General features: G+C 46.6%; 2 protein-coding genes, 1 long non-coding RNA gene and 1 pseudogene across 4 annotated transcripts in view; 1 reads left to right on the plus strand and 3 right to left on the minus strand.

The window, feature by feature from the left end:
* Positions 1-278, plus strand: part of LOC311204516 — a 1167-nt pseudogene extending 889 nt beyond the window's left edge. The window contains exon 2 of the transcript in view: positions 1-278. This exon is cut by the window's left edge and continues 341 nt beyond it. The product of the transcript in view is annotated as an uncharacterized misc_RNA (transcript).
* A 29010-nt stretch (positions 279-29288) lies between these two features.
* On the minus strand, positions 29289-35022 carry LOC311204518 (hydrocephalus-inducing protein homolog; the record flags this gene model as incomplete). The annotated part of the gene is made up of 9 exons (XM_084280931.1): positions 34990-35022; positions 33537-33714; positions 32955-33085; positions 32147-32280; positions 31615-31751; positions 30675-30802; positions 30337-30558; positions 29829-29903; positions 29289-29351 (listed from the first exon to the last, which is right to left on the minus strand). The coding sequence occupies exons 3-9, from the start codon at positions 32973-32975 to the stop codon at positions 29289-29291; spliced, it is 780 nt and encodes a 259-aa protein (XP_084137057.1). The 5' UTR covers positions 32976-33085; positions 33537-33714; positions 34990-35022.
* Positions 35023-39104: 4082 nt separating this feature from the next.
* LOC311204521 lies at positions 39105-40688 on the minus strand. The gene is made up of 3 exons (XR_014618065.1): positions 40586-40688; positions 39952-40089; positions 39105-39226 (listed from the first exon to the last, which is right to left on the minus strand). It is a non-coding gene; the product is annotated as an uncharacterized lncRNA (long non-coding RNA).
* Positions 40689-43115: 2427 nt separating this feature from the next.
* On the minus strand, positions 43116-110633 carry LOC311204519 (nischarin-like; the record flags this gene model as incomplete). Its single annotated transcript, XM_084280932.1, has 22 exons — positions 43116-43217; positions 45519-45671; positions 53372-53525; positions 55089-55312; positions 55599-55717; positions 58704-58871; positions 60252-60376; positions 63200-63278; positions 94056-94209; positions 96066-96240; positions 96643-97968; positions 99197-99255; positions 100098-100219; positions 103554-103662; positions 104466-104579; positions 104983-105111; positions 105312-105497; positions 105898-105966; positions 106537-106689; positions 107231-107326; positions 108832-108927; positions 110484-110633. The coding sequence occupies 22 exons, from the start codon at positions 110631-110633 to the stop codon at positions 43116-43118; spliced, it is 4062 nt and encodes a 1353-aa protein (XP_084137058.1).
* Positions 110634-123344: the final 12711 nt, after the last annotated feature.

The following is a 123344-nucleotide window of genomic DNA, read 5'->3' on the forward strand; positions in this document are numbered from 1 at the left end:
GGAGGAAAAAGCTCTTCAGCAAGAAATTTTAGCTTTATTGGAAGAAAATAAGGCCTTCAAGGAGAAGCTTAAGGCTCTTGAAAAGGACACCAAGGCCATTCAGTAAGAGGAGAAAGCTCTTTGTGAGGAAAAAATTGTCCTCACTGAGGAGAAATTTGCTCTCCAAGAGGAAAACGGGGCCCTTCAGGATGAGAAAACAGCCCTACAAAGCCAGGAGAAAGCTCTCCAAGAGCACAAAGTCCTCTCAATGGTATAAGATACTTGAAGAGGAGGAATAAAGCAATATAATAAAGAATCAAAGGCTTAGAGAGATTTAGCATAATGAGCAAAGGGTTTGCAACGACAGTAATTTTTTCACTGTTAGCCAGATATCATGGTCAAATCTTCATAACATTACATCAGCAGCAACTAATGGATAAAACCAGGGGAAATTTAGACTTACTGCAAAAACCTAGGAAGTTTGAAAGCACTGAAAGATATGTGTTGGTTTCTTGGATCCCTGAAGCCCAATAAATTACTGCTACCAATACATTATGCATATTCGCAGGTGTCTGCTTTACTGAGATATTGAATACCACAGAAAATAAGTTTCATATTATAGTATTTCAAAGTGTAGATAACCACTTTTTTTTTTTTTTTTACTAGAGAATTTCAGAGGATATTAATAAAAAATTTTACTATTGTATGGTAAAACCACTGCCCTTGTGGTGTACAAAGATATTGATTCAGTAGCTTGGAACTGGAAAACCATAACAGAATAAAAACAGCATATTAACACTACTTTTGGTGCATAGGAAACCAGGGACAAGATCTGTGTGCGTGCTGTCAGTTGCCTCTATCTGCACCTAGCCATAAGTAGAGTGACACATTGAATATTTGACACGTAACCTTGAGTTCAGGCCTCCAGAAGAGGTTCACCTAGGATGTCACATTAACAAAGAAATTCTTTATTAAAATAGATAATACTTATAGAAACAAAAGGACTAGAAAATAAAGTTCTCTAGTTCTCTTGCAGTCGAGCAAGGACAGTTGTAACTAACTTTAGGTATTTTCCTGTACAGATGGTTTTCTGGTGACAACCTCGATATATTTTGTCTTCCTTTTAGAGGTTTAGATTCAGATCCTTCCTTTGGACTCAGGTACTTTGCATGTTGGAATCATTCTCAGCAGAAGTCTGTCATACTGGAATGAACTGGAAGAGGCTGCCCAGGGAGGTAGTGGAGTCTCCATCTCTGGAGGTATTCAAGATCCGTCTGGACACCTATATCTGTGCAATATGTCCTAGGGAGCTGCTTTGGCAGGGGCGTTGGACCCGATGATCTCTCAAGATCCCTTCCAACCCTTAAGATTCTATGATTCTATGGTACAGATCCCATTTATTGTCACTTAGACAGAACTAAGAAGAGATGAACAGTGGACTACTGTTCAGTACTTGAATCTTTTTTTCTGAGTGCAGGCTAAATCACATGACTACCTTTGTAAATATCATATAATAATTGTTCAGTATTGTTGGTTGAAGCCTAAGTTAGGAAGCCTAAGGACTGATCCTATGACACATGGAGGAGTTTATGATTGTACTGGAAAGAATTTTAGAATTTTCAAGGACAGCCAAATAATTGTTTTCTGGACAAGGAATCAGGGCAGTTGGTGTAGTTAAGACATGCATTCTGAGTCAAATGTTAGACGCATCTGAGTTAGACAGCCCTGTTTCACATATAATTTAGGTGGTAGCCTATGCTTTGGCTGTCAGACAGGACATGTGAGGTGAGAACTGTTATAAATTTGAGACATACTCCAGTTGATAAAGCCAAACAACAATTTATTAATTAAGCAAGCCCGCAAGATATAGGCAAATATCAGCGCTGGGCGTCCGGAGGAGACCCTTGCTCCTGCAAACGGCACGCACCTCACCCTTCTGGAGTCCCCTTTTTATAGTCCCGTAGTTCCGGGTACACGTGGCATATTCCGGTGTTTTTCTGTAGCTGTGTAAGCTGGTAGTGGGGGTCGTCCTGGTCCCCCGTAGTCCTCCTCTACGTTGTGTTCAGTATCTTATTTGGTTAACTCATTTAATCCTATCAGGATGTTGCTAGTGATAAAACAATGGTTCCCCTTTTGACCTGGTTACCTATTCACAGCCATAGTCTACCACAGGCACCAACTCAGCAAGATCTGAAGTTCTTTCAGGGTGTTACTAGTGATGGAACAATGGTTCCCCTTTGCCCTAGTTGCTTATTTACAGTCATAGAAGGTTTGAGAACAATTACTTATTACAATCCCCCCTTTCAATTTTGACCAATTTGTTTCTCAAACCGACTAACTGCTTTTTGAGATAATAGCATCGATGCCTCTTCTTTTTCTAAATCGGTTTTAGGTCATCATTCAAGAAACATTAACGTGATCACCTTCGTTACATGGGTACTTGGCAGCATCTATGTATATACAATAGCTGGTATTCAAAGAATCCATTAATTCCAGTTCCTGTGGTTCTGGACCAATGGGGACTCTATCATCCCAAGAATCATACCTTGTCATGCCCTCACTGGCATTATAAATATAAGGACATCTTGCTATTTTACTCATTGCAACCTCAAAAACTTTCCAGGTGGAACTATTCAGTGGCACTCCTACCAAACATGTGATAAATGGAGTACTTGGTGTGGCAAGACTAGCACAAAAAGTAGTAGCATTCAAAGCTTGAGATAATGTAACCCAATACGTTTTGCCTTGGATCTAATGCGGTCCCAGTCCCCAAATAACAAAATACAAAATTTAAATAAATCTATAAAAATACAATTATTAGCCCCCCTTTATTTAAGGCAATTGGTGGGTTCATAATAACTATTCTAGAGTGGTGACGCTTGGACTCAATCGTTTTTGTTTGGTATTTTCTGGTTCTTGGGTATCTGGTGCCTTTTTCAGCCTTGGTGTATGGAGCCATCTCGTGATAGGACTGGAGGGCTTAATACCCCACGATTTCCTTATGCCTCTGCCTCCTTTGCCTACTCCGTTGCTTGGAGCAGCAAGGTGTTCCATCTTCTCGGCAGCAGTCATAGTCTTCAGGGGTTCTTCCTGTCCTCCGCTTACGAGTGTTATAGGCTTCCCAATTTTTATGTTTCACTTCCAGGGCTGAACAATCCAAATGTTTCACCTGGGACCGGCACACTACCCGAATTATTTTTGGGCTACCTTGTTTATATTCATTAGGATATGTACAACCTAATTTGGGATTTATCCCTTTTGTATATATCCTCCACCACTCTTCAGACCCTTGGATAATCTCTCCGATTTTTACTGCTAATTTAAGGGTTAATTCGGTTAGTTTTCTTTCTGCCCAATAACATTTTTCACAAATGTCTGGGGTATATTCTCTTTCTCTATAATGTACCCACCAATTGTCTTTACACACTCGACACTCAAAACAAAAGAAAGTATAACATATACATCCAACATTTGAACAAAATAAATTGTCATTCATAGACAGTTTTACTCGCTGGTTCTTCGAAAGGTGGCGTTTAAGTTGTCAGGATTGTTTGTAGTTTCCCACGGAGATTCTGGAACCGGTCTTTATTCTGCTTGTGTGCGTCCAACTTCTTTCGGCCGTTCAAACCGCAGTATCTGTGGTAAGCAACACAAGAAAGGGTCCCTCCCCCCCCCGGTATCTTTTTTTCTGAGTTGTTGTTTATTGACCTTCTGGCATGTCAGGCACTTTCCCACCGTCCTTTTGGCGATTTTATAAATTCCAATACACATATACTTGGTTCCAAAGTGGTCCACTAGTGCCTGTACTACCCAGTGGATAAATAAACAGCGACCTGTTGGCAAGGGTATGTCCCTCAAGTCAGGTCACACTTTAATATGGTATTCTATTATGTCTAAGCAGTTATGCTCAAGTTTTTGGTTATTAGTCTCCCCTTTTGATAAAAAGGTGGCAGGATTGAGGCATGATTCAGCAGTTATAACTAAATCATCTTTTTCCATTAAAATTGCTTCATACTTCAAAATCCTAGAATCAGTGAGACCTCTTCCTGCCTTCTGAGTCAGAATTGTCCTTACTTGATGTGGAGTGCTTACTATAAGTGCTCTTCCAAAAGTTAGCCTTCTGCTTTCTACCACCAAGAGGGCTGTGGCTGCTACTGCCTGTACACATTCAGGCCACCCTCGGGATATTGGGTCCAGCAGTTTAGATAAATAGGCAATTAGCTGTCGTTTGCCTCCCCACTTTTGAGTAACTCCCCCCCCCCCAGGGCTGTTTCCTTATCTATGGTAGCAAACAAGTGGAATGGTTTGTTAAGGGAGGGCAGTGCCAAAACAGGAGTAGTGATCAAGTTTTGTTTTAATCCTTGTATTAATTCTTTTTCTTCATTACTCCATACCAAGTCATTAGGCTCTTCTAACAATTTAAAATATAATCCCTTTGTTTTTAGTACATATGATTCAATCCATAGGCGACAATAGTCTGTCAATCCCAAAAATTTTCACAGCTCTTTCTTAGTTTTCGGGAGAAGTAACTCAACTACTCATCTTCTCAGGGTTTATTTTCTGTCTCTCTTCACTGATTAGATGTCCTAAATATTTAACTTTCTTTTCCATGTACTGCAGTTTGGTTTTTTTGATACTTTTAGTCCCTGTTTCCCTAGGAAATTTAGCAAAGCATTTGTTGTTTCCTTTACGATTCTCTTATTTTTCCCTGAGATTAAAAGATCATCTACATATTGTAGAAGGGTGACTTCAGTTGGGACTTTAAACTTTTCTAATACTTGTTTCAATGCTTGTCCAAATAAATTTGGTGATTCAGTGAATCCCTGAGGTAAAACTGTCCATCTAAATAAATTGTTGCTTTTGTCCTGTGAAAGGATCTTCCCATTCAAAACCAAACATGTCTCTACTATCAGGGTCCAGTGGACAGGTCCAGAAAGCATCCTTTAAATCAATCACACTAAACCATCTGTGGTCATCTGGTATTTTACTCAATAGAGTGTAAGGTTTAGGAACTACTGGGTGACGCACTTGAACTATTTGGTTTAACTGTCTTAAATCCTGTACCAAACGATATGACCCATCGGGGGTTTTTTTTTGTTTGTTTGTTTGGTTTTGTTTTTTGTTGGTTTTTTTTTTGTTTGTTTGTTTGTTTGGGTTTTTTTTTTTACTGATAAGATTGGGGTATTAAAAGGAGACATACATGGTTTCAGAAGCTTATCCTTAATTAAACTCTCTATAAATGGTTGGAGACTTTTACAGCCTTCCAATGAAATAGCATACTGGTTTTGGCAAATAATTTCATTGTCCCTTTTAAGTTTAATCTTTAAAGTGGTAATGTTTAATCTACCTCGATTACCCTCTCGCACCCACACTATTGGATCAATTTGGTTTTCATCTTCCTCTGTTAGTAAAGCCATGGATACCACAATTTGGTCATCCTGGGTTTTCAATTCCAATCCTAATTGTATTATCGAATCTCTTCCCAATAAATAAGTTCCGGAATCAGGGATATATAAATTGCCCACAAATTTTCTCATCACCTAATCTTAAAGTGTTATTTTCAAACATGGGGACTGGGAATCCTTTCCCTTTTACCCCGATACAGTTATACTTTGGTCTGTATAAAATTTAAGGAAGTCCTAGAAGCTCAACCAGGGAGACAACGTCCTCCTCCTGGGGTCCCACCTTCAATTTTATCAAGGATTCTTGGTAGGACCTTAAATTAATAAACCCCTGACTTCCCTATTCATGTTCAAAGGACATGAAGGGAATTACCCTTTCTTCTTTTCTTAGCTCAGGACATTCTCACTTAAGATGTCCCTGTTTGCTACACCTGTAACATCCTGCTGAGAGAAAACCAGCCCATAGGGATTGCCGAAGTTTTCCCCTACCTCGGCCAATTCCTCCTTCATTCATGTTTCTCACACCCCTCCCACTTCCTTTTGTCCAGCTTTTCCCTCTATCTCTAGGTGAGACTGGCTCTGTTCTTTTCTTTACTACCTCATCAACAGCAGATACCATCATTTTTGCTTTCTGCTTCCTCTTTTCTTACTCTCTTTTCACAAACACTTTCTGAGCCTCTCTTAGTAAATCTTCCAAAGATCTTTCACTCCAACCATCTATCTTCTGTACCTTTCGCCTAATATCAGGTCATGCTTTAGTCACAAAATAAACTTTCAGAAGACCTTGTGCTACAGGATCTTCAGGATTCATACCCGAATATTTTCTCATTTGATCTCTCAGTCGCTGTAAAAACACTGAGGGCGTCTCATCTTTTTCCTGCTCAATCTCAAAGGCTTTAGTAAAGTTTTGAGACTTAGGAGCAGCCTCCTTTATACCTTCTATGATTAGGTTTCTTAAATCTCCCATGTTAAAACAGGCTGTTTCTGCTAGTTGGGGTAGCAAGTATTGTGATCAATTGCTCGCAGAATCTTTTCCTTTAGGCTTTGCACATAGATTTTCAAGCTATCAGGAAGACCCCTAATCCGTGTTTTAAGGTGGACCGGATATACCGGAGCAGCAAGGGGAATGCCCTGCCCCCATGGCTCATACATGCTTGAATACACACAGCCTTTTTGCACTGATTCTGCCAGCCCAGATAATTTAATGGAGCCAGCAGTTTTTCACCCAATCCTGTCCCTGGGGTAAGGGACAAGATCAGTGCATCTCAAGATTGCAAAACTTATCTATCCCCCAGGCCAGGGAAGAAGCATCATTAGAGATACTGACTGCCTTAGAGGCGGCCATCCTATAATTACGTACAAACTTCACAGGGGCAATACATCCTGAGAGGGCCACACTGTAGTATCCAAATTTCCCCTGTTCACTCTCAGGAGGTCACACTGTAGTTACACAGTTTACGTTACCCATATCATACACTCTTTATTCTTTCATCGCCTAGACAGCTAGTCCCCTCAGTGGGCAATCATTAACCCCAAAGGACTGTCTGGCGGCTTACCGTGTAGCACCGTCCTTGGGCTACCCATGGGATCAGACAGCTTGCTCTTCTTCTGTCCCATCGTCTGGAGCGCACTCAGTCAACAATATATTCACTCGCTTCCCCTGGTTCGTGGCTCACGCCCTCGCGGGCAATGAGAACCGCACTACTGAGGGTCCGCACTCGCTTGGGGAATGCGAGCTGCCGGTGCCCCTCTCATGCACACACACACTCGCCGCACTTCCAGGATCCCCGACCCAGACCGAACGGATTTCCCCCCCAGATACTCACGCGTCCTGCGTCTTCGTCCGGACCTTTGTGCACAAAGTTTATAGGGTCTGCCGGCCTCCCTTGCCTAATATCTTGGAATTTGGGTTCGTCGGTGCAATTGAGATGGGAAATGGGCTACCAAGGCCGCCAAACAACAGGCGGGGCGCCTCCCTGATAAGACCAAGAGTCCCATCTCGTGAGTTGCATCCGAGTCACGGCACCAAATTGTTATAAATTTGAGACATACTCCAGTTGATAAAGCCAAACAACAATTTATTAATTAAGCAAGCCCGCAAGATATAGGCAAATATCAGCGCTGGGCGTCCGGAGGAGACCCTTGCTCCTGCAAACGGCACGCACCTCACCCTTCTGGAGTCCCCTTTTTATAGTCCCGTAGTTCCGGGTACACGTGGCATATTCCGGTGTTTTTCTGTAGCTGTGTAAGCTGGTAGTGGGGGTCGTCCTGGTCCCCCGTAGTCCTCCTCTACGTTGTGTTCAGTATCTTATTTGGTTAACTCATTTAATCCTATCAGGATGTTGCTAGTGATAAAACAATGGTTCCCCTTTTGACCTGGTTACCTATTCACAGCCATAGTCTACCACAGGCACCAACTCAGCAAGATCTGAAGTTCTTTCAGGGTGTTACTAGTGATGGAACAATGGTTCCCCTTTGCCCTAGTTGCTTATTTACAGTCATAGAAGGTTTGAGAACAATTACTTATTACAAGAACTATGACACAGATATGACAAAGTTAGCTGTCATGCAGGAGAAAGTCCTTACCTTTTTTCTTTGCTACCTGTGTGGTGACCCGCTGATGAAGAACCACCATTTCCCCCCACTGTGACTCCTTGCTGTGTGCACCAGGAGACACTCACAGAACTTGCACCTAAACTCAGGGTTTCCCCTATCTCTGAAGAGGAAGGAATTCTTCATATATTCTGAGACTCTGATATTCTGATATATTCCAACTTCTGTTGAAGAATATGATGCTGCTCTCTTAGAGATGCTTTCCCTAATCTTTTTCTTCCCTTGGCTCCCTTGGAATTTTATTACGTTTAGTCAGAATTAGATACTATGATAATAACTTGGCAAGATTATGTGCTAGTGATGGTAATATTCCTTTTGGAAAAATGCTGTATTCTAATTACATTAGTGGTTATTTCAATTCTGAGCTTGGCTATTTATATAATGAAGAAATATGGTGCTTTAATTTTTCTTTATTGCATTAATATGATTAAATTTACTTACATACAAATAAATTAATTATTCCATAAATACATTATGTTTAAAACATTACAGAATTATTGTGTGTAATTAGATACTTCAAGTATGATTAACAGTGTTTCAAAGTATTTTAAATTAGCTGTTTATTTCTTGTGAAAAATTAAACACCACTGTGGCACTAGGAGAGATAATAAAGCTTCAGCTAACTGTATATAAGCAGCCATACACTGACTATTGTGTACTGCTGAAGGTCTTGGGCTGTGATCAGCTGAATGAAGTCCTGTTGGAGGCCAGTCACCAGCAGTGTGCACCAGGGATCAATATTGGGGCCAACATTGCTTAACACCTTTATTAATGACTCAGAGAACTGGAACAGCATGCACCCCCAACAGGTTTACAGACGACAAAAAACCAGGAGGAGTGGATGATGCAACTGATGGGTGTGCTGCCATTCAGAGGGACAGGCTGGAGACTTGGGCAGACAGAAATTTTCTGAATCTGAGCAAAAGGAAATTCATGTTTCCCCGGGGAATGTCCTGTGTAGAAATAAACTTATGTATCAGTAAATGCTTGTTCGTGACTACTGGGAAAGCAGCTTTGTAGAAAAGTACCTCGGATGACTGGCAGACTCCTAGTTGAATAGGAGATTGCAATGTGCCCTCGTGGCATAAAAGGCTAAGGGTATCCTGGACAGCATAATTCAATCAATCAATTAACAAAAATACCTTATTTGGGAAGGGAGGAGGCAGTAAAGAATTTGGAGACATACTGTTATTATCCGGTGTAAAGACAAGACAATGGTCAGAAATTAAAATACAGGAAATTCCAGGTAAACATGAGAAGAATAATAGCAAAAAAACAAAACCAAAGGGTTTTTTTTATTCTGAGGGTTCCAAACTTTGAATAGATTTTCCAGTGAGTCTGCAGAGTCTCTATCCTTGAAAATATTTAAAACCTGCCTAGACATTAGTTTTAGGAGACCTGCTCCAACTGATCCTTCTTTGAGCAGGTAGTGGACTACATGATCACCAGATGTTCTGTCCAGTCTCAACCATTCTGTCATTCTTTGACAACATACCAGACATCAAGTTCATTGATGAACACAAATTACCTTCCATTTTTAACCTTACATCAAGTTTTCTTTTTCTTCTGTAGGGTTTCTTTAAACTTGAAAGAAGCTAAGAACAGTCTCATGAACATCAGACATGGTTTTGCAGTGCAATACAGACAATATATTTACAGAAAAGAGGGTATTACTATCACTGTCACTATTACTATTACTATTGATATTGCTATTGCTATTAGTGTAATAATAATCATCATGATTCAGTTCAAGTCAAGGTTAGGAAAAAAGCCCAAAAAACTTTTTCTGAAGATTATTTCCTTTGGGCACTTAGTATCTATTTGACCAAATGAGATCAGACTAAATTTCAAACCACAAAATTAAAAAAAAAAGCACAAAAAAGGGTAAATATTACTAAAAACCTGCAAATAAAATTATAACGTGTAAGGTGTTAGTCTTAAGACCTCTTGAAAATAAATCCTTCTAACACACTTTTTTATCCTGTATTTCTTATCATTCTATCCCTCTTATCCTTTTCTACATTATCCTTTAAACATGGTTAAGAGTGTAAGACAGCGATTTACCAGCATAAATTGAATCTGCCCTAGATGCTTTCAAAATCTGTGAAATCTCCAAACCTGAAGGTAAACCTCACTTACATATTCCTGTTGCCACACTGACAGAAAACAGCAGTTACAGTGAATGTAGCTGCAGAGTAACAGCATTGAAATTTCCTTTTCCAGGCAGGTAAATTCACTACTTTGGCTTTTCCCAAACTGTAATTCTGGTAATGAGATACCCAGGAAGGAATGCAGTACTGTGGTTGGGATCACACCAGACTCCTAGCCAAAAGGAGTACACTCTTCATACTCTGTAGTGAGGTGGTTCTTTCCAAAATGAATGGCATTTTTTGGCTATCGCATCATATCATGGTTTGATATCACATTTAATGCCCGTCTTCGACCATCATAACATCCTTTTGGTTTCTGTCCTCTGTATGGTGTTGGTATTTCAGATTATTCTGCTTTTGTTAATTCACACCAGCTCAGCATGTAACTGATTTTGCTGTTTTCTACCCTAATCTCTCTGGGATGCCTTTTATTACTCTTCTGTCCTTGTCATTAATCCTCTCAATGAATTTACCGTCTCTTCCAAATTATTAATGTAGAGGTTAGATAGAAGGCTGAACCTAAAACACACCAATATTCTACGATATTTCTCCATATCTGAAAAAAATGACATAAATTAATTGTCACATGCATAATTTTCATGCAGCTTGTAATTCACATGATAATGGCCCTGGCTGAAAAACTTTTCTATGCTGTTTTTTGTATATGAAACCAAAATTTGCGTATGTTTCATCTACTGTTCTCTTTTCTTTCCTTTGGACTATTTCCATAGCACCACAATATATCTCTGTGATCACTCCGCATGTGTAACCTCAAGCAACCTACTACTGTTGTTTCCAGATTAGGATACACGTAGGCACATGTCTCAGAGTAAGGCAGCAGGCTCTGGATCTGCCTCTCAGCTGGTAGCTCCTACCTCCCAGGTGAGAATGGCTCCAGCCAAGATGTTTTTGTTTTGTTCCAGAGAAGATTTTTGGGCAGGGAGGCACAGTCTCAGTTGCATGGCTGTGCTTTTGGTGGCCACATACTAGCCGAGCCTGCTGTGCAGTTATGTGAGGGCTCCACGTCTGCTCACCTGCCTGATTTTATGTTGAAGCAGAGATGTTTGAGCAGCCAGCAGTGATCTCATCTGGGGGAAGTGGAAATAACAGCAGCATGTTTTATAATCCTATTCATACTAAATAAATACCAATATACAATTCAGCTCATTTTCACATGATAGAGATCTTTTGAATGTGGGGACCCAAGAGCACTCAGGATCCTAGGAAAGGAAGATTATTCCCAGGATTTAGGACTGTCCTTGTTGCTCATATACACAAATACAGACTTATGCAGTACCAGTGGCCTAACAATCTTCAGAATCTATAAACTTCAGCAAGTTGCCTCTACTCCTAGTGTCAGTGCTAACAGGAACAGCTGTCTGTACAAATATTTAATGTCATTTGGTTACAGTATTTTATGCTCACGAATCGGTCAGGATGCTGTTTGGATATAACTATCTTCCCCTCAGGTATCCCCCTACGATATCTATAGTGTCTCTCTTTGTAATGTACTTTATAAACCCTTTTTATTGCCTTTGAAATTCCCTGACTTGTATGAACATACTGTGTTTATTTGTTTTCACCTCTCCTTTTTATGTTCTTCTAAGTGTCATGGACTGTCTCGAAGAGCTAAGCTAGCAGTTTTAAGTTCTTTGTCTCCTCCTGTGTGGTAGTCTGCAGTGAATAATTATCATTATTGTATTTATCCATTATTTGCAAATAACTTTATGAAAAAAACCCCTTGCTGTCACAGCAGTCTTCCCGTCTAAAACTGTGGCACTGGCACTTTGTTTTGACATATGATGTTACTCTGCAATATCATAGAATCATAGTCATGGAATGGGCTGGGTTGGAAGGGACCCCAAGGATCATGGAGTTCCAACCCCCTTTCCACAGCCTCCAGGCCTGGATCTACACAAGGCTACCCAGGGCCCCATCCAACCTGGCCTTGAACACCTCCAGGGATGGGGCATCCACCACCTCTCTGGGCAGCCTGTTCCAGCACCTTACCACTCTCTCTGTCAAGAACTTCTCCCTAGTATCTAAGATAAAGCTTCCCTCCCTTAGCTTTAAACCATTCCCCCTTGTCCTGCCATTGTCTACCCTTTTAAAAATTTGATTCCCCTCCTGTCTGTATGCTCCCTTCAGGTACTGAAAGGCTGCAATGAGGTCCCCCCGCAGCCTTTCCTTGTTCTCCAGGCTGAACAAGCCCATCTCCCTCAGCTTCTCTTTGTAGGGGAGATGCTCCAGACCTCTAATCATCTTTGTGGCCTCCTCTGAACCCTCTCCAACAGTTCCACAACTTTCTTGTATTGCGGGTCCCAGATCTGGACACAGGACTCCAGATGGGGCCTCACGAGGGCTGAGAGGGACAATGACTTCCCCGTCCCTGCTGGCCACCCCTCTTCTGCTGGAGCCCAGGATACCATTGGCCTTCTGAGCTGCAAGAGCACACTGCTGGCTCATGTTAAGTTTTTCACCCACCAGAACATCCAGGTCCTTCTCAGCAGGGCTAGTCTCAAGGACCTCTTCTCCCAGTCTGTATCTATGTCTGGGCTTCCTCTGGCCCAAGTGCAACACCTTACACTTTGCAGTGTTGAACCTCATTAGGTTCACCTGGGCCCACGTTTCAAGCCTGTCAAGATCCATCTGGATGGCATCTTCTTTTTTCACCTCTACACTTGAAAGGACACCTTGGATTTTTATTTCACTTACAAGATTCACTCCAGTCTGTTTCATCTGTGCCAACCATTTCAGAATTAATAAACGCACTTCATTTGTCTCATCTGTTTCTTACAGAATTTATAAACATTTTACATGTTTCTGTGTAATTTCATCTTCCTCCATACTTTCTTTTGTGAGAGTCTTCTACTGGATGCAATAGGCTTCCCTGTAAATGTCAGATCTGATTTTAGGACTACCGCCCCACTTTATTCCTATATATTTTTAACCACACAAAAACAAACCAAATGAAACCAAACCAAAGAACATTATTAGAAACCTCAAACTAGCACCAGTTTCTTTTCTTATCATTTGCTTAAGTTGAAGCCTAAATAAAGCAAATGGTTTCTTACTCATCCATAGATTTGTTGCCTACTTTGTTCAGCGCTCCTCTCCCCCTTTTCTTACCAGCTCCTAATACTGGAAGGCAAGCTTGCAATCATTACTATTGGTCTATTCTCAGAGCTCTCCTTAAGGTCTTGAACTTATTCAGGTTATACTCCACATGTGTGTCTGAGTTGTTCTGGAAAGCCCCTGATATTATTTAGGAAACCTCATATTTTTATTATACCATCTTTAGTTGGGTATGTAGAGGTAGATTGTGCTACCCTTTCCTGTATGAACTCCAAATCAATTTATTTTCTAAAGGGCCAACAAAAGGATTAGATGTCTCTGTTCTCTTTCTGCATTTGGCCTTAAATTATTCTTTGGACTTCTATTGTCTCACAAGATTATGTCAGTATAATTACATTTTCAGTGACAAAATGCTTATTGGAGTTACCAATTTTAAAATGTTCTATATGTGATACCTTAATTTTCCCTTTTTTACATCTCTTTAGTTCTTGACTCACTACCTGTGCCTCTTGGTCATCATCATGACGTTTGCCTGGTTTGGCTTCCTTTGTCTTTCCTTCATACTTCAACTGTCTTACAGGTCTGAATCACTCTACTCTCAAAGGAAACTGAACAACAGATAGAGGTGAGGTTAATATCCATGCCATTTAACTTCATCTCAGGAAAAAGTTAGATATTTAGCCTAACTAAACTGTCTTACCTACCTCTGTCATTAACACAAAGAGAATGACACTTCCAGCCTGTAATATAATCTACACAAGTTTCTAACCTAGGTAGAATAAATCAGATTCTGAGGAGATTTTCTCTGGAGATCTTCAGCTCTTTCCTTTATTCTTGTGAGAGAATGGATACTGACTTTAACTAGATGCCTCCCATACAGATATCTGAATTTAGAAGAGGCAACACTTATGCTTCCCATTTTCCCTAAAATCTGACACTCAACAAAACTCACCCTATATAACAAGACACAAATACGTTCTTTCATGCATTTGAAATCTACTGCCTGTTGTTTGACAAAGGTTTTTAAAAAAGGTAGATGTTTGTGATGCCGTCTGCCAGCTGAACATCACCATTCATTAATTCACCTTTGGAGTTCTCATTCTTTGCTCACTTCCAACCTCCCTCGCCTGTCTCTTGAAAACAGGGTATCTGGCAACAGAGTGCAAACATGAAATCTTGAAGAAGTCATGAAATAACATAGTGGGTGAACCAAAGTATGGAACAGAAAGGTACATAATACACATTCTGCTTTCTTTTGTTAGGGATAAATCACAGTTACTGAGTTTTGCATCATTTGTGGTTATGGTAATATTATGTAGACTTGAAAAAACAACGGCTTTAGGCAGCATGTGGAGCCACAGTTCCTGGCAGTTTGGGGTTTGATTGCTCTTAGATGCTAGCTGTGATGGATTAGATATGGACAGCAATGGTGTAATTTACCTGAGTGGGAGAAATGAGTTTCAGCATCTTGGAACAGAGAGGTCTTAAAGCACTCTACATTCTGAACAACTGTTTTAACAGTCTGCTTATACGTGGGTAACAGTTTTTAAATGAAAATTGCAATTCAGTTGTCCTTAGGTGCTTTTCAATGTGTATAACCATCTGGGAGTTAGACCCTACCAGCAACCATGAACCACATAAAGGAAAAAATTCACAGTGATCAAGCGTCACAGACATGGGAAAGAAAGTCCTCACTTGTCATGATCACAGGCCTTACAGAGGTTACAGAATGAACAGCACCAGATATGGACACAAATTCTTCGCTCTTTCTCTTTTACAGTGGATCTCCTCTAGAGCACTAAACATGGTGCCACTGGTGGAGCAATGCAGGTGTTTAAGAAAGGACTGTACGGTAATGCAGACATCTGTTTGGTTGGGTCTCATGAAGATCCATATAAGCTGCTTGGAACGCACAGCCAAGCCTTGAGCAAACATTACCCTGATGCAGGCAAGTGACATCTAGAGATTCAGTACATTGGACTGAGAAATATCCTTACCTCAGCAGCATTTGTTTATAACTCAGGCATAATGTATGATGCAGTTTCTGAGCCGTGTGATTTATCCAAACATCTAAAAGAAAGACATAACTTTGCCAGAAGCTTATTCTGGGGTGTCAAAGCAGATTTGTTTTTCTTTCATCAATGGCTGACAATCCTGGCTCCTTTGCTGAAGAGGCTGTCAGTGCTTTTCAGAACATGTGCTTAAAAAAAAAAAATCTCTGCACTAGGGGAAATATCTTAAAAGCAGTTGTGGAGAATTTTCTCAGAGTCTTGAAAATAACATATATTGTGAAACACTGTTCACAAGGGCATTGAAAATCAGTGCTGCTCTGTATAGTGTTTCTTGCAGAAAATCACACAATGTGATTACATACCTCTTGATAGGAGGTGTCAGCTCCTGTGTTACGGCCAAATTCTAACCTGGATAATTACCTTGTGCTTATCTAAATTCCCCTCACAATTTCAACTGAATAAGATCTATTGTTTTAGTTCACACCCTAAAATGCTGAAGTGCAGCATTACTGTACTTCTAACCAGAGAGGGCTGCATTTTGGTCATTAGTTTTGTAAGAATTTTCACTTTCAGAGAGTGTTGGGCAAATTGTCATTGCATAGAAACTTGTCCTAGAATTTTTTTCTAACATCAGAAATGGGAAGACTTGTAGCTAAAGGAAGCCACTATTAGGTAGAAAGCCTAAAAGGTTTGATGTCACTCAAGAAAAAAGAATTACATGCACACACACATCTAAGTCATAATTAATGTAATATATATCAGCATATATTCCATACACACTCAGAATTGATCTTATTAAAAAATCTTTTCTGAAGCAGAGTAAAAAGTATGAAAGAAATGTCCATGATTTCTCCCTCTCTCCATATTTACAGTTTATGTTTGAATAATTTGCAAAGCCCTTCAGAGCCTTCTGCTGCTATACAATTGGCTAAATCAGAGCTGAACAGACAAAACAGGCAAGACCTACGCTTCATCAGCAGTCACGTCAATTAAAGCTTATATACTGTTGGGCTTAATCTAGAACTTCCTAAACTCAGCAGACATTTATGTTTATTAATTTGAATGCCAAGGCTACTGAGACACGTTTGTTCTCCTTCACCTTTATTTTTTAAAGAGAAAATATACTTCACAGAAGCTCCATTTGTGGTCATCACTTCAGTAAATGTAAGCATAAATCCTTCAGGCAAATGAGAAAGTTGATTTCTGAATGCAATTATTTTACTCTCATTAGGAAAAAAAAAAAAGGAAAAATGAGAAACAAAATCAGATAGTAAGCAACCTTATTTTTTCTAGTCACATCATGTACCCCGTGTTACGTCTTTTTCAGTCGGCCTGGTCTTCTGATATCTGGCAATAAATTCCCATTTATACATACTTCTGTGCTTTATCCCCTATCTTACAAATTCACAGTTAGTTTTCCTGTTCCAGTTCAGAAAGACCAGAGGTTAACAGATGAAAAAGATGTAGGGTAAAAAAGGCCATCAATCATGTAAATGAAAATCCTTATGGAAAAAGGTGGGCTTAAGGATGCAGAAGTAGCCTTTGCCTTGGCATTTCAGTGCTCTACTTTGGTTTTAGCCACTGCTTTCACATATTTTTGAACTATTGCTGTCTAGAGTCCTAGCTCTTAACCATTTTAATACAACCAGCTATTGAACTGATTTTAGTATCAAGCACAACATTTAAAGCATAAGAACAGGTGGGACATAGCACCAAGAATGTTCTAGAGAGTACAGTTTTCAGCTCAACAACTCATGTAAATGAAAAAGGGGGGGAAAAAGCATAAAAACACCACCTAGGCTTTCATTTAAGGCAAGTAGTCCAGATCTGGGCACCAAAAATTCTGGAAATTAAAGTCATGTTCTATCTGCTAGAAGGTACTAATTATAAAACAGATAACGTTAGTCATTTTAACACAATAGGAACAAATCCCAGAATTATGAGCTTAACCTGTAAAAGGACTGCTTCAGAGTTCAAAACACATGAACTTTCATCCTCACATAAGTTGTGGACACCACTGTTCTGGGACAGAATTTATGTTATGTGAACTTCATTTAGCTTAACTACATTACCCAAATCAAATTAAGTCAAGTCCCCAAAGACAAATTTAAAATTTTACACATATTCCTCACTTGACTTTGTTACACAGTTGAGTTTGTTAGTAATTAAATGCTGACAGGAACATCCAATTTAAACGCAAAGGACCAGAGTGTAAGTAACTACTGAATATGCAAAAAGAGGAAAACAAAGGGGGAAAAATACTATTTGGATAAATTTTTATACATCAATGTAGTAACAAATGAGCTAATCTATGAAGGCCATAGCCCTTTGACTCTTGCATAAATTAATAAACCTTTAATGATGTTTTGTGATCTCATATCACAAGCCCCCTTGTTTCTACGGAAAAAAGCCAACTGCGAGTGGTAGGTTTAGTTTCCAGGACACTTCTCCCTGAGATCATAGAATCGTAGAATTGTAGGGGTTGGAAGGGACCTTGAGAGATCACCGGGTCCAACCCCCCTGCCAAAGCAGGTTCCCTATCTCATATCACTCAGATAGGCATCCAGACGAGACTTGAATACCTCCAGAGCAGGAGACTCCACCACCTCCCTGGGCAGCCTGTCCCAGGGCTCTGTCACCCTCACTGTGAAAAAGTTTTTCCGCATGTTGGTGCGGAACTTCCTGTGCTCCAATTTGCAGCCATTGCCCCTTGTCCTATCTCCACAGATGACATGGCAATGCAGCCATGGAAAGGAACTTCTTGTCTATATGTAGTTTATTCTTAAAGGCTAATACAGAAGAGAGAAAGCAAAATGTCTTCCCAAAATACATGCCTACTGAGATTGTTCACAATCTGAATTGGCCTATTTGTTTTTCCAGTACTAAAGGTCTTTTGGACATTTTCTGACCAAAGTGTAAATTTCTACAGCGGAGTTTTGTTCCTCAAATCCTTTAAAAATAACAAAAATAACCCTCCCTGCTAGTCCCAATATTCCTATCTGGTCATTGGTTAGGTTCCAGACTCTTTTCCTTCACACACCTGACTGTGTGTAAAGAGACAAAGTTAACGATATTGCTACTAGGCCAAGTCAGGCGAATAATTTTATCTACATTCAGTTCGCCAGCTGTAACATATTTCTTTACCTTACTGGGAATATTGTAAGGATAAATTAATTTAAAATCTGCGAGATGCTGAGAATGCACAGCAATGAGTTCCAAAGAGAAAACAATTAAATAAAGCAGCTGAGTGTGTAAACCACCGCTGACCAGTGTTTCTTACACCACTCCACTACTGCCCCCGGACAGAAAATACAACTGGACAACAGGCAAAGAATTACATGTGCTATATACCCTTTGCTGCGCTTTACATTAAAACTCTTAAGCAAGTGTTCTCATTCCCACAGTCTCCATACGGTCAAAATGGTTTTGCACAATTCTTAATATCCATTTCCTAACCAATGCAACCTGCTTGTCTATCCCAGAATGATGGGTGGGTTGTGATTTAGTAGTTATGGGTTTCAGCAGCACTTAAGTAAAAGACTGTTTGTTGTTTATAGTTACTTTTCTGTTAAATGGAAAATTACACTCTCCAAAAAAAGACTAAGTTATTGGCATTATTCCAACATGGTACTGACTGACAAATGCCAATTTACTTGTCATCATATTCAGCATGCCAGTATCAACATTTTCTTAACTGATTTAGAGTTTTTCTCACATACCAAATTTTAATAGCACCTCCTTAGGGTTATGAACATGTATTTACTATGTGATAGGTTGAAAAAATAAAAGAAAATCCACGTTTATTCATTATCGTATATATAATTTACGTTGGGTAAACTGGAAAATGCTTTCAAGAATCAACTAACATGAAAAGCATATTTGATAAACATGAATCTTTTTTATAATTTATATTCTCTTTTTCCAGGTTTCTGCAATATGTTCTGACTTATATCAGGGTACATTATGATTTAAATATAAAGATTTTTTTAAAAATTAATCATAAATACTACACAAAGGGAGATCTAAAAGATCCTAAAAAGACAAGAGGACAATTAAATATATAACTGGAAAATGTGCAGAATCGTAGCTGTAAGCACAGAGAATCGAAAGCAGATATACTCTATTTCTGAGTTTCAGCAGTGGAAAAAAGGATTGGACGTGCACTCATATATTAACCTTTCTAACCTGTCAAAATCACACACTCAGTACACCAGACCCAGCAAGCAGTTACAGCCAAAACCTAACTGCCAATTTCTTTTGATTTAAGAATAGAAATATAGAGGTCTCTTTTTAAATTTTATTTTTTCTTTAATGTGGAGAAATACACAACAGGTTTTAAAACTGAGGAAACCATAAAAGCAAAGGAAGAACAAAAGGACTTGCAGAAAGTGTATGCACTTGCATATTATCATTCTCTTGAGTGCTTCATAACTTGCAGTGGCTGAAATACTGATATTTGATTCATGCCTGGGAAGGGAATGAACACTTTCTTGTGTTTAGCTGGGTTTAGCAGTAATAACACACTGAGGTCTGTGGGCTTTACTTCAGCTTAGTGGAACACTTTGAATTAGCCACTGTCAAAACCACTTGACTGGCTGCTCAGTGTACCCTCATACACAGCAGTGTGCAACCAGCCAATCACAATGCAGAATATTAACAAGGTCATGGTAGTGTAAGACACTCCTATAACTCAGAGATTACAAAAGACATTAAAATTCTGATACCCCATTCATAAGGAAAAGATTGTAAGGAGAACAGAGAATGGCACAACATTAATTCATTGTGTGACAAAGAAAATAATGAGAATGGGAAATAGTACAAACATAACTCATTCTTGTTACAGCTTTAAGATTGTAATGTCATGGTTCATATCACGTACTTAGGAAGAAAGGTATGGCAGGAGAAGAGTTGTGATATTAAGCATAGTTAATCTGAATGCACTACACATTATTATATATGCAATATAATAAAAATTTGAAACATTAGTTAGAAATGGTTTGTTAAAATTGTTGTAATTTCTCCATAAATTTTTGTTAACATTTTATTAATGCTGTTGATATGAAGGGTTGCAGTGTATATGTATACTTATTAACAGAACTGTCCTCACAATGTTTTTACTCATGTATATCTTTAGAAATCAATTACAATTAAAAATAAACATATTGAGGACAGTATCTGTGCCTTTCCTGATACACATTACGAATCTGCCAAGACAGAGGCAGTGATGTTTAGTCATTTTTTCTGCCACAGTGAAATGAAATAAAATCATGAAAAAGTGATGCATTAACCTCCCGAAATTATGGAATAATTTTAGTTATTGCTCATCTACTACTCAGCAATGTGCAATATCCTACCTAATGTAATTGAAGCATTTAACTGATGAGACATTAAAAATCTTTGACCACCTCAGAGTCTGCCAAAGCCCAAAACAACCTCTTTTATTCATCAGGCTCTATGCAAGATCACCAAATCAACGCATTTTATTTTTGTTTTAAAGGTAAGTCATTAACTTTGTGGTCATTTCTGTTAAATAAAACCAGAACCATTCTCAAAGACACTCCCAGTGTATTAAATTTCAATAAAGCAATAGTATCAGATGTTATCTGCTTACTTGCTTTGACACTGTTGTCTGGTTCTATGTATTGTCTCTGACCTTTGACTGGGCACATCCAAGACCAGCAGCAAGGACTTCAGCACAACTTTTGTAAAGTTTGTTTGATCTAAATTGAGCTCCAAATGTTTGTAGGGTTTCAAAAGATCACTTTCAAAGATCCATACCTAGTGCAGGGAATGAAGAACAACCTGTAACTGCTGTATACTTTTGCAATGCACAGGCTGTATTGAGTACATTCAAGATTAAATAACAACAATAATATTAACAACAATATTTCTTGGTTAGCCTTATATAAAGGTTTCTCAGAAGAAACTAAAAGAATTACCTTCTAGGTTATAGAGTAGATACTGCACTTGGAGCATCAGTGGGAAATCACTGTTCATTAGAATGACTGAGGGTAAGAAAACAATTGCTAGATGTTAAAGACTAACACAGAAATGATGAAGACATTTGTGAGTGAAAAGAAAAATCCTGAAGTCTCAGGGAATGAAGAAAGTGATGGTAAATGAAAGGAACAACACAAGGGTAAAGAGACAGAAAAGATAAAATGGCTAAGGAGACAGTTTTATACAACTAACTGTTTGAAGAAACAACACACTACACACTGTGTTGCACTGTAATGACATCTCCTGACCATTGAATTTTGTATGAAGAGATAGATGAGCCTTCTACCAGCTTCCATTACACAGCAGGTATTTTTTAGTCTCTGATACACAGGAGATTTGAAAAACAACCTTCTTCAGAAAATTCTTAGATAAATTCAGAGGACAAAGGATATTTCTGCTGTTAAATTTTGACTCTTTGAAAGTAAGTTCTGTACAGCCTTCTTTCAATGTTAGAAGAGCATCTGCAGAAAGAAACAAATAGAAAGGTGTGCCTCAAGGCATAAACCAGAAAGAAGCTCCAACTTTCAGTTGTATGCAATTCTACAATTGTGTCTCATATGTTTTTTTGAAGTTTCTTTTAAAACATCTTCTATCAGTCACTGATGGAGAAAGGCTTTTACACCAGATGAACTGCTAATCTGCTATGTCAGTTATTACATATAAAGTTAAAAAAACCCTAACATGTTAAAGACAGAAGTATGAAGCAATACTTGACAGTGAAAACATAAATTTAATGGATAATATATTCTACTTCCATCCATTTCAAAGCGATTCTCATTTAAGAAGAGCAGAAGAAATGGAGATCCTTTGAGGAATTTAAGACACCCCACAAAAGTTGGTAAAAAAGTTATTGCTACTAACTAGGTGATAAAAGTATATTTTCATATATTATTGATAAAAAACCCTCTAACAATTCGTATTTCCTTTAGCTGGAAAGAATAAGTCAGAAAGTTACCAAATTGTACCCCTGTTGACTAAATACAGTTCATAAAAGAGATCTACAGTATAGCATAAATCATAAATAATGTTATGCTGTCCCCATGAGACGAACCTTTGGGGAAGATGACCGACCTGGATAAAGAGGGAGCTTTTGATGGAACTCAGGAAAAGAAAAGGAAAGAGCTGGCAAAACAAGAAGAATACAGGGATCTTGTTAGGTCATGCAGATAGAAAATTAGAAAAGCAAAGCCCAGCTAGAAATCAGTCTGTCCACTGTTGTAAGAGATAACACAAAGTGTTTTTATAAATACATTAGCAACAAAAAGTGAGCTAAAGAGAATCTCCGTCCCTTACAGGATGTGAAGGGGACCATGGCCACCAAGAATGAGGAAAAGGCTAAGGTACTTAATACCTTCTTTGCCTCAGTCTTTATTAGCCAGACCAGTTGTCCACAGGGCATTCAGCCCCCTAAGCTGAAAGACAGGGATGGAGAGCAGAATGAAACTACCATAATCCAGGAGGAAGCAGTCTACAGCCTACTATGCCACCGGGATACTCACAAATCCATGGGGATGGATGGGATACACCCGAGTACTGAGGGAGCTGGCGGAGGAACTTGCCAAGCTCTATCATTTATCAACAGTCCTGGTTAACAGGTGAAATCCCAGACAACTGGAGGTTTGCCAATGAGATGCCCATCTACAAGATGCACCTATTTATCAAATTTCTTTGCCCTTAGTAAAATCAGTTCTACTAGGATGCTCAGGCATGTTTTAGCACAAGACCCAGAAGCCAGAAAGCTGGGTATTCTTACACAAAGTATTTTCAGCTAGTTTCCTTTTTCATTGGAATAAGAGTTTAGGTCACCTTAAGGTAACTGACCAATAGAAAAAAATAGAGCTTTGTAACGTTAAAGCTTTTCTGAACAGGTGGTTGGGTTTTGCTTTGGACATTCTACAGAAGAATAGTATTCTCTGAAGGTCCAACATATTTCATTGCAGGTAGGGCAAAAGATTAATTTTATCCAATTAAGTAGCTCCATAAGCAAATGCAAGTTACTTTGTGAATTCTGAAACTTTGATTTTTCTAGCATTCTTGCTAAATATCTCTGTTCATCAGTAGAAGATAAATTAATGGGTTGCAGATGAAGACATCTATTTAAGATGTTTAAACCACACAATTAATTGGCATGTGAAAAGTTAAAGAGTGAGTCAACTATAGAACATAAAAATGTATAAGCACATAAACTATAGCACTCTTTTCCATGGCTTCATGCCATCCACTTCATTAATCAAGGGTATGCCCCAGGTTTCAACACTTGATGATTTACAGTCATTCTCCATACATGCTCAACTATAAGAAGATGAAGTTCTCTCTACGTTGGAGCGATCATAAGACACAGATCTCAAATTTGAAACGCCAATTTTAATAAGCCACCTTGCTTTTTTTAGTGGTTTCATGGATTCTAATTATCCTAATCAAGAATAGGGCTGGTACTGCTGACACAGTTCAAGCTGCAGTTGAGAAAGATAATTCTAGTACTCAGAACTTTCTTATCTGTATTGTGGCCAATAGTGTTGATTATGATGGTTCTTCATGAAGGAAGGCACCTATTTAGAAAATAGATTGACACCACACCTGATTAGTAATCACTGCAATGTCCAGGAGACAGTGAACAGAAATAAATGACTCTGGCTTCCTGGTTTGAAATCTACTAGTGCCTCAGGGGTAAAAGGCTGTTTGCAGGAAAAGCTGAACATAAGTAGAGAATTCTAGCAAGAAGGAGAGAAAAAGAACAGCAGAGAAGGGAAGAAGAAGGAAAAAGGATATAAAATCTTGCTCAAAAAAAAATGTTATTTTTTAATTAATGGGCCATGTATCACTTCCAAACTCTCACATTCATGTTTGCACTGTAATGTGTTCAGAATACTTGAGGGGCAAAGTAAAGAAGTATTATCATCCTCAGTGTCCATGGCAGGATAAGAACTGTGGCATACTATAATCAGGAGTAAGAGACCATGACATTGTGATACGCCATGGGTAGTTTCAATTTTGTTGTGTATAAAGTCCTACTGTGGTCTAGCTAACTCAGAGGCATAACATAATTCATCCATGACCTAAGCATATGCTTTATTTATCAGCCTATACACAATCCTGAAAGTACTCTCTGTCTTCCTACAGAATCTGTACTGTTTTCTTTTCAATCCACTGTCAAGAGAGAGAACTGACCCAGAGGGATAGAGATCTCTCCTCTGGAGTTCCCCACTCATTGCGGCTACCGAACTAAATAAGTCTATTTCCTTATGACCTGAGGCCATGTTAATGAGAAGTAACTCTTGTAATCAGAGACTCTGTGGTGGTCCAAACCACCATCGCTAAGCAGCAGAGAGTATGAGCTACTGACCTTCAGATCCAAGTGGAGAATGTAATGCTGGTTCAAGTAGTGGACCTCGTGGTGCCCAGTGAGTGGAGGAGACTTGGCCGGGGCTTGTGCAAGCTGTGGCTGGTGGTGGACTACTTGGTGTGCACTGCCTCTGTCTTCAACATCGTTCTTATCAGCTTCAACCAGCTCATCTCTGTCACCCAAGCGGTAAGGGCTGGGCGAGTGAGGCTGCTGCAGGGGCTCCACAGCTGCCCTTTCAGGGAGGATGGGCTGCTTGGGGCACCTGGCTCTCGCACATCAATCAAACACCACAGGAGACAGGGGGACTGAGGCAGCTCCCCTGTGCCCTGGAAATATTGCAGGGGTGATTGGCTTTGGCAGACAAGACAATTGAATCTCACTTGAATATGGGAAGAGGTACTCTGGTTTAGAAACAGGTACAGTTTGTCCATGCTGCTGTTGCAGCTAGAAGGGAACAAAGGTGCGCTTATTTCCTCACCAGCCACACTTGGATAAGCTTAAGTAGTATTACCCAGCTGAAGCAGATCATGTCCCTCAGAACATAGCAGCACACCTGCTGGAAACTGATAACCCAAGCCAGCCTAGCTGCATCCTAGCATAAAGGGATTTCCTTGAAATGGGTATCAACCCCTCAGGGAAAGTTAGATGTACACAGCGGTGATGGTTCCAGAGAGGCATTGCTGAAATCAAAAGAGCTTCATTTTCACCTGGACCATCCTACCTCAGAGTATTTTGGATGGAGAAGAAAAAAAAAATAAACCTGGTAATAGGTTTTACTCTTCTACACACATTTTTTGCTTGTTCTTCAGCCTCCTGTTCCACCCTCATTTCCTCAAAACATGAATTCACCTTCATGGCTCAATTCCACTTGGAGGAAATGATAACGTTTTTGGCAAAGCCATTTTAGTGGCACCGTCCCAAATCTGACCCCAACTTCATCCCAGATTTCTGCAGGAGAAATATTGTGACTGTTTGTGGAAGGATCACTTTTAAAAGGCCAAAGAAAAATTTGCTGTAACTCTCCACTATCCCTTTTCTTCCCATGTTCCTTCACAATCTTGTTGATCACATTCATCCCCACAGTTCTCAGCCGCTCACCTTCCTCCTGCGAGAGGCACTGGGGCGCCGGTAGCGCTTCCTGTCAGCGTTCTGCCCTGAGTTCAGCTGAGCCGCGGCACCGGATCGCAGCGAGTCGTGTCAGTGCCCCGCACTGGGCGCCATGGGTGGCGCATTGAAAGGCCCGGACTGCGATCGCGGTGGATCGAAGACACCTTTAGTAACAACTGAGCAAGCTTTTATCCCCTCTCATGGCTGAGGCAGCAGCCTCCAGTCAGGTTTCTGGACTTTTCATTACTACAAGAACCACAACATTCCTATACAAAAGGTTGTCCCAGGGGCGTCCTTCTGTCTGCACCTTCCTTACCGTGACGCACAAATCACATCTCTACACGACCCTCTTTTCTACTTTTTCTCTTGCTTTTGCAGCTTCTCTCCAACGATGGGCATGGGTGCTGCCCTGACTGTGGTCCAGCAGGACCCTCATGTCCATTACCATGGTCAGGGCCAGGCATGGAGCAGTCTGGCCCCAAGAGCATTGCAAGAGAGGATGCCACTCCCAATTAGGTGCTCTCCAATTAACGCCTGCCAGGGATTTATTGCACCCAGCGTGTGCCCGCGGGCAGGCTGGGCTCTGCAAGGGGCTCCCGGCACCATTGCTGGCCCAGGGCAGCCCCGGCTTCGGAGAGGCGCTCCGGTCACCGGTGGGACAGGGACGTGGGTGGCACCCGGGGGCCCCTCATGCCCGGGCACCGTCATCCTCCCCGGCCTGACAAGGTCACCCTGGGCAATGCCTGCGCCAGGGCCGTGCCGGTGCCCTGACAATGGCCCCTTCCCCCGGTGCCCTGGGAATGCCCCATTCCCCTGGACCCTCCGCTGAAGAAGCAGCAGATGTCGCTGGGGAGCCAGGTTGGACCCACAGTCTCTGGACACCCCCCAGTCTCCAGAACCAGCTCCCGCTGCCCCAGCCCCGCCCGGGACCCACCCCCCACCCCGGCCCCGGTGCGTCTCCGATTCCCAGGCAGCCTCCCCCCGCCCCCCTCCCACCGCTCACTTCATCTCGAGCGCTGCCACCTTCCTCTTCTCATAGAGCTTGTCATGCTGCGCCCGCACCACGCCAGGCGTCAGTGGCGCGGAGGTCGCTGCTGTCACCACCACACCCCAGCGTCTAATGAAAACAACTTTAATGAACCCGGGTCATTAGCGCGCCGCTCCCCCGGTGTCAGTTTTGTGTAGCTGGGTGCTGGGAGAGACATGGGGCTGTAGAAAATGGTTGTTGTGAGGAGCTGCTGGAATTCTCTGTGGCCCCAAAGTGTAAATATTGGGCCAAAGCGCCTCTGTGAATCACATATAGGAGAAAAAAAACCCTGCTGGCAGCTGCATTTTGCCACCAGAGAAGGGAGTGAGGAGATGTAACGAGCTGTGTAGACACGCAGGCTGGGGAGGGTCGGGGAGGAGGCGCCCTGGGTGTTGGAGAGAGAAAGATGCCCCTGCAGCCTGTGGAGAAACCCACGGTGGAGAGGGTGTTTCCCCCCCCGCCCCCGAGTCCATGGAAAAGGCCAAGACCCCACCTGTGGCCAGTGGAGAGGCTCCACGCTGGATGGAACAGGTGGAGACACAGAGAAGAAGATGCTGTGACCCTACGTTGGAGCAAGCCCCTGCCAGCACTTGCAGCCCACAGAGATGAGCGAGAGAGAGATTTGCTGGGGGGGAGGCTGGTGACCCCATGGAGGACTGGAGAGACATTGGGATTTATTACTGCCCGCCATAGCAGTGATCCATGGCGGAGCAGCTGATGAACAGATAAAGCCTTGTGGGAAAGGACTCCCATTGGAGAACTTTGTGGAGGACTGTCTGCTGTGGGTGGGACCCCACGGCATTTATTCCACACCCTCCCACTGCTGCACTGTGGGGTCCCACCCACGGCTATTGATGTGTAGCAGGGGCTGGGGCCCTGGCACGCTGGCTCCCAGGAACCAGGATGGTTCCTGGCATCAGGTGGAACTGGGTATTCCATGGATTTAAATGGACTGACAGGGGTTTCAGCTCGCCCTGGGGGAGTGCAGGTCCCCATGGGTGGGCTCAGGGGCTGCTTCTCCTCCTCCTTCAGGGTTACACTGCCCAGACAGTCCTGGCACTGCCACCGCGGGCAAACATCCGCTCTGTATCGCTCCATCAGAGGGGCGAGGAGCTCCCGACCACTCGCACTCAGGGGTGTCATCTCCACTCGGCCTTTGGCCAGCAACTGGAACACCCCGGGACTGGGAGCCAGAGCTCTCGTGTCCACAAGCCACCAGTTTCCAAGTCCCAGTGGCCACGTTCAAACCACCTTTGGGAACGCTCCACCATTGAAGCGGATTCCCAGTTTGCCCGGAACGTGCCGGCACCGCAGGGACCACGGGCGGTGAACCACGATGGGCGACAGCCCCGCTGAGCCCGGGAAGGGGCCTGGGCTGGGGCTGCTTGCTGGTACCAGTGATTCAGTGACATGGAATAATGCTGAGGGGATGGATGTAGATAGAGTTTAACAGACAATTAATTAATAGAATGTCAACTGTTTGTCGTAAAACTTGCTGTCTGGCGTAAATCTTGGTGTTTGCTGTGGTGTGATGAGTGAGTGACTGTGAAATCAAGTTACTGTAAACTAAGGAAAGGGCCCCAATTTGTAGTCCCGAATCCCTGTGAAGAGATTGGTTGGAACTTGTGGTAGATATTAGATGGGGGTTGAGATCAAAAACTTAATACAGATCTCGAAGAGCAATAAAACTAAGAGAAAGGAATATGTGGGAAATTAAATATTTCCACCGTGTCTGATCTAATTGATCGAAGACGTGGTGAATCGCATGCACAGTTACTGTGAACCATATCCCTTCTTTGTCTCCTATAAAGTTATGAGTCACGTGGTGTAGCAACTTTCTCCCCCTGATGTCCAATAGAGATATAGATAGAAACTCTTGATTAACTAAACTAATCTTTTTCAGTGCACAGAACTGTATAACTGAACAAAAACTAAACTTTATTACTATGCACAACTAAAACAACAATAAAAACACAATAATAAAAATAATAAAAATAATAAAAATAATAATAAGTGCTGACAAGACACAGCATTCCATTTTAAAGCGTCGCTCCCACATATGCGCATCAGCTGGAGCAGAAGCCTGGGTCCTCTGCCTAGAATTAAAACAACAGAAAAGGAAAATTTAGATTCTTTCTAAATTATCTGAGCTTGAAGAGACCTTTTAGTCTCAGTAACACCCACCTGTCTGGTTGTTCCGGTGGGTAAAGCCGCACTCGTTCGGAAGGCGATGACAACCTGAAAGTCTAATGGCAAGGGAACAATATACCACTACAGCCATAGCAAGGACGTTGTCCCTACTGCCTGGCTATAGTGCTGTAGAAAGGAACATTTACCACTCGTGGAGTTGTAGGCGCATCCTGTGATTCAGGCAAGGGAATTGGGGTCTCACCCTCACCAGCGCCGGCCACTTTGTACTGCTCTGCTGCTTGACTGCGTGTTCACCTAACTGTGTTTTTGGACACGCGCAGGCGCAGTTTTCCCCCTACGTCCCCACAGAAAGTACTAGAAAGGGAAGGTTCAAACTGTAACCGTCGCAGTCTAAGCCTAAAATGATGGGTAACAATCAAAGTGGAGCCTCTAAGAAGAATCCCCTAGGGTGTGTGCTAGCCCATTGGAAGGAATTGGTGGGATCAGGAGGCACTGAAAATAAGAAAACACTTATGAAATATTGTAATCAGTGGTGGCCTTGGGATAAATTAGAAGATGGGGCTAAATGGCTACTAAACGGAACAATACATTATAACACCTTATTACAATTGATGTTATTTCTAAGAAGAGAAGGAAAATGGGATGAAGTTACATATCTGGATATGTTTTACACCCTCCAAAACCATCCAGAGTGGCAAAGGGAGTGTGGATTAGTCCCACCACAAGATCCTATGGTACTAGCACTCGAGAGGGAGAATAAAAAACACAAAGGTAAACTGAGGGGGTGTTGCTCGACGTGCAGTATAGGGCAGAGGTGTACCAGACCCGATAAAATTTACCAGGTACCAGAACAGGATCTGAACGATATTTTTAAGCCTCCCCCTTGGCTGCAGGAACAGGATGAGGACTCGGATGCAGCTTATACTTCTCAGCAAGTTATAGAGTCTATTTTCCGCACGTCAATCTCACCTCTTTCCGGGGTGTAAACCTGACTCGCATGTTGTAGCGCTGTCCCGGAGTCAGGGTCCCGGCCGAGGGCAGCACCTGGAAGACACAGCGCTTGTTCTTCCACTGCCTCAGCAGCTTTTGTTTAATGTAAAGTGGCAAATACTTGTCCACCTGGGCACAGGAAGGAACCTTGTGAGGTCTCTTTGGGCTGTGAGGACAGACCCTCAAGTTCCCACAGGGCTCTGAGACACCGTCACAGTGCCAAGAGCACCCACATCCAGACCAGATGTGGCCACTACAGCCTAGAACTGGAGGGAAAACCTGTGGGCAGGGCAGGCACACGGGCAGGCACCATCCTTGGAGGAGGACGAATGGGTGAAGGTGGCAGAGAAGTGAAGCATCAGCTGCTCCACAAGTCCAGGTGAACCAGCCTTGCTCCATACCCTCCAATCTCCCTCCCACGAGCCGTCCCCACGCGGTGAGGCACCCACAGCGGCAGAAAAGGCACGAGAGGCACAGAAAACCCAACCGAGAAGTTACGTGTCCCGCGTCGTCTCTTCCTCCTTTTCACAATGGGCTCATTCACGGTGATGGAACAGGGGACCTGGAGTTGGTTGTGGAGCTGGATGGTTGCTTCCTGACTCTGTCCACACTGGACAGCAGCAAACTCCAGTCTGTCCCTGGACACGCAGACGGATGGCTCAGCCACACTGGCACGCAGACGGATGGGAAATGTGGGGCCTTCTTCTGCCTAGTGAGGGGCAGAGCATCCAGCTGAAGGTCCAGGCAACATCTGCTGCTGCCCCCAACCTGACAGCTGCCTCAAAAGGCCGTGCTGGCACAGGGAGGTGAGGAAGGATGCAGTACCTTGATGGGCAGGACAACATTCACTTCTCCCACCGGCAGGTTGGCACTCTGCGGGTCAAAGCTCACTTGAAATGTCTCTGTCTCACAGAAGGGCAGGTTCTTCACGCAGCCCAGATCCACACTAAAACCTTGAATGGGTGAAAATAAAGCAGCTGAGATACACCAGCAACGTGAAATTGGTCACAAGTATGTTCAGACCGTATGGGTGTCCACAGGACTGTCAGGCAGAAGGACCCTTTGTGTCTCCAGAGAAGACAGCCACTCCTTCTCTCTTGTCACCGCTCAAAGAGAAAGGAATTTCACAGCCTGAATTCAAGACCCGCAGGGTAAAACGGAAACCCATCAGCTGAGGAGCACCAGCAATTCCTTCACCAGGCCCCCAGGAAGGATGCGCAGATCTCTCCAAAGAACTTCCAGGGAAGATTCCCCTGTGCTGTGGTGCTGCTTGGAAGACAATTTAGAGGAGACACCTGACCACCCTTCACATGCAGCAAGTCACCATCTGATGGTCCTCAAGGACCTGTTTTGAAAGCCTGTTTTGACCTCACAGGCTGTTGTCTCAAGAGAGGCTAAAGCAGCACTGTGCCATTACGAACTCTAAACAAAGCACTTCCAAAGCACCAAGGGTCCCATCTGCTCCCAACACAAGCTCATGGAGCGCACAAAGACACTCAGGAGATGCTCCTGGTAGCCAAGAGCAGAAGATGCTGAGAGGTGACCAAGGTGATCAGCCCATGGAGCCCCCGCAATGAAGCGTCAGGGCAGCCCAGGTGGCTGCACACTGCGGGCCAGGAGAGTTCCGGCTGCCGAGCACCGAGCAGGGGGAGGAAGGAAGAGAAAACGATGCAAAAGAGCACTCAAAACCCTTCCCCGTGGCCCCAGCTCATCTGTCAGAGACAGGTCCTTCAAGCCCGCGGGAAGTCTCTCCAGCATGGGTTACCGGTGCCACACAGAGCCCGTCCGTCGGCGCAGAAGGACGCGGGGAGCTGCCCGGGGTTGGTGATCTTCACGACGTGCGTGTGGATGTCACCAAGAACGACGTGGCCAAAGTCCAGGATGTACTCGGGCAGCTCCACTCTGGAAGGAGAAGCAAGGACAGTCCTTAAGGTGGAGGAGGATGCAAACAAAGCAGGTGCTTCTGTAGTCACTGCTGCAGAAACTCCAGCCCATGAAGCCCAAGGTCTGATCTTCTGCTAAGAAGACTTTGGTACGTCACGGGGCACCCAGGTCCAAGCTTTTATCAGCTACTAACAGGTTCTTAGAATAAAATGAGTTTAAACAGACACTGGGCACAACTCCTCTGCTGTGAAAAGCCACTGGAAAAAAGTCCTCAGGCTGCTCAATGGTAGCACGTCCAAACTGTCAGGACCAACCCCCTTCTCAAGTCCCCAGCTATTCCCAGAGACAAGGAGCTCCCAGGAGCAGGGGCGCACCACTGTGCGCTACCATCAGAGCACAGGGGCCCTACTAACTTGAGAAGCCTCCGACGAGCACACTGGTCAAAGGCAGCGTCCTCTGGGGAACCGGAGGAGAGAGCTTTCTGCTGCTCCAGGGCGTGCTGCTCTATCAGCATGTTCTCCATCTCCATCTGCAGCCCAACGTCCAGCTGAGGAAAACAAAGACAGTGGCTGGTTAGCAAAGGGAAGTTAATCCCACCCTGCTCTTGGTAAGAAGCAGGAAGAAGTCCTTCACTCTGAGGGTGGTGAGACCCTGGCACAGCTTGCCCAAGGAGGTGGTGGAGGCTTCATGCCTGAAGACATTCAAGGATGAAGCTTTGAGCAACCTGATTTACTTAAAGGTGTCCCTACTCGCTGCAGTGGGTAGATGGCCTCTGGATGTCCCTGCCAATACAGTCTATGATGGGGTCCTTCTGTCCAGCTGCTCCGAATCTGCCAGGACCATATCTGAAGGGAGATGAACTCCAGCACCTTTGCCTGCTCAGCCACCCTTATGCAAGCTGATCTGACCAAACAAGTCAAGGACCTGCCAGAGCTCCAACTAGCTGCCTGTCCCCAGCTGCTGCCAGGGCAGCTCAGACAAAAGCTCTCTCCATGAGGGAACCACATCAGCGCTGACAGCTCTTGGAGACACATCTCAGTTGCTTGAGCACAGTCTTCAGGACCTCCCACTCGGGCACTCAGGAAGCTCAGGCACCCACGGGAAGGACTACTACCAGAGGAGCCCCATGTTTGTGGCCAGCCCAGGGGAGCCAGCTGCAAGGGGGACAAGTGACACAGGGAGAGGGTGGCCCCTGCCAAACAGGGCAGCAGCCGGTCTCACCACAGTGCCAGAGTCGTCCATGGGTGGCTCGCTGGCCGTGGCCTCCCCGACAACCACCGCGTCGTCTCTCTGGCTGCCTCCTCCAAGCTTTTCTTTTGCCTCTTTGAGGATGTGCTCATAGTTCTCATTTCCTGAAGGAAGAAAACAGCCACAAATAGAAGTGTGGGCGCAGCGGCGTCCCCGTTAAAGCTGGGAAGCTCCACACCCCCAGCGTTGGCCCTTCCCACAAACACATTCCTCCAGCAACGCATGGAAAGAGGATGCTGCTTTTCTTCTATGTTCTCTCCCACCCATCTTCCTCCACACAAGGGAGCATCTCATCCCCCCCACCCCTGCCCAAATCCCTGCCAGCCCACATTACAGCTTTCCCCAACACTGCTTTCTAGCTGTCCCCTTTATCCAGGCCACCAACAGATGACACTGGCCAGGATGGCTCTCTGGAGCAAAGCCCATGTGCTTCTAGAAAGCAACCAGAAGAACAACAGCCCTGAAACCTCCAGGCTTGGTGGAGGTGGGTGTGAGCTGCCCTATGAGCATGATGACACAGGGGACCTCCCCGAGAAGCAGTCAGACAGTGCTCACCTTTGATTCTCCTCGGAAGGTCCAAATAAATCCTGGGAAAATTCCCCTCTCCTTTCAGCCTGATCTCTTCTGGCTCCAGGTGACCCACTTGGATCTGGAAGGTCCGGCAGAAGACTCCAGGCACTCCCGGCAGGTGATAGACAGTGAGCACTTGCTCTCTGCCAGGTCCAATGTAACCCTGGAGGTGTGGAAGAAGAGGAGGGGAATTCAACCAGAGGGCTTGGCGGAGGGGTGGCTCAGACCACCGGTAAGCTGAGATGAGAAGGCACCTTGCAGGTTCTCACACAACACATCGCCTTCCAGCTTCCCTGCATCCAAAAGCTCAAGTCTCCTACACCGGGCTGTGGTTTGTCCTCCTGCCAACACTGCCCACCCTCTGCCAGACCCAAGCAGCAAAGAAAAGCCCTTCTGCCAGCTGCTGTGGAGGAGGAGCGGCGGGCCCAAACTCTCAGCAGGGCCAGCAGCTCCTGTCACGGCACTGCAGTGGCTCCCAGGCTGGTGTCCAAGAGCCTGACCTCTTACTCATGAGCCCAACCAACAGCTCCTGCCTGGGTGGTTACACCGAGGGTACATGGCACGATCTAGACTCACAGTGACCTGCAAACTTACACCCCTGGAAAAGCAGAGGCAGAGGCTCGGACGAGCTCCAGGGATGAAGGGGTTCCCCACAAATCCCCTCCTCACTGGGCTCCTAGAGAAGAGCTGTCTGAGCCTGGAGTTGGGCTCATGCCAAGCAGGTTGAGAGCCAATACAAACAGGTGGCAACACTGCTCAGGGGACAGGGCACAGACACAGCTCTTCTCAGCTCACTGGGCTGGACCTTCAGCTCCCTGCTCGCCCCCCCACGCTGCAGGGAGAAGCTGCTGAGCAGGACACATCCTGCCTCTTGGTCCCCGGAGCCCCGGACTCCAGCTCCCAACACGGCATCTGCAAAAGCAAGTCCTGCCAAGCTGCTTGCACAGCAGCAACTGCCCAGGGCCAAGCAGAGCCGTGTCCTCTGGAGCAGTGAAACCCCTGGAGACTGGCACGAGGACATATGAAAGCCATTTGGCCTCCTCTTCCCATTGCCAGGAGGGACACGGATAGGAATGCTGCTTCAGCTGAGGGATCCAGGCAGAACCCAGGCACTAGGACAGGGGATGCTACGAGCTGGAGGAGCGAGGGGCCGGCGCGAGTTCCGACACAGGAGCTGCGTGCCCAAGAGAGGGACTATTTACGTCCTTAGTGCTGACAGGAGGCAGGCAGGGACCTGGAGGAAGTCCTGTCCCACCACCCAACCCTGAGGGGAAGGAGACGCTCAGGAGACCTTGCACCATCCTGCTCCAGTGCCGCTACCAGCACAACTTCACCTGGTACAACTAGGACTCTGCTTGCCCAACCTTTTGTTCCTCCCCTATAACCCCCTCCTGGGCAGCCTGATGTGGAGCCAGCGTCAACCCCTCGTGCTACTCACGGTGCTGGGCAGGACCAGGGGCACGCCAGGCTGAGGACTGTCCGTGGTGGCCGTGCTGGGGCTCAGCACCACGTAGGTGAATCCCATCTTCCCGCTGTTCCGCAGGGTGACCTCTGATTTGGTGACTTCGGTAAACAGCTGGAGAGAAGACAGAGGGGCGGGAAACTGAGGACACACATCTGGATGTTGGCAATCTCCTCCTGCTGACACTGGGATGACAGCCGATGGACACAACACAAGAGAGAGGCAGAGGAAGAGGGACGGGCACCTGACTCTCCCAGGCCAACCTGAGGAACCCACGCAGGGATTTATGGCAGCGCGCAGAGGTGCAGCAACCACCACAAAAAGCTCAGTAATAAACTGGGGGATGCCCCACTGCTGGAAACATCTGGTCAGGCTGGATGAGGCTCTGAGCAGCCTGACCTAGTGGAAGATGTCCCTGCTCAGTGAAGGTGGACAAGATGACCTCTAAGGTCCCTTCCAACCCAAACTGTTCTAGGATTTTAAGATACAAGTCCTCAGCACTTTAAGGCGTCATCTGACAGCCAGCTGAAACACAAAGGAGGACCATGGCTCCCACCAGGAAGCTTCTTCTGTTACCAGCCCCCTTGAGCTGGGGGTGCTCAGTGGTCTGGACAGCAACCCTTAACTAGTGCCAAGGACCTTCTTGGCCGAGCCCCTATTCAGTCTCTAATCCATCTCCAGTGAGCTTAGTTCCCTCGGACTTCCCCCGCTTCTCGGATTGATGGAGCCCTGGATGGAGCCCTGGATGGAGCAGAGCCTCTGCAAAGGCTCCAAGGAAATTCAGGACAGATCAAGGCAACTGCCCCATCCAGCATGGCCAGCCCACCGTGCTCTCAGTCACCATCCCTTTACCCACTTGTAGGGCATCACTTGTCTTTACGAGGCAGCCACGTACTTGCTGGGATGCCTGGATTCTGCTGGCACTGACAGAGAGGCACTAAGGAGGCATTTCAGAAGGAAAGGGATTTGCAGAGCTTCCAGGGACAGCAAACCAAGGACACGGGGCAAGATGTACAGGGCCAACAGCTGGCAATGTTGGGGGGGCTGACTGAAAAGAGGTAAAATGGGGATTGTTCTGGGACATTCTCTCACACGGTGACTGAAGCCCACAGTAACATTGTTCCTGGTTCCTTTTGTTGGTCTATGGAGAGCACTGAAAGAGACCATCTCCTTGGACCCCAGGATCCGGGAGCGGATCTGCAGATGGATGTCTCAGGGCACAACTCCCTGGAGATCACCGCCTGCCCTGGGAGCCAGAGTTCATTGAAGAGGAGGGATTCCCAGCTTCAGGAAGGGCAATGGAGATGACCATTAAAACCAGCTTGGACACAGGACCTGTCACCCCAAAGCTGCACCTCCAAGCCAAACAACCAAAGAAGCCAGTGAGAGTCCTGGACCTCGGTGGGCAGCCACCTGCCAGGGATGGTCTCAAGGATTCCTGCCAAGAGAAGCGCCTGGTACCTGCAGCCCGCAGTCCATCTCCGTGCTGTCCAGGAGGTAGTGGATGAGCGAGGCCTCCCCACGCAGCGCAACCTCATAGGTCGGGCCTCCCTCCACGCGGCACAGCGCCATGACGCGGGCAATGATGTCTGCATGGCCAGAGAAGGTGACCCTGACCCGCTCGCTCTCGCCCGGCTGCAGCACGCCGTACAGCGGCAGGATGTGGAAAACCTGGAGGAAGGGGAAGAGACACTGAGACATCAGGTGTGGAAATGGGTGCAGGAGAGGAGGGAGCCACTGCTTGCAGCAAAGGACAGACGTGGCTGGAGGGCCTCTTCCTCAAACCCAGTCTCATCCTGCAGCCACCCTGCCTAAAAGTGGAAAGACCATGGGGAAAATCTTCTCCCATACTCAGTAATGAATGCATAAGCTGGGGGAGGCAACGCTGGTGGGAGGTGTAGAAAATCACCTACCTCTGTTTCCAGGGTGTCATCTGCATCTGGTGGCTGTGGGACAGAATCCCCCACCCCTGCCAGGGCTTCAAGTGGTTCCTCCACACTCCCATTCCCGAGGATGCTCTCTGAAGGTGCTGGGCACTCCAGCTGAGCTCCCTCCTCCTTTGGTGGTTTGGCTTTTGTGAAAGAGTTTGGTGTTGGAGGAGTTAACCTGGAAAATAACAAAGCTTTGATGGTGGAGCTGCAGTGGGAAGGAGGGAGGGCAGCAGGAGCAGCTCCTTGGCAGGATCCGGCACCAAGGTGGGAGTTCAGCAGCTCCATAAGTGGGTCAGAGCAAGTCAGTGCTTGGGAACGATGCCGGTATAGCGGCAGTGCCGGCAGCCGGGTGCAAGGAGCAGCAGATGGGGACAGGGGTGAACACCTCACCAGGGTGGGGAGCGTGGCAGCAAAGGGAGACACACACGAACCCTGCAACAAGCCCAGACTGGAGGGCAAAGGGACAGAGCCAGGCAGCCATGGGCTGGTACAGACCCAGCAGCACCCTCCCAAAAGCACCTGCCACCCCAGACCATGCCTTCCCCACCTGCAGAGCCACGGCAAGAAGTTCTGTGGCTCAGCCAGACATAGATGAAGAACATCTCCCCAAGAGTGACCCACAGCCGCGGGTCGGTACGAGCAAGCAGCGACGCTGGTGGCTTTTTGTACGTGTAACAAGGCAGGATGGAGCCAGAGCTGGAATGGAGCCGGGGCTGGGGTGGGTTGGAGCCTCCAGCCTGCTGTGCCTCAACTGGACAGAGCCCAGCACTGCACGGGACACCCAGGTACCTCAGCTGCCTTCGGGCAGCCTGACTTCTTCTGGGTGAGAAGGGAGGTGCCTGTGCCAATGGGACACACGCACCGGGAGCGCCTGGAGACTCTCCAGCCACACACCGGTCTGACCACCATTCTGTCCATCTCACCGTCACCAGCCCTGACGGTTGATTCCCTCCATGTCACACCCAGTTAGTTTCATCTGATAATTTACAATACCAACAGTGCTTAACGTGGACCAGAAAAATAGATCTGACATGCTGCCCTTCTGCCGGGCTCTTAGTGAGCAATGTGAGGTGTTAATAGCTTGGAGACCGTCTTCATTTCCAGCTCTGCCACAAGGATCACATGGTGTCTCCTGAGGGACCCTGAGAGAGCACATTACCGCTTAATTAACATGCGGAGCAGAAGAGGGAGCTGTCCTAAATGGCCGCAGCGCTAACGAGCCAGCAAAGGGGCAATGCCAAACCCTTTGGAGCAGAGGATCCTGCCAGAAGGACACTCACGACCCTCAAGGCAACAGAGCTGGGTGACTCGGCATCTGCTGGAAGAACCAGCACCTGCGGGCTTGCGTCCAGCAGAGCCAATTGTTCTAGGACTCGGAAGAGCTGCCCCTCAATGGGTAACTTCGCTCCGTTTCCCGGGGCTGTATGGAAAAACCATTGGCTGCTGCAATTAAACTGCCCAGAGTCAACTTCTGACCTATGCAAGAGAGGCCACAGCGGGAAGAACCGCTCGAAAACGCCTTTAGAGATGCGCTACAGCACAACTGAGAGATTGCTCTTGGGCTTGGAAAGCACAGGCCAGTACTGGGTGGCCCTGGTGCCAAGGGACGTGGGGACAAGTCCTCCTACTGACACCTACTGCTGCACCCAAAGCCGCAGCAGAACCCACCGGAACACACAACACACAACGAGCGCCGGAACACACACAACAGCCGCTGTGTGAATGCCATGGGCAGCTGAACACATGAGAACTCAGTTCAAGGTGGCGCTTGCCTCGAGCCGTGGAAATCCCCACCTCAAGCTGTGGAAAAGCCCCACTCCCTGGGCACCTTCCCTGCCTGAAGCTGGGAGGTGCTTTTTCCACAAGGGAAAGTGAAAGGGATTTGTCGGATGCTACACAAACCATCTCAGGCTTTGCAAAGGACAAACGGGACAGCGGACGAAGAGCTTCAAGGAGAGGTGCACGTACCTCAGGTGCCTTGTGGAGTCGTCCATCAGGAACAGCCAGTGGTACTGGACGGGCAGCGGGCTGCAGTTGGTCATCTGGATGTGGCGCTGGTGTTCAGTGTCACTCAAGACGCAGCCAAAGTCCAAGGTTGTGGTCTGGATATGGAGATTTGGGAAGAAGACTTCTCCCCGAATGGTGACTTGCTCCTCATGAGGGTGCTCAGGAAACTGTATCTTCAGAGTTTTCTCTGCTTCCCAACTATTCCAACCCTCTTCAAAAGCAGGGTTAAACCCGATGGAGAGATTAAGTTCCTTCCCGGTCCCCAGCTTTATGGGCTGCAAGAAGATGACGAGTATTAACCACTGGTGTGATGAAGTTCCGAGGTCTGGTGGCACAAAACGCCTCAGTGTTCAAAGTGCAACCCCAACGTGGGCTTCTTGCTTCAGCCTTCATTTTCTTTATAACGTGCCCCTGACCATGCAGCACAACTTTCTTCTCTGAGACTCTCAGGCTCACCCCCTTGTGCTCTGCACCCATAATGCAAGAGGGAAATAAATCCTGGCGTGCCCTGACTCTAGAGGAACCCCTTTGTCTTCACACTCAACATGAGCCCTAGGGCACTGTGCCCTCAGCCTGGAGAGGGCTCATCACCTGCATGGCAACGGTGGCTGTGCTTTCAACATGTCTCTAGCAGAGCCCATGTCTCACACCTCCCACCGCCAGCAGCGCAGGTGACAAGCGCCTCGGCCTTCCCAAGGGCAGAGCTGCCCCCAAAGAGAGCAAGCAGCTCTTCAGGTCACCCAAGGAGGGCTTCCAAGAGACACCTTCACCTCACGGTTGGCCCACACCTAGGTTCCTGCTCCGAGTTGTCTTAGAGCCAGGAGGTATTTCCCCAACTGAGGTGGTCTTTTCTCTCCTTTTCAAACCTGATGCTGTTCATGCCAACTGACTGCCAATTCAAAGGAATAACCACCTCTCCTGGAGGGCTTCCCAACGGAAACGCATCCCCATCCCCCTCCTTCTTCAAACCCCACCAGCGGGAAGGTCTGGGGCTGCTCACCTGGTCTGGCAGGGGCTGCTGGGACGCACTGCAGACCCAGAAGGGTTGCTCTACCATCAGGACGATGCTGAGCGGCAGGGAGGAGGTGTTTTTTAAAGAGAGAGGCTTGTACTGAAGGCTCAGGACATCGCTGGGTTGCTAAAGACAAGTGGAAAAAACAGGGAGGGGGGTGACTCACCGCCCTTCGGTGAAGTTAAGCAGTCCCACCTCTAAAAACACGGTCGCTTTGCTCACAGACCACCTCACGGGGGGCTTGGGGGGTGAGGAGGGCGCTTGGCATCGCTCGGCCACAGCGACCTGCTCTCCCGCCCCAGTCCCAACACAGGAGGATGGCTGTGAGAGGCCCATGCTGTTCTTGTGGGTCCCACACACCTGGCCATGGGCTCAGCAGCTCGATTCTGCCTCCAGCTCAACACAGGCAAAATAGAGCTGGAGAGATGGACCCAACCCCACAGGGGAGAAATGATGATCTCAGTGTTGATGGCAATAGCTTGGTCCTGCTCAAACCAATGGCAAAGCCCTGAGGACTTGGAGAAGATGTTTAACTTCCTTCCCTGAAGGCCATCACACCCCTCCGTGGGCTTTCAGTCCTCAGCCATGCTACTAAACACCAGGACCCAACCCAGAGACCTACCTTCTCCACCCGGAAAGACATTGCTCTGGGCGACACTTGCAGGGTGGGAGCAATGAACTCGCACGTGACAGCCACTTGCATTATCCGTCTCTTCCCAAACTGGTTCCCCACGATGGCATGACACACCAGCCGCTCCTTCACTACCTGTGGGCAAGAGTCACACGTCACCCACCAAGTGCCAGCAGGGAGCCCAGAAAACACCATGGAATTTGCAAGCCGTGGACACAGAAGGAATTTGATAGCCTGGATAAACCCATGCCATGGGATCTTGGCCATCAACCCTCCACAACTATTACACTGCCATAAAGCTACAGTTACTGGTCTCCTTGCTAGTCCTCTCTTCATGCTCCATCCTACTTATTCTGCTCTCCCAAAATCCTTAGTGCTACACCCCAACGTCCACAAAAGGCACCCACAAAGTCAGGTGGAACTGGAATAATCCCCCCCCTCCCGCAAACTGTTATCGCCACGATGTGCCCTGCTGCTCAGCATGATCATCATGCTGAAAAACATCATCTAGGTCCAAGCCGCTGCCATGGGCAGGGACACCCTCCCTAGACCAGGCAGGCCAAAGCCCCATCCAACCTGGCCTTGAACCCTGCCAGGGATCCAGGGGCTTACACAGCCTTGCTGGGTAACCCATTCCCTTGATTTCTCATGGTTCTACTTCCCCAGGTTCCTCCCCCTCCACTCTTCACAAGAATCACAAGAATCTCAAGGTTGGAAGAGACCTTTGAAGATCATCGAGTCCAACCATTCCCATCCTATGCTAAACCATATCCCTAAGTACCTCATCTACCCTTTTTTTGAACACATCCAGGGATGGTGACTCAACCACCTCCCTGGGCAGCCTGTTGCAGGCCCTGACAACTCTTTCAGTAAAAAATTTTTTTCTAATATCCAATCTAAACCTGCCCTGGCCCAGCTTCATGTCATTTCCCCTTGTTCTATCTTCTGTCACCTGGCTGAAGAGACCATCGCACACCTCTCTACAACCTCCCTTCAGGTAGTTGTAGGTGGTGATAAGGTCTCCCCTCAGCCTCCTCTTCTCCAGGCTAAACATCCCCAGCTCCCTCAGCCGTTCCTCGTATGATTTGCCCTCCAGCCCCTTCACTAGCCTGGTTGCCCTTCTCTGCACTCTTCCCCCTCTGGTACAGCTCCACAAGCCAACTCCTCTCGGGAGCCTACAGCTTTCACAACTCTTGGGTTGTACGTGCACCGCAGGGAGTTGGGCTTCTGACCAACCTCAAGAGTACCAACTTCTCAAGACCCAAAGCTACATCTGCTCCCCATGCTCTTGCCTCACAGGTGCCCTTCACAGGGCTTCCCAGTGCCCTTCTCAAGATTTCCAAGCAAGACACCCTCTCCAATGCCCTAAGCATTTTAGTTTCTTTCTTGGACCTTTTTCTCCACCTCAGCAAAACCTCGGGACTCACAACTGCACGGGGACAGTCCCACCGCAACCAACTGAGCCGGGAATCACATCTTGGAGCCTCCGCCGAGGCAACCCTTTCAAAACACCTTTCAAAACACAGCAGGAGCTTCATGCAGATTTATTCCACCTTCGCCTAAACATCTGTGCCCAGTGGGCCTGGAGCAAGGGAATGCGCCCCAGGCTTAGCTGGCAGCTCCTCTGCAGAGCTTCCCCTGGAAAGAAGGGGCCAGGAAGAAGACGACACAGCGATTCCGCTGAGCTACCCCCGCTCTGAGCTGCCATCCAAGGGCGCTGCCGGACCTGATCGCCCTTGGGACACGGGGCCGGCCAAGAGCCTGGGGTGAGCTGTTCTGGGAATACTGATACAAGTGAAACTGTCAATTCTAATGATCCCTGGGAGCAGCTTCCCCCATGGAGAACATCACTCCCACCATTCTGGCTGCTGCGCTGGGCTCGTTTTTCTCCTCCAGGACTGGGCTCTAAGCAAGCCCTCTGGCCATGTTTGTCTGCAGAGGGAAAAAAAACGCTGCTCCCAGACGCTCCCCTCCCTTCCCAGGGCCTTTGTTTTACTCCCTGCTTCCCCCAGAGAAATTACCTCGCGGTTTCTCAATCCACTCCCTGCCTCTGCTCCTAGGCTAAGCCTAACTTATTTTCTCTGCCCTTCCTTCCCTGTAACCCACTGTTTGCCCCTGTTCCTTCAGCCCCTATTTTGGTATGGGCAAGTTGGCTTGATGGTAGCTATAGAAACACCCCAAAAAAACCCCGTGGGAACTGATGGTGGCCAGCAAGGAGTGCAACTGGTGCTGACATGGTCACTCGGGGCGTTGAGATATTTTCTTGAACGCACTTGTTCATCTTCCCAGGGAGAAGTCAAGGGGATGCAGGAGAAGCCCCAGTGGAGGTGATGCGATGGGGAAAGCTCAGCACCCGGGGGGGAACCTCACCTGAGGAGTGCTGGAGGAGCCTTCCAGAGTCATCTCCACAGTCTGGCCTGGCATCAGCTCCACTGTCAGGGGTTGAATCTTAAACACGGGACTGGCAGGTCTGGAGGTCTTGGAGGAACCTTTGCCCTTGGTTTGGATGGCAGGGAGACAATCACGACGGGGAGATGGGGGGGAACCTTCCATTCTCCAATAGAGCCGATGGATGCGTCGTCCTGCGTTCGTTATCTTGAAGCGGTAACAACAGGGACGTAGGCTAGAAGAGAAGCAGAGATGGAAAATGGCTCAGGAACTGCCTCTTCCCAGCACCCACCTGGCTTCAGTGCCCCGCTGGCCTTATCTGACCACTCACCCAGCAACAAATCCACCTCCAAAACCACTGACCCAGCTCAAAGTTACACCAAGAGCCAGACCCTGGCTGCCCCTAAGTTCATCAGCATCCAGCAGCCGGTCTGTTTGCACAGACCAACCCACCCAACCTCAGGAGACTTCTCCTCCATTCAGGGCCGGTCCTGCAGCCACCATGGCTGCTCCGTGCTGTGGCAGCTGGCGGAAGAGACAGAAAGGAAAACAGGCAGGAGAAGGGAGGAAAGAGTATCTACATCTGATAGAGAGCAGCCTGGCAGGGGAGAGGAGAGAGACAGCAAGCTCAGAGATGATACAGGGCAAAGACAAATTCTGCTGCTCCTCCCGGACTCCCTGGGGCAGAAGGGAAACCAAACAGCGCTGGTAACTTAGTCAAGGAGTTGCTAACAAGCTACTGCCAAGTTTCTCTGCCGCTGCCAGACGATACTCCACAGCCAGTGAAGAAGCCAGCAAGGCTACTGCAAAAAGTACTGTGTACTGTGTTTCTACTTGTAACGTCACGTTTCCCAGCTGGAGGCTTCCAGAACCTGCTGTTTTCTTCCAAATCTTTACTCCATCAAGCCAGAAAATACATGGATTCTGACCCAGGGCAAGTCGGGAACCATTTCCCAACTGGTGTCTGGCTCAGTGGCTTTCTGAGGGAATCTAACAACTTGAAAACCGCCCAGAAAACATTTCTAAAGGAGTTCCTGGGGCTTCAGTGGCAGCGAGCCAGGACTTGGAGTGCTGGAGGAGAACCGGCCCCAAGGATTTCAGCAGAACTCCTCCTTGCTGGGCCCACAGTAGAGCCCGGAGCAGACAGATAACTTACCTGAAGTGGGGGCCCAAGTTGAGCTCTGGAGCAAGTTTGTCCACGACGATGGTGGTGCCAATGCCGAAAGCCCGGATCAGGACATTGTAGCTGTGGCTGTTCTCTATGGACACGATCACCTTGTCCTTGAATTGTTCAATGTCATCCAAGTTTGCTATGACAGTCACAGCCACCTTGGTCTCGGGGGGGATCACTCCTTTACTGGGCTCAATCCTGCAGCGCGAGCGTTTGCCAGCCTGTAAGACACGGCAGACGCTAAGTGAGCACAGACACTACAGACCCTGCTCTCTTCTGGGGTGCAGGAGAAAGGACTAAAGACATGAGGGTAAATACATAAAGGCTTCGTTTCCCTAAATCCAAGCGTCTGGAAACAGCAACTATGCTGGAGCTTGTATTGCACCCTCCTTTAACAGACCCACTTCTTTAACCCTGTTTTGCCCAGCCCAAGGGATGCTCATCCTCGGGAAAAGCTTTATTCCCCTCCAGCCTCCCCTAGGGAGAGCACACCAAGGCAAGCTGCATCTCTCCTGGCTTCCCCACAGACGGGTTTGCACAAAGCCTCAAGGCCAGGACTGCTCAAACCCCACTGCAGCAGCCACGCAGCCAGGGGATATGGCCGAGAGCCTGAAGGATAAACTCTGCCAAACGGGTTGAGCAAAATCCTGATGCCCAAAGTCTTCTTTCCCCAAGAGTTGGGCAGTGCTTCCCAACAGCCCCCCAGGACTGAAGCACTCCGTTCCCACTGATCATCAGCCGCAGTGAGGTGCCCTGGCACTCTCTGCTTCGGGAAATCCAGCTCTGAATGTTTACAGAGGGGCAGTGAAGAAACAAGCAGGAAGAAACCTGCCAGCTGTGCCCTGTGGGCACGGCCCCAGCTTCCTCTCTCTTCCTCTCGTTTTTTCCAGATTGCCCTTTACAGATGGGGCGAACAGGGCACTGGACCCCCCAGTCCTTCTAAAGCCACATTCACAGGGAGCAAGCTGGCAGCAGAGCAATGGTCTCCATCACCAGGAGGAGCTTGAAACAGACGCAGAGAGAGCAGGGAGATGATCGGGAAACCCGTGCTCCTTTCAGGAGAAAAAAGGCTACGGGCTTCTCTTCATCTCAGAGCTCCAAATACACAGCTCAGAGCAAAACACCTCCCACAATGTAAAGCCAGAACTTGTGAAAAGGACCTGGCATCAATTTCTGCTCAACCATCCAGGAAAACTCCCTGCCTCAGTGAGGGGTACCCCAGTGCTGGGCTTCTCGTGCTGCGCTGCGGTGGAATACCTTGCTGCTCTCTCAGATAGCAACATGGAAACATCACGTACAAAAATCAAGTCCCAGGCTGCTATGGAGCCATCATTTCTGTTGGGAAATATCCCCACAGATACTTACCACCTCTGCCCGGAAGGATGCAGGGATAACACTCTGGTTGCAGAGGTAGAGAGTGCGAGAAGCGTCTGCCAGAACTTGGATATCGCCAAAATCGATCTTGCTGGGATACACATGGACAACTGGTCCCTCTCCAACGGCCTTCAAGCTGATGGCCTGCTCCAGGTAGGGAAGATTAAAAAAACAAAGGCAAGGGAAAGTTTAAAGAAGAGATGGCTCTCAGGGCACCCCTAGACTGGAGGGTGATTACGGCTGTCGGTCGTTTGAGGTGTTGTAACACTGATGCAGAAGGCCTGGAGCAAGTGTGGGATCTACAGTGATCCCATCAGGAAGCCACAGGCCCCTGTTACTGGGGGATAAAGAAAACCAGCTCCCCACACTTGTATTTTCCCCCTTGCTCAGCTCTCCTTCCTCTACCCCATGCCTGCTCCTGCCCCTTTTCTTGCTCCCGCTCCTTTTCCCGCTGGATCTTGCCCCAAACTGTCCTCTAGGACTTCCAGACAGCCACACTTGGCCGGTAACTTCTTCCGCATCCCCCACAAAGCTGCCCCCTGAAAACCAGCGTGAGCCCCCAGCAAAGCAGGCTCTTGGCAGCAGAGATCACGTCCGTTGGCTGCCTCTCGGTGCTGCCTCTGGGCACTCCCAGTACTACAGGAACAAGAGATTCATTATTCATTCTGTCCCTCAAGCAGGATTGCTTTTCTCTCCAGAGCCTGAGACCCTCCAAGTTTTCTTCTTGTAAAGGCCATGGTAGGAGGAGGAACACGGGTTCCTGTGCTGAGCCACCTTCTCACAGCGCTAAAAACCAGGGAACTTCATCTGCTCTGGTTGGACTTCACCAGTTCCGAATCATAGAACGGTCTGGCTTGGAAGGGACCTCAAGGACCAGAGAGCTCCAACACCCTGCCACAGGCAGGGCCAACAACCTCCATGCCTGGAGCTACACAAGGTTGCCCAGGGCCCCATCCAACACTCCCTTGAACACTCCCAAGGATGGGGCACCCACCCCTTCTCTGGGCAGCTCCTTCCAGGCCCTCACCACTCTCTCTGGAAAGAACTTCCCCCGATATCTCATCTAACCCTTCCCTCATTCAGTTTCACTCCATCCCCCTTGTCCTGCCAGTGTCTGCCCTTTGGAACAGCTGATTCCCTCCTGTTCCTCTGCTCCCTTCAGGGACAGGAAGGCTGCAATGAGGTCCCCTCAAAGCCTTCTCTTCTCCAGGCTGAACAAGCCCAGCTCCTAAGAACACTTCAACCTTTCAACAGAACCCGAACACACAGAACTCCCAGCACTGACAATCTCTGTGCGATTCACCGGAGGACACGGAGTGGGATTTAACCTCAGGACAAACCAGCCTCTGTGATGGAAAACCTTTAACGATGGCCCACTCGAGGAAAAGGCACTGACAGCTGTCAGAATCACTAGTCCAGTTCAGGCAGAAGGAGCAGCGTCTGTAAACACTCATCTCTTGACAGCGCACTGTGCAAGAGCCAAAAAACCCCCAACAAGCCACGTACCAAGGCTGGTACCTCAAAAATAGGAAGCTAAAGCTGTGTGATGATAGATGTTTCATCGCTCCGGGAGGAGGGAGGTAGGGAGAGCTGAGGTCTTACTGATGCTTGCCCAGAGCTGCCAGGAAGAAGGAGCTGGAGGGAAGAGCTGTGTCTCACCAGCTGCCTTGGCTTCCCGGTAGCAGTGGGGTGGAAGCAGCAAAGGCAGGGCAGAGCCCTCTGGAGGTGGACACAATAACATCTGGAAGATGCTCAGGCTAGCTGGTTTTAACGAGGGAACGTGCACTAACACAATGAATCCTCACCAAGGAGAAGGCTTATTAAAAAGCCAACGAAACTCTTCATCTGCTGTCTTCTTAAAGGGGGAAAGAAAAACCCTGTTCAACAGCGTGACGGGCAATGTGACACCCGTGAAAGGCGACAGGAGTTTTGCTCTGGGTAATACTGCTGCACGTACAAACCCCAGCACCACTCTGGCTTTGCTTCTGGGTACCATAACGTCACGGTAGATCCTTTAGGAAAGAAGAGCATCTGTCCCTGGCAGACAGCCGTGGTCCACGTGACCACCAGTAACCCCAGGTCTGGGTTTTACCAGCTCCTTCCCACAGAGGATGACAGAATACACCACACCAAAGCTGGCACGCAGCCGCTGCAAACCCAACACCAAGCGACAGACACCCAGAGGGACTCAACGCAATGCAAGGTGCGGCCGCAGACTCGGTATCCGCGCTGACGGGGTGACTTCAGAGCCAGCTTGCGCTCTGCTCCATCGTGACGCACTGCAGCCACTCCCCCGGGGTCAGGCTGACGTCACAGGATCCCTATGGGGAGGATTTGCCACCAGTGCAGCATGTGCAAGTTGATGCTCTGCTAGCCCAGAAAACTTCAGATGAATCCACTACTCTGCTTAGACTATAGGAAACAGGGAGAATGCCGCCCCACGGCCAGAAACTCCCATCCCTGCGCTCAGTACACCCAGGGAAGCCTCTACCGGCGCTCGCGGCAAGGGAGCATAAATGCTGCATGTTAAAGACCGACTGCACGGGCTTGTGGAGCCACTCAACCCCCTGCCAGGGAGAGCTGGGATCCTCCAGCTGAAGCACAAGGAAAATGAAGATGACGTTCACTTCCAAAGGCAAATACTTTAGGCAAGGTGAAGCTTTGAACCCAGAAGCTGTTAGCTCAAGGAGAAAAGCTTTGCAAGGAACCTGCAGTTAAACAGCAGGCTGGTTCTAGAGGGCAGAAATCCCCCTTTTCCAGGGAAACACCACATCTACGCCCAAGCAACTGGTTTGTCCCACTTCAGGCTTGCCTGTCTCTCCTACCAGCACAGCCACAAAGGCCAGGCTTGAGATGTTCCCTGGCATCCAGGGATTGAGCAGCATTGTTTCCATCTGTTTTAATGACAGTTTCAATCCCCAGCCTGCTTTCAAAAGGCCAGCCTCCCTTTCGGGTACAGAAAGCTTAAGGTTCCTGTAGCATCCTACTTCATGCTCAGAGAGATGGCAAGACATCTTGAAACAGCCGCTTCCAAAGTTAATATCATTCTAAACTTAAATTTAATTAACTACATTTGTTCTAGATTTCAGCTAGATGAAGCCAGGACACTACACAAGGCATTCTCCTGCCTACATCTTGCTGTCACTGCTGCTGCTGTGCATGCCTGAACGCTAACAGCATCTTTCAGGAGGCTCCAGAAACATCGTCAGGAATGCTTCACCATTTCCAAGCCTGTGCTGGAAAAAGGAAGAGTCCCTGCCTTGCAGATGCCAGGGGTGTGGAGATGCACAGGGCTTTACGCAGAGATAAGACAGATACTTCTCGACGTGATGGGCCAAGCTCTCAGCGTGGTTTCTCACACAGGGTGTCCCAGTGCCCTCCTGAACAAAAGTTCCTGCTCTGAAGCAGCAGCTCCTGCTCACCTAATCACGCAGCAGAGTCTCAGCTCCAGGGACCATGCTGAGTTGCAGACTGCGCTCGTTATCCTGTCTCCCCTATCTATAATGATGTGCCACATCGGACTCTCAGACTGTCACCTGCCCAAGAAGTCCCACCAGCCTTCCTCTCCTCTAGACCTTGACTGTTGCTTGTACCACGAACCCCTTTCCTTGTCCACCCTGGCTGCGTACTGCAGCCCCGGGAAGGATCCCTGGAATTAGGAACCTCGAGGACTCACCAATGGGGATTTCTTGTTCCCAAGCACAGCGAGCACAGCAGAAGCAGACTGATGTCCCAACTTCTGGGCTTCCAGCACCAACGGGACCCTGACAGTGCTGTAAGGCTTGATGATCCCAGAGAACACGGGGCTGCAGTACAGCACAGCATCACCCTGCTTGTGCTTCTGTAAGAGACAGAATCAAACCCAAATTCAGAGCGACCTCCGAAGAAACCTGCACTCCTTAACATCTACCACTGGAACCCAGCTAGGAGAGCGGGATGGGCTTTGAATCCCAAGGGGGTCCAAAAGCTGCTGCACCCACAGGCATACACACCCTTGCCAGCAGCCTCCTCACAGCAGCTTTTCAACACCCTGCATAAAATCAACCTAAAGACTAGAATACAAACCTCTTCCCAAAGTCTATATGCGGGGGGGGGGGGGGTGTGGGGGTGGTGCGGTTCTTCTACACCCAAAGGTCTGCTGAAAACAAGAACCCATCTGAATATAAACCAGCAAGGTCTTACCCCACCCCTTTGTTATTATTTTTCATCCCCTTAATAAACCCCTGGATAACTCTTGAGGGCAGATGCGATGCCAAACCTGAGGAAGGAGCCTGTAGCAGGCTGGAACGCGGCTCTTGTTCACCAGGGTCAGCGGCCGCTCGTACTGGAAGTTTAGGAAGCACCGGCCAAATGTCACAGTGGGGTCCCGCACTTCCAGCTCAGGAGCGATGCATCTAGGCAAAGAGATGTCCCAAAGGGAATTAGAGATACTGAGAGAACGTAGAATTTGTTTCCTCCTTGAATAGGGCACAGAGGAGCGGAACACATTTGTCACTGTCAGACAGACATGTATTACCCCGACAGCAATAAATCACCTTCAGCTTCCTGTATTCCCTTTGATTCCCACAGCAAGCCCTGAGCTCTGGAGGAACCTTCCCACCAAGGATTGGTGCAGTATGGCCCAGTATCTCAGCAGAAACTACTCCCTCCTCTCCAGAAAAGGGGCCTGAAGAGCCTCAACTGCTTGCTGTGGCGATGGAAGGTCCGAGCCAGCCCCTGCCTTACGCAGTGGGTGGTTGTTAAAAAGAAAATCACAGCCCAGACACTGACCAGACGGCGGAAAAGCACCAGTGAGCTGCATCCTACTGGTAATGACACCGACACCCACAGCACAGCGGGATCCAGCCTGGCTGCAGCAGGGATGACTTCCAGCTTAAGTGTGAGAACATTCATGCTCAAAAGGACCAGAGGGAAGCAGCAAAACCTGAGCTCTCCTCAGCATCAAGGACTCTGTTTCTCCTTCGGAAGATCTTGCTGTTATTTTTCCTGCACCAGTCCTGCCCTAAGCCCCTTCCCCATTAGCACGTGCCTTTGTTAAGCCAGACAGACACCAGGCTGCTCCCCACATCCCAAAGGAACACTGTGCTTTGGTGGCAACACAGACACAGTTCCCCCACTGACTGCTTGCAGGAAGGAGGAGAGAGACAGCCCTTTGGAAGTCTGTTACACCTCACCCACCAAAGAAATAGGTCTATAATTAATCTAATTAATATAATTAGGAAAAGGCTGGGGGCTGTGCCTGTCTGGTGAGCACAGATGCTCCTCAACACTGGCTGCTTTCAAAGCCCTGCTTAACGAGCTCATTAAGTAATACTTCTCGTTTGGAGCTGGCCTTTGTGTGAGGGGAGGAGAGACGATGCACCAGGAGAGAGGACACGCCGCAAAGGAAAGCGCCGATACCTGGCTGTGAGGAGCAGCCCCAGCACCTCCTTGCCGACACCGTCCACATCCACCACCAGCGCCAGCTTGTACTTCTTCACGGTGTTGGAGCACAGGGTGACCTGGTGACAGAGAAGACCGTCAAAGACATTCACCACCCCCAAAAACTATCGTTCCGTGTGTGGCGTCCCCTGATTCTCCTTCCATGGTAAGGAGAAGGATTTTCCCCTCATCCTTCTGCTGCTCCATGTGTAGAGCAGAGTCTGAGAGCAATAAAGGTCTCCTGACAGCATCTGCTTGGTTCAACACCCTGTGTGGTTAACAGGGTGTGTGTAAGCTGAATTAAAGCCTAATCAGACAACTGCTCTGCTCACCACTGTATTAAAATTAATCTCGGTTCTAATCTCAGCTACAACAGCGTAAATCCCGGGGCAATGCGCTGCCTCAAACCCAGCGAGTTCAGCTTTACAGCCAGGGCCAAATGCCAAGGGCCCCAGAAGTTGGGTGCAGGTCACACCTGGCAGAGCTGCTTCAGCCCCCCCTAGGGATGGTTGCAGTGAATGCAGCTCCTCTGCTCACTGGGAGAGGGAAAACAAGTCCGGGAAGAAAAGCAAACTGCTTTACACAAGGGCATCTCTCTAATGGCCACCCGCTGTCCTCATCCTTCCTCTGCCCACGGTTAAGCCAAAGCCACAGCTCCACGCAGCGCTCAAGCACACACGTGGCTTCCGCACCTGACCATAGGGCACAGGATGCTCAGCGGATGGTTCTGGAAACAAACCGATGCCCCTTCACAAACATCCCGGAGCAACCCAGACAACAGAAGTGCATCTATCTGCCTCCCATCACTAAAGCCCCCCCGGACCCTCCCCACCAGTGAAGCTTCAGCTCCATCTGCTGAAGCACGGCCGGACGGATTCTCCCCACACCTTGATATTCCTGGATCCCAGGGCGCGGATGGTCCCGCTGCAAGGCTCGATGGTAAATTCAGCCGGCCTGATGGAACCTTCAACTCCCCATCTCCAGGGCTCAGGATCGTTGTTCAACAGCCAAGCAGCACTGGTAACGCTGGGCCCTCCCGAGCCGTCCCCGGGGATGCGAAGGTGGAAAGTCATGGGCACCAAGGAGGTGTTTTTGAGGCGACAGGACAAGGTGTGAGGGAAGCCTGGGGAAGAGACACACAGAGGGATTTATGCCCCCATTATCCCACCATTCCTGGGCTGAACAGCCTCTCACGGTAAAACTGCGCCTGGACTTTGGCTCTCTTCAATCTCAACTGCAGCTAATTGAGAAGCCCAGCAAGGAATTAATTGCCATGGAAGCTCTGTGCCAGGCTGGTGATGGAGATCCCTCCTTGGCAGCTCTGACGCCCAAAGCCATGAGTTTTTCTCTCTCAGCTGCCCCGACACCAGCACCGGTTACGTCTCACGTAAGAGTGAGCAGCCAGACAGAGCATTTACTCCCAGAATCGGATCCGTAAAACTCCCCATGAACACCCCCTATGGTTTGCAATACGGAAGAGCAGGTTAGCACCAAGGAGAAGCTGCAGTAAAAGCAGGGATGGATGAAATGGGGAGCTACAGCCCGATGCAAAGCCCTCTGATGCAGTTTTGTTAGCTGGAGCCTTACGGCATCTCCTGTTTCAGGGTGACCAGATGGAGCACGGGAAGGTTTGCAGCCCACTTGGCAGGAGCTGAGCCTGACACTGGCTGAGAAATCAGCAGAAGCCGTGTCTCACCTTCCCTAACGAACGGCGACGTCTCATTACTGCTCAAAAAGCTCTGACACCAGCTTTCCCTGCCGCACCAGTGGCATAACCCCACTCAGTGGGGATGTTCTGCAGAGGCAGGAGACCAGCCCAGGAGAAGACATCTGGTTTGGCTGGCCCATCTCGATAATGGCCCTTCCATCAATCCACAACTGATTTCCCATTAAAAACTTCACCTCATCTCAGTAAAAAGCCTTTTGTGAGGCAGAGATGGAGAACCAGAACCTGCATTTCAATGGAGCTCTGGATGCTCAGCCACCAGCGCTGCTGGCACAGCAGAACTGGGCTTTCGGGGTGGGGGCACACAGGGAAGGAGCTCTGTGCAGAGCTATGGCTTGGGCATATTATGGGGTAGGTGATAACAAGGTGCCCTCCCAGCACTAATTAACATTTCACACTAAGGCTCAGGGGACTGAATGGCTCCTGTCCTCCCAACATTTATCCAGAGCAGCTCCAGGCTGGTTCACAGCTCCATCACCCTTCTCCCCCTCCAACATCTCCCTTTTCCCCCAACCCCAGCGTCGCCCTTCTCCCCCTCCCAGGCACCGCCCTTCTTCCCCCCGCCAGCATCACCCTTTTTTCCCCATCTCCCATTCCCGGGGCATTTCAGGGACTGATACCCTCGCAGCCATTCTGCTGCCAAGGGTATCAGTCCTGCTTTTAACACCCTGAAGGCTGCTGCTGCAGAGGAACACACATTCTGGGTGCTCTGAGGTTCCAAGCGCCCTGTTTCGGTAACGCATGGACCTCTCGGCCCACGGTCCAAGCCCAGGGCGCACTCACCGAAGGAGACGTCACCGAAGCAGAGGGCAGGCACATCGAAGTGGAGCGTTGGTCCAATGACGCAGCCACTGTGAGGACAGACAGACAAGGCACTGGCTGAGTTAGAGAACTGCAGAGCTTTCAGCTCTCCCTGCTGCTCGGACGGGTAAGAGCCGGTGTCAGAACCACGGCGGGTTTCAAACCAGCCCCTCACACCCTTGCCCTCATTCAAGGGGACAGGAGGTGGCCAGCAGCTATCAGATGGGGCTTAGGGCACAGTGTCAGGCAGGATAGGGCAAAGCTATGCCCCCAAGTTGGCTCAATGAGGGGCCCCAAACAAGCGATGGCTCCGTGACTCAGTTTCCCCATCTCTAACGCATGGGTAGAGATGCCCACACAAAAGCGGACTCAATGGAGTAACCCTCCTCAGGCTCCCTTCTTCTCAGCTGGAGCCAGCGTTTCCATTGAGTGGCTGAGCGTCTTCTCAGGAGATCTGGATCCACACAATTATCAGAATCCTAGGGAGCGCACAGACACCCACCAACCACAACAAGATCAGCAACAATTCTACACAGGAATGTATCAGCTTCTCACTGCTGACACAGCCAAGAACAACACATCTTAAACCAAACACGGGGCCCTGAACCCACCACACCTCCTCTCCTGTCCCTAAAATCAGCTCCAAACTCTGAAACTCGCCATCACTGCCTGAAATCGGCCCTTGGAGCCACACACCATTCATGAATTCACCTCATGGCTGATGCCACCCGAGCCCAGCTCCACCTGGGGGGGAAACGCGGATGTTTTGGGAACGATCACATCTATGGCAGCATTAGTGGACTCGGGGGTTCTTGCTGAGTGGGAAGGATAACAAAGAACTGCTCAAACACTCATCCTCGTTCCCTTCTTCATAGCCCAGTGTCCCACCAGCCAGCTCACATCCAAATGGGAGTTGTTCTCCGCATGGGACTCAATCCAGCATTCAAAGCCTCCCGAGGAGCGGGGCGCTCAGCTCGAGCGGGTGGGTGGGTGTCTTGAAGCTCCAGTTGGTCACACCGACTCCCCGCTCTCTCTTCAAGCAATAAACTTCTTGTTCTGTTTTTACCGGTTTCTCTTGCCTCACCAGCAAAACCCACTGCAGATTCCTTTCATTTCTTGGCTACCTTGATCTAGCAGGAGGCTGCTGGCCGAGGAGGCACAGCCAGCCCCACATCTTGCCTGCCTACACCACACTATCCCACCAGCCCATGGTTATGACCCACTGGGACAAGTCACTTCCAGCCCCAGGATCATCACACTGGGGTGTCAAAGGGTCACGATAGGAACCTGTCACTGCCAAACTCCGTGCCAAGAGTGTCCTGGAAAGCTCCACCAAGAAGGCCAAGGTGCTTCCCACAGGCACCCAAGTCTTTCAGAGTTAAACAGGGTATATTGAGGGCGTAGGAAGGAAGGAAGGTCATCACCCCTGGGTTGCAAGGTTCAAACTGGAGCCAAGGTTAAAGGGTCTCAGCTCTTAACCTAGCATCCCCATGCCAAGACCTCCCACAACACCTTTTTCTCTCTGCTTCACCAGAAAATGAGGCAGGTGGGAGATCACTACCCAGAGATAACTCCAGAGGTGCCCACCAAGCTCCTGTAACCTCCCCACTCACCTGATAGACAAGGTCACGGGCTCAGGGGATCCATTCACATTGAACTTGAATTCTTCTGTGAACTTCCCCAGGATGGTGGAACTGAAGGAGATCTGGATGACCTGGAGATCGTCTGGCAAAATCTCCCCCTCGCTGGGGAGAAAGGTGAAGCAGGAGCCCAGAGCTGTAGCTGGAGGAACCAAGCTGAAGGCAGCTTGGATGAGTCCTTTGTTAAACAGCACCACCTGCAGCAGGAAGGCAAAATGCAAACGCAGAAGGACATTTCCTTTAGAGAAGACCCATTTGCTTTCTAATTCAACAATGAACACCTGCAAGGCAGAAGGCAAAGGAAATACAACGGGACAAGTTCTGCCTTTGGGTTTTTTCCAGGCAAAGCAGTGATAACTCCATAGAACCTCTGCCTTTGTCCAGCTGGCACAGAACTGCCCTGCTCACAACTCCTGAGCTGCCAGAAATCCCACAAGGAGCCACCAGGCTCCAGCCCAAGCCCTGCTAGCTCTCACAGCTCACCTCGTACTTGTGTGCTGCTCCCATGAAGACATCCCCGATGTCCAGACGCTCAAAGCTGGAGCGCAGCTGAGGCCCTATGCCTTCCCCTTGGATGCACAGGGGCAGCCTGGTCTCACGGCCTGGGGAGAGAATTCAATGTCAGAACAGCAATTCCCTCTGATCCCGCATTTTCCAGGCCCTAGCCTCCGACTTGGGGCTGGCAGAGATCAGCCCAGGAAGATCCAGGGAAAGGTACAGGACCCTTCCCTTGGCAGATATGCCTTTGGGCTGCTTTCTCCTTTCTGACCAAACCCTTGGGCTGCTTTCTAATTGAGCCATCACTTTGCACCCTGAAACAATCACACAATCATTAAGGCTGGAAAAGACCTCCAAGATCATCCAGCCCAACCATCCCCCCACCACCTCTATTACTCACTAAACCATGTCCCTAAGTACCTCATCCAACCTTTCCTGAGGGACGGTGACTCCACCACCTCCCTGGGCAGCCCCTTCCAATGCCCAATGGCTCTTTCGGAGAAGAAATTTCTCCTCCTTTCTAACCCGAACCTCCCCTGGCACAACTTGCAGCCATTCCCTCTCGTCCTCTCGCTACTTAGCTGTGAGAAGAGGCTGAGCCCCAGCTCCCCACAGCCTCCTTTCAGGGAGCTAGAGAGAGCAATAACGTCTCCCCTCCGCCTCCTCTTCTCCAGGCTGAACGCCCCCAGCTCCCTCAGCCGCTCCTCAGAGGATTTGCCCTCCAGCCCCTTCCCCAGCCCCACTGCCCTTCTCTGCACACGCTCCAGGACCTCCATGTCCTTCTTGGAGTCAGGTGCCCAAACTGAACACAGGATTTGGGGTGATGCTGAGTTTCCAACGCCACCTCTGAATCTCTTCCCATGTGCTAAGATGAGCTTTGAAATCCACTCAAGGAAGGTGTAAAGCTCAGGAAAACACAACCCAAGACAAAAATCTGCTGTTTATACTCATGCAGCTCAGCACCACCTGCACCCAACATACAGCTCAGCTCCACACCTGGGTGCTCCAGGGCTCGCCACCTGCAGCAGCATCTAACCACCACAGGGCTTTAGGATGTCTAGGGAGAAGCAACTCCCCAAATTCCCACCATAATACCTCAGCCAGGCTCCTCCCCACCACGGGCAAGAGCAGGAGGGGACAGGAGCCGTACCTGAGATGTCGCAGTAGAACTTTTGTTGATACACTCTGGCTTCTCCAGGCTTAAAGGTCACACTAATTTCAGCTGAACAATTTGGCAAAATCTCTCCCTCCTAAAACAGAAGCAGACAGCAAACCATTTCTCTTCAAACGTCACATCCCTTCGTTCCAACCGTGGCCCCATGAGCCGATATTTAGAGCACCAGGGAAGAGGAAAGAGCCAGTAACACTGATCAACAATATTTATAAGGGAGTTTGGAAGCAGCTACGAAAAACTTTCCCAGTCCCTGACCTTTACTGGCACCTGGGAGAGGCATTTTCTTAAATTAGGGCTATAGCGGAGCAACCAGCCCAGATCACACTCCAGCGAGTCCAGCAGGATCGCTTCAGAGGTGCCGGCCAGTCACGGACTCACAGACCGTTAGGAGCTGAAAGGGACCTCCAAAGCTCATCCAGTCCCACCCCCTGCCAGAGCAGGGTCACACATGGTAAATCCTACAGGAATGCATCCAGGGGGGCTTCAATGTCTCCAGAGAAGGAGACTCCCCAGCCTCTCTGGGCAGCCTGTTCCAGGGCTCCATCACCCTCACAGTGACAAAGTTCCGGGGGCTGAATTTGCCCTCCTTCCCACAGAGGAGCGCTTCGCTCTTCAGGTCAGCATCTCAACTGACATGGTCCCACACCCTGCGTTAGCCCTGTGCAAGGTGTGCCTTTACATGTAAGGCTCCATCCCTCTGAACGTGGTCAGGACACTTGGGCAGCTCTTCATTTATAGCCCTGGGAGCAAAGCCCAGCTTTAGGCTCCCGGTGCCCATCACGAGTTGGGAAACGCTTTTTGCCGCCAGCTCTCCCGGCCCCACCAGAAACCCAATGTTTCCTCCCAGCACATCAAGCAGGGATCTGCTGAGTGACCTCATTCAGGGAGGAAGAGGAGGAGGAAGAAGAGAAAGGGAGCTTTCAAAGCTCTCACTTACCGCTGGCTCAATGCTGAAGATCCCGTCGGAGGAAAGCAGGGATTCTCCTTGCACCTTGGCACTCTGGTCGGGGATGCTGCAGAAGAGGAGGCGGGAAAGGTGATCTTGCGTCCTGGGGTCTTACACAAGTGAGCAGCCCTCAGGAGAGCGACCTAGCTCAAAGCTGCTGCCACAACCAATGGGGAATCCACCTCCATCCTCAAACTGGCTTCTCCTACCCCCAGGATGCTCAGGGGAGGCAGAGGAGGATGAGGAGCACCAGGGCAGCGTATCACCAGGCAGGGCATCAGACCCCTGCTCTGGGCTGCAGGTTCCCAGCATCACTGTCTTCTCTTCCCTTTCAGACCCGCAGGTGTAAGGAACAACCACATCCCCTCTGCTCCCCACCCCGCCTCCACCAGAGTGTGTCTCTGCCACCTGAGAGAGGCCTTTCAAAGCTTCCCCAAAGACGTCCTTTGAAGATCCAGCCCCATCTCTCACCACCATGAAGACAGGGGGTTCTGAAGCCCAAATGCACTTCCAAGTCCCATGCTGCCCTACCTTCCTTCCCTGCAGACCCTTCCACCTACAAACTCTCCCCAGGCTTGAAGGAAAGGCAGAAACACCCCGTGCTGGAAACCTGGACAGCCCAAACCTATTCAGGAGATGGCCTCATCCTCCTGGGCCAATGAAGCTTCACAGACTCTCTGCAGCCCGGGAGCCACTGGCTCTCAGCAGTCTGCAGCTCCCACAAACACCAGAGCTCGCTCTCAGAGGAAATCCACTCACTGCAATCAAGCTTTCCTCCCCAAAACATCACCCTCAGCCAGAGGGTGGAAGCCCAGGGACACCCACCCTGATGCTGTGGATGGCTGACTTGTCCTAAAAGCACCAACCCCCCTTGAGGCCATACGGTAGCGTTCCCCTTGGGCAGGGTACCTAACCAAAGGCATCTTTGAAACGGACCTTCTCTCCCGCTGATCCTCCTCCTCCTGCGTGCCACAAGCCTTCCACTGGAAGCGGGCGATGATGTCACTGCGGTTGTGGATGGCCACGCATCTGCGCTTCGACAGCGTGAGGTAGGTCTTCTCAATGCTCACAGGCTCCTCATCCAGACAGATGTTGACGTCTACAGCCACTCCATGAAGGTGTGTGTTCATGTCTTCACCTGGAAGAAAGCAAAGGGGACTCTTTACTCCTCTCACTTGCCGATGGAAGTACGAGGAACGCAGCGAGCCTCAGGTCACAGAAGAAAGGGCTACAGCTTTTATTACCCCTCATTCCCAGGGGAGTCCCACCTCAGCCACAGCTCACACGGCATCTCCTCCAGGCCCACCACAAGTGTCAAGTCTCTCCCAGTCTCTCACTGATCCCCCCCCAAAGATGCCTGCAGGGTGTGGGCCAGAAAAGAAGGTGGCAGAGCAAGGAGCAAAGCGACAGCCCATGGCAGGATGGGATGCAGACAAGAGCTTCCCTGTGTTGTAGAAGCAGTGCCCGTACTCCTGGATCACGACAGTCTGAAGAGCTGCCACTTCAATCCACCCAGTATCGGGCAGAGGGAGAACTGTGACTTCCTCTACATTTGCTCAAGCAGGGACAGGGACAGGCTTGTCCCAGTTGCAGCAAACATTAAGCATCACTGCAGAAACCCAACCCCATGTAAGCTGTGGAGGAACCAGCTGCTTCAGTGAGAACAAGACTCAGGTTTTCCAAGCAAGCCACGAAGATCCTGACAGAAGCTGTTTAACATCTCACCTTCTCCTTGAGTTTTCCCCCCCTCAACTTGTTCTTAAAGCCACTTATGAAGCTGATGGCACTTCGGTGGCACCTCGGACCCTCGTGAAGATTTCCTACCTGTCTCTTCCTGACAAATCCCAGGAACCCCACGTCCTGGCTGCTTTAGTCCTGATGTTGTCAAGAGTGGGATTTAGAGGGCGGCGTAGAAAAAGGGGCTGGAGCAAGACCACGGGGAAGCGGCATATGGGACAGAGGTGTGTAAGGGACAGTGGGCATGTGACAGCATCCCATAGAGACACACCCCCCACAGACACGTTACGCTTACAGGACCAAATCCAGCACTGGTTCGGAATGGAACATCACACGCGCGTACGCACGCGGTCACCCAGATTCGAGGTTCATCCTTCCTCCACCCAGCAGCTCCCAGGAAAACAGATTCCCAAAGCATTATCCTTCCTGTTGAGGGGGATGCACTCTAACAGCCCCAAAACACCAGCTGGTTTTCACTTTTCTTGGAGGTAAAGCTGGGGGATAGCACCCAGCAAGGGAATTTGGGTGCTTGGGACAATAGGCAATGATGGCAGATGACTGTCACAGGGGTGTGGGGTGGTGGCCACCGTGCTGACAGCAGGGAACGCCCAGGGATGGGCCAGGACACCAGACAGACAGAATAAGGACAGACTCAGCCTTTGCCCTTCTAAGCACCAAAATACACAGAGGTTTTGAAACAAAAGGGTTTACAAGTAGATTGCAAAGGAAGTTCAGCCTTGTTCTGCTTTGAAGGACGCAGACCTGCAGATAGGACACTCACCTGTGTCGTAGCGAACTATCAGGGAACCGCAATAATCCCCAGACTTCAGTGGGTGGAAGTCCACTGTTACTTGCATGGCCTCACCGATGCCGAGCGTACCGATGGAGCGATCGACAGAGAAAGGGCTGCAACAGAGACACACACACTCATCAGGACTGTGGTGGGAGCTCTGGGGGCTCTTTTGCACTCTAGTTCCCGGCAGCTCGCTTGTGTGAGGAGCAAACAAGCAGCTGGCAGCAGCAACCCAGAACACAGCGGGTCAGAAACACGGCTGGCGACCCTCGCTCTCCAAAGTCCCGAGGGTATGAAATGACTTCATCCTCCCCAGATTCTGCATCCAGGCTCCAGTCCGGACCATACCATCAGAGAATGGGTTTTGAAGAGCCCAGAGCAGGTAAGAGGTGTTTGCATGCACAGCTTGACCCTGATGTCCCTGGGAATCAGGGTTTTTTCTGCCACCTAGAAACCTGCTACTCCTGAAAGACAGGAGAGAAGGTTTGGAGGGGGGGTTAATAGCTCCTTTTCTTCTGGCATGCTTTTACTACATCCAGCTGTACGCTTGCTTTGTTGCACAATGTCTGAAGTTTCGCAGGTCCTGATCTCCCAGCGGCACCTTGCAGTCCCCAGCTCCTATACCCTCATCTAGGCACACCAACCCAGGAGTCCCCTTCACACCAGGACCTGCTGAGATCTTGCCCATTACGGCCCTTCAGCAAGAGAGCAACACTAGACCTGTAAGCACTCTGATAATTATCTACCTTGCTATTTAGGGCTTGCTTACTCTCACCAGGGGTCAAGCTTCCCCATCTTGACAGAGTTGGGCTCAAGTTATGTCCCACGAGGATACCAAGGACCAGCATACTCCTGACATAATGCAGAAAGGCAGCTGACAAGTGAAAGAAGCTGGCAAGTCTGTGACACAGGCCCTCAAAGCACCACGTTGGCTTCTCTCCTGCACCCACATGCTCAGTAAACGCAGCGTGCAAGGAGGCTGCACTATACTGCAAGTCCCGGGCTACCTTCATCTTCTAACAGCCAAGCTTTCTTTGGTCTACTGCTGCCTTAATTGGCATCCTAAAACCAGTTGAGTTTGGGAGAACCTAGTTCATTAAAAGCTACCTCCAGCCCCAAAGGCTTAATGTTTGCACATGCTACTTTTTGGCAGCAGTGTAACAGCCAAAGTCAAGCAGCATAACCATCCCAGCAAACCCAGTCCCTCAGGACAAAGCATCCGAGACTGCACTGAAAAATCCCAGGTACACTCAGCACCTCCCAAGCCCAACCTTCCCTTCCCCCCTTTTCCTGCACCTCAGCCCTAATTTCATAACCTCGGGTGGTCTTTGTGCATCCCCACACCTCCCTGTAGTGTATGGGTACCACAGGGGATCCCTGAGCGTTCTGCCTTGGAGGATCATCTCCCGAGCTTTCCGAGCTGGGTGGGGACACTCCTAGAGGGATCTAATCCCAGACCGACCCTCTCTGTCCCTGGAGCACGGCAGAGCACAACGTCCATCGCCGCAGGAAAAGGCAGCGCTGCGCCTTGTCTGCTCCCAGACACCATTTTCATCTTAAACCTATCGGAATGACATTTCTCTCTGCCAATGTCACAGAGAAGAAACTCATTCTCCTGCCTGAACCACAAGAGCAATGGGAAGAGACTTACTGGATTTAGCCTCCAGGGATTTTTATTCCCAAGCGCTGCGGTTAGGGGCTGGGCACGGCCCTGCTGCGGAGGGAGGGCAGGCACAGAGCACACTGAAGAATGGGCAGTGCTGAGGTGGCTGGCTGGGTTTTTTTCATGAAAAAGCAGTCAAATCATGGCCAAAATGCGACCACGTTTTCTGGAAACTATCGAAGATGCTGAATTGGCCCCACACATTCACTGACAAGCTCCTCTCTGGAGCAAAAAGCAGAACAGAAAACAGCCAAGTCCTCGCACAAACGATGACCGGGCAGGGAACATCACCAGGATGTGACCAGATGCACGAGCTGAGCTCTCAGTACTGTGAGGAACAGTTAAGGATGGGAGATGGGCTGCAAAAGCACCCTAATGGGGAGAGCAGAAAGTTCTACGCTTGGTGCCAGGGAAGGGAACCCAGAGAGGGGAGGCAAAGACAAGTGGCACAAGCAGGACAGCAGATTGGGGAACGGTGGCACCTGAGCTGGTTTGTGAATGGGCAAGAGCCTGAGTTTGCTCAGGCCAGAAAAGAGAAGTTGCATCAACTAAACCAGAAGTTCAACCTGCACAGATAAAACATAGAGGATACAGGCCCATCAGCTGGCCTCTACATGCTCAGATGGATCTCTCATTCCCTTCTACCCCACTGCTGTCCTCCTCCTCTCTCACATGTGCCTGTACCTGTGTTGTGGCTTTGCATGGCTGGGTTCTGGTGGAGAAAGGGGAGATCTGCAGGGGTGGCTTCTGCAAGAAGCAACCAGAAGCTCTCTGAAGCCCCACAGAGCAAACACCAGCCAGCTCAAGGCTGGAGTCGCTGCTGACCAAGGCCGAGCCCATCAGGGATGGTCACAGTGCCTCAGAATCACAGTTAGAGGGAAAAAAACCACCAAGAAGCTGCTTTTTGCCCCAGGAGACAGGAGTGAGATGATGCGAGGAACTGTGCAGACACCAAGGCCAGGGAAGAAGGAGCAGGGAGGGATGATGAGGTGTTTCAGGCACCAGAGAGAAAGATTCCCCTGCAGCCTGTGGAGAAGACCATGGTGAAGCAGGCTGTCCCCCTGCAGCTCATGGATGGCAGGGAGCAGAGATCCCATCTATAGCTGTGGAGGACCCCACGCTGGAGTGCCTGGAGACACCTGAAGGACACTGTGACTCTGGGGGAAGCCCGTGTCGGAGCAAGCTCCTGGCAGTAAAACTTGCTGCTCTAGAGCTCTAGAAGAAAAACACCCCCACACACCTTTTGTTGGGCAAATGAAGTGAGGTCCCTTACCTCTGAGTGCTGATGGAGTAGCGGGCCTCCCGGTTACCAATGTTGCGAACCAGCAGAGTCTTCTGGCTGCTGTACTTGACTGGACAGGTGGAGAAGTCCAGGTGGAGGGGGAAGTCCAGGACCGCCCGGGCACCAATACCTCGGATCCGCACAATGAAGTGTCCCCTGTCTGTGACACAGGTGATCGGCTGGGAGTAATCCTGAGGGGAAGGAACAAATCACGGTACGTTCAGTCCCCGGCGGAAGGAAAACCGCTGCTTCCCACCACTAACAGGAGCCTTTGGGAATGGAACAGCACTTCTTTCTGTAACGACCTTTCCCTCCAGCAGCACCACTGGGACAGGGCTGGTACCCTGCAGAGAGGAAACCCCCCTGCTGATGCAGCTGCCTCCTCAGTGAGCTGGCAGAACCAGACCAAGTCACCTGACAGCTTGATGCCGAAGCACCACAACAGAGTAATCCCACGGAAGGGATTGCAGCAGATCAAGGACCTGCTTCCAGCACCGCTCCGCACCCGGTTATGCCGCGGCACCAACTCCATCCCAGTGACCCCACTTGAAGCTTGGTGGGGGATGCTCAGGTACACTGTTGGATGGACTTTGCCACCAGCCATTGGTGAAATCACAGAATCACAAGGTTGGAGAAGACCTTTAAGATCATCGAGTCCAACTGATCCTGTCCTGTGCTAAACCATATCCCATAGTACCTGATCTGCCCTTTTTTCAAACACACCCAGGGACGGTGACTCAACCCCCTCCCTGGTAGCCTGTCCCAGGCCCTCACAACTCCTTACCGAGATGACTGTTTTAACATCAAGGGAGGCAGAGATTTCCCACCCCTTTCCACAGCATCGCAAGGACAAGGCTGGGGACACCCATCCTCCCATAACTGATCCATCTCCCCAGCCCCGAGCCGGCTCTGCTCCATACCCAAGCTATTCCTGAGAGATTCCTGACAGGTACTGAAGGGCACCAACAATTCCAGCCCTGCCCTCGGCGCAGCCTCTTCCAGCTCCTCCCAGGCCCTGAGAGCTCTCGCTGCACATCTAACCTCTGACTTCCCTTTCACCTCAGCCCAGCCCTGGGGGAGGCAGGGGACAGCTCTGCTCTCTCTGCTGCACACTGTGGCACAGCCGATGCCTTGCTAACGCCTCTGAAGTTTCCAGAAGGGACTGGGTGCCTTCCTGAAGCTGGTGCTCTCAGGTCCACAGGCGGGAGGCACAGGGACAGCCCTACCAGAGCCAAGCATGCTATTCTCAGCCCTGGGCTGGTTCAGCAAGGAGCCAGACAGCCATTGCCCTGTCCCCCAGGCAGAGGCATTCCTCAGAGATAAGTCCTCCCAGCCTCGTCTCCCCTCTTCCAGCTGCACTGTGCCCACCCGAAAGACAGAGGCAGGTCTCCCACTTGTCCCCAGACACCATGGTGACACTGCAGCCAGTAGCTGCAGCTCGCTGCCAGTTCTGCCTGCACTCATCTGACACATTCCCAACCTCCCGTGCTGTCCCAGGCCATCCCTCACCCGTTCCTTACGGGTCTCTCACTGTCCCCCCCAGTAACCTCCTGTCTGGGTGGTGTCATACCCACTGGTCCTGTGGAAGCAGCAGCTTTAAGCACCCATCCAAGCAAGTGTTACTCCAGATAAAACACATCCCCCCCACTCTGCCCATGGGGACTTCCCTGGCAAGACCCTGAAGCCTGCAACCCTCACACCCTTCTGAAGGCTCACGCTCCTCCTTCCAAGCCAAAGCATTAACAAATCGGCTTCATTAAGCCCTGAGCAGGTACCGCAGGGTCTACGGCCTTCCAAGGTCCACTCTGCCACTGCTGAGGGTGTCACGGCCCTGAGGGTTTGCTGTGACTACACCAAAGCAAGGAAGGAGGAGGTTAGTTCAGAGGGAGGATGGAAAACGGCAAGCTCCTGCCCTTGTGTCCCACCCCAGCCTTCCCCCAGTACCATCCCTTTGGTGATAGCAACTCAACTCCAGCAGAACTCGGTCGGGGGTTATTGATCCTGGCTTAGCACCAGATGTCGCTTCAACATCATCCCGGGGGGAAATATGTTTTCCCTTTTCCCCAACAGAAGGAACTCGTCCAGCAGCAGCGGTTTCAAAGGACAGCAGGACCTTGTCACCGAGGTATTTAGAGAAGCTGGGGGAAAGCCTGCCACCAGCACACACCTCCTTCAAACATCACATCAAAGGGCAAGGAAAAGGGCAGGAAAAGGTCTACCTCATGACAGGAGCTTTCACTCCTATCTAGAGGCGGGAGAATCCGGGACCGCCTCAGCTCCTGGGTGCTGGCCATCCTCTGCGCCTTGGTGACAGACTTCTCCAGGAAGGCAGAGGGTGTCCACTGAAACACAAAACACCAACAAGAGCTGCAGAAACACCTCTCTTCAGAAAGGCTTTTCTTGTTCAAGCGCCACTGATAAACCATTTGTCACCACAGCCACTAGGATAGTCCTGGAAGTCCCCAAAGTTCCCCGCTGAAATATTTAACATCAGTCACTGAATGATGGAGAGCGGAACACGCGCTCTGACCAAGCGGCTCTGTCCCCTGCGCTTCTCCTTCGTCCTCTGATGTGACACCTTTGAGGATTTCTGCTCTTTGGGCATTTGTTTCCCCTTTAGCTTTGCAGGATTCAGGCAGTGACCTTTGAAAGGAGTGGGGAGGAGTCATCAGAAACCCCCTAACTCCATCCTCGCACAATGCTCACAACCAGCCGGCGTGTGGAGATGTCACTGCCGGCTGAATCACAGGAGAGCAGAAAAGCAGCGCTGTGCCAAGACCGAGGTGGAGCTGGCTGGGTCCAAGCTTTAGTTATCTTTTTAATTAGCCCTTGTTTTCTCTCTGTTCTGGCCTCACAGCCCCCTCCACAGAAGCATACAGAGATACCACCTCCATGAGGTTACCTCCAGGAAAGGGAGCCTTGGCCAGCAAAAGGCACATTCATGGATGGGGAGGAGGAACTGCCCCACGTTCATGGATGGGGAGGAGGAACTGCCCCAACTCCACAGCTGTTTCAAGGGCTGGATCTGCGCTCAACCCAGGATGACACTCATGACAGAACTGGTTTGGACCCCATTCTAGCTGGGACTGGACACGTCTCTCAAGTCTTCAGGCAGAGTCTGAGCAGCCCCACCACAGCCCCAGCTGCTGGGAGGGCAGGGATGGTCAGAGCAGCGCCTGCAAGGATGCTTCCGTGACAGAAGATACTGCTGCCCTCACCAAGAGGATGGGTAGAAGCACCCCAATGCTTCAGCTACTCCAGTGCACTGCCCAGGACATCCCATTAACTGGGTTCCAGCAGCACATTCAGACAAGACTCTGGACTTTCAGCCCACATTCCATCTCCCACTGCACCTTGATGGCCACCTCCAACACAAGTATGGCAGCAAAGAGATGGGGTGGTGGTGTGTACCTTCACAGTGTGGCTAAACAGGAGGGGCAGGCAGAGGAGGGACACAGGGCAGGTTTCCAGCCTTACCACAGCTCCTATCTGGCCACAGCAGGTACTTACATTTACATACTTCTTCTTTGGAGCTGTTACTACTCTCCGTTGTAATATTGTAGAAAGCTCACTAGATCGACGAACGTTTTTGGTAGCCATGTCTCAGCTAATCTGGAAGGAGCAACAATGGGACTTTGAAAATCCAGGAAGAGCAGCTGACCCCAGGCGACTTTGTGCCCGACCTTATCACCTGCTCAGGGTTATTACACCAACCTCCAGCCCGGGGACCGCGGCTGCCCTGAGCGTGAACAAGATCAGACCAGACCCCTTCCCACTTCGCCAGCCCAACGCCCACCCCCCGTGCCAGGAGCTTTGTCCTGTTTCTAACTAACGCAGCACGGAGTTCAATGCTCTGATGAAGAACTAGAGTCTCCAGGCTCAGTCGGTTGGTTTGAGCTACAGAAATTATCCAGCAAATATGACTCCTTCCAGGCATGAAATTCCCACAGCCCCCAAGAGCATTTCTCCCGGGAGAACAAGGGCCCTAATTTTCACTTATTAACACTCACACTCGAGGCTCTCTACAGGCATTCGAGGCTGTAACAGCAGAAAGAAAACCACGAAGCCATTAAAGGAACAACAGCAATGAGCTCAAACATGAACACCACGTCTATGCAGGCAGGGCTGCTAAAGACTTGATCCTAACGGCAGTTCTTCTCCAGCACCCCCACCCCACAAGGAATGCGGGTTGACCAGTCCATGGCCGGCTTTTAGGTCCATGGCCCAGTCACCAGCCTGACAACCACCTCTCCATCTCCATCACACACAGCGAAGCGCTGCCATTCTGTAGTGGCTCCTGTCAAGATCTGAGCCAAAGCTCATGGAACTCATAGGCAGACACAGGCTATCAGGCTGTTTCCACGGGCAGTATCTTACCCTACCCAAAGCAAACGCTTGGACCCACAGCAGCCTGCAGCTAAAAGCACGAGGCGAACAAGTCCGCGCTGCCCAGGGGCTTCAGGCATGTGCACAGCAGCCACGGCTCTGCTGCCACACAAGGATTTGGTCATCTACCCTTGAACCACACACCCAAGCTGGAACATGGGGCACTGCCAGCATCCCTGAAAGCCATCCTCTCTCCCTTTCTGAACCACATCCCAGCTTCTGTGGCATCAATTCACGGTGCACAGCTGTGCTGTGTCCACATCCTGACCACTGCTGTCACCCACAGAGCTCTGCTATCACCCAGCTCACCCAAAATGCTCCCACAAACCCCAATCCAAGTCAAAATCTTTTAATCTCAACCTGCAAACACCTTCTCAACAAGAGTTCTGCGCATCCCTGCCCAGTTCTCACAAGGGGGTTTGAATCTCTGGCAAAACCAACAGCAGTTGAATTTAAAAGATGCCAAACTGGAGACAGGCAAACAGCCAAAAGCAGCGGCAGGAGCAACACCCCCAGCCTCACCTCGGCAGGCTCCAGCCTCATACCCACTTACCCAGCACACACACACATTCCTGGCTGCCAGAACAGACAACGGGCCCTATTTCCTGGCTTACTGCTGTCCTCCTCCAGGACTGCAGTAACCCTGAGGTGTCACAGACACTTCACCCACTTCCTTCCCACCCTTCAGGCACTGACACCCTCATTTACACGTTGCAACACTGAGGTTTAAGGTCCAAACACCCAAAAGCCCGTGAACAAGAAGAGGAGGGCAGCACCAGCAGCCTCCATCCCCTCCACTCCTGCCCCAGGGCCTGGATGCGGCCACAGCTGCATCCCATGGGGGGGCAGACCTTGGCCTGGGAAGTCTGCTCTGATGGGGAGCACAGCGGGGCAGCTGGAGGGGGGGTGCAGCAGGAGGGGACAGGCCCCGACACAAAACGCTGCCGCCTCCTCTAGCCCGGCACCAGAGCCCCCCCTTGGCTCCTTAGGCAGCCTCCCCCCTGAAATCCCGCCCTCCCTCCCTCCCAAACAGAGCCTCTCCTTGCAGGGAAGCCTACCCGGCAGCAGGGTGAGCACCACGGCCTGACACAGTTCGGGCGGGACCCAGCTCACACCCCACACCCCCACCTGGCACGCTGTGCCAGGCACCCAAACCGCTCCAGCCCCCAGCCCCGGCGCTCCGCCCACCCCCGCCCCTCCCGAGGCCGCACCTCCGGAACGCGGCCACCGCCCCAAAAACACGGCCTTGGGCACCGCTATCCCCCCCTCCCGCTCCCGGGGGGCGCGGGGACACTCACACGCCGGAGCGCGGCCACCAGCCGGGCTGCTGCCGCTGGCAATGAAGCAACGGACACACACGTTCCCGTGGCAACGGCGGGACGCGAGCGAGGCCCGTGCGGCAGCGCCCGGCCAGCCCCGGGCAGAGCTGACCCAGCGCCGCACCTCGCCGGGGAGTTACTACCCGCTCGCTCCTGCCCCGGGACCGGGGAAACCGGCGGCACGGGCGCGGGGGAGATGCCGCTTGGTGACAGCTCAGAGCCCAGTTCAACCAGCTCGTTGCCTGGCCGGCATCTCCTGACCCCCAGCCCGGCTCTCCGCACAGCCTGGCACCCACATGCAAACCGCAAGCAACGGGCTCTGACACTCAGCGCTCCCCACGTTCTGCTTCCCACCAGCTCCAGCACCCTCCAAGCGATGTCAGAGCCTCAAGTGCCTCCTGCCTGCCCCACCCTACACTGCAAGCAGCTCCTCTTGCAGGAGCGCAGACGGGTGGCTGAATCCTGCTTCACTATACACACTAAATGCTCCCCCTTCAGCAGCAATAAGGCACCTCTCTCCAGAGTAACTGCTTCATTTGCCTTTCTATTACACTTTGCTGGGAGAGCCAGAGAGGAGATCTGCTAAAAGGGAGAATCAGGATGCTCCTGAACACTTTTCTTCACCTAAATCATCTTGCCCTGTTCAGGCTTAAGTAGCAGGATCACGTTTCTTCCTTAGAAATCACCTGCTTAGCTGTAATTACCATATAAACAGCATCTCATGGGAGCCAGGAAAGGAGAAGCAGAATTTCCAGGACTAATCTCTTGCCCCTGCAGCCCACCACTAAGTGGCTGAGAGCTTTCTAAATCAAGCCTTGCTCCCCAGGAAGCCTCACCTGGCACTTTTATACTCCAGCCCCTCTTGTCTTTTTATCGCTTCGGTACTGCCATCCCACAATTTATTGTAAAAGCTCCACCACGGCAGAGATAATTAACAGGAGCCTCGTGTTACACCTTCCCCTTCCTGCTTTTCATAAACTCAAGCTCTCAGCTGACGGCGAGGTGGGCAAGGCGGACCAGGCTCCCTTCCAAGGGCCTGCCAGAGCTTCACAGTGCTGTGAATTTACAGCCACAGCTCCCGCCGTCAGCGCCCCCAGCCCCGGCGCTCCGCCCGCCCCTGCCCCTCCCGAGGCCGCACCTCCGGAACGCGGCCACCGCCCCAAAAACACGGCCTTGGCACCGGAATCTCCCCCCTCCCGCTCCCGGGGGGCGTGGGGACACTCACACACCGGAGCGCGGCCACCAGCCGGGCTGCTGCCGCTGGCAATGAAGCACCGGACACACACGTTCCCGTGGCAACGGCGGGACGCGAGCGAGGCCCGTGCGGCAGCGCCCGGCCAGCCCGGCCTGCGGGCCCGGCCAGCCCCGGGCAGAGCTGACCAAGCGCCGCACCTCGCCGGGGAGTTACTACCCGCTCACTCCTGCCCCGGGACCGGGGAAACGGGCGGCACAGGCGTGGGGGAGATGCCGCTTGGTGACAGCTCAGAGCCCAGTTCAACCAGCTCACTGCCTTGCCGGCGTCTCCTGACCCCCGGCCCGGCTCTCCGCACAGCCTGGCACCCACATGCAAACCACAAGCCACAGGCTCTGACACTCAGCACTTCCCACTTTCTGCTTCCCACCAGTTCCAGCACCCTCCGAGCGATGTTAGAGCCTCAAGTGCCTCCTGCCTGCCCCACCGTGCACTGCAAGCAGCTCCTCTAGCAGGAGCGCGGACAGGTGGCTGAATCCTGCTTCACTATACACAGGAAATCCTCCTCCTTCAGCAGCTATAAGGCACCTCTCTCCAGAGTAACCGGTTCATTTGCCTTTCTATTACACTTTGCTGGGAGAACCAGGATGCTCCTGAACACTTTTCTTCACCTAAATCATCTTGCCCTGTTCAGGCTTAAGTAGCAGGACCACGTTTCTTCCTTAGAAATCACCTGCTTAGCTGTAATTACCATATAAACAGCATCTCACGGGAGCCAGGAAAGGAGAAGCAGAATTTCCAGGACTAATCTCTTGCCCCTGCAGCCCACCACTAAGTGGCTGAGAGCTTTCTAAATCAAGCCTTGCTCCCCAGGAAGCCTCACCTGGCACCTTTATACTCCAGCCCCTCTTGTCTTTTTATCGCTTCGGTACTGCCATCCCACAATTTATTGTAAAAGCTCCACCACGGCAGAGATAATTAACAGGAGCCTCGTGTTACACCTTCCCCTTCCTGCTTTTCATAAACTCAAGCTCTCAGCTGACGGCGAGGTGGGCAAGGAGGACCAGGCTCCCTTCCAAGGGCCTGCCAGAGCTTCACAGTGCTGTGAATTTACAGCCACAGCTCCCGACGTCAGCGCCCCCAGCCCCGGCGCTCCGCCCGCCCCCGCCCCTCCCGAGGCCGCACCTCCGGAACGCGGCCACCGCCCCAAAAACACGGCCTTGGCACCGGAATCTCCCCCCTCCCGCTCCCGGGGGGCGTGGGGATACTCACACGCCGGAGCGTGGCTGCCAGCCGGGCTGCTGCCGTTGGCAATGAAGCACCGGACACACACGTTCCCGTGGCAACGGCGGGACGCGAGCGAGGCCCCTGCGGCAGCGCCCGGCCAGCCCGGCCTGCGGGCCCGGCCAGCCCCGGGCAGAGCTGACCAAGCGCCGCACCTCGCCGGGGAGTTACTACCCGCTCACTCCTGCCCCGGGACCGGGGAAACGGGCGGCACAGGCGTGGGGGAGATGCCGCTTGGTGACAGCTCAGAGCCCAGTTCAACCAGCTCACTGCCTTGCCGGCGTCTCCTGACCCGCAGCCCGGCTCTCCGCACAGCCTGGCACCCACATGCAAACCACAAGCCACAGGCTCTGACACTCGGCGCTCCCCACTTTCTGCTTCCCACCAGTTCCAGCACCCTCCGAGCGATGTTAGAGCCTCAAGTGCCTCCTGCCTGCCCCACCGTGCACTGCAAGCAGCTCCTTTAGCAGGAGTACCATTAGGCCATTTTCTCTTTTCCTCTCACTTCCTCTAGCCAAAGCCAGCAGAAAAAGGAACATCCTGAAACTGCATTGAAATCTAAATAGGAGAAAGAGGTGATGTTCAAACCTCACACTGCAGTAAAGCACAAACACTGCACACACTTCCATGAGAAGTGAGTTTAAGGAATTCTGCTCAAAGCCAATCTGGAGAGGACTCACAGGCTTCTTTTGTACCCAGCACATTCTGCTCTCACAGCACCCAACTCACCTTTTTATCAGAGCTGCTCAGTTTGTGTTTCACCTCCTTGGCTTTCTGAATGGCTTTCAGCACTTCCACTGTGTCTGGTTCCTTTTCTGTGGTGATTGTGTTATCCAGACAGACCTAAAAATGTTAAAAACATCCAGAAATACAGAAAACAAGGCAGCTCTGTAACTTATTGTTACTTATGTCATAAATAAATAGTTTGATGCAGATGCTGTGCATGTCTGTAACCCTGTAAACAAGGTAATGACCACGTCAGACCTCATGACTTGAATGCAAACTCAGAAGGGCTTGGGAAGCTCCACACCCCACTGGCACAGGCACCTTCCAACAGGAACACCCTGTTACCCAGTGAAAGCAGGGCAAGCTCTCCCTTAGATCTGAGGAGCACGCCCAGCAGCGTATACATGGTTCCATTCCCTACAGATGTACTCCAAACTCCTCAGGCTTGTAGAGCATTCACACAACTTTCCTTACCAGGCTTTAGAAAGAAAAAGCTGTTCTTACATACCTCTGAAGCCCTGTCCCCAAACTGAGCCAGTACTTTGGTCCCATAGTCAGGGAAGATGCTCAGTGGGTTGCTGGATAACACCACCTTTGCTAAGCACGGGAGGTTTCCTATATTTTTTACTTCATCAATCTGAAAGTTTTTCAGTAAAAGGATGAATACACAGATTGGCTAAATGAGAACACCACCACAGTCTAAGCATTTCTTGACTAAATTACATACAAACAGTAACCAGGAAAAAAAATTCTCTCCAGCCACTTTATTTGCACTTTCACCCTCTAACAGAAATCACTTGTGTTCTAAAGCAATCTGACACTAAAATCAGTAGTTACCTGTTCGATTTTGTTGTTGCTCAGATCCAAGTTGACTAAAGAGTACAGCTTGTTAAGACCACACAGCCTTTCCAGCTGATTTCCTGCTAGATTCAGAGTTTTGATGTTTCCCAGTCTTGTGTGAACACCTTCCAGCGATGTCAGCTTGTTGTAGGATAAGTCCAGGTGAACAAGGTTGTAAAGATGCTACGAGAGCACAGAAAATCCAGGTCACACACCAATTTGCTAAAATTGAACCATATCAAAGGCTTGTCCATTTGCTCATGCTGGATGCTGCCCAGCTGACAAACACAACATGAACTTGCTCATTACACAGGATTAAGCCTGCAGGAAAGGGAACTTCCTCGACTCTATTTTTCCCAAGCCATTGACACAGCCAGCAACGACTGAATTTAGTGAAGAACTACGTGTTGCATGTCAGTGTTGGCAAGTAAGAAATGCACCCTTACGAGGGCTTGATGCTAGGAAGCTATTTGGGCTTAAACTCTTCTCTGCAAGATGAGTGGCAAAATCCTTTAGCAAAAGGATTCTGTCTTGGAAGGTCCTGGGCAGCCTGGCAAACATCACCTTCAAAAGCATCCCTTACCTGTAAGTTTTCTACCAGAGACACCCCATTGTGACTCAGGTCCAGGAACTCGATCTTGGGAATTAATTTCTAGAAGGGAAAAGGTGCACATGTTAAATGCGTTTTAGCTTAGAAACCTGGCTGTACTTCCTTCACCAACCAACTAACAACTAACAGGCAAAGGGCAGGAACTCTCCAAGGCACAGACCCTCTTCTCAGCTTTCAGCAGTAAAAAGCGTTCTGCACCCATTCTAGTGCAGCCAGAGTGCAGACTCCTGCTGGTGAGAGAACCAGATTACTCTGATGAGCACGGTCACGTTTGCATTTGAAACCTGGGTTCTCACTGATGACAAGCAAGTTGCCCCCAGTTTAGCCCCACTAACTACAGATCAAACTCATTAAGAGGCCTTTCCAGCTCATCAAACAGGCCTGTCTGTATTACACAGAACCCTGGATAAAGATTACAGAAGCAAAAACCAGAGTAAGTTGAGCAGTGCATTGATCTCCACAGCATTACCTTGTGGAGCTCAAGCACGGACAGTGCAAGGGGAAATCTTTCAGAAGAGAGATACATGAAGAAATTGCAAAATCCCTGCTGAGTCATGTGCCACAGAAGACCAGCCATCCTTTCCCCCCACACACAAATGAAGAAAGATTTCTTACCACTGAATCATCAATTTGAGAGATGCTGTTGTGACTCATATCCAAGGTTGTTAATGTTCTCCAAGTTGGGATAACTGCTGTCACTGGACAGCTTGAAGTTGCATCCTCTGGCTCGCACTGATCAAACTCAGAGGCCTCTGGCACCAGGATTTCCTGTTAAAGACAAGCACCCTAAAAATATGGTACCTGCATCTTCGGTGAAAGCCCATTGTTTCACAAGCAATCCAAATGACCTTATGAAAGAAAGATCCCTAAGCCTTATCATCACCCAGATTAAAGGTCTTAAAGCAGGAGCTGAGTGTGTCAGAATTATTTTAGATCCACAGGGAGGGAGTCCCAAACACTGGCAGCCAACCCAGGCTGGAGAATGGGAAGGAAGAGAGGGACTGTGAAAGGTACGCTCCTCACACCCTTGCCAAATCACAGCCCAGAGAAGAAGCCACACGCATTCAGCTCTCGAGGAGTAACAGAAGCACATTCCAATCAAAGCATCAGAAACATCCCTGTGAAGGGACACATCTCATCACTTCAAGTCTGTTCTGAGAGGCCAGCAAACCCTTTCTGCTTCCCAGCTTTAAGAGCAGAACCTGCAACAGGCAGGACAGAAAAGGACCAGGGCTCCAAATGGGGATTCCCCCACCACAGGCGTGATTCTTGCACACGCTTCGAACGCCCATCAGAAACTCCCTCTCACCTTCATCCATGTTGCTGAAAACCGAACACTCATTGTGGCCAGAGCATGTTTGGATGAGGTCAGCCCTTTGAGAAGCTTCCCCCCACAATGACTGAGCTATTGGAAAAACATGACAGTCAGAAATGGCAGAACAAACACGGGACACAGCAGAGGCAACTGAAAGCTTCAAGGACGGATTCCCTCCCGGTCCGGAAAGTAGTTACAGCACTGCCTTCAAATCTGGGACTATCAGGTCAGACAGCCCAACATTTGGTAAAGCTACAGCAAGAAATTAGGGGCACAACTACAGAAAAACTAATTCCCAAATATTTCTTTGCACAAAACATCTTCTCTAGGCACTTTCTACCTTCCCTGGGCATTCCCCCAGGTTCAACCGCCCAGGCAGTTGAACAGGGCGCAGTGTTTGACTGTCACCAACCGCAGAGGTGGGTACCTCAAGCTGTGCAGCTCGACCTGCAAACACAGTTACTGCTGTATCCCACCTTCTTTACTGCAAAGAATAAACAACAACTGTCCGGGGGAGGGGAGATGCCCAGCTCAGCAGTTCATACACCAATGAGCTCATTACACAGACTAAGTTTGACATTATAAAAGTCTTTTCTGCAGTTCAATGTGACCCAACCTCTGTCTAGCAAATGGGTCCTTCTCTGGGCACACTGTGCAACAACAACCAGTTCCCAGAGAACTCCTTCTGCCCCTGGAAGCACCTCTCCAGATCACCACTGTTTGGTTTTGGGCAGCAGTTACGACGAGATGAAAATGCAGGTCTGCTGCCAGTCCATCCAGACCTTTTCAGGAACCCACAGGCACAAAAGTCTTCAAAACAAAACCCTTTTTTATTCTCCCCACACTAAACAAAGCTACTCCTGAAATTATCCATGCTAGACACACTCCCAACACCAGCCCACTGAAGTTTCCTTCCCACACTAAGATGTCAGCAAGTCCCTGACTTGGGGACTGCACTGCAGCTCTGAACCAGCACAGCCTCTCCTATCAGTGAGACAGCAGGCATGTCCAACAAAAGGTCCTGAACCCAACAGAAGGGAGCACAGGGTAAGGGCTGTGTGACACAACCAGGCATTCCCACTCTGGAAAGATCTGAAAGGGATGAAAGAGGTTTTGAACACTCCCAGTGGAAGCCCTGTGATCCACACTGAGAGCAGAGCAACGAAAAAATGCCGCAAATTCTCAAGCCAGAAGCGCTGCACTCAAGTGAACCTTCTCAAGCAAATTCACATCACTTCAGAAATCCCTGCTGCTTCCCAAACAAGAAGTACTTTGTAATAAGAGCTCCCATTAGCACCCATCTGTTGGAGCTTCACAGGGACAGAAAGCCACCCTGGGGTAGCTTCTGCATACACTGGAAATGACACACATCCTTTGGGAAGACATGCACAAGCTCTTCTGAATATTTACATCTGGCATCCGTATTGCCAAGTCCTGAGAAAAACCCCACACTGTTTCCCAAATAAAACACTCCTCCTGAACACTGCATGCCCCAACCCCAGCACCAAAGCAAAGCAATTGCCAAGCCTGAGAGACATGCACCAGACCTGGCATTTACAGAGCCCCTCAAATTACAGGCAGTAGCTCAGTTGTACCTCTGTTTGATGAAGAGATTTGAAAATTGACAGGTCAAACGGCAACAGATGCTCCTGAATGGTACTGGTTCCAAAAGGTCCCCCTGTTCCAGTGACCTGGTCATCAACAAGGAAGAACAGTCAGTGTACACAACCCAACCTGTGCTCACTTCAGACAGCTGTGCACGGGCAAGAGCACAAGTACAGCAGCTGGGACAGCCACAGCTCCAACCCCTTTGTCAAACACGGGATGATACAGGAAACTCGCAGATTAACTCTTCAGCAGAAAAAACCCAAACCATCAGTTACACTCCAGCTAAGTGCTCTGAACTTGAGGCACTGAACTTAAGCTGCCACCTGGTGCTTGTATTTTGTAGCACATGGGGCACTCAAATCCCACAGACAAGACTGAGCAAGGCTTCATCCACAGCTGATCAAGCCAGAGTGGCACTCACTAAAACCAGCTTCCCTGAAACACCTGGATCCTCCAGGACAGAACTGTCTTCAATTCCAGCCCAGGGGATGAAGTCCGAGGCACTGACAAGATGGGTTTGAAGAAAGCATTAGACCATCTCATAAAAAGGCATCTAGTTTTCCCACGTGCCCATAGCATTCTGGCCAGAGCACATGGCACCAGTGCAAAAGGCAGGCGGTTGCAGTTCTGGTTGCTGTGAATAAAATTTTGGGAGAAATCTCTTAAGGTTTGGGTTTTTTTTTGGTCTTACGTATATCTTATAAACTCTGAAGGCTCCCACTCACAAGCTTTCAGAAGGGCCAGAAACTCTCAAGTATTTTTCTAAATAATATGCTGTATATAATATTTTTCTAAATCATATGTTCTTCTCCACCCAGAGAATCCTCTGAACAACAGGTTCTACACACAGAGGATGGCAAAGGCAACTGAAGATCCACAGGAATAACAGTAGAGCTGTGGTTTTGCTTTCTAAACTTCCCAAGCCCTCCAGTGCACCTTCCCCAAACCACTACTTCATTTCATCTTTGAACATACCACACAGTTACAAGGAAATTCTTCATGTAATAAAAGGGCTGAAAAGACACTGACCTGTAGCAAGCAGTGTTAAAAAAGCTACTCAGCAAAAGTCTTTGTAATTCACTGATTTGGTAGAAGAACAAAATATCAAACTGGTTCCAGACAAAAAATTATCTGAGGCCATTTTACATTTGTTCTGTAATGGCATTTGTCCTAGAAATTCTGGGCCATTCATCTCTAAAACTGATGGTTTTGTTAGTTTGGTTTGGGGGTTTTTTAAACTTTCCAATACAGTTAAAGGTGAGAAAGGGGACAGGACTTACACACACATGCATGTATGCATCTGTATACACTGGCCTAGCCATAGTGTTGTCAAAGAATGCAAGGTTGAAATGAATATTTCCTGCCTCCCCATGCCTATTAGCACCCAGTAAGGCTCTGTCACAGAAACCCTAGAGGGCACCGCTGAAGAGATGACATCACATGGCAGAATCAACATCTTTCTTAGAGAACTATGTTGAAGGTTGGTAGAATAAGCACCTGTTTAACACCCAGCTCTAAATGCTTACAGGTGTTTACTGCCAGTAAAGATCTTGTGCATTCAAACTAGGCTCCAGAAGCATGCCAAGAATCCCATCACTCTGGCAGAAACACCGCCAGTACTTGTGCAAACATGGCTCACCTTGAAATACTGGAGTCGACAAGTGAAATCTAGAATATGACCTAGATCAGTTTTGGCATCTCCATTAGCACACGTAGGCTTCCCCTGCAGCAACTGTTGAGTGACAGCATATGGCTGCAAGGGTCTGATGTTGCTGATGTTGAAGACTTCTCCAGCCATTCAGAGCTGCTCTCCTGAAAAACACAGGATGATGGTATCGAACACAACGCTGCCCCAGTTACCAAAGAGTAAATTAAATGGTACCTGCAAAACCTAATGTCAGCGATTTCATCTCTGTCATTTATATTCTAAGCTCATGATTAAGGCACCAAAACAATGTCCTTTTTGCTTCTAAACTAGAAGCACTGAATTCAGATAAATTTTCTTTAACACCAGAATAATCCAAGTGTTCAAACAGGCACTCTCTGCATTCAAGCCTTAAGCTCCCAACGCAACTAATGGCAAATTTCCCTCTTAACAGGGCTGGAACCAAAGTTCATTTATACAACATAGAAATTGCTAAACTTTGAGATATCCCTAAGTTCAATAGCAGCTCAGACTTATTCTAACCAGAAAAAGCAGCACCTACCATCTAACAGACAAACCTGACATCCTTTGCTAAGCTGCTGATGTGCAAAGCTGCAGCATTTTCTTGGACAGTCTGAGGACTTTCACCACACTACCACCAGAGCAAGCTCCCAGGGCAGGAAATGCATTATCTGGCAACATTTTTACAATCCCATTTCTTTCCAGGAACACTAGGAAACAGCATCCAAAAGCCTCCTCTGACAGCATCCCAAGAGCAAATGTGGATTACAGCAGTCAGAATACATGCACACGTGGAATTAACATCTTCCTCCTCTTCCTTTTAAGGACACCAGTTTGACCTGACAGACAGGAGAGCATCGGCTTTCCTGATAAGCAGAGTTCTCCAAAGAGTAAAACTCCCTTTGGCTTCAGTGGGAGCAAGTCCCAGAGTCCAGCTGCACATCACCACAAGGTTCCACTCACATACAGCGGTCAGACATCAATGATTTTGGCACTAGTGAGGCTACAGGCACTACAGAGTCAGGGAACAGTTCTTCAGGACCTTCCTTAAAGTGTTCCACAATTTGCTGAGTGCCCCCTCTGAAGTGGCTTCACCTAAAGTTAATTTTGTGCCAGAACAATCTGAACCACGCTTCACCTATCACCTCAGCCAGCCAGAATCACAGCACAGCATTCAGCCTCCTGTCCCTCAAAACAAAGCCAGCATGGGTTAATCATTTCACACGCCTCCTGCTCCTGGTGAGCCACTTAGAGATGTTGCAGTAGTGCATTTCATTGTCAGCTGTCAGCCTCAGAAAAGCACATCCTTTCATTAACTGACCAGAAGGTCTCATGTTTCCTGAATTCTGGAAGAACAACATTAAGACAGGTGAAGTGATGCATTCAACACACTCTATCAAGGCTCACTGAAATGACACAAACTTCCTGACTGGTTGCACTAAAACATACCAAGGAATTCATCAATTTCTGATTTGTTTCCAAAAGCAGCTGTGCTTCTGTGACAGTTCCTCCTCAAATACAGCTTGGATCAAAGCACAAACAGCAGAAAAAGGTGAAGAGGAAGAACAAGTCTCGGTCTGATGTGAAAGGCTCAGATCTCATGGTCTGGAGATTAAATCTCATAGGTATACACATGCATGCACATGGAGGGAACCATCCCCAGTTAAATTCTTGCAGGTTCTTTACCTTTGTGGAGAGTCCCTGTTCACCATCCTCTATCTTCTCTGCCCTTCTGGACCTACACAGTGCTCAACCCCCTTTCTACACACTGACAGCTCCAGGAGGAAAAGAAAAAGTCTGGAAAATTCTCCCTGTGGGAATTTGTTATTTTTCAATCTAAAGGAGCACAAAGGTCGGTACAGGTATTTCCCATACTTCACAAAAGGCAAATGCTCTGTAGAAGTCCAGAAATAGTTCTGAGCTCTTCCAAGAGCTCTCTCTAAGGCTCACAAGAAGAACAAAAAACTATCTGTGATAGTTTAGGCACACACATCTCATTTTAAGGTAGCTGCAAAGGACAAACAGGCATTACAGATCATCATGAAATGAGTATTTGATGAGTTTACTTCACTGACAAACCCCTCATGATTCATGACAAGGAAATAAATCCATGGGCCATCTGCAGCACAGTTCAGCTCATCTGATGAGGCAAACATTTCAGACAAGCACATTCTTAGTATACCTGAAACCCCACTCACTGAGGATGAACAGTTTGGAGAAGCAGCTTGAAGCTGCATTCCGAACAAAATTCAACAGTTCTGTTATTGGATAAAGCCAGTTACACTCACCTGGCATGCAGAGATCTGACTGAAACCCAGGCTCTGTGTTCCCTTCATCATCTGGGGGACACAGCAGAATTTTCCTACATTTATAATCGAAACAAGGTCATGACGTGGAATATTGTAGCCCACAGAAAAGGAGCTCTAGTCCTCTGTCAGACCTACAAGAGGCCTCTGTCTTCGCTCTCTTATATGCACCAATCCCACAGAAATCCATTGTTTGCAGGTGTCTCTGAACAGCAGCTTCTGGGTACTCAATTATTTTCTTTTAAAAGCTTCTATCTGGAAGTTAAGAAACCAAATCTAAGATGACAAAGTATAAGACACTGCAAGGAAGTAAGCACCCCCATATCACTGCATACCCCTGTTCAACACCAAAGCAACAATAAGGTTGTACACTGCTGTCACATCCAACTGCTGCTCTTTGCCAAGCCAGACACAGCTTTCCCCTGGAACACAAAGGCTGCAAAGCACTTGTAGTGTATTTACTGTGGTTATTTCTACACCAGTTTAGTTCCATTAACCTAGGGAATAAGATTAAATAATCCCTACTGGAAATGCTACAAATAAGAATAGACAAGAAAAAAAATAATCACAGAATCCCAGGCAGCTTTGGGCTGGAAAGGACCTTAAAGCCCATCTGGTTCTAACCCCTTGCTGTGGGCAGGGAAACCCCCCACCAGCCCAGGGTGCCCAAAGCCCCATCCAACCCGGCCTTGAACCCTGCCAGGGATCCAGGGGCAGCACCAGCTTCTCTGGGCACCCTGTGCCAGGGCCTCATCACTGTCCCTGGGAAGATGATTTTTTTCCCATAATACCCAATTTAACTCTCCCCTCCTCCAGCTTAAGAACATTCTCCCTTGTCCTGTCCCTCCCTGCCCTTGTCACCAGTCCCTCTCCAGCTTCCCTGTAGCCCCTTCAGGGACTGGAAGGCCGCTATAAGGTCTCCCCAGAGCCTTCTCTTCTGCAGGCTGAACCAGCCCAACTCTCTCAGCCTGCCTCCATAGCAGAGGTGCTCCAGCCTTCTCTGGCCTTGCTCCAAGGGCTCCACGCCTGTCTTGTGCTGGGGACCACTGAGCTGGATGCAGCATTGCAGGGGGCGTCACTCCAGATCAGAGGGGCAGAATCCCCTCCCTTGACCTGCTGGTCACACTTCTTGTGAAGCAGCCCAGGGGACAGTTGGCTTTCTGGGCTCTAAGTGCACACTGCCATGGGTGAAAGTTGAGGTTCCTTCCTGTCAGTGTTGCGCTGATCCAGAGCTTAGATATCATACTTTAGCTTGATGGACCTTTCTTTCTCAGGAAAGTACTTAACAGGTGACTGAAAATAGGATGCAGGCTCTCTCTTCACAAGCAGTCACATGGGGGTGGAAGTTACACCAAGAGATGTTTTAGTTCAATGCAAGAAATACATTTCTTTACAGTGATTTACTTGACCAACCTTCCCAGGGACGTGTCAGAGTCCTCATAACTGGAGGCTTTAAAGATGCAAAAGGAACATCCATCTCCATGCCAATCTGGTTATGATGATGAGATACTTGGTAGATAGAGGTGAGAGGCTCCCTGAATCAGCCACAAATCAGTAGGCTCAAGCTGGTAAGTACTACTGGGGTGCTGTCACACAGCTTGTGTTTGAGACAGATCAATCATGCCAGTCTGCAAAAGAGCACACAGACACGTCCTCTGAGCCCTTACAATATGCTTGAGTGGAAGAGAACTGTATGCTTCAAGGTTGTAGAAGACACAGGCAAGGCATGTTACATGGGATCGTTAAGGATGGGCCTAGGAGAGCTTCATGGAATTAAAGAGATAAAACTAGGGAGAAATAGGAAGACCTGTCAGAATTTAATCTATTATTTAGTATTATTTCTACCTTTATTCTAAATGAAGTAAAAGAACAGCACAAAGCACAAGGAATAAAGTAAAAGCAACAAGGTTTCCACAGCTAGTTTAAGACAGAGTGCGTTATGAGTTCTGCCCCCTGCCAAGAAACCAAAATTATATATTGATGTACACATCCTTGCTTTTGCAGGAGTAGGATTCTGATGAGCATAAAACATCAGTAGCAGTGAACTGTGTAGGCAGGATGACAGTGTGTCATTTTTGAATTCTTGGTAAACAACTACAGATGCTGCCCTCTTGTATACATGAAAATAAATCCCCGTGTCTAAGGTATAGAGGAATCCTTCCTGTGGAAGCAGAACTGGTCTCATCACGTAATAACATCAATATTTTGAAAAAGTTAAATTACTTTTTGATTTACAAGATGAGAGGCCAAAAAGGAATCTCACAAACCGTTACTTTTTCAGAAGCTATAGCTCAGAAATAGTCAAGTGGAATGTTTTTTTAATTTGTATTAATTCCACATTGAATCCTGTACATCCAATTTTAGCCTAGCGCATTTTTACAGCTGAATGTACAGCTGGGACCTCTGGAAATAAGAGCTTTTATTATGGAAATGCTGGCATAGTTTTAGCTAGGGTCGGCACACGTAGCCTACTGTAATGTGCTTTAAAACTTGAGATGGAGACCAGAAGTCTGAGGCTTAACAGTAGCAAACCCTGTATGCCTGAAACACAAGCCTCCCCAGAAATGTCATGCAAGACTGCTGCTCCTGGCATAACTCTCATTGAGTTAAAAGGTCTAAATGAACCTCATTGTGCTTGTTTAAAAAGTAGACGGTAACAGGAAATGTCTTGATTTGCAGATACAAATAAAAATTTTCAGAATGAGAAGATGTTGAAGAGCATAACAAGTCACACCTGGGTACATATGAAACTATGTGATTGGTGAAAGAAAATTTAGTTGTGTTAAAATGGGTAAATGCTAATATTTTGAAACTGCTGATTTGGTTACTGACCAAAGATTCCTCAGCCAAAAAAAAAAAACAAAAAAGAAAAAGAGTAGTGGAATGTCAAAGCACTTTAATTTCTATGTCTGCATAATTTTATACTAACAGGTGAGACAGTCTGGTCAGGATGAGACGATGGACTGATACTGCAGCAAATGATCTGAGAAAATGAGTTCTCTTTGGCAAGGTTCATAAGGCAGTTGTAGAAATGCCTGATCATCTCATTAATGTGGGTTTAAAACGAGAGTTCAGGATTACGAGTATAAAAAGTGTTGATTATCAGATAAATGGAGTCAGATGGACAATGACGTCCCTTCTCATTTTTACTGTGTTTAATGGCAAGTGACTTTGCACACATTTTCTACATATGAATACAGTCCTTTCATTTTCTGTCCTTTCTTATTTCTCACTTTATTCCTTATCTTCCTATTTCTCATTCACCTTCTCCTACGCTTCTCAGCTCAATGCAGCTGTTCATTATGTCTCCCTCCCCCGGTCATTTCACACAGGATAAATTGACACTCTGAGCTCTGCGTTAGTCTGCCATCTCCAGATGCACAAACGCTTGCCTAGCTGGGGCTGGGTAACTAGTAACACACTAGTGCTGGTGTGGACGTGGTCTAAATATAGGAGGATAATCCTTGATCTCTCCCACAGCTGTTACTGGAGGAGAAATGCATTTTCTTGCAATTCTGACGATGGTGGTTTCAAGTGATTACTGCACAGAGCTGTGGAGTGTCTGTTTCCAACTCAGGCATTTGAATAAAGGAATAATGAGAATAAATGCAGAATAGATTTTGGGGAATGCTTTCATGTATACTAAGCGAGGTGTTTGGTCTGAGAAACCTGTCACCCATCCTAAATGTCCACATGGACATCACCTAAACTTCATTAATTTATCTTTACCTTTTTTCTATCCAAGTTTTATCCAATTCTTTAAGACATTTATGATTTCCATGCAGGGAAATTCAGGTCCTTTGGATTGTCCCAATGCTTCCCTTCTTTTATCTCTCTCTTTGCTCTTTCCTGTTTTAGTTGCTTGTTTATTCATTCCTTCCTTTTTTAGCTATGTAGAAAAAAGTAGTTCAGCTTTTATCCACAAAATAAAATTTCAGATGTAAGGGTACAAACGATTGTTACCAATTTCTTGCTAATAATAGAATCAGAATTCCATGGTTCATTAGAACCATGGAAAAAGAAGTTGTCCAGAATATCAAAATGATTGAGCAGTTCTTTTTATGGCATAGAAGATTTTCTGTATTTATTGTGGTCTGATATGTGTCTTCCTAAAAAACACATTTTGAATGAACTCATGACCTGCACTATTCAATGTTTTTGGCCTAACAGTGTGAATCTCTTCTGGTTTATTCTCCTCTCCTTAAATCTGAAACAAACCACGGCTGAATAATTGAACAAGGCTCTAATCAACCTGATTGACTTGAGATGTCCCTGCTCATTGCAGAGGGATTAGACCAGATGATATTCAGAGGTCACTTCCAACCCGAACTATTCTATGATTCATCAGTTGTGATCCTACTTTGGATTTCTTTCTATCAGCTTTTGTAGTGTTTTCTTCTCCTAATTCCTAATTATTGAAGAAACTTTAAATTTCTACCTAATTTTCTGAAATTATTTAGGAATATGATTTCTCAAAACATTCTTAGAGAAAAACAATCTGTAATTACTCAGCATTGTTTCTGTCTCTGTAAACTAAAGGTGCTGATGACTTTTTATCTTTTCCTCATCAAACTTATCTTCAGAGAGCAAATCACTAGAAGGCAGATGAAGTCAAAAACTCAAAAGTCATCAGTAGGCCTGACAACAGCCACAGCTCTGTCAACATTAGCTGTACTGCATGTAGAAGATTAATGCTGTACCACAGAGAACTTTTGGGTCCTCTGCACATGTTCATCCCATAGGGAGTACAGTATTAATTGGAACAGCAGTTGATAACCTTCATTTTCCTGGTACAATCTGTGATATAAAAATTCTACAGTTCTGTAGTTAAATTTCCCATTTTTCAAATCCCTGTCCTGGTTTCAGTCAGGATGGAGTTCACTTCATTTGTAGCAGTGGATGGAATGCTGTGTTTGGGAGTTAAAATGAAAACAGTGCTGATAACACCCTGATGTTTTTAGTTGTGGTCAAGCAGTCAAGGACTTTCTCAGCTCTTCATATTTCTCTATTAATGAGGAAGGAGGGGACAAAGCCAGGACAGGTGCCCCAAATTGGCCAAAGAGAGTATTCCATGACAATTACGTCCTGCTCAGTATAAAGGGGGGCTGATGGGAGGAGGAGCGGGGCGGCTCCAGGATGCGCGGTTTTGGGGGGATGATCAGGTTCCGGGACGGCTCTGGGTGGCACGGCCTGAGCTGTGGGTTCAGTGAGACACTGCATTGGGTATCAACAGCTTCATATAATTTTGCTCTAAAGTCCTGTTAGCTTTCTAATATTGTACCTTTCTGCTATTCTAGTAAACTCTCCTTATCCCAACCCACGGGCTTTTGGTTTCTTGGTTTTGGGTTGTTATTTGCCCCTTCCTTCTCCCTTCCCTTTCCTCACCCCCGCCACACACCTCTCCCCCTCCTCTTTTCCTTTAAAGAGCAGGCAGCTGCGTGGATCTCAGCTCTCAGCCGGGGTGAAACCACGACAATCCCTTCATCAGAACCACAGTTTCTGCTCTGAATTGATCAGTTTTGATTGGTTATCGTCAACAATGTAGAGATTTCTGCTTGCTCAAAATAGTTTACACCAACACATATAAGTATATATATGTTCTTCAGGCCTTGTTAACATGTCATTTAGAACTCACAAATATGCGTAATGTATTGCAGACATCATTTATGTTCAAATCTTAATCTTAAAGAAGTATAGATTTGCTTAATATTTTAAAATATCATGTATTATACACTGAATTTTACCTATGTTTTCCCAGTTTCAAAGTGCAGCACCTGTTGTAGGTACACTGTGGACTTGGAGGAGATACTCTTTTGAAAGGCTGTAGCAGATGAGCCTTTCTATGGGAGCATTTACACTCCCTTTTTGATCACTGCTTCCCAGAATCTTCTAGAAACTACAAAATGTATTTTAAAAATTAATCATTAGAAAATACTGATGTAAAACTGAAGGTCATAGTTGTGTACAAATTAGTGATAATGAAATCATCAAGTGTGCAGATTAGATGTTCAACAGTGGTAGTTGAACCCCAGTGAGCTCCAGAAGTAAAATAATGCACATTAAAGTGTTTGAATCAGCATGAACAAAAAATGGATGGTCACTCTGGTACCCCTTAGCATAGATTCTCACTAGGCAATAGGTCAGCAGTAAAACAATTCCCAAGAAACCTCAACTTTCTAAATCAGAACTTTTTAGCTAAGTGTATAAGATTAGTACAAGTTATACAGGTTTGCAAATAATGGATATGGGAAATTTATCATGTTTATATTATATCTGAGGAGAGGTGGACAAGCATAAATGTCATGAAGAATATATTCTGAAGTGAGAAATATTTTAAAATAGTGGATTTTTATACACACAGCATGAAAAGAAGTAAAATGGTATGAAACCAGATTTTATATATCTTGTTGTACAATGAGCCAGTAAAATCAATGGTATTTGGCAAATATGTGTGTATGTGTGCATGTGATTGGCTTAAATATATGTTCAGGTATTTGGGTGAGAAGCCTCGTTTGTGCTTGCCAAAAGCTACATAAATCCCAGCTCAGGTACAAGATGAAGATGGTGGAGCCAGTTTTTCCAAGCCAGAGAAGTTGGGTGCTTATTTTAGCCTGGAATGATTTAAAAAGTGACACTACATCAGTACTAAAAGAATGCTAAAGCAATATAGCTAGAGTCAGCATCTCGTCGTGGTTATTCCCAGTTGAAAAGTGCACTGATAACAAAGAAAGGGAAAGTTACTTACCAATAACCAATTTCTTTTGAGCTATCTTGTACGCATATCTTGCTTTGCAAGTGATCATTTACTAAGGCTCTTGAAGTCAAGGACTTTTTTTCCCCCCCTTCTTTTGCACTATCTAGAGAGATTACATATTTTCCAGTCTCTGTACTCATTTCATTCTCAGACATGAAAGACATGCCTGCAGTAAGACCTTCCCTTAGCTATCAACTACATGTTTCTCCAACATAAAGAGACTTCCAGAGAAAACACAGGGAGATCTGGAAGTGAATGCATGAATCTCAGAAGAATCTCAAGCACTGTTAAATATCCCTTTCTTATTTGAGTGTTTGCTTCATGAACATTCATGCGCTCTTGTGTGTTTGTAGGAAGATGTTTAGACTCTCCGGTGAAGACTGGCTTAACTTCTGGACATTCATTCATAGAATTAGTCTGAGGTTTAGAAACTACTCTCCTGAGTGCTGATATTCATTCATTTCCTTTTGAAGGTAGTGAGCAAGATACTTCACTGGATATATGCAGGTCTATAGATTTTGAATGATTGCACTTCCTTGTTGAATCAATAATGCACAATTAATGTTTCATTTTCCTCAAGAATTCAGGAAATCAGATAGAAGTTTAAACCCAGTTCTTATTTATTTAGAATCTAATTTATCATATATGAACTCAGTTCCAATATTTTCTTTCATAGCCATTAAGAAAAACAAATACCCACATAGGTAAGAACTGAGACGGAATCAAATCTTTTAACCATTTTAATGTATCCAGTTTGGTATCTTCAAATGTAAATATATTTACATATATATTTGTTGCACAAATGATATGGACTTGTTCTTTTAGTTAATTGAGAAGTATTTATCACTCATTTTGTCTTATATGAATTGTGTTCAGTAATTCCATAGAAATGTTTCCTACAATTTCAAGCTTCTGAGCAGTTTTTAAATAATTATAATTTGATTAAGCCATCACCTTGGCATATTCCTTCCCTAACTGGAATCCTCTGCTCTCAATGACATTGGGCAGGGATACAAGAGAGAACATTTACTCATAGGTTAATAAAAAACCTCAAGATCTGACATTTTGTGAACTATCAACTTAAAAAATTGTTTTATGACATTGGGAATGCAGTAGTTACACTTGGCTTCAGACTAGTTCAAATATTAGACCTTAATATGACAGTATTGCTAACTTTTTTTAGGTTTCTCAAGATGTTCCTAAAATTCATACTTACACGTATGGTCTTCACACAATACACATAACATTTTATTTTGTTTAAATTCAGACTCCCTGTAGCCTGGTTCCAAAGACCCAATGCCTGTTTGCAGCTGGAGTGCATTACGTGATTCCATCTTCTACTTCAGTTTAATATAAAAAACTCCTGTTACAAAAATCCAGTTTAAACTTTCTAGGAAGTCTTCACAATGCCAAACAAAACACAGTAAATGGGAAACTTCCTTAAATTACATTGATACTTCTGTCTCAAAGACTGTTTAGGTACACACAATGTAACTCTGCAGAGTGAATTCACATGAATTTTAGTCCATTATGCATATATTAGTCTGATTCATGCATTTCTGTAGCTTCTAGGGTAAGAAGCTATTTAAAGCTTAGTTTTCTGGAAAAGGGTTTGTTTTTTCTCAGCTAGCCACATTTCTGTATATCTCTGTGTTTCACTACGCTGTGGTACAGTATAGGGTGAAGGTTAAGCCCTAAAAGTTACTGAAATGCATTGTGTCAGTGACAGAATACTCTCGTTACTAGAAACTAGGCACTTTATTTTGTTGCCTTTATTTCAGGCAGTGTGAAACTTGGGGTTTTGAGTTGCTGTTAAAAGCTACACAAATTCTTTTAATTAAATAATTATTTTGCTGATAGTATCCAATCTGATGTATGGCTGAAAGTTTAGCTGCTATTCAGGGTTGAAAGCCATTTTGTCCTTAGTGTTAACCTAGTTTTCATAATTTTTTCACTGTGGTAGAGTTAGCTCAATGAGAGGAGAATATCTGTGACAAGTAGACAGTATTCCAGATTACAGATCAAATCTGATTAGCTCAGAGTAATTACTTTGAAATATTTTTTGGGTTTTATCCATTTGGAACAGGTTTTCCTTTGATTTAGACTTATTATTCATAAATAGAAAAAAGATGGGTTTACTTGAAACAGGCTTTGCTTAAGACTAAGATCTAAACTGGAAGATCTAATAATTTATTGGAAGTGCTCACTGCACTTCCTTTGTCAGTGATTGGCAGCATCGCTTTTTTTCCACCCTACCCCCATTATTTGAAAATTAATTTCATTAAATATTGTGTGCATTCCTTTCATTTACAATGACATAAAAAATTGACTTATGTTTTCAGAATTTATCTTAAATTTTAAATGTTTCTGAGACTTCAGTACTTGATTCAGTTGGCCACCGACACCCTTCTCTTGCCATTTGAGATGCCCCAGAACATCTCACATCCTATACAGTGATTGATTCAGAACTTAGGAGTAGAAGCCAGGTAGAAGCATCACCTAACAATTTTCTTTTTAAATATATGTTAAGCATTTAATGCAATATTAAACAAAAAGAAAACCTGCTAATTTCTCAGAATAACTTGGCTTTCACAAAAGGAAAGGAATAGCGGTGATAGATCGATTCGACAAGGAATGAGGGCTCTACTTCCACTAAAAATTAACAAGAACTAAGGAACATTTTTCTGTGCTTGCAGAGTTGAAATGTTTCAGTTTTGGGAAAAAATCTCTGGGTTTACTGTCATTTATGTGAAACTTAACAAACAAAAGTGTTCAAATCACTATTGAAATTTCTTGGGTTTAGCCAATTGAAATTCTAAGTTTAAATCAAATTTATATAAAAGTTAACCAAAAATATATAAATGACCCCAAGAAAGGCTAAAAAGAGCTTCACAACTATGAAAACTTTCTTTAGTAAGTTTATCTTCCAGAACTACTTTAATAAATTTCTGTCCTCCTGACATATCATCTTTGGAAGAAATAAAAAAGAAATAAAAAAGAAGAAATTCAAACAAGCTTTCCCATAATGCAAAGTCCTCTAGGAAACGATATTGATGAAATTTACAGGTTTATTACTTTTTTGTTTTCTTTACCTGAAAATACTGATAATGGAAATAAGATTTGCCTTGTGAAACTATGTGAGATTTTCCTGTAATTCTACTTTTTGAGACAGTGTTGTGTTATTCATACACAATTAGTAAAGAATAGTTGATGTTTCACTATTTCCTGCTGGTGTAAATTTTCATATGCCTGATGGTGTCATTAAGATGTCAGTTTTCATCTGTTGAGTGTTTGCACAGTATCCACCTACCATTTGGTAACATATGAGCAGACTTCAGGGTTTTTACAGAGCTTTAGTGAGATTAAATAGAGTTCAGTTACAGGAGATTCCCTCGTTTGGAACAGTAAAACAGGTCATAGTACAACTACACTGTCTAGACACTGTGCATAAACTTTGCATAAATGTAAGTTAAGCTGCCAGCAGTGATTGTCATAATGTAGCTGTAAATACCATCAGATGCATTCTCAGTCTATTTATATATTTATTTATTTATTTTAAATAAGCAACGTGCACTGTTTTCAAAGCAGAGCCCTTAACATTTAGGTGTAAAGAATTCAAATAACTGGGTGAGCTAAGTATATTCTGAAAATATGTTTGACAATAATGGCTTGTAACAGCTTGGTTTTCTCACTTCTTACTTATAAGGGAATTATAGAAGTTATTTGTTATCAAGGTGTTATTTTAACACTACTGTTATTGAAGCTGAATAGAAGTTCTATAAACTGCTTGCAATTGGCTAGTTTTGCAGCCGTAATAAATATAAGATCGAAAAAGGTTCTTTTTAAAGACAGGATCTTTACTAAATTGATAAGTAGGAATTCTAAGTCTTAGCGTGCTGTTTGGGATGTTGATAAATTGTAACTTAAAATCACAGTAACAAAGCCTCAGGTACATTTGGAGAGCTTTATGTACCAAAACAAACAATCAGAAAAGACCTAAAGTCAAACTCATCAATCAGAGCGGTGATGGTCTAGCGGAGGTGGTTTACGTAAAAGTCATGGTCAGAGAGGGGATGTCGAATCGCCTCAAAGCAAAGTCCTTACAAAGAGAAGTCAAGTCATGTTTGAGCAGTTCTGGAACCCATTCTGATAAACATCTGAGGGCCCAGTGAAGGGGAACACAGGCACAGAGATACAATGCATATTCTATATACAGACACGTATACATATACATGTACAGACTGATTTGCACTGGAAGGTCCACGGGTATATTGCAGAATTTGGACCAGCAGTGGCATAAAATCCTGAGATAAACTCTGAGAGCATTTTAAGTCCTTGCAAACGTTCTCTTCACTAACAAACACAAACCAAGCACCAGAAACAAAAAATTCAGATGCAGTTCTGAATTTGACCTTTTCTGTCCATGTAACAGTTTTTGAAAACTATCTTTGTATCATTCTTATCAAGGAGCTGATAAGAATTTCATCTTCAAGTCCAGTTAAAAGCAATTTTGCTCTCCATTTAAGTCATTTGGATGAACAAAGGCTGCAGCTTTGGACTCCTAAAACGTGAACTTTTGGACTGCTAAGCTCAGTGGGAAAGATATAATATTCCTTTGAACACAATATTAACTGTTTTCCTTTTTTCTCAATAATTTAATGAAGTTCTTGTATCTGGCATAATGTAGCCAGTATTTTAAGCAGTCTTTGTGCACAAAGGGCAGTGGCACTATCACAGCACAGAGCAGGAATGCTTTACAGGATGTTTCCAGATAGTGGAAAACGGTTCCAATGCTCCTAAGGAGAATGCTATGTTAAAGAGTGAATCAAAAAGATGTAAACATGCTTCTCTTCTTCACATGATTCTCACTAGCATTTCCATGCAGGAGCAAACATCCCTGTGGTGAATATTTACTTATCTTCCTTTTCCATATGAAATATTTGTCTGCCCTTGGCCTTGCCTTCATCTTGGGGCAGGATTTTGTTCAGCAAAACAAAAAAGATAAGATAATATTCATCTCTTCTTGGCAACAGCAGCAAAGCTAGCCAAAAAATGCATTCATCTTTGTCCACATGGCAGTAGCAAGAACAAAGCATATTTATGGTTTTTTCCTATGTATGATAATAAGCCCCAGATAAAAAGTGTATTTCTTTGTCCCTGAATCTAGCAATGGCAAGGACAAAAATTACACAAACCCCAGTGTTGCTTGCAGTAGGCAGCAATGAAGGAAATGTTTTCACTAATTTGAAAATAAAATAATGAGCAAGACCTTATTTGATGTTTTGGTTAGAAGACCACATAGTATTTAGGGGTTTATTAACCATATAATTCCGCTAATATCCAATATTCAACTCAGGCCTCAATATTATATAAATGACTTTGAACTTCATGCCTCCAATTTATAAGATAAAATATACAAACAACCATGAGACCTCCAAAAAGTTAACTCAAATTATATTGGAGTCAAGATTTCTTTACTGTTTCATAATCTGTCTTTGCCATGTTGCTTCTGATTGTGGCCACCGACTTGACCTGCTGTCACTCAGACAGTCTTCAGACTGTCTGGGGGTGTTTTTTATCATTTTAATCACAGGGCATTATCGAAAATATTTGAGTGTAGATGAAAATGAAATGTTTTGTGGATTGTATCAGCTGACCATATTGTAATTGTAAGAGGTTCTAGGAAATTTTAGTTTTCCCTAAAATATCATAGTTTTTCAGATAGTAATGTTTATTTTAATTGTACTTGTAATTCTTTCTTCATCAGTGGAAAGACTTCAAGACAAAATCACCATGCACCCACAGTTACAGATTTTTTTGTTTTTACAGGATTGTAAAACAGCCTCGGGTCAGCTTTCAGAACTTTGAACCACAACATTCCTATCCAAAAGGTTGTCCCACCTTAGGGGTGGCTTTCCTTACCATGACAAAGCACTAAACCAGGAACAAATTCACATCTCTAATGAACAAGAGGCCAGGCACAGAGAGCTGAAACAAAGCATCATCAAGCCCAGATTCATTTTCCCAACAAACTCCATAGCAAACCTCTTTAAACCCAACACAACTGGCATCGTGGCCGGGAAGATTTTATCTCCAGCCCATTCATAACAAATCAAACCAGACTCCACAATGACCTGTGAGCAACCCAGGAAAGAGGCCCACAGTGCACAGAAAAAACCCCACAGCCACAAAGTCATAAGGACGTTATGCAATTAAAAGATTTATAAAGACACCAGGGTGTGCGAGATGTTTCAAGCAAGTTTCCTTGGGCTGCCACTCAGGACCCAGCGACCTGGATTATACAGACTCCCCGTGACCGGCTGTCACACCACTTCCCCTACAGCCAGCAGCATGTCCAGCACCTGCAAAGCTGTGAAGATGTAGCTCGTTGCTGTTGCCTCCCTACGGATATGGTATTACTGGGCTCATCTGCACACACCTGGGTAAGAAAGACAGCCAGCTGTACACTGTAACACCTTGAGTAACGTGGCATCTTAGATTGTAGAAAGATATTTTCATTGTCAGGCTCGGCCTGAGCTGTGGGTTGGGTGAGACACTGCATTGGGTAGCAACAGTTTCATAGAAGAGCCTCCCTACCCTCAGGCAGATCAACACTTCCTCCCAGTTTAGTGTCATCTGCAAACTGACTGAGGGAGCATCCAATCCCTTCATCCAGGTCATTGACTGGGCCTGAAGCCCTGGGCATCACGCATGTGCTCCATGACAGCTCCTAAGATGACCCTCTCCAAGGTCTTCCCCGGGACTGAGGTCAGACTGAAGACAAACCCACAGGCGGGGATCAGGTTGGTAACCCTAGTAAGGGATTAACCAGCTCTCTTACCTGACTGACGCTCATCAGCATGAACAAATGAATCATCCAACAGAAAGGGAATAGCTTTTGCTGAGAGAAGCACACAGGCCATCACTTCCATACTGGGAGTCTTGTACAGCAGAACTGAGGACCACATGAGCTGTCTCAACTCTTCATTTTCCACCTAAGACAGAAAGCAGATGCTGCAAGTTACTTGCACACTTTGATAATCCAGGCAGCTTTATCATCATAGGCTACTAGAGAAACAGTTTCAACAGCTGGAGCATCTAAAGATGCTGTGGTCAAAGAGCAGAAGCTCACCTCGAGGCAGTTAAATGCAGCACAGCTTTGAGGTGCTCACAATGGAACTCCACTGTTTGTGTAAAACCATATTTTCCTGTCATGGTCAAGTTCTTCCTCATTTTCTGCCCAAAACTACAAGTAGGAGCTAGCACACAGTAAAGACTTGGCACAAAAGACACTGCAGACAAAATTGATCAGTGAGCAGTGCCAACAAGTCTGCTGAGCCTTCAGATGCTACCGAGGGGCTGGATTTAATGACCTTAAGAGACCTTAAGAGACAGCAACAGCACCTCTTGCTGTTACAGCTGCTGTCCAGGGAGGCATCTGCCCAGCTTGATGAGTTTACTGTGAATCCTCAAGTGAGTCACCTTTCTTTATCAGCATCCCTTGATGTCAAAAGAGAAGCACAGCTTACCATTTGTGCTCACTGAAGATTTGGAAGTGAGGGATGTGAACAGAGTGTCTCTCTCAAGTTGCTTTTCAATTGAGATTTGTACTCAGAGCACAATGATTTATCAAAGTGCCACACTCTGAGGTTAGGGTATTATTTGTATTTTTAAATTTGGTGTTCCCCACACAGACTGTACATCAAGTTAGGTTTACCTCCTCCTGTTTCTGGAGTTCCTACAGCCAAGTACATACTCGTACATCTGTACTGCACAAAGGCGCCACCTACTGATTTAGTGAGATCCCATCACAAAGTAATTCCACTCCAGTCATTTTCACAGCATCACAGGGGCTGGAAGGGACCCCCAGAGCCCATGGGGTCCAACCCCCTGCCAAAGCAGCTCCCCAGCTCATATTGCACAGGGCGGCGTCCAGACAGGGCTGGAATCTCTCCAGAGATGGAGACTCCACACCCCTGGGCAGCCTGTCCCAGGGCTCCCTCACCCTCACTGGGGAAAAGTTCTTCCCCATGTTGCTGTGGAACTTCCTGTGCTCCAACTTGCAGCCATTGCCCCTTGTCCTGTTCCCACAGACACTGAAAAGGGGCTGCCCATTTCCCCCTGCATCCCATCCTTCAGCTATTGATAAACATTCATAAGGTCCCCCCTTAGTCTTCTCTTCTCCAGGCTGAACTGCCCCAGCTCACTCAGCCTTTCCTCACAGGGGAGATGCTCCAGGCCCTTCATCATCTCCATAGCCTCCTCTGGACTCTCTCCAGGAGATCCCTGGCTTATTTTATCCCAGGGAGCCCAGAACTGGACACAGTACTCCAGGTGGGGCCTGACCAGGGCAGAGCAGAGGGGCAGGATCCCCTCCTGTGACCTGCTGGCCACACTCCTCTTGATGCCCCCAGGATCCCATTGTCTCTCTCAGCCCCCAGGGCACACTGCTGGCTCATGGCCACCCTGTCACCCACCAGGACCCCCAGGTCCTTCTCCGCAGAGCTCCTCTCCAGCAGGTCACCCCCAGCCTGTACTGATACAATTTTATTTCATTTTGACCCTTGAAAGGGGAAAAAAAAGGAAGTGGAGTTATCATTCCTGCTGGACACACACTAATGTCCTTCCTGTTCTGCCTCGAGGAGCCTGAGAGGTGCCCGGCGGGATCCCCGTCGCTGCAGCGAGGAACCCAGCACGCAGTCACACAAACCAGTTTGTGATAGAAACCCTTCCAGGTTTGGCAGAGCCTGACCCTTGGGTTTAAGCCCTTTGGGACAGCCCTTTGAAAAACACTGTCTAGCCCTGAGAGGCCACAAGGCATCTTTTTATACACCTGGGCTGGGGGTAGTACCTCTGCTACGCTGCCATGGAAAAACTCCAGCAGGGCATTTCCTTTCAGCCCAGCCACGTGCTGCAGAGACACAGAAACAGGAAGGTGAAGAGGAATCTGGTTATCTTCTGTCATCTTCTGCGTGAGAAATTCAGATGGATAGAAAGATGACAGCATCAGATGAGGCTTGCAAAAGCTGGAAGAGATCCAGAAAACACACAAAATTTAAGGAACTACACAGCCCTTCCCCTACAAAAATTAATACTTTCATTCAGAAATCAGGAATGGGCAGCTTCTACTCTGAATAGTTTGCTCTAAATGGTTTCTCTTGAGCATATCTATCAATCTGGCATGACCTCAGCCTGGGAGCATGGGAAAGGCAGGTCTCCTTCCATAAGAAAACACATGTTGCAACTATAAACCAAACCAGAAACAAAACAGGTAGACAGCTACGGCCCAGGATAACCCTCCACACACACCACAGGCCAACAGAATGATGAAGCACGTTGCCAACACTGCAGGCCCAAACCCATTCCCAGTGACAGCTGAAAACTCACCAGCAAGGCCACACTGGCTTCAGCAGAGCTTCTGTGGGAACCGTTCCCTTGCTGACTGACCATGCCTGTCTGCCTCCACCATGGGGTTCCGTACAGCGTCTGCTTTGCCTGAAGCTTTGACAACAATAATAGTCTTAACATCCTGCAGGAGCCTCTGCAAAAGACTGTAGATTCTGAGGAAGTGGAATTTCTCATGAGGTAGAACAAACACTGCTTTAACACATCTGTATCCAACAAGCAACTCCAGCACGTGGCCATCCAGAAAGGAACCCTTCTGCTGGATGGAGCCATGAGTCGGATGCAGCACCAGTGATGCTAACGGCATCCTAGTCAGCTTAAATACACTTCTCCACTCTTCTGTGCCTCCCCATTTACCTGGCAGCAAACTGAAATCCACCTTTACTAGGTACAAATGCTGGCGTGTTAGAAATATCCAACAGGGATGGACCACACAGGGACCCTGGGCAGAAGCCTTAGACACTGAAGAATAAAGTGCAGGACACAAAACGGGTTTTGACCAGTCCTTGTTACTACCAGCTGACTCTGCTTGGTGCAGGAGTTCCTGGACACAGGTTTTCTTCCCATAAACAAGGTATGTTGGGAAACAACCTTTTATTTCCACATCATCTGCTGAAATGCAATTCAATTCCCTAAGCTGGCAGAGAAACTCTGGGAGGTTTGCTGGTCCACAGTACAACACGGAGCTTGCTAACACTGACGTGTAGTGTTGAGAGCAACGCATGTGTAAACAGGAATAAAAGTCTTGCAAGTTCTGGGGGTCTGAAACAACAAACAAGCAGTTGTCACCATTTGTCAGCTTCAGGGTTAAACAGATTTCTGGCAGGAGAAAGCCAAGTTCCAGAAGATCAGTATATGGAAAAGACAGCACCAGCTTCAAGGCAGAAGGGATGTGCTGGCAATTTCCTCTCAATTCCTGACAAGGCATCTCAAACACAGCTGGCAGATCTTCAGTCAAAACCAAACAGGAAGCAAACTGCTTGAGGCCTTTACGAATGTGAATAGAGAAACTCCAGAGAATTTTGACTATTGCAACACTCTCCACTGCTCCCTGGTCAGAGGGCCGAGGATCTGAAGTAGTGCTGAACTCAGGAGTCTCATCTCCTTCGTGAAGCCCCATTTCAAAAGAGCCATCTTCTTTGTCTGTGCTCTTGGTGTCACCCAGAGGGCTCCCTTTCTCCTCTGTAAAGCAGGAGGGGGGGGATCTCTGCACAGTCTGCACTATCAAGGTAGAAAGGTGCTGGGTAAAATCTTGGTTTGTGGCAGTGTGTGACATACAATGAAAAGGCAAGATGACAGTGTTACAGGGGTCAGGCACTGCACGCTGTTCTTCCTCTGAAGGATCCAAACTGCAAAAGAGATAACAAGGCAAAGTACGAGCCTGAGTTTCAAAACAGTCACAGCTACCTACAGCTCATGGTGCTGCTGCTGCTCTGAACTTTGAGGTATAATCTTGTTACTGCAGTTACATCAGCCTAATTTCATAAAACATCTTAAATAGTCAAGAATGCATAGGTTGCAGTTGTATTCATTTCTGCATTTCTTTTATCCGTTTACAGCATTTAGTTGATAGAAATATTCCTAATTGAAATTATTCCCTTGTCCTGCCACTGATTTTTCAAGATGCTTTCAGATCATCTCGTGTCTATACATTGTTTTGTCTTTACATAGTAACTATTTAATTTTTTATATCAAAAATAGCGTGGCCAGTAGGTCTGGGGAGATGATTGTGCCCCTGTACTGGGCACTGGTGAGGCTGCAGCTCGAGTGCTGGGTCCAGTTCTGGGCTCCTCACCATAAGGACGGGGAGGTCCTGGAGCGAGTGCAGAGAAGGGCAACCAGGCTGGGGAAGGGGCTAGAGGGCAAATCCTCTGAGGAGCAGCTGAGGGAGCGGGGGGTGTTCAGCCTGGAGAAGAGGAGGCTGAGGGGAGACCTTCTCCCCACCTCCACTGCCCAGCCAGGAGGGTGAAGAGAGGTGGGAGATGGTCTCTTCAGCCAGGGGACAGGAGATGGGACAAGGGGCAATGGGCTCAAGCTGCCCCAGGGCAGGGTCACTGCAGATGGGAGGGAAAAGTTCTTCCTTGAAAGAGTTATGGTGCTGTGGCACAGGCTGTCCAGGGAGGGGCTGAGTCACCTTCCCTGGATGGGTTTAAAAAAAAGGGTAGATGAGGTGCTCAGGGATCTGGTTTAGCTTGGGACAGGAACAGTTGGACTTAATGATCTTAAAGGTCTTTTCCAACCTTGTGATTCTGTGATCTTCATACTGTGCACAGCCACTGGTTGAGAGGCTGGGAGTGTGCAATTTATCAGAAGTAAAAATAAAGTGTTCAGCTCATCTTCCATTTCCCAAACCCAACAGGCACTTTGCAAATCACTGGCTTGAAGCCACTGTCTTTATTCCAGGGTTCAAAGGTTACAAAGACTTTATACTCTTACCACTGATTTCGCTTGAAAACAACTAGAGGCAGCGTGCAACCAGACACACTGGTTTGCCTTAAAGCCGGGTTTGAAATGCACCATCCACTACTGGGACTCAAAAAGCTGATGGGGGTTTAAGCCAGAGCTCAGAAGTCTCACTTACCACATCTGGGGTCACTTCCATGCGCTTCACAGGAATCCAACAGAGAGGCAGGTGCCTACGGAACAAAGAACCATCAGGCAGTGGCAGCTGCTGCCAGATTTCAGCAGAAGTGAAAAGCAAAGTTAACGCTGGCTCCTGCTTTTTAAGGCCAGCAGCTCCCTGCTGAGTCCTGACTGCTGTACCCGTGGGCAGCTGAACAGCTGACCTGTGAGGATGCTGACACACCAGGTTTTTAGTTCAGGCTGGGCACTCTGAGGCAGCCAGGAACGCAGTGAGAACAGATGTGGCCTGTAGGCCTTTCAGCACACTACAGACTTCAGCAGCAGCGCACAGCGAGGCGAAAAGGCAAAGGCCCTGGAGAAAGCCCAGCCACGCTGGCAGCAGAGGCAGAGTCCCTCAGGGCTGGCTGTCTCATGCCCTGAAGCCAGGCATATGAAGGGCATTTCCTATATAAAAAATGACACCACAACGCAGAAGTTAAACAGCTGGAGTTTGAAGGAGACCAATTAGGCCAACACCTATTGCCAGAGAGAAGGTTCTTCCACTCTCTGAGGAAGAGACCTGTCTTCCAAAAAGTGCTGAACTGCTCAGTTCAGAGAGCAGTTCAGCATCTCAGAGCACACTGAATGAGACGCTAATGCCAGGTAAACATCTCAGTCCTGACAGCGACAATTCTTTGGTGAATTCAGATCATGCACTCACTTTACAAGGTGGACCAAACCCACCACTCAAATTTGGGGCTACCTCCTTCCTCAATTATAACAGCTCAGAGAATGAAAATACCTTTGCTGTGGATTACTATAACAACATAAGTTTAATATCAGAAATTAGCTTGCAAAAAAACCAAACACTACCACATTAAAACTGCCATAAAATAAACACAAGTGTAGCAATTATCTGATTTTTACATCCAGAGTCTGGTATTTCAAAATATCTCTGGGGAACTGTATAGTCTGTAGGAGTCAAACTACTGGATTGCAAAAGACTGCTGGCTAGGACTGTTTCTTCACAAATTATTTCTAGAAGAAATACAAAGACCTTTTAAAATTGCTGAAGTAAAACCAAAATGAATGTCTAATAGTGTCTGTCAAACAACTAGAATTAAGATTGTATCATCAAAATGTGACCATCAGTCATTAAAGCTGCGGGGTCTCTTCACAGAACAGCCAGGACAGAACAAAACCAGGCACAATTTTAATATCCTTAAGTGCACTGAAAGGTGCACTGAAGACTGCTAAAGCTCATTTTTTAAGCTAACCACCAATTTAAATCTCAACATCTTGTGTGAGAATTCTCCATGTAATTTAGTTTTAACACAACTGGTCCATTTCCTTGAAACTTGCCCTGAGTGTTACCAAAGCATTGCCAGGCTGGCAAAGCCATAGCAGAGCAGTCTGTGAGCTTCACAGCATTCACTCCCATTTTTGCAGGCGTCAAGCAAACAAGCAGAAGATCTGTAAAACCTTTACCCTGGCGCAGGAGGTCCTGTCCCTCAAATGCCACTCAAGAAAATGATCTTCCCTCGATCAGAACCTTTCTGAAGGATCCCAGCCTGACTCGTCATTACAAACTGATCAGGAATGCAGTATACTGAAATATTCTCAGGGACATTGGGCTTTTTGCCTGTTTGATATTCACAGCCTGGCAGGAATGCAACCCAGCACCCCAGTTCTCAGCATCAGCACAGAGCCGGCCCGCTCACGCGTGTACAACGTACGTGCAAATAAACAACAGAATCCCAATCACAGAATCCCAGCCTGGGCTGGGCTGGAAGGGACCCCAAGGGTCACAGAGCTCCAACCCCCTGCCACAGGCAGGGCCAACAACCTCCACGCCTGGAGCTACACGAGGTTGCCCAGGGCCCCATCCAACCTGGCCTTGAACACCCCCAGGGATGGGGCACCCACCCCCTCTCTGGGCAGCCCCTGCCAGCCCCTCACCACTCTCTCTGGAAAGAACTTCCCCCCAATATCTGTCCTAAACCTTCCTTCCTTTAGCTTTAATCCATCCCCCTTGTCCGGCCATTGTCTGCCCTTTCAAAAAGCTGATTCCCTCCTGTTTCTCTGCTCCCTTCAGGGACTGGAAGGCTGCAATGAGGTCCCCCCACAGCCTTCTCTTCTCCAGGCTGAACCATCCCAGCCCCCTCAGCCTCTCTCCGTAGGGGAGCTGCTCCAGCCCTCTGATCATCTCCGTGGCTCCTCTGACCCCTCTCCAACAGTCCCACATCTTTCTTGTCCTGGGGCCCCAGCTCTGGGCACAGGACTCCAGCTGGGGCCTCCCCAGGGCAGAGCAGAGAGGGACAATCCCCTCCCTGTCCCTGCTGCCACCCCTTTTCTGATGGGAGTCCAGGATACCATTGGCCTTCCAAGCTGCAGGAGCACACAGCTGGCTCATGCTGGCAATGCATGTGAGCTTCTTCCTCAGGCATAAGAACTCCTGCCTGTATCTTTCTGGATTGATGGCAAAGTTTAGTAGATGACACCAAACCATCTCTCAGGCAGAGGAAGCACAAGAGAGATTTACTGCTTGAACAAAGCAACCATGTTAGCCAGAAGGAAACTCAAATTGACAAGAAAACCAGAACAGGGCAGCATTATTGCTGGATTTCTCTTCTCTATATATGTTTAATCTTTGCCATAAGCCATTTGGAAGTGATGTTTAAGTTGAATAAAATGCTAGTGAAACAGATGGTGTCTAGAGAAACTGCAGAGAAAACAATTCACAGAAATAGTGCATCAGAAAATGAATTCCATTATTCCTGATTTCAGGTCTAACAATGAAATAAATTGCCCAGCATAGTTCCTTTTTTAAAAAAATAGACTTCTCAAAATCAGTATTTTGAAAACAACCCTTGATAGCTAGGTATGTAGCAAAGAATTCATTTCTGTTGTTAAAGCTGAGGAATGTCCTAATCCTGTCCTACTCCTTGCTATCCCACTATATATTAATACATTTATAAATATCCCACTATATATTTATATCCCAGTTTTATATTTATTTTTATAAATATAAAAGCCCTTCCTCAAGACTCTACTACAGGAATCTTATGGAAAAGGACCACAGTCAGTAACCCCAGTCTTACACCAGTTTTCCTATAAAATTCCCAAGTAGTTCAGAAAGATCTTGGTATTTTTTCCAAGACTCATGTGCTCCTTAAACATTTGCAATAAGGGAAAAAGATGCTTGACCAATAAGTAACACCTAAACAGTCACAGCCACTGCTAGCATGCATCTTTACAGCTAGCCCTGCATAAAACCCCAGGCTGCCCTATAGCCAGGCTGTCTCCCTCCTGCAACTTCAATGCTTGATGCTTTAAAGCCAGCGTTGGCTTAATTTGGGAGAACCTGGCATTTCACCTGCAGGTGAAAAGTTATCCAGAAGGGCTCCAAAGGCAAATCAAGCACATAAATAGCAACTAAACCTGCATCTAAATTGCTTCTCCTTTAACTTAAACGCCATCGCTTCATTTTTACTGAGTGATCTGAGACCTCTACTGATTCTGCAGAAATGCCAGGAACAGACTCTTTCCAAAGACCTCTTCCCCCACCCACCAATTCACTGGTAAGAGTAAGCTGTTTCACCCCAAATTATGGAGACTGTCATCACTTTTCTAAGTGGTTACAAAGTCATCCCCAACCAGATATACCCTACTGCATTTTAAGCTTTCATTCAGGCAAAAGCAAAAGCATCTTTATCTCTTCTCAGACACACATGAATTTCCCAGTCAGTCCCACGGGCCCCTGCAGAAGATGCAAGACACGCCACTGTTCTACGTTCTAATGCAGTGGGTACCCTTGGTTGAAGCATCCAGTGAAATGGGATTTTCAGGTAAGGTCAGCAGGTGCTGTGGAACACAACAGTGTGCTGAAATCACAGGCTCAGCCTGAACCCAAACTCCAGAACTGCCTCTTACTCATCTCCTTTTCCGACCTCCATTCTGGCCTGACAGAAACACAGCCCTTGCCAACAGCAGGAATGGAACAGATGCTCCAGCTCCCCTTGTGCAGACCAACAAGCAGAGAAGCAGCTTTAGAACGTGTCTACAGATGCCACAGTTCCCATGAAGGCATGTATCTAGACTAGCAAGAGAGATACAGTCCTCTGCTGCTGCTTGTTCTGCAGTAAAAGCATCCCCGTGCCCCAACTTCTGTTCGAGTTAATTAACACCACAGTGAACATCAGGTCAGCTTTGCCAGGTCACATGTCGCTTGCACTACGCCAAAGCTGCCGGGTCTGTCTGCTCTGTCTTGATAAGCCCCATATCCCTACACAGAACATCCAGGTACATCAGTGCAGCCCAGAGACGCAGAACCCAGAGGCTCAGCCCAGCAGCACGATACATACATGATTACCTTGGCTGGAGCTGACAGGACGAGGCAGAGAGGGAGACGAAGGATGAACAGGAAGAGAAGAACAGTTTGGTTTGGAGCTGGCAGCGGTGAGCCTGGAGTCCTCACTGATCTAATAAAGAAAGTAGGCAATAATTAAAGAGAAATCCTAAACACACGGGACACGTCAGAACCTGAACTGCACTAAGTCTACAAAGATTTCCCAGTTGGAGTAAAAAGAACGTTAGTACCAAATGTGTTGGGTTTCTGAGGGGTGCCACACGTTGGTGCTCACATCCTCTCAAGTTCCCATTTCCCACTAAGCAGAACTCCACTAAGAATTCGTTTAGAGAAGTCATTCTGATCACTGATCCCTGCACTGACAAAACCAGCAGCAAGTTTCACAAACCACAACGACAACAGGATTCTTAGGCTGCAGGGGCATCACAGCTCCTGATAATACAACTTATTTCCAGAACAAGATTAACCCACTGCACAGCCGACAGGAGAACAGGACAATTCAGACTTCTGATCCTTTCCCATTGCTCAATACTCGCAAGAAGAAAGTCTGGGAAAATCATTTCAGTCCTCTGCAACACAAGCACTGATCTCACACCTCAGCACTCTCTGTATAAGATGGAAAATACGGCTGTTGAGGTCAGCTGCATATTTATTGTGTGTACCATTAGGCCATTTTCTCTTTTCCTCCCACTTCCTCTAGCCCAAGCCAGCAGAAAAAGGAACATCCTGAAATTGCATTGAAATCTAAATAGGAGAAAGAGGTGATGTTCAAACCTCACACTGCAGTAAAGCACAAACACTGCACACACTTCCATGAGAAGTGAGTTTAAGGAATTCTGCTCAAAGCCAATCTGGAGAGGACTCACAGGCTTCTTTTGTACACAGCACGTTCTGCTCTCACAGCACCCAACTCACCTTTTTATCAGAGCTGCTCAGTTTGTGTTTCACCTCCTTGGCTTTCTGAATGGCTTTCAGCACTTCCACTGTGTCTAGTTCCTTTTCTGTGGTGATAGTGTTATCCAGACAGACCTAAAGATGTTAAAAACATCCAGAAATACAGAAAACAAGGCAGCTCTGTAACTTATTGTTACTTATGTCATAAATAAATAGTTTGATGCAGATGCTGTGCATGTCTGTAACCCTGTAAACAAGGTAATGACCACGTCAGACCTCATGACTTGAATGCAAACTCAGAAGGGCTTGAGAAGCTCCACACCCCACTGGCACAGGCACCTTCCAACAGGAACACCCTGTTACCCAGTGAAAGCAGGGCAAGCTCTCCCTTAGATCTGAGGAGCACGCCCAGCAGTGTACAAATGGTTCCATTCTCTAGAGACGTACTCCAACCCCCACTAAAAACTCCTCAGGCTTGTAGAGCATTCACACAACTTTCCTCACCAGGCTTTAGAAAGAAAAAGCTGTTCTAACGTACCTCTGAAGCCCTGTCCCCAAACTGAGCCAGTACTTTGGTCCCATAGTCAGGGATGATGCTCAGTGGGTTGCTGGATAACACCACCTTTGCTAAGCACGGGAGGTTTCCTGTATTTTTTACTTCATCAATCTGAAAGTTTTTCAGTAAAAGGATGAATACACAGATTGGCTAAATGAGAACACCACCACAGTCTAAGCATTTCTTGACTAAATTACATACAAACAGTAACCAGGAAAAAAAATTCTCTCCAGCCACTTTATTTGCACTTTCACCCTCTAACAGAAATCACTTGTGTTCTAAAGCAATCTGACACTAAAATCAGTAGTTACCTGTTCGACTTTGTTGTTGCTCAGATCCAAGTTGACTAAAGAGTACAGCTTGTTAAGACCACACAGCCTTTCCAGCTGATTTCCTGCTAGATTCAGAGTTTTGATGTTTCCCAGTCTTGTGTGAACACCTTCCAGCGATGTCAGCTTGTTGTAGGATAAGTCCAGGTGAACAAGGTTGTAAAGATGCTACGAGAGCACAGAAAATCCAGGTCACACACCAATTTGCTAAAATTGAACCATATCAAAGGCTTGTCCATTTGCTCATGCTGGATGCTGCCCAGCTGACAAACACAACATGAACTTGCTCATTACACAGGATTAAGCCTGCAGGAAAGGGAACTTCCTCGACTCTATTTTTCCCAAGCCATTGACACAGCCAGCAACGACTGAATTTAGTCAAGAACTACATGTTGCATGTCAGTGTTGGCAAGTAAGAAATGCACCCTTACGAGGGCTTGATGCTAGGAAGCTATTTGGGCTTAAACTCTTCTCCGCTAGATGAGTGGCAAAATCCATTAGCAAAAGGATTCTGTGTTGGAAGGTCCTGGGCAGCCTGGCAAACATCACCTTCAAAAGCATCCCTTACCTGTAAGTTTTCTACCAGAGACACCCCATTGTGACTCAGGTCCAGGAACTCGATCTTGGGAATTAATTTCTAGAAGGGAGAAGGTGCACATGTTAAATGCGTTTTACCTTAGAAACCTGGCTGTACTTCCTTCACCAACCAACTAACAACTAACAGGCAAAGGGCAGGAACTTTCCAAGGCACAGACCCTCTTCTCAGCTTTCAGCAGTAAAAAGCGTTCTGCACCCATTCTAGTGCAGCAAGAGTGCAGACACCTGCTCGTGAGAGAACCAGAATACTCTGATGAGCACGGTCACGTTTGCATTTGAAACCTGGGTTCTCACTGAAGACAAGCAAGTTGCCCCCAGTTTAGCCCCACTAACTACAGATCAAACTCATTAAGAGGCCTTTCCAGCTCAAACAGGCCTGTCTGTATTACACAGAACCCTGGATAAAGATTACAGAACTAAAAATCAGAGTAAGTTGAGCAGTGCATTGATCTCCACAGCATTACCTTGTGGAGCTCAAGCACGGACAGTGCAAGGGGAAATCTTTCAGAAGAGAGATACATGAAGAAATTGCAAAATCCCTGCTGAGTCATGTGCCACAGAAGACCAGCCATCCTTTCCCCCCACACACAAATGAAGAAAGATTTCTTACCACTGAATCATCAATTTGAGAGATGCTGTTGTGACTCATATCCAAGGTTGTTAATGTTCTCCAAGTTGGGATAACTGCTGTCACTGGACAGCTTGAAGTTGCATCCTCTGGCTCCCACTGATCAAACTCAGAGGCCTCTGGCACCAGGATTTCCTGTTAAAGACAAGCACCCTAAAAATATGGTACCTGCATCTTCGGTGAAAGCCCATTGTTTCACAAGCAATCCAAATGACCTTATGAAAGAAAGATCCCTAAGCCTTATCATCACCCAGATTAAAGGTCTTAAAGCAGGAGCTGAGTGTGTCAGAATGATTTTAGATCCACAGGGAGGGAGTCCCAAACACTGGCAGCCAACCCAGGCTGGAGAATGGGAAGGAAGAGAGGGACTGTGAAAGGTACGCTCCTCACAGCCTTGCCAAATCACAGCCCAGAGAAGAAGCCACACGCATTCAGCTCTCGAGGAGTAACAGAAGCACATTCCAATCAAAGCATCAGAAACATCCCTGTGAAGGGACACATCTCATCACTTCAAGTCTGTTCTGAGAGGCCAGCAAACCCTTTCTGCTTCCCAGCTTTAAGAGCAGAACCTGCAACAGGCAGGACAGAAAAGGACCAGGCCTCCAAATGGGGATTCCCCCACCACAGGCGTGATTCTTGCACACGCTTCGAACGCCCATCAGAAACTCCCTCTCACCTTCATCCATGTTGCTGAAAACCGAACACTCATTGTGGCCAGAGCATGTTTGGATGAGGTCAGCCCTTTGAGAAGCTTCCCCCCACAATGACTGAGCTATTGGAAAAACATGACAGTCAGAAATGGCAGAACAAACACGGGACACAGCAGAGGCAACTGAAAGCTTCAAGGACGGATTCCCTCCCGGTCCGGAAAGTAGTTACAGCACTGCCTTCAAACCTGGGACTATCAGGTCAGACAGCCCAACATTTGGTAAAGCTACAGCAAGAAATTAGGGGCACAACTACAGAAAAACTAATTCCCAAATATTTCTTTGCACAAAAGATCTTCTCTAGGCACTTTCTACCTTCCCTGGGCATTCCCCCAGGTTCAACCGCCCAGGCAGTTGAACAGGGCACAGTGTTTGACTGTCACCAACCACAGAGGTGGGTACCTCAAGCTGTGCAGCTCGACCTGCAAACACAGTTACTGCTGTATCCCACCTTCTTTACTGCAAAGAATAAACAACAACTGTCCGGGGAAGGGAAAATGCCCAGCTCAGCAGTTCATACACCAATGAGCTCATTACACAGACTAAGTTTGACATTATAAAAGTCTTTTCGGCAGTTTAATGTGACTCAACCTCTGTCTAGCAAATGGGTCCTTCTCTGGGCACATTGTGCAACAACAACCAGTTCCCAGAGAACTCCTGCTGCCCCTGGAAGCACCTCTCCAGATCACCACTGTTTGGTTTTGGGCAGCAGTTACGACGAGATGAAAATGCAGGTCTGCTGCCAGCCCATCCAGAACTTTTCAGGAACCCACAGGCACAAAAGTCTTCAAAACAAAACCCTTTTTTATTCTCCCCACACTAAGCAAAGCTACTCCTGAAATTATCCATGCTAGACACACTCCCAACACCAGCCCACTGAAGTTTCCTTCCCACGCTAAGATGTCAGCAAGTCCCTGACTTGGGGACTGCACTGCAGCTCTGAACCAGCACAGCCTCTCCTATCAGTGAGACAGCAGGCATGTCCAACAAAAGGTCCTGAACCCAACAGAAGGGAACACAGGGTAAGGGCTGTGTGACACAACCAGGCATTCCCACTCTGGAAAGATCTGAAAGGGATGAAAGAGGTTTTGAACACTCCCAGTGGAAGCCCTGTGATCCACACTGAGAGCAGAGCAACGAAAAAATGCCGCAAATTCTCAAGCCAGAAGCGCTGCACTCAAGTGAACCTTCTCAAGCAAATTCACATCACTTCAGAAATCCCTGCTGCTTCCCAAACAAGAAGTACTTTGTAATAAGAGCTCCCATTAGCACCCATCTGTTGGAGCTTCACAGGGACAGAAAGCCACCCTGGGGTAGCTTCTGCATACACTGGAAATGACACACATCCTTTGGGAAGACATGCACAAGCTCTTCTGAATATTTACATCTGGCATCCGTATTGCCAAGTCCTGAGAAAAACCCCACACTGTTTCCCAAATAAAACACTCCTCCTGAACACTGCATGCCCCAACCCCAGCACCAAAGCAAAGCAATTGCCAAGCCTGAGAGACATGCACCAGACCTGGCATTTACAGAGCCCCTCAAATTACAGGCAGTAGCTCAGTTGTACCTCTGTTTGATGAAGAGATTTGAAAATTGACAGGTCAAACGGCAACAGATGCTCCTGAATGGTACTGGTTCCAAAAGGTCCCCCTGTTCCAGTGACCTGGTCATCAACAAGGAAGAACAGTCAGTGTACACAACCCAACCTGTGCTCACTTCAGACAGCTGTGCACGGGCAAGAGCACAAGTACAGCAGCTAGGACAGCCACAGCTCCAACCCCTTTGTCAAACACGGGATGATACAGGAAACTCGCAGATTAACTCTTCAGCAGAGAAAACCCAAACCATCAGTTACACTCCAGCTAAGTGCTCTGAACTTGAGGCACTGAACTTAAGCTGCCACCTGGTGCTTGTATTTTGTAGCACATGGGGCACTCAAATCCCACAGACAAGACTGAGCAAGGCTTCATCCACAGCTGATCAAGCCAGAGTGGCACTCACTAAACCAGCTTCCCTGAAACACCTGGATCCTCCAGGACAGAACTGTCTTCAATTCCAGCCCAGGGGATGAAGTCCAAGGCACTGACAAGATGGATTTGAAGAAAGCATTAGACCATCTCATAAAAAGGCATCTAGTTTTCCCATGTGCCCATAGCATTCTGGCCAGAGCACATGGCACCAGTGCAAAAGGCAGGTGGTTGCAGTTCTGGTTGCTGTGAATAAAATTTTGGGAGAAATCTCTTAAGGTTTGGGGTTTTTTTTTTGGTCTTACATATATCTTATAAACTCTGAAGGCTCCCACACACAAGCTTTCAGAAGGGCCAGAAACTCTCAAGTATTTTTCTAAATAATATGCTGTATATAATATTTTTCTAAATCATATGTTCTTCTCCAGCCAGAGAATCCTCTGAACAACAGGTTCTACACACAGAGGATGGCAAAGGCAACTGAAGATCCACAGGAATAACAGTAGAGCTGTGGTTTTGCTTTCTAAACTTCCCAAGCCCTCCAGTGCACCTTCCCCAAACCACTACTTCATTTCATCTTTGAACATACCACACAGTTACAAGGAAATTCTTCATGTAATAAAAGGGCTGAAAAGACACTGACCTGTAGCAAGCAGTGTTAAAAAAGCTACTCAGCACAAGTCTTTGTAATTCACTGATTTGGTAGAAGAACAAAACATCAAACTGGTTCCAGACAAAAGTTCTCTGAGGCCATTTTACATTTGTTCTGTAATGGCATTTTTCCTGGAAATTCTGGGCCACTCATCTCTAAAACTGATGGTTTTGTTAGTTTGGTTTGGGGTTTTTTAAACTTTCCAATACAGTTAAAGGTGAGAAAGGGGACAGGACTTACACACACATGCATGTATGCATCTCTATGCACTGGCCTAGCCATAGTGTTGTCAAAGAATGCAAGGCTGAAATGAATATTTCCTGCCTCCTTCCTGCCTATCAGCACCCAGTAAGGCTCTGTCACAGAAACCCTAGAGGGCACCGCTGAAGAGATGTCATCACATGGCAGAATCAACGTCTTCCTTAGAGAACTATGTTGAAGGTTGGTAGAATAAGCACCTGTTTAACACCCAGCTCTAAATGCTTACAGGTGTTTACTGCCAGTAAAGATCTTGTGCATTCTAACTAGGCTCCAGAAGCATGCCAAGAATCCCATCACTCTGGCAGAAACACCGCCAGTACTTGTGCAAACATGGCTCACCTTGAAATACTGGAGTCGACAAGTGAAATCTAGAATATGACCTAGATCAGTTTTGGCATCTCCATTAGCACACGTAGGCTCCCCCTGCAGCAACTGTAGAGTGACAGCATATGGCTGCAAGGGTCTGATGTTGAAGACTTCTCCAGCCATTCAGAGCTGCTCTCCTGAAAAACACAGGATGATGGTATCGAACACAACGCTGCCCCAGTTACCAAAGAGCAAATGGTACCTGCAAAACCTAATGTCAGCGATTTCATCTCTGTCATTTATATTCTAAGCTCATGATTAAGGCACCAAAACAATGTCCTTTTTGCTTCTAAACTAGAAGCACTGAATTCAGATAAATTTTCTTTAACACCAGAATAATCCAAGTGTTCAAACAGGCACTCTCTGCATTCAAGCCTTAAGCTCCCAACGCAACTAATGGCAAATTTCCCTCTTAACAGGGCTGGAACCAAAGTTCATTTATACAACATAGAAATTGCTAAACTTTGAGATATCCCTAAGTTCAATAGCAGCTCAGACTTATTCTAACCAGAAAAAGCAGCACCTACCATCTAACAGACAAACCTGACATCCTTTGCTAAGCTGCTGATGTGCAAAGCTGCAGCATTTTCTTGGACAGTCTGAGGACTTTCACCACACTACCACCAGAGCAAGCTCCCAGGGCAGGAAATGCATTATCTGGCAACATTTTTACAATCCCATTTCTTTCCAGGAACACTAGGAAACAGCATCCAAAAGCCTCCTCTGACAGCATCCCAAGAGCAAATGTGGATTACAGCAGTCAGAATACATGCACACGTGGAATTAACATCTTCCTCCTCTTCCTTTTAAGGACACCAGTTTGACCTGACAGACAGGAGAGCATCGGCTTTCCTGATAAGCAGAGTTCTCCAAAGAGTAAAACTCCCTTTGGCTTCAGTGGGAGCAAGTCCCAGAGTCCAGCTGCACATCACCACAAGGTTCCACTCACATACAGCGGTCAGACATCAATGATTTTGGCACTAGTGAGGCTACAGGCACTACAGAGTCAGGGAACAGTTCTTCAGGACCTTCCTTAAAGTGTTCCACAATTTGCTGAGTGCCCCCTCTGAAGTGGCTTCACCTAAAGTTAATTTTGTGCCAGAACAATCTGAACCACGCTTCACCTATCACCTCAGCCAGCCAGAATCACAGCACAGCATTCAGCCTCCTGTCCCTCAAAACAAAGCCAGCATGGGTTAATCATTTCACACGCCTCCTGCTCCTGGTGAGCCACTTAGAGATGTTGCAGTAGTGCATTTCATTGTCAGCTGTCAGCCTCAGAAAAGCACATCCTTTCATTAACTGACCAGAAGGTCTCATGTTTCCTGAATTCTGGAAGAACAACATTAAGACAGGTGAAGTGATGCATTCAACACACTCTATCAAGGCTCACTGAAATGACACAAACTTCCTGACTGGTTGCACTAAAACATACCAAGGAATTCATCAATTTCTGATTTGTTTCCAAAAGCAGCTGTGCTTCTGTGACAGTTCCTCCTCAAATACAGCTTGGATCAAAGCACAAACAGCAGAAAAAGGTGAAGAGGAAGAACAAGTCTCGGTCTGATGTGAAAGGCTCAGATCTCATGGTCTGGAGATTAAATCTCATAGGTATACACATGCATGCACATGGAGGGAACCATCCCCAGTTAAATTCTTGCAGGTTCTTTACCTTTGTGGAGAGTCCCTGTTCACCATCCTCTATCTTCTCTGCCCTTCTGGACCTACACAGTGCTCAACCCCCTTTCTACACACTGACAGCTCCAGGAGGAAAAGAAAAAGTCTGGAAAATTCTCCCTGTGGGAATTTGTTATTTTTCAATCTAAAGGAGCACAAAGGTCGGTACAGGTATTTCCCATACTTCACAAAAGGCAAATGCTCTGTAGAAGTCCAGAAATAGTTCTGAGCTCTTCCAAGAGCTCTCTCTAAGGCTCACAAGAAGAACAAAAAACTATCTGTGATAGTTTAGGCACACACATCTCATTTTAAGGTAGCTGCAAAGGACAAACAGGCATTACAGATCATCATGAAATGAGTATTTGATGAGTTTACTTCACTGACAAACCCCTCATGATTCATGACAAGGAAATAAATCCATGGGCCATCTGCAGCACAGTTCAGCTCATCTGATGAGGCAAACATTTCAGACAAGCACATTCTTAGTATACCTGAAACCCCACTCACTGAGGATGAACAGTTTGGAGAAGCAGCTTGAAGCTGCATTCCGAACAAAATTCAACAGTTCTGTTATTGGATAAAGCCAGTTACACTCACCTGGCATGCAGAGATCTGACTGAAACCCAGGCTCTGTGTTCCCTTCATCATCTGGGGGACACAGCAGAATTTTCCTACATTTATAATCGAAACAAGGTCATGACGTGGAATATTGTAGCCCACAGAAAAGGAGCTCTAGTCCTCTGTCAGACCTACAAGAGGCCTCTGTCTTCGCTCTCTTATATGCACCAATCCCACAGAAATCCATTGTTTGCAGGTGTCTCTGAACAGCAGCTTCTGGGTACTCAATTATTTTCTTTTAAAAGCTTCTATCTGGAAGTTAAGAAACCAAATCTAAGATGACAAAGTATAAGACACTGCAAGGAAGTAAGCACCCCCATATCACTGCATACCCCTGTTCAACACCAAAGCAACAATAAGGTTGTACACTGCTGTCACATCCAACTGCTGCTCTTTGCCAAGCCAGACACAGCTTTCCCCTGGAACACAAAGGCTGCAAAGCACTTGTAGTGTATTTACTGTGGTTATTTCTACACCAGTTTAGTTCCATTAACCTAGGGAATAAGATTAAATAATCCCTACTGGAAATGCTACAAATAAGAATAGACAAGAAAAAAAATAATCACAGAATCCCAGGCAGCTTTGGGCTGGAAAGGACCTTAAAGCCCATCTGGTTCTAACCCCTTGCTGTGGGCAGGGAAACCCCCCACCAGCCCAGGGTGCCCAAAGCCCCATCCAACCCGGCCTTGAACCCTGCAAGGGATCCAGGGGCAGCCCCAGCTTCTCTGGGCACCCTGTGCCAGGGCCTCATCACTGTCCCTGGGAAGACGATTTTTTTCCCATAATACCCAATTTAACTCTCCCCTCCTCCAGCTTAAGAACATTCTCCCTTGTCCTGTCCCTCCCTGCCCTTGTCACCAGTCCCTCTCCAGCTTCCCTGTAGCCCCTTCAGGGACTGGAAGGCCGCTATAAGGTCTCCCCAGAGCCTTCTCTTCTGCAGGCTGAACCAGCCCAACTCTCTCAGCCTGCCTCCATAGCAGAGGTGCTCCAGCCTTCTCTGGCCTTGCTCCAAGGGCTCCACGCCTGTCTTGTGCTGGGGACCACTGAGCTGGATGCAGCATTGCAGGGGGCGTCACTCCAGATCAGAGGGGCAGAATCCCCTCCCTTGACCTGCTGGTCACACTTCTTGTGAAGCAGCCCAGGGGACAGTTGGCTTTCTGGGCTCTAAGTGCACACTGCCATGGGTGAAAGTTGAGGTTCCTTCCTGTCAGTGTTGCGCTGATCCAGAGCTTAGATATCATACTTTAGCTTGATGGACCTTTCTTTCTCAGGAAAGTACTTAACAGGTGACTGAAAATAGGATGCAGGCTCTCTCTTCACAAGCAGTCACATGGGGGTGGAAGTTACACCAAGAGATGTTTTAGTTCAATGCAAGAAATACATTTCTTTACAGTGATTTACTTGACCAACCTTCCCAGGGACGTGTCAGAGTCCTCATAACTGGAGGCTTTAAAGATGCAAAAGGAACATCCATCTCCATGCCAATCTGGTTATGATGATGAGATACTTGGTAGATAGAGGTGAGAGGCTCCCTGAATCAGCCACAAATCAGTAGGCTCAAGCTGGTCAGTACTACTGGGGTGCTGTCACACAGCTTGTGTTTGAGACAGATCAATCATGCCAGTCTGCAAAAGAGCACACAGACACGTCCTCTGAGCCCTTACAATATGCTTGAGTGGAAGAGAACTGTATGCTTCAAGGTTGTAGAAGACACAGGCAAGGCATGTTACATGGGATCGTTAAGGATGGGCCTAGGAGAGCTTCATGGAATTAAAGAGATAAAACTAGGGAGAAATAGGAAGACCTGTCAGAATTTAATCTATTATTTAGTATTGTTTCTACCTTTATTCTAAATGAAGTAAAAGAACAGCACAAAGCACAAGGAATAAAGTAAAAGCAACAAGGTTTCCACAGCTAGTTTAAGACAGAGTGCGTTATGAGCTCTGCCCCCTGCCAAGAAACCAAAATTATATATTGATGTACACATCCTTGCTTTTGCAGGAGTAGGATTCTGATGAGCATAAAACATCAGTAGCGGTGAACTGTGTAGGCAGGATGACAGTGTGTCATTTTTGAATTCTTGGTAAACAACTACATATGCTGCCCTCTTGTATACATGAAAATAAATCCCCGTGTCTAAGGTATAGAGGAATCCTTCCTGTGGAAGCAGAACTGGTCTCATCACGTAGTAACATCAATATTTTGAAAAAGTTAAATTACTTTTTGATTTACAAGATGAGAGGCCAAAAAGGAATCTCACAAACCGTTACTTTTTCAGAAGCTATAGCTCAGAAATAGTCAAGTGGAATGTTTTTTTAATTTCTATTAATTCCACATTGAATCCTGTACATCCAATTTTAGCCTAGCGCATTTTTACAGCTGAATGTACAGCTGGGACCTCTGGAAATAAGAGCTTTTATTATGGAAATGCTGGCATAGTTTTAGCTAGGGTCGGCACACGTAGCCTACTGTAATGTGCTTTAAAACTTGAGATGGAGACCAGAAGTCTGAGGCTTAACAGTAGCAAACCCTGTATGCCTGAAACACAAGCCTCCCCAAAAATGTCATGCAAGACTGCTGCTCCTGGCATAACTCTCATTGAGTTAAAAGGTCAAAATGAACCTCATTGTGCTTGTTTAAAAAGTAGACAGTAACAGGAAATGTCTTGATTTGCAGATACAAATAAAAATTTTCAGAATGAGAAGATGTTGAAGAGCATAACAAGTCACACCTGGGTACATATGAAACTATGTGATTGGTGAAAGAAAATTTAGTTGTGTTAAAATGGGTAAATGCTAATATTTTGAAACTGCTGAGTTGGTTACTGACCAAAGATTCCTCAGCCAAAAAAAAAAAAAACAAAAAGAAAAAGAGTAGTGGAATGTCAAAGCACTTTAATTTATTTGTCTGCATAATTTTATACTAACAGGTGAGACAGTCTGGTCAGGATGAGACGATGGACTGATACTGCAGCAAATGATCTGAGAAAATGAGTTCTCTTTGGCAAGGTTCATAAGGCAGTTGTAGAAATGCCTGATCATCTCATTAATGTGGGTTTAAAACGAGAGTTCAGGATTACGAGTATAAAAAGTGTTGATTATCAGATAAATGGAGTCAGATGGACAATGACGTCCCTTCTCATTTTTACTGTGTTTAATGGCAAGTGACTTTGCACACATTTTCTACATATGAATACAGTCCTTTCATTTTCTGTCCTTTCTTATTTCTCACTTTATTCCTTATCTTCCTATTTCTCATTCACCTTCTCCTACGCTTCTCAGCTCAATGCAGCTGTTCATTATGTCTCCCTCCCCCGGTCATTTCACACAGGATAAATTGACACTCTGAGCTCTGCGTTAGTCTGCCATCTCCAGATGCACAAACGCTTGCCTAGCTGGGGCTGTGTAACTAGTAACACACTAGTGCTGGTGTGGACGTGGTCTAAATCTAGGAGGATAATCCTTGATCTCTCCCACAGCTGTTACTGGAGGAGAAATGCATTTTCTTGCAATTCTGACGATGGTGGTTTCAAGTGATTACTGCACAGAGCTGTGGAGTGTCTGTTTCCAACTCAGGCATTTGAATAAAGGAATAATGAGAATAAATGCAGAATAGATTTTGGGGAATGCTTTCATGTATACTAAGCGAGGTGTTTGGTCTGAGAAACCTGTCACCCATCCTAAATGTCCACATGGACATCACCTAAACTTCATTAATTTATCTTTACCTTTTTTCTATCCAAGTTTTATCCAATTCTTTAAGACATTTATGATTTCCATGCAGGGAAATTCAGGTCCTTTGGATTGTCCCAATGCTTCCCTTCTTTTATCTCTCTCTTTGCTCTTTCCTGTTTTAGTTGCTTGTTTATTCATTCCTTCCTTTCTTAGCTATGTAGAAAAAAGTAGTTCAGCTTTTATCCACAAAATAAAATTTCAGATGTAAGGGTACAAACGATTGTTACCAATTTCTTGCTAATAATAGAATCAGAATTCCATGGTTCATTAGAACCATGGAAAAAGAAGTTGTCCAGAATATCAAAATGATTGAGCAGTTCTTTTTATGGCATAGAAGATTTTCTGTATTTATTGTGGTCTGATATGTGTCTTCCTAAAAAACACATTTTGAATGAACTCATGACCTGCACTATTCAATGTTTTTGGCCTAACAGTGTGAATCTCTTCTGGTTTATTCTCCTCTCCTTAAATCTGAAACAAACCACGGCTGAATAATTGAACAGGGCTCTAATCAACCTGATTGACTTGAGATGTCCCTGCTCATTGCAGAGGGATTAGACCAGATGATATTCAGAGGTCACTTCCAACCCGAACTATTCTATGATTCATCAGTTGTGATCCTACTTTGGATTTCTTTCTATCAGCTTTTGTAGTGTTTTCTTCTCCTAATTCCTAATTATTGAAGAAACTTTAAATTTCTACCTAATTTTCTGAAATTATTTAGGAATATGATTTCTCAAAACATTCTTAGAGAAAAATAATCTGTAATTACTCAGCATTGTTTCTGTCTCTGTAAACTAAAGGTGCTGATGACTTTTTATCTTTTCCTCATCAAACTTATCTTCAGAGAGCAAATCACTAGAAGGCAGATGAAGTCAAAAACTCAAAAGTCATCAGTAGGCCTGACAACAGCCACAGCTCTGTCAACATTAGCTGTACTGCATGTAGAAGATTAATGCTGTACCACAGAGAACTTTTGGGTCCTCTGCACATGTTCATCCCATAGGGAGTACAGTATTAATTGGAACAGCAGTTGATAACCTTCATTTTCCTGGTACAATCTGTGATATAAAAATTCTACAGTTCTGTAGTTAAATTTCCCATTTTTCAAATCCCTGTCCTGGTTTCAGTCAGGATGGAGTTCACTTCATTTGTAGCAGCGGATGGAATGCTGTGTTTGAGAGTTAAAATGAAAACAGTGCTGATAACACCCTGATGTTTTTAGTTGTGGTCAAGCAGTCAAGGACTTTCTCAGCTCTTCATATTTCTCTATTAATGAGGAAGGAGGGGACAAAGCCAGGACAGGTGCCCCAAATTGGCCAAAGAGAGTATTCCATGACAATTACGTCCTGCTCAGTATAAAGGGGGGCTGATGGGAGGAGGAGCGGGGCGGCTCCAGGATGCGCGGTTTTGGGGGGATGATCAGGTTCCGGGACGGCTCTGGGTGGCACGGCCTGAGCTGTGGGTTGGGTGAGACACTGCATTGGGTATCAACAGCTTCATATAATTTTGCTCTAAAGTCCTGTTAGCTTTCTAATATTGTACCTTTCTGCTCTTCTAGTAAACTCTACTTATCCCAACCCACGGGCTTTTGGTTTCTTGGTTTTGGGTTGTTATTTGCCCCTTCCTTCTCCCTTCCCTTTCCTCACCCCTGCCACACACCTCTCCCCCTCCTCTTTTCCTTTAAAGAGCAGGCAGCTGCGTGGATCTCAGCTCTCAGCCGGGGTGAAACCACGACAATCCCTTCATCAGAACCACAGTTTCTGCTCTGAATTGATCAGTTTTGATTGGTTATCGTCAACAATGTAGAGATTTCTGCTTGCTCAAAATAGTTTACACCAACACATATAAGTATATATATGTTCTTCAGGCCTTGTTAACATGTCATTTAGAACTCACAAATATGCGTAATGTATTGCAGACATCATTTATGTTCAAATCTTAATCTTAAAGAAGTATAGATTTGCTTAATATTTTAAAATATCATGTATTATACACTGAATTTTACCTATGTTTTCCCAGTTTCAAAGTGCAGCACCTGTAGTAGGTACACTGTGGACTTGGAGGAGATACTGTTTTGAAAGGCTGTAGCAGATGAGCCTTCCTATGGGAGCATTTACACTCCCTTTTTGATCACTGCTTCCCAGAATCTTCTAGAAACTACAAAATGTATTTTAAAACTAAATCATTAGAAAATACTGATGTAAAACTGAAGGTCATAGTTGTGTACAAATTACTGATAATGAAATCATCAAGTGTGCAGATTCGATGTTCAACAGTGGTAGTTGAACCCCAGTGAGCTCTAGAAGTAAAATAATGCACATTAAAGTGTTTAAATCAGCATGAACAAAAAATGGATGGTCACTCTGGTACCCCTTAGCATAGATTCTCACTAGGCAATAGGTCAGCAGTAAAACAATTCCCAAGAAACCTCAACTTTCTAAATCAGAACTTTTTAGCTAAGTGTATAAGATTAGTACAAGTTATACAGGTTTGCAAATAATGGATATGGGAAATTTATCATGTTTATATTATATCTGAGGAGAGGTGGACAAGCATAAATGTCATGAAGAATATATTCTGAAGTGAGAAATATTTTAAAATAGTGGATTTTTATACACACAGCATGAAAAGAAGTAAAATGGTATGAAACCAAATTTTATATATCTTGTTGTACAATGAGCCAGTAAAATCAATGGTATTTGGCAAATATGTGTGTATGTGTGCATGTGATTGGCTTAAATATATGTTCAGGTATTTGGGTGAGAAGCCTCGTTTGTGCTTGCCAAAAGCTACATAAATCCCAGCTCAGGTACAAGATGAAGATGGTGGAGCCAGTTTTTCCAGGCCAGAGAAGTTGGGTGCTTATTTTAGCCTGGAATGATTTCAAAAGTGACACTACATCAGTACTAAAAGAATGCTAAAGCAATATAGCTAGAGTCAGCATCTCGTCTTGGTTATTCCCAGTTGAAAAGTGCACTGATAACAAAGAAAGGGAAAGTTACTTACCAATAACCAATTTCTTTTGAGCTATCTTGTACACATATCTTGCTTTGCAAGTGATCATTTACTAAGGCTCTTGAAGTCAAGGACTTTTTTCCCCCCTTCTTTTGCACTATCTAGAGAGATTACATATTTTCCAGTCTCTGTACTCATTTCATTCTCAGACATGAAAGACATGCCTGCAGTAAGACCTTCCCTTAGCTATCAACTACATGTTTCTCCAACATAAAGAGACTTCCAGAGAAAACACAGGGAGATCTGGAAGTGAATGCATGAATCTCAGAAGAATCTCAAGCACTGTTAAATATCCCTTTCTTATTTGAGTGTTTGCTTCATGAACATTCATGCGCTCTTGTGTGTTTGTAGGAAGATGTTTAGACTCTCCGGTGAAGACTGGCTTAACTTCTGGACATTCATTCATAGAATTAGTCTGGGGTTTAGAAACTACTCTCCTGACTGCTGATATTCATTCATTTCCTTTTGAAGGTAGTGAGCAAGATACTTCACTGGATATATGCAGGTCTATAGATTTTGAATGATTGCACTTCCTTGTTGAATCAATAATGCACAATTAATGTTTCATATTCCTCAAGAATTCAGGAATCAGATAGAAGTTTAAACCCAGTTCTTATTTATTTAGAATCTAATTTATCATGTATGAACTCAGTTCCAATATTTTCTTTCATAGCCATTAAGAAAAACAAATACCCACATAGGTAAGAACTGAGACGGACTAAAATCTTTTAACCATTTTAATGTATCCAGTTTGGTATCTTTAAATGTAAATATATTTACATATATATTTGTTGCACAAATGATAAGGACTTGTTCTTTTAGTTAATTGAGAAGTATTTATCACTCATTTTGTCTTATATGAATTGTGTTCAGTAATTCCATAGAAATGTTTTCTACAATTTCAAGCTTCTGAGCAGTTTTTAAATAATTATAATTTGATTAAACCATCACCTTGGCATATTCCTTCCCTAACTGGAATCCTCTGCTCTCAATGACATTGGGCAGGGATACAAGAGAGAACATTTACTCATAGGTTAATAAAAAACCTCAAGATCTGACATTTTGTGAACTATCAACTTCAAAAATTGTTTTATGACATTGGGAATGCAGTAGTTACACTTGGCTTCAGACTAGTTCAAATATTAGACCTTAATATGACAGTATTGCTAACTTTTTTTAGGTTTCTCAAGATGTTCCTAAAATTCATACTTACACGTATGGTCTTCACACAATACACATAAAATTTTATTTTGTTTAAATTCAGACTCCCTGTAGCCTGGTTCCAAAGACCCAATGCCTGTTTGCAGCTGGAGTGCATTACGTGATTCCATCTTCTACTTCAGTTTAATATAAAAAACCCCTGTTACAAAAATCCAGTTTAAACTTTCTAGGAAGTCTTCACAATGCCAAACAAAACACAGTAAATGGGAAACTTCCTTCAATTACATTGATACTTCTGTCTCAAAGACTGTTTAGGTACACACAATGTAACTCTGCAGAATGAATTCACATGAATTTTAGTCCATTATGCATATATTAGTCTGATTCATGCATTTCTGTAGCTTCTAGTGTAAGAAGCTATTTAAAGCTTAGTTTTCTGGAAAAGGGTTTGTTTTTTCTCAGCTAGCCACATTTCTGTATATCTCTGTGTTTCACTACGCTGTGGTACAGTATAGGGTGAAGGTTAAGCCCTAAAAGTTCCTGAAATGCATTGTGTCAGTGACAGAATACTCTCGTTACTAGAAACTAGGCACTTTATTTTGTTGCCTTTATTTCAGGCAGTGTGAAACTTGGGGTTTGGAGTTGCTGTTAAAAGCTACACAAATTCTTTTAATTAAATAATTATTTTGCTGATAGTATCCAATCTGATGTATGGCTGAAAGTTTAGCTGCTATTCAGGGTTGAAAGCCATTTTGTCCTTAGTGTTAACCTAGTTTTCATAATTTTTTCACTGTGGTAGAGTTAGCTCAATGAGAGGAGAATATCTGTGACAAGTAGACAGTATTCCAGATTACAGATCAAATCTGATTAGCTCAGAGTAATTACTTTGAAATATTTTTTGGGTTTTATCCATTTGGAACAGGTTTTCCTTTGATTTAGACTTATTATTCATAAATAGAAAAAAGATGGGTTTACTTGAAACAGGCTTTGCTTAAGACTAAAATCTAAACTGGAAGATCTAATAATTTATTGGAAGTGCTCACTGCACTTCCTTTGTCAGTGATTGGCAGCATCGCTTTTTTTCCACCCTACCCCCATTATTTGAAAATTAATTTCATTAAATATTGTGTGCATTCCTTTCATTTACAATGACATAAAAAATTGACTTATGTTTTCAGAATTTATCTTAAATTTTAAATGTTTCTGAGACTTCAGTACTTGATTCAGTTGGCCACCGACACCCTTCTCTTGCCATTTGAGATGCCCCAGAACATCTCACATCCTATACAGTGATTGATTCAGAACTTAGGAGTAGAAGCCAGGTAGAAGCATCACCTAACAATTTTCTTTTTAAATATATGTTAAGCATTTAATGCAATATTAAACAAAAAGAAAACCTGCTAATTTCTCAGAATAACTTGGCTTTCACAAAAGGAAAGGAATAGCGGTGATAGATCGATTCGACAAGGAATGAGGGCTCTACTTCCACTAAAAATTAACAAGAACTAAGGAACATTTTTCTGTGCTTGCAGAGTTGAAATGTTTCAGTTTTGGGAAAAAATCTCTGGGTTTACTGTCATTTATGTGAAACTTAACAAACAAAAGTGTTCAAATCACTATTGAAATTTCTTGGGTTTAGCCAATTGAAATTCTAAGTTTAAATCAAATTTATATAAAAGTTAACCAAAAATATATAAATGACCCCAAGAAAGGCTAAAAAGAGCTTCACAACTATGAAAACTTTCTTTAGTAAGTTTATCTTCCAGAACTACTTTAATAAATTTCTGTCCTCCTGACATATCATCTTTGGAAGAAATAAAAAAGAAATAAAAAAGAAGAAATTCAAACAAGCTTTCCCATAATGCAAAGTCCTCTAGGAAACGATATTGATGAAATTTACAGGTTTATTACTTTTTTGTTTTCTTTACCTGAAAATACTGATAATGGAAATAAGATTTGCCTTGTGAAACTATGTGAGATTTTCCTGTAATTCTACTTTTTGAGACAGTGTTGTGTTATTCATACACAATTAGTAAAGAATAGTTGATGTTTCACTATTTCCTGCTGGTGTAAATTTTCATATGCCTGATGGTGTCATTAAGATGTCAGTTTTCATCTGTTGAGTGTTTGCACAGTATCCACCTACCATTTGGTAACATATGAGCAGACTTCAGGGTTTTTACAGAGCTTTAGTGAGATTAAATAGAGTTCAGTTACAAGAGATTCCCTCGTTTGGAACAGTAAAACAGGTCATAGTACAACTACACTGTCTAGACACTGTGCATAAACTTTGCATAAATGTAAGTTAAGCTGCCAGCAGTGATTGTCATAATGTAGCTGTAAATACCATCAGATGCATTCTCAGTCTATTTATATATTTATTTATTTATTTTAAATAAGCAACGTGCACTGTTTTCAAAGCAGAGCCCTTAACATTTAGGTGTAAAGAATTCAAATAACTGGGTGAGCTAAGTATATTCTGAAAATATGTTTGACAATAATGGCTTGTAACAGCTTGGTTTTCTCACTTCTTACTTATAAGGGAATTATAGAAGTTATTTGTTATCAAGGTGTTATTTTAACACTACTGTTATTGAAGCTGAATAGAAGTTCTATAAACTGCTTG

Source organism: Gallinula chloropus (genome assembly GCF_964237585.1).
Source record: "Gallinula chloropus genome assembly, contig: HAP1_SCAFFOLD_146, whole genome shotgun sequence".
NCBI lineage: Eukaryota > Metazoa > Chordata > Aves > Gruiformes > Rallidae > Gallinula > Gallinula chloropus.